This window comes from Enhydra lutris, unplaced genomic scaffold, assembly GCF_002288905.1.
Source record: "Enhydra lutris kenyoni isolate GAN:26980312 unplaced genomic scaffold, ASM228890v2 scaffoldscaffold75, whole genome shotgun sequence".
Lineage (NCBI taxonomy): Eukaryota > Metazoa > Chordata > Mammalia > Carnivora > Mustelidae > Enhydra > Enhydra lutris.
The window spans coordinates 848,934-970,829 of NW_019154159.1; the positions used below are offsets into that span (position 1 = coordinate 848,934).

The following is a 121,896-nucleotide window of genomic DNA, read 5'->3' on the forward strand; positions in this document are numbered from 1 at the left end:
TCCTGGACCACCTCTTCCAGCCAGTCCTCTCTCCGGGTCACAGGGTAAGTGTTCTGCACACACACCTGACCCCATCCCTGCCCCTACCCCCCGGGGCCTCCGCCACCTCTCCCATCTCTCCCGGGGCTCCAGTTCTGACTCTTTGGCCTGTGGCCTTGGTCCCTTCAGGATCTGGAGCAAGCCTGGGCTCTGAGCAGCCGCATGAAGGGAGGGGGCGCCGTGGGGCCCACGCAGCAAGGCAGCTACCCCATGGGTGAGTGCGGGGCCCAGCAATTCGTCCAGGGTCTCCCCAGCCCAACCGGGCTCTCCAGGCAACTGGGGTCAGAGCTCCAGCCAGCACCCTTGTTGCTGGAGGGCTGGAGGGAGGGGGTCTGTGGGCCCAGATAAGGATTGATGCAGGAGGGCCCTGTTCCCTCAGTTTACCCAGGGATGATGCAGATGCCTGGATACCAGCCGGCCATGGTGCCTCCCCCTGTGCTCATGATGCCAGCAATGGGCGCAGTCCCTGCCATGCCAGGTAAGGCCAGGTGGCAGGTCCCTTCTCGGGTAGGAGCTGGAGGAAGGGAGGTCCTGCCAGGGGGGCCCGGAGGGGCCAGCGGGCGGGGGGCCATGTGCAAGCTGGGTACCTGTATGCCACCTGCAGCCATGGTGATGCCGCCGCAGCCGCCACCGGCACCGCAGCCCCTGCTTCCCAGTGTGGACCCGAGGCAGCTGGCCGCCCAGCAGCAGAGCTTCATCAACCAGCAGGCGCTCCTCCTGGTGAGGGTGGGCGGGGCCCTCAGAGCACCTCTCGGGCCAGGTCTGCGGGGCCCAGCCCAACCAGCTCTTACCCGGCCCACCGCCTCTCCCCCTTCAGGCCCAGCAGATGACCACCCAGGCCATGACCTTGTCGCTGGAGCAGCAGACACAGGGGCACCGGTGCCGGGCTCAGCCTCAGGCCCAGGCCCCTGGAGCTGCTTCCCCGACCTCACCCCCACCCGTCGCCCCCAAGCCCAAGAAGCCCCTGGCCCTGTGCCGGGAGCCAGAGCAGGAGCTGGAATCGGTGGGTGCCTGTCTGAGGGCAAGGAGCCAGGCAGGGTCTGGGATGGAGATGGCAGGTTCCAGGGCCGAGCGGCCACGAGTCCCCACAGGAACAGGAAGATGAGGAAAAGATGCCTGGGGTCCGAGCCCCAGAGATGGGGTCGGGGGATGGAGGGGATGCTGGGGGAGGGGCAACTCGGCTGGCGGGGCTGCCGCTTCACTTCCCCTTCCTGCCCTCAGGAGACCTCACAGGAGCCCCTAGAGAAGCCCCAGCGGCCCAAGAGCTTCAAGCAGAAACAGGACTATTTCCAGAAGATGGGTGAGGGTGCTTGGGGTGGTCGGGTTCTGCACAGGCCGGGCCGCGTGGGGCACACTCTCCTCCCCTGGGTCCATGTCGCCCGTCTCGGAGCCCGCTGGGCACAGCAGGGAGAGTAATCGGGCCACCTGGGGCACGTACAGGGCAGCAGCAGATTACGGTGAAGACAGCGAAGCCTCCACCCAAGGTGCAGAACTCCCAGGACGAGGAGCAGGACGAGGAGAAACCAAGAGGTGGGGGGACCGGGGGGGGGCGGTGGGGGAGGGCCGGGCCCTGTGGGACTGGACGGGGTCTCATGTGTTTCTCCTCCTTCTGGTCAGCGCCCTCGCCCCCTCCTCCCCCCGTAGTGACGAGTCCCCCGACACAAGGTAGGGCCAAAGCTGCGCAAGAGGTGGAGGCCAAACCGGTGGCCGGGGGGGCAGGGCCCAGTGGTTGCCCTGCGCCAGTGCCCCACAGGCCGGCCGAGCCGAGCCGGGAGATCCGGAACATTATCCGCATGTACCAGAGCCGCCCGGGCCCCGTGCCCATGCCCGTGCAGCCGACCAGGTGGGCCTCGGGGGCGACTGGGGTGCCCCCTCCCCGGGGAGTCACCCTGGGGACTCAGGGCCTCTTCCTTCTCTCAGGAAGCCCCCGAAAAACTTCCTGAAGAAAAACAACCCCAAGGACGAGGCTCTGGCTAAGTTGGGGATCAGCGACGCCCACGCACCTGCGTTGGTGAGGCCCCAGCCCAACCGGGCATGGCTTCTCACCTCGAGGGCTCTCTGGGGTGAATTCGGCCTTAACCCTAGACCCAACTGCGTGCATGCTTTGTGCCTCCCCAGACGCCGTCCCCCAGCCCGGGGAAGGGCCCCGCGCCAGCCGTGGCCCCTCGACCCAAGTTCCCACCACAGTTCGGGCCCTCCAGCTCCATCAAGGACAGCCAGGGTCTCTCTGACAAGACTCCACCTGCCCCTCAGTCACCCTCACCTCCACCAGCACCCCCGCTGCCTCCACCTGAGGAACCAGACAGCCCTTCAGCTGGGCCCCGCAGTAAGGACCCTTCTATCCCTCTCTGGTGGGCTTCCCTGGGGTGGGGCAGGGTTTCCAGAAGCCTCTCCGTGCGCAACGCTGTAAGGTCAGGTGCTCAGGGCTCCGGACTTTGGAGCCATGGGCAAGGAGCCCCAGCTTCCGCGTTCCTGTCCCGGGCAGGGCCCAGGTAACTCTGGGGCCCATGTGGCTTTGAGGGCCTGCCCTGGGGTATTGTCCTCAGTGCATCCTGGCAGCTCCAGACTTAGTGGCCCTGCTGACGTGGTCAAGGACAGCAGGGAAAGTCTGAGGGCTGGAAATGGAGGCTGGAGATGGGATGTGAGCAGGAGGGAGGTAGCAAAGGTCCAGCGGGCAGAGCCCTCATGGGGCCCTAGGGAGGGGGACAGTCTTCTGTCCCCATGTCCCTGTCATTCTGGCTCTGGCAGCAACTCGATGAAGCCCTTTGGCTCCTCCCTCTGCCAGGCCGGATGGAGCCCATGGAGGACCAGGGAGTTTCCACTCAGCTGCTCATGCCCTCTGGCAGTGTGTGCTTCTCTTACCTCAACCCCTCCTGGAGGTTGTTCCTGCGCAAGGAGGTGGGCACAAAGCTGGGGCCGCAGTCAGGCCTCTCCCTGGGCTGGGGAGGGGCGGCAGGCTGCGGGTGGGACCCCAGCATCCCCCCACACACACACACACAGGGGGGCTGCCTTCCCACGACCCACCTCATCAGGCCTGAGTTTCCGTCCCGGTCTGGGAGGCAGGGCTGGGAGGTAGGCGGGGGGAGGGCAGGGCACTGTCCCCATCTCTTCTCCTAGTCCCTGCTCTCCCACAGGTGTTCTACCCCCGGGAGAACTTCAGCCACCCCTACTGCCTCAGGCTCCTCTGTGAGCAGGTGAGAGCCTGGCCCACCTGCCTCAGGGACAGACACGCAGCACCGGCCCCTGGGCCAGGTTACCAGTGGTGCGAGGGGCACACAGCTGGCACTCAGAGGGCAGGCGCTGGGTCTCAAGCGCTGCCTTCATTTACTTCGTCCTCAGCACATCCCTGAGAGTAAGGACCATTACTGGCTGGCAGTGAAGGGTTCAAAACAAAGCATACGCTGTCCCCAGCACAGGCCCTGGCACATAGCAGATGCTCCTGGATGCTCCCGGGATCCTGCCTCTTGCCCTACATTCTGTATCCGTCTCCCCTGCTCCCCCTCCAGGGAACTGATCTCACCTGACCCAGGAGCAGCAGCCCGCTAGTGTGGGTCGCGGGAGGCTAGAGGGAGGTGGGGGTGGCCCCGGGCTCAGGGGCCCCACATTGCCCCCTGCTCCACCCGTGCCCTCGGGGCTCTCCTGCTTCTCCATGTGTGGCTGCCTCCATGGTGAGCTCTAGAGCAGGGATCTGGTGGTGACCACTTGGCTCTGCCCCCAGATCCTGAAGGACACCTTTGCTGAGTCCTGCATCCGAATATCCCAGGAGGATCGGAGCAAAATGAAAGAGCTGCTGGGTAGGGTCCGGCGACCCAGGGGTCGGGGGCTGAAGTGCTGGGACTAGGTCTGTATGTCTGGAGGGAGCAAACCCTGGGTGTCCCCGTGGCGGAGCCCGAAGATAGTCGGGGATCGTTCCTGCCCACAGGAGACCTGGAGGTTGGCCTGGAGTCGCTCAGCACCACCGAGGACAGTGTCAAGAAGCGCATCGTGGTGGCCGCTAGGGACAAATGGGCCAATTACTTCTCCCGAATTTTCCCTGTCTCGGTCAGTGAGGCTGGACGTCGGGCTGGGGACGTCAGCTCCCCAGTCTGGATCCCAGCTCGCTCAGCATGGGCCTTTATGGCAGGGATGAGAGCTGGGGCAGGGGTGGCCCCAATGGGAGGACAAAGAGCAGCACCGGCGCTGAGGAGCCCCAGGGCGTCTTAGATGGTGGTGGGGACCAGGAGCCTGTCTGTGACGCAGCCACCTTCCTTCCGGGCAGGGCGAGAGTGGCAGTGACGTGCAGCTGCTGGGCGTGTCCCACCGGGGGCTGAGACTGCTCAAGATGACCAAAGGCCCCGGCCTCCACCCCAGCCAGCTGAAGACTCTGTGCTCATACAGGTGAACCTGGGCCGGGGGCCGGCGGGGGCGCCGGGCGGGGGGCTGGCGGGGGCGAGCCGGCTCTCAGCTCATGCCTCTCCGCCGGTGCATAGCTTCGCTGAGCTGCTGGGCGTGGAGTGCCTGGGCTGCTCCACCCTGGAGCTGACCCTGAACAGCGAGCAGCTGGTCTTGCACACGGCCCGAGCGAGGGCCATCAAGGCCATGATCGAGCTTTTCCTGAGTGAGCTCAAGAAGGCAAGTGCAGGCGGGCAGCGGGGCTGGGGGCCTGGTGGGGGCTACATCTGGTCTGGCTGGTCTCGGGGCTGACAGCCAAGCTCCGTCAAGGCGCCAGGGGTGGGACTGGGCGTTCAGGCCGGGTCCCTGGAACTGTGGAGGGCCAGGTGGGGAGGGAGGCCAACAGGGGGAGCGGGCCAGTCGGCTCCCCGGCCCGCTCACCCTCCTCCTGCCTGCAGGACTCCGGCTACGTCATCGCCCTGCGAAGCTACATCACGGATGACCACAGCCTCCTCAGCTTCCACCGTGGGGACCTCATCAAGCTGCTGCCGGTGGCCACGCTGGAGCCCGGTATCCCCGGGGGCGGGCAGGGCAGCTGGCACGGGGAGGGCAGCACATGGCAGAGCCGTGGAAGGGCCGAGGGGCCCGGTGGGTGAGACGCTGTCCTCGGGTGCCTTCCAGGCTGGCAGTTTGGCTCCACCGGGGGCCGTTCCGGACTCTTTCCTGCCAACATAGTTCAGCCGGCTGCCGCCCCAGACTCTTCCTTCTCACCAGAGAGGAGTGGCCGGCGCAAGAGTCAGCTGCAGCCCCGAGAGCCGGGGCTGGCTCAGTGGGAGAGGGCAGCGGAGGTGAGGAAGACCGGGGAGGCGGACACGAAGCCTAACTAGGAGTCGAGGATGGAAAGGGCTCGGTTGCCCCTGAGCGGCCAGGACCACCTGCTCCCTGGCGGGCAGCGCTCGGCCCGATGCCGCCCTCTCCAGATGTCTGTCTCCCCAGCAAGAGTGTGAGCCCCCTGCGGGCAGGGGCTGGGCGGTGCCCCCTTCCCGTCCGCTCCCAGCGCTTACTTGAGTGCTGTCCTAGAATAAAGCTCAATAAATGCCTCTGGACGTCCCTGGCTTCTGGTGGTGTGCTCTGCCTGCTGCTCTCGGCTCGGGCGGGGCGGGGGCCTGGGCGGGGGGCTCTGGACAGGCCAGTGGGCCCTCGGGTGGCATGAGGTCTCCTGTGCTCTCAGCACCATGCCTGCCCCCGGAGCCAAGCACGCAGCAGTGACTCTGTAGCCTACACGTCTCTGTCCGTGGACTCCCACACCTACACCATGCAGGAATTTGCCCTGTACTACTTCCGGAAGCCCCAGACCTTGTGAGTGCCCCGGGCCCGCCCTTCTGCCTGGCCGTCCTCAGTCTCCCTAAAGCGGCCCTCCTGCTCTGAGCCACCAGGCCAGCGCTCTTAGCACCCTCCCTACACAACCCGTGATGGGAGCGGGAGGGCTGAGCAAGCAGGGCTGTCCTTCCTTCTGCCCCCTCAGGCCAGACCATACCCATGGAGATGCTGAGGAGGCGGCCATGGCCAGCCTGGTGCAGTACACCAAGGTGACGGGGACAGGTGGGGAAGAGCCGGGCCAGTGGACCTGCCTTCTGGCCTCTATGGATCCGACTCACAACCCAGTCTCTTTGGCTACAGGCTCCCATACAAGAATCGCTTATCAGCCTCAGCGATGAGGATGCCAACAGGCAGGCTGTGGAAATCTTCCAGAGTAAGTGACCATAGCATCCTGTGTCCCCATATCTGCGATGCCTCGGACCTGGGCGCCAGGTCGCCTTCTGTCCTTGTCAACTCAGGGAAGCTCACTGGTGGTTGCAGAACCCCTCATAGGCCTCACTATTTCTACTCACTCCCAAGGGGTGGTGGGTTGCATGGAGTCTGTGCAGGAAGGCAGCGCTCTGTCCAGCTGGCTACGTGCTGTGTGTAGCCACAGGTGCCCACAGAACCTCTCTGAGCCCTGTTTCCTCATCGGTAAAACGGAGACTGCTCTGCTCTGCCTGGCTCGCATGCATTTTGGGGAGCAAGGCATGAGATGGCAGGGAAAGCCCTGTCTAGCGACAGCATGGGCCAAAATCAGGCCCCCAACCCGGCTCACCAAGCTTCTCATCCTGCAGCTCTGATGCGGTTCATGGGGGACCTGTCTAAGCCCCGGGGCAAGAACGAGGTAGAGCTCCTTTACGACCTGCTGAGGGTAAGCATGTGCTGAAAGCTTTGGGGAGACTATGTGTGCCTTGAGGGTCTGTTCCTGTCTTCCTGCCTGGGCCTGAGTGGCTTCCCCCTCCCCTTAGCCACTAGTCATTCAGATCATCCAACAGTATTTCTTGAGCACCTAGTACATGCTGGGGGCACGGCAGTGAACCAAGCAGGCTCAGTCCCCACAAGGCTTACAAGCTAGTGAGAGGAGACTTCTGGTAAACCACAACACAATGTGTTCAAGAGTAAAAGGTGCTGCGGAGACCGATACAGCAGGGAAGGGGCTGCTAGAATGCTGAAGCTTGGTGACAAGGCGACCCTGGAGCAGAGATCTGAGGGAAGCTGGGGGGAGAGGCATGTGTGCATTGGGGGCATCACCTGCAGGCAGAGGGGGGCAGGGGCGACAGTCCTGGTGACGGTGGGCCTTAGCACCAGCAAGGCCAGCATGGCCGGTGTGCCCAGTGAGTCAGGACAGAGTGGAGGATGAGGCTGGAGGGAGTTGGCAGGTCCAGGTCACGGCAGGCCATCATAGGTTCCTATTGGGACTCTGATTTCTCAAGAGACGTGGGCAGTCACTCAAGGGGGTTTCCAGAGAGACTGGCTTTTTTCAGGGGACGCAGTCTGCCACCCCTCCCAGGGGGAGATAAGTGCCAGAGGGTGTTATTGCAATGATCACAGGTGAGGGATGGTGTGGGCCAGGCCCAGAGGTAGCAGCTGAGGGGAAAAGACTCAGAGCAACAGGGTTTGCTATGAATTGTACGTGGGGTGTGACAGAGAGGTGCCAAGGATGTCACGGAGGCCTTGGCCAGAGTAAAGACCGTCTTCGATACGGGGGCCTAAGGGAGGAGCAGGTCTGGCTTGGTGCAGGAAAGTCTTTTGGACATAGGAAGTGTGCAGTCCAGACTTCCAAGTGGGGGGCGTGGGTTCAAGGGAGAAGTCTGGGCTGGAGGTCAGCACTGGTAGTCCTCAGCAGTGGGGACAGCTGAGATCAGCAGGGCGTGTAGACTGAGGCCCAAGGGCACTGAGGCCCTGGAGGTCAAGGAAATAAGGGGAGCCAGCAGAGAAGACAGGGTTGAGCACAGCCTGTAAGCGGACGAAGACAGTGACTTAGACAGTGACCCGTTGGACACAGCTGTGTCCAAGACCGAGAGGTGGCCCCAGCCATGGCTGTTAGTGGGATTTCTTTTCTTTTTAATTTTTTTTAAAGATTTTGTTTATTTATTTGACAGAGGTCACAAGCAGGCAGAGAGGCAGGCAGAGAGAGAGGGGGAAGCAGGCTCCCTGCTGAGCAGAGAACCCTATGCGGGGCTCGATCCCAGGGCCCTGGGATCATGACCTGAGCCGAAGGCAGAGGCTTTAACCCACTGAGCCACCCAGGCGCCCCGTTAGTGGGAATTCTGACTTCAGCTCCTGTGTCACCCTGCCCCCCTCTTTGGTCCCCACAGCTGTGCCGGGAGAACAAGAACCTCAGGGATGAGATTTATTGCCAAGTCATCAAGCAGGTGACCAGACATCCTCAGCCGTGAGTATGCGGGGCTGGGGGAGTGGCGGACGGCAGCCGGCGCAGGGGCCCGACCCTGCTGGCCTGAAGCCCACACTCTCCACTCCGCAGGGAACATTGTGTCCGCGGCTGGAGCTTCCTCAGCCTCCTGACCGGCTTCTTCCCCCCGTCAGCCACGCTGATGCCCTACGTGACCAAGTTTCTGCAGGACTCGGGCCCGAGCCAAGGTGCCTATGGGAGGGACTTCCCAGGCTGGGGTCTCGGCAGCTTGGGGAGGGGTTTGGAGATGCCGGTGACCCCGGCCCACTTCCCCTCTGCAGAGCTGGCCCGGAAAAGCCAAGAGCACCTCCAGCGCACAGTCAAATACGGGGGCCGCTCGCGGCTGCCCTCCCCGGGCGAGACTCAGGCTCTCCTGGTATGGCAGGGGTGGGTACAGGAGGTTGGGCATTATGGGACTCCCTGGTGGGGACAGGGAGTTGGGGGCTCTGGCCACTGGTGGGCTGACTCTACAACCTGCCTTGGCAGAGAGGGCAGGAGGTCCGCTCGCTTCTAATCCACCTGCCGGGGGGTATGGATTACAAAACCAGCATCCGGACTTTCACGGTGAGCGTGGGGCCAGAGGAGAGGGGCTGGGGAGAGACAGGAAAGCTGTGGCATCAGTTCTGGGCACCCCCCGCACCCCAGCCTCACAACCCCACCATGCACGGCCCTGTCCACATGCCCCAGGTGGCAGCGGAAGTGCTGGAGGACCTGTGTCAGCAAATGGGCATCACAGACCCCCAGGAGGTGCAGGAATTTGCCCTCTTCCTCATCAAAAGGGAAGGTGAGCCCCTCGCCTGGGGAAGAAGGGGGGACAGGTTGGACTCCAGGAGGCAGCTTACCTACCGGTTGTATGCCTACGAGCGGGGCAGGTTTCTGGGCTGGGGCTGCCAGGACTGCGGGCAGGACTGGCCCTGGACGTCAGGGCGGGCTGTGGACCTGGGCTCCCCATTCAGGCAAGCTGGTGCGGCCCCTGTGGCCCCATGAGTACCTCAACAGCGTGGTGGATCAGGACGTGAGCCTGCACAGCCGGCGGCTCAGCTGGAAGATCCCGCTGCACTTCGATAATCCCACCTACACCACCACCCACTACATGCAGGTCAGCTGCCACCCCCCTGCGGCCCCCACCAGCTGGTGGCTGGACCCCGGGCTGCAGCTTAGAGGAAGCCCTGCCCGGGTAGGGGCCCGCCAGGCCTCCCTCCCCTCACTGCCGTCCCCCCTCAGGTGCTGCGGGACTACCTGCAGGGGAAGCTGCTGGTGACCCCCCAGGCCAGTGCTCAGCTTGCCAGGCTGGCCGCCCTGCAGCACTGCAGCGCGGCCCAAGGGGACCACCTGGCGGAGTGAGTGCTCACACGGCCCCCCACCTCCTACCGCCCCCGGTCCCTGCTGTTGCGGGGCCCACCTCAGCACATACTCCACGGGCCTCTCCTTCAGTTCCCCAGCCCCTACCCAGTCTTCCAGTGCCAAGGCCACTCGACTTGCACCCTTCACGACCTTAACGTCATGGGCCTGGAGTTGTGGAGGCTACGTACACCTGACCCCCCCCACCCCCCGCCACACCGAGCTCCTCGTAGGCAGGGCCCATGCCTCATTCCTAAGTCTGGATTCCCAATCTCACCCACAGTAGTCCCTGCTCATTCATTTAGCGCCTGCTGTATACCCAGCCTTGAGCGACCACTGTGTGTCCTAGGCAAGACCTGCTGGACTACTTGCCAAAGCCGCTGCGGTCGCAAGTGAACGCGTCCACCGTGAAGAACCTGATGTACCAGGAGCTGAGGCAGCTGCGAGGCTGCAGCTCCCAAGAAGCCCAGATCAGCTTCATTGGTGGGTCCAGGGCTCCGGAGTCGCAGGGGCCGAGGCAAGGGGCCCAGAAGGGAAGGTGTGGAGGGCCTGAGGAGGCCTCCCTACCTGCCCGGCCCGCCCGACCTAGGGCCCACTCGGGCAGGTGGCAGGGCATGAACGGCCAGAACGCCTACCCCGGCCCCTCCGTTCCCAGAGGCTGTGAGCTGCCTGCCCCTGTTCGGCTACACTGTCTATGTGGTGCTGCGGGTGAGTCAACTGGCCCTGCCTGGACCCAGCCTCCTGGGCCTGAACCGCCAGCATCTCATCCTCCTGGACCCCTTCAACCAGGTGGGCCGGGATCCTGCCCCCGTGCTGGTCCGAGCGCCCCTGCGCCATTGTCCCATCCCCCATGGTGACCCCTCCCCGGAGAGAGGCCAAGCTCTGCTGTCTCTGCTGCCCCAGAAACCGTGCTGCTCCATCGCCCTGAAGGACGTGCACCAGCTCCACCTGCTGAGCCCCCTGGAGAAGGAGGGGGCCCCTGGCCTGGAGCTCAACTATGGCTCTGCCCACAGCCCCCGGACCATCTGGTTTGAGCTGCCGAAAGTGAGTGGCCGGGGCCTCTGATGACACCCTGGCAAGGCGGGGGGTGCCTGACCCAGGCCCGGCATGCCCGGAGCCAGGCCCCATGCTCATGGCTCGGGGTGCTGCAGGCCCAGGGCAGAGGTGGGGGCACACTGAGGGGCCCTGTCCTCACAGGCCTGTTCCCCGGGCAGGCCCAGGAGCTGAAGGACACCATCGCCTTCCTGAGGGACAGCAGCCTTGCTCCCAACTAGTGGCAAGCCTCACCCAAGAGGAATGGAGGAGGGGAGGAGATGAGGAAGGGGCCCCTCCCACATCCCAGCCCGACGGGAAGGTCTCCCTTGGTGCTGTCAGGCCAGTTTGGTTGGGACTTTCCCACTTGACTCTTCTGGAACCTGCCACAGCACAGCGCTGCTGGCCACAGTGGAGGCCACGGGGCAGGAGCTGCTCCAGTCCTATCAACTGAGAAGGACAACACCTGGGCTCCCCTCGGGGCAGGGGCTGGAGTGCGGGCTGCAGGAACGGGCTCGGGCATCTGATGCTGCCCAGGCTGGGCGAGGGGGATATCCAGCCGGCCCCAGGCCCGGGCCCAACATCAGCACGAACCACATAAGCCTGGGGGAAGCAAACGGTGAGAAAATAAAACTCCCAAGAGAAAAAGGCCGTGTTTTGTGGGCGTGCGTGTCTCAAATCCAACAGGACTTTATTTCTCTGCTAAGTCTCTGTCCAGCCCAGCCTTCCTGACCAGGAGCTGAGCAGAGAGCAGGGCCCAGCTGCTCCCCTGCTCCCGAGCTCTGCACCTGGGGCCAGGCCGGAAGCTGGCATCATGAGGGAAAGGGCTAGTGGGCCCAGAACCCGAGGCCAGCAGGGCTCTTCCTGAAGTGGCCCTGGGCCTTGGACTGGTGGCCTCACCCTGGCCTACAATTCAACCACAAGAGGCAGAGGGACCACTCTTTCCTCCTGTTCCTCTGGCAGCAGCCACCACCCCCACCCCGCCCCCTTCTAATCTGTGGATCTGGTTCAGAAAACCCAGCTGAGAGAGGCAGGGAGGCTAGGAGGAGGAAGCCCTCGGACCCTGCAAGCAGAAAGTGGTTAGTTCCAGCCTTTGGCCTTGATTTGGGAGGTGACGGGGGCCATCTCCAAACATGGCTGGAAGACACGGACCCTGAGCAAAGCTGGTGCCCCTGACGGCTGCAGGCTTCCCCCCTCCCTGTTCCTGAGTGAGGCCCAGGCTGGCCCACAGCTGAGGCGGGGGAGCACTCCGGCCCTAGCGGGTAGGAGCTGGTCATCTCTGCGGGTCACACAGACCGTGCCAGTCAGCTTCACTCTCGCACCGGGCCCGACCGTGAAAAAACTGCTTGATGAAATCCTGGGCCTCTTCCTTCACTACAGATTCGGGAAGGGGGAACCTCAGTGAGGGCCAGTCCCCTCCCTGCCACCAAGCCCCGCAAACACCTCCTGGCCTGGTGACGCGGGCACTCACCGCTCCTTCCAGGAGAGGCCTTCTGAGTCAGCGAGTGTGAGAGGTGGCGGGCAAAGGCTTTAAATAATTCCTGGAGGCAGAAGGTGACAGGAGCAAAGAGCACGGACCCCCGCCCTGCCCCCCACACCAGAGGCCCTCAGCCATGACCCCGGGGCAAGGCAGACGCCAGGGAGAGAGGCAGCCAATCTCAGGGCTAGCCTGCTTTGTCCTCTGGCTCTGTTCCCTGCCCCCACGGTACCCAAGTGTCCCAGGCCCAGGGGAGGGTAGAACCCACCCACCTACCCTACCTTGGATGCAAACTTGCCCTCCTTGTAGAAAGGAGTCAGGCATTTGACCACAACATTTGCGGCCTCCTTGAGGGAGATGCCAGGGGCTGGGAGAAGGCAGGAGTCTTGCACTGTGGGGTTCAAGATGCCCGGATTGCTGGCCGAGATGCTGTCCTTGGCCTCGGCTAAGATGGAGGCATTAGCTGAGGGGCGAGGCCTCTTCTGAGCCTGGTTCTCTGGGTTCTCCTGTGCAGGACCAGAGTGGAGAGTCACTTTTGGGCTCCCCGTCACGGGCCCCTTCCCTCATTCTGGAAGACTGGGCCCCCTCTAGCCTGTCCCGTCTAGCCCTGGGATGTAAGAAGAGATGATTTTCCTCAGTACCTGCTGGGGTCTGGACCGCTTGCCCCTGTGTATCTCCTCTGAGGGGGTGGGCTGGCCTTCAGGGGGGTCCTGGTCTCTTTTGAGTGTGCAGGCTCTGGCCAGAGGGGAGAGCAAGCATGAGCACTCCCACCACCCATCGCACCCCCAACCAGCCGGCCCGACAGAGTGCACCCTAGGAACGGCCAGAGCTTCAAAGGCCCAGTTAGCAAAGAGGCAGAGAATTTCAGAACCATCAGGGCCCTTACCTTGGCCTCTCCCTGGTGCACTCCTTGGTCTGGGAGGGCACAGCCGAACACCCCAGGGCTCCATCCTCCTCTCCTGAGCACTTTTCTGGGGCTGCTGGGGGACCCCGCACTCCCTCACAGGAAGGGCCGGCACCTTCTGCCCCTGGGGCTGAGGTGAGGGGAGATGGGCTCTTGGCCCTCTGGCAGAAGCGGGCGATGTTCTGCGAATCCCTAAGGGCCGCCGCGGCTAGGAGCTGCTGCTGCTTGCTGGCCCGGGCCTTGGCACCGGCCTTCGTGGACGAGCTCTTCACCGTCTCAGGGGAGGACCTCCCACAAGGAGCGCTGCTTCCAGGGGCCTCTCCTCTGGGCCCGGGGAGGGGCTCACTACAGCCCTCCCGCTGGAGGCCACAGGGCTGGCTGGGGGGCCCCTGCTCACTTTCCCGCACAGGCTGGGGGACTTGCTCCTTAGCACACGTCTTCTCCATCAGCTCAGTGGCCGTCTGGAATGAGCAGGAGCCTCTGGGGAAACCAGCTCCCACCCGCCTGGGTTTGGGCTGTGAAGAAGAGAAAGGTTCTGAGTGCACTCCCTGGCTGGTCCAGGACGGCTGAGCTGGCGGGCTCTCGGGAGGAGCGGAGGGACAGCTGGCAGGACACTGCGGGCTGAGGGTCAGGCCAAGGACAGAGGAGCCGTGGGGGCCGCAGAGGAAGGCTGGAGGGCCTGCTGCGGGGCACCCCAGGCCAGGGCTGCGGTGCCAGGAGAGGGCAAGTGGCCGTGCCCTGGCTGAGGACAAAGGACACGATGCCTTTTCCAGACCCAGGTTTGGGGTGGATGGCAGGACGCTGCTCACCGAGTACACCTGGGAAGCCGGCAGGATGTCATACTCGGTGGGCTCCGGGGCCCGGGCCGGCGGACTGCGGCTCCTGGCAGCGTCTCCCATGTCGTAGAGCTGCCCATCCTTGGAGGCTCTGTGGATCTCAGCCACCTGAGTCAGGGACAGGCAGGGACGCCGTGACACCCACTAGCTCCTGAGAGCCCCAACCCAGGCTTTCCAAAGTGGGCTTCTGGGGCTTGTGGCTGCAGGTAACTGGACACTGGCCAAGTTCTAGTCCCGACGGGGCTGGCTGGAAGCACCTCCAGCTGGCCAAGAAGGGAGGTCAGGCTGCCCTTGGGTAAGTGGTCTCCTGGCAGGGGGCAGGCAGACAGCCTGGGAGGTTGGAGGGGCCGTCTCTCCCACCCCAGCCCAGAAGCATGCCCTGCCCAGCACCCACCTTCTTTAGCACGCTGGCCTTGTACAGGTTGGCTGCCTTGGCATTTCGGAACATGGCATGTTCCAGCTCCACAGCCCTGGCCTGGAGATCAGGTCTGAGGGTAGGAATGAGCATGAGGCATTAGGCGGGCCTGAGCCCTCTCTCCGTGGAGCTCCTGGGATTCTCCCTGGGGTCCCTGGAGATGACTTCAGGGCCTAGCGGGCATGACCTTGGGCACAGGGATTCCCACCTGGACCCCAGGCACCCTGGGGCTTACTGTCCAGCTGGCACTGGCAGCCCCTGTCCTGGTGAAGCCTGCCCCCCACTGGGACTGCGAGATCTGCAACCACTAGGAGAAGGATGGGTCACAATCTGGGGGAGGGGGGCCCAAATAAGCCAGGAGGGATGGGGGTTCTCGTGGTCTACAAGGAATAGGGGTTTGGGGAAGCCTCTTTGGCCCCTCTGTCCCGGGTCACTCACCCATGGGTGGGACCTGTGGCCTGGTGGTTACTGCTCAGAGCCTCCTCCAGAAGCCCCAGGCAGTGCTCCCGGGCCTACACAAGGGAGGGAAGTTGGTCACTCAAGCCCAGGGTTGGGGAAGCAGGCACAGGGGCCGGTATGAGGCGCTGTCCACAGCTTACCTTCACAGTGAGGCGCGGGATTTTCCTGCTGGAAGCCTCTTTCAGGGGACAGTCCTCATCTGGGGGGAGAGGGCGGGTCCTTCCACTCTACCTCAGCTTTCTGGAGTCCCCAGCCCCCAATGAGACATTATACCCTAAGAATAGCCCCAAAGCCCCCAGGGACATTTCTGTACTGACCTGGAGGTACAAATTCTTCTGTCTTGGAGTCTTTGCCCTGGAAGATGACAGGAAGGGACTATGAGGCATCTTGCTCAGCTCTAGGACAGGCTCCCGTCCAGCACCAGGGTAGGGGCTGAGCGACTGGTAACGGGGATCCCAGGCCCCCATCCCCTTCACCTTGCGTAGGCTCATCTGCTTCTGGTAGAAGAGATTCCACTCCCGCTTGTGGGCCTCGTCTCTGCCCTCATCCCCACTGCCTCCAGAACCTTCATCGTACCTAGGGGACAGGCTAGGTGTCAGCAGCCCTGGGCCTGGGCTCTGTTCTCCTGGCACACTTCTCCGGTGGGGCACTATTGTCTTTGACAGCCCGGCAGATAGGAGGAACACCAGGCTCCCAGCTCCGACACAGTCCACCGGAACAGGGAATGGACGATGGCACTGCGGTGCCTCTGGTCTGGCCTTGGCACGAGGGGGAGGATGCTGGCCTATCTGCTGCAGGTTGGGGGCCCCTGACTTCACAGCCCCTCACCTGCTGAAGCCCCCATAGCCCCGGCGGCCTCCTTCATACAGCTCAGGGTCAAAGCCATTCCCCTGAGAAGGCCCGATGCAAGTCTTGTTCCAGCTGCTTCTGTGCTCCAAGGCCTCCAGCTGCTTCCGCAGGGCCACAGGGTCCCGGCAGTGGTCACAGCCCTTGGTGCAGGCAGGGGGCGCATCCCCAAAGTACTTGGCAATGGCAGCATGGCGGCACCTGGCGGAGGCAGCACAGCAGAGGTCAGGGGTGAGGGACCCAGGCAGGCCAGCGTTCATCCCCCCACTCCCTACACTCTGGCTGAGGAGTCCTACATGTGGGCTCCACACTCAGTATCTCACACACCTCATGTTGTCCAAGCCTGGGAAGGCATCATTTGGTCACCCATTTTACAGATGGCAAGGATGAGGTGAAGGAGCTTTCTCAAGGTCATAGAACATACCCAGTGGAGCCAGGGTGTGGTCCCCATTCTGTCCTGCTTTGCTACAGGTTGCTCCTCTAGGCCCTGGCCTCCTGGCCTCTACCGCGCCCTCTGGCGGCGGGGTGCCCCAGAAGCAGCTTCAGCCCTGGGTACAGACGCTGACTCTGCTGCTGAGGCCTCCTCTTTAGGGGAAGCACTGGATGGCTCAAAGCCCACACCTTCTGGCCTGTCGAATGGTGCAGGAAGAGCACCGGCTCCCCTGGCTGAGCAGGGCTGGGGGAGATGGCAGCCGGCGCCCGGGGACGGAGGCGGCCCCACCCCCGCCTCGGCACTCTGCCTTGCTTCTATCTCTTGTGGACCTTCTTCGTCCCCAAGGAGGCCGCCCGCACACGCAGCCCGGAGCCGGGGGCTGCCCGAGAGCAGAAACGAGCAGCTCCGCGAGGCGGCGCCGTGCGCTGCTCATTGGTGAGGGCTGTGAGGAGGCCAGCCTGGGAAGGGGTCTCATCACATCTTCCGGGGCCTCAACCCTGCCGCAGCCCCCTTGCTGCGGCACCAGACTGCAGCGGTCTCTCTTATGACTCCCAGGACGGGGGCACAGTTGGTCCCTGGGGCAGCTGCAGAGGCCCCCGGAGGGGCCCCAGATCTCTCAGGACCCTTGCCAAGGGCCAGTCCTGCCGCGGGAATGTGGCACAGGGTAGGGGAGCCTGAGAGACGGGGCGGCAGAGGCAGGGCTGTCCAGGCGCCACATCCTGGGGACAAGAATAGGGGGCGTCACTCTCTAACCAGAACGCCGCTCAACGCGAGCACCGCCTAGAACTTCAAGAAACACTCTGAGGAGCTGAGGCCCTGAAAGGCAGGAACCGGAGCAAGAGCGGATGGTTCCACAGGCCCTAGGAAGCGGGGTCTGGCTGCCTCGCTCGAGAATGCAGCTTCCAGGGGCAGGGGACGGCACAGTGGCCCGGGCGGCCACCAGAGGGCACTGTTCCGGCCGCTCCTAAATCACCGAGGGACTCCCTCCATGGCTAGTCTGTGCATCTGCACAGTGGCCGCCTGTCCAGCCTCTGGCATCCGAGTGGTGTGGCTACACGGTTGGCTTCCTTCCCCCCACCCTCCCTCAAGCCCGGACTCACTGGGGTTTTGTGCTCACACTCAAAGGGCTCCATTGAGAGCGCACAGATGCGGGCTGGGGTCGGCTCCCATCCTGCTCCAGGCACAGCCCCGGCTGCTGGGGTGGCACAACCAACCAAATGTCCAAGGGCCCTGCCAGCCACTGAGCTCTGGAGCCCGTCCCTGCTGGCCGGGGCCAGGCGTGCAGAGACGGCCCCAGCAAACACCAGCAAACACGCTTCGGAAAGACAGATCATCAGCAGGGTCCTCCCTCCTCCCGGGGCTGGGGAACACCAGGCACCAGGCACCCCCCCGCCCCCCAGGCAAGCAGGCTACTCTCAAGTCACCCCCAAGTTCTTTCCCAAGATGCCTCCCCAGAGGGCTGGATTTGTGGGTGGGCCGGCAGCTCCCCCACTATTCACTTTCTTTCTTGGAAGGGGCCAAAGGGTGGGACCCGCTGGGGAGTCGCCAGAGGGGGGGCTGGGGGGATGGGCCCAAAGTATTCCTGAGGGGAGGGAGGGGACCAAAGAGCTGGGAGCGCTGTGCCCCCCCCCCCACTCTGCCGCTCAGGTGAAGCCTCCCACAGGGCATCTCCACCAGGGAACAAGAGAGCCGAGAGCCTACCTCCTCGTTTATCACCTCCCAGCCCAGGCCCAGCCCACGATGGCTTAGCACACACCCGCCAGGAGGGAGAGAGAGGAAGAGGAGGAACAGAAGAGGCGGCTCTCGCAGAGCCAGACCTCCCAGGGGCAGGGCAGCACGCGGGAGTCCCAGCCATCCCCCCAAGGTCCCAGCAGGGATTCCCTCGCCTGGGCAGGGGCGGAGGTGGCACTGCCTCCCTCACTTCGGTGGCCGCCCCGTGTAATTTGACACTTGGATCTCCAGGACGACCAACAACAGAAAAGCTGAGGCCGAGACAGCAGCGGGCTGTCACCAGCCAGAGTTCCACACGCTCTGAGGAAGGCACCCAGCAGCGGGTCAGGAAAGAGGCATTCGAGAAGGAAGGAAGAGGTGGTGGCTGGGCTGAGGACAGGCCCAGGAGGCTGCTGGGCTCCCCGGGATCTGAGCTCCTAGGTGAGTGGTGCCAGCCACGGATGAGAGGGGTGGGGGGTGCGGGGCAGCAGGGTCTCCTGAGAGCCACCGTCTACCTCGAACAGAGAGGCTCACGGGGGTGCAACATGGTCACGGTCTCCAGACAGCCTGTTTAAACGTGGGCTCTCCCTGCTACTGCTGGGAGCCCGGCACCGCAGGGACACGGGCCGAGGCTGCAGCTCTCTGCTCCAAGTGCTTTCCTCCCTGCTTGCTAAGCAGGCAGCGGGGCCCCGAGTGCCTGCTTACTCGGCAAGTTAGTTTAAGCCTGTTCTATTCAGGGGGCTTAAACTGGGGATTTGACTGTCCTGGCTCGGGAGAGGACAGCTGCCTGCCCACTGAGCCTCCCTTTTCCCCAGAATCAATGCAGAGCCCTGGGTGTGCCTGCTTTCTCCCGGGGGAGGTGGCTCGGGGCAGAGTCTGCCCCGCCAGTTCGTGCCCCCCAGGATGTGGTGGGACCTGCAGCAGCTCTGCCCATCTGTGTCCTGCATCAGCGTGGCAGCCGCCACCTCTTGTGAGGGGCTTGGCCTGCTCACTGCCAGGTGTTCTCAGCTCAGAGTTAAACCCAGGTACTCCTCCCTGGGCCCAACTGGAATCCCGTGAGCTCCCAAACCTTCATGAATGCTGCTCCGGAAGCACGAGGGCCTGACTCTAAACCCAGGGTGGGTGGGAAGAGGGCAATGGTGGTGAGGCCGGTGGAGGACCCGCCTGGCATTTGGCCCTCTGCCGTGTCACTGGAATGCTGAGCCCAAAATGGCTCTTTGAGCAGCACCAGGAGCAGCCCCCTTGGGCAGGGCCCCATGAACCGAGGCTGCCTGTTCTTCCGGCCTCCCTGTCCCCACACTAGGGTTAAAGTCTCTCTTCCCCGCCCCCCAGATGTTTCCCCCAAAGCAAACAGGCTAGTATCTACTTAGAAAGAAAAACAACAATCCAGGGAAAAGTGAAAATCAAGGATCAGTCCAAGTGTTCTTGGCTCTTCAGGGGCTGTGGGACTTGGCCTGGGTTGGTGGCTGGGGAGACTGAAAGCCCCGCACCGATGAGCCAGGCATGGCAGAGAGGGGCCAAGTGCTGGTTCTGTGCTGGAGGCAGCGGGCAGGGCTGGGAAAGGGGAGGGCGCGGTGGTGAGCCTGGGGCTACCCCTGCCGGCTCAGATCTGTAAGGCAGGTGGGTGGGGAGCAGAGTCCCTGCAGCCACAGGACATGGGGGTCGGGGTCCCCTGCACACAGGCGCTGAGCTGGAATAGGGGGGTGATACCTAGCTCCTTGGTCTGGGGGTACCACCACCAGCAGCAGGAAAGCCTCCTCTAGTCCTGGAAAACCCACGAGGTTAGGGAAGCAGGACTGCTCTGGGTTCAAATGTCTACTCCCCACAGCAACCTGGAACCAAGGCAGAAAAGGGCATCGTCTGAAGGCTTGACGCAGTGCCCGGTGGACACCTCCGCCTTAGTGGTCAGGCCTCTGGACCCTGCAAATCTGCCACAACCATGGGTTTGCCTCCTCAGGGCTGTTTCCCAAACAAGACAGGGCCCGGCGGGGCAAGAGTGGCTACAAGCCACATGACAAAATGATGGGGCCGGGGGCTGTCAGTGCGCCACTTATCAGTCACGCCCAGGCCGGTCTGCTGCCTGCTCTCCTCCACAAAGGGCCTCTGGGGTCAGAGTATCGGTTTTGCCAGGAGGAAGCAGGGAAGCTTCAGTACCCAGTGGCAGCTGTCAAGCCCGCAGGACGCCTGCCTGCTCTGTCACAAGGTCCTCTGTGCCGGAAGATGCCACACAAAGGAACGTTTCCTGGTCCCTCCGGCTCTGCCAGCCTTCACCTCTGCCCGGCTCACTTCTCCCTCCATGTGCTGCCGCTGCAGCCACGGCGCACCCTCCACGGGCTCCAAGAAGGGCCACGCAGGCAGCCAAGGCTGCTCTCCCTTCCTGGGGCCGCCGGAACCGCTTGCTCGGGCTGCCTCCGACCAAGGCACTTCGGAGCACAGGGCTGGGACGTACTCGGATTTCCCCGGTTCGTTGGCAGGAAGCAGTTTGGGAAGGAGAGTGGGTGACCTTCCTATCTTCTCGAGACAGACCAGAAAGACACACGCGACCATCGGTACCCGCTTGGGCTTTCCTGTCTTCCTCCCTCCAAGCCTGTGAAAGTAAAAGGGACAAGCAGCAGCCAGCCTCAGAGCACCCACGCTCCCCACGTCGCAGCAGGGAACACTACAGACCGGGACGCCCTACAGAGCAACGGCCGGGGAACAGACGGCATGGCCACCTGACGACGGCTGGTTATACTGGGCACCAGGCATGAGGCAGGCCCCAGCCTCGCTTTAAACAGCCCACTGGGAAGAGCGCCTGTGCCCGGCTGGAATGTGCCTCCTCCCTCTTAGGAGAACAAGGTCCCTCCAGCTCCCACGGTCCCCACTAAGGTTTATTCTGCTCGAGGCCAGGGTGGAAATGGCAGAACGTCAACTGAAAAAAAAAAAGGGGGGGGTTCCCTGTCAGCCCTTGGGGCAGAACCTCAGGTGTCCAGTGGCCCCGTTCCCGATCACAGCCCAGACAGAATCAGGGAGCAGCCCGGGGCGAGACCCTAGGGGCTGGTACAGCTTGTTAACTCAGCTCATCAGAGGCCCTGGGCACAAAGGCACAATGCCATCCACGGCCACAGATACGGCCTCCCCCGGGTGTGGACCGGCCTTCCTCCCGGAGCGGGGCGCAGGTCCCCTGGGTCGGACGCTGCAGCATCCTGATGTCACAATGCTTGGAAGATGGCTGACTTCAGAGCTGAAGCTTCTGACCAACGAAGCCCACCTTTCTGCACAGCAGAGTAGCCTTGGCCCAACCTGGGTCCTCCCTGCTCTGGAGATCACAGCCCTCAGACTGGCGGGTCTCCACGTTCCATCTTGCTCACAAGCGGAGGCTTCCCCCTCCACAACCCCACCCCAGGTCTTTGGACCTGGAAACTCGAGTGAAAGCGCCGCCCTGGCCCAGCTGGCCTTCGCCCGCTTCCTTTTTCAAGGAGTCTCTGATGGCTACATTAGGCAATGCAGGCACAGGGCCAATCAGGCTGAAGGAACCAAACCAAGGGGGGAGGAGACATGGTGCCCAAGTCCTGAGCCCTGTGCGAAGTCCCCCCGCCGCCCCGGGGCTTTGCTGGGCACCTCCGTTCCCTCCTCCAGGAATGAGACCAGCAGGCGGGCTGCTGCACTCCTGGGAACACAGGAACTGGGGATATCCAGAGAGGCCCCAGAATGAGGAGACCACCCTCCTGGTGCAAACCCACTTCCCTGGTCAGAGCAGGAGGGGCTGGGGCTTGTTCACTGTGACCAGAGGAGAGGGGCCCTATGCTTGGGGAGGAGTTTGGTGAACCAGAGGCAGACAGACAAGATCTGGCCTTTTGATGACGAGTCCCCTGTGGTTCTCAAAGAACAGGTGTGGCCCCAGCCTGGGGGTGAGGTGCCTGGATGAATGCAGTGCTCCAGACTCAGGAGTGCGGAATGGCGCTGGTCACGCAGGGCACACCTACTTCCAAAAGGCTCTGGGGCCCTGGTCTTTGCACCGGGCCTAGTGCATGGGCAGTGCCCTCAGCAGGCCGCATTGGGAGCTGACTTAACCTGCCAGCCAGAGGGCAGGCCGCCTAGGAAAGGCTTCCACGAGAGCCAGCATGGGGTAATAGAGGGCCCAGGCTCCCCTTCCCGCTGCGTAACCACAGAGGAACCACTTACTATCCCAGCTGTTCCCCGTAGAGCAAGGGAAGCAGGGCTAGATGACCTGTGGCATTCTGGGATCCCGTGCCCTTTAGGACACTTGGAAACTGGGATCTTGATCTCCTTTGCAGAAACATGCTGACCCTGGGGTGGGGCATGAGAGAAGACAGGAGGATCTAACTCCAGGAGCCTCCCACTTCCAATAGGAAACCCGTGACCCCTCGGCTGCCCGCTACCCTCAACGTCACTTACACCACAGCTCCTGGCTCCAGCCCACCACCTGCCTTCACCTCCCACAGCAGACATCCTGGGAATGCAGGACACAGATGAAGGTCCCCAGATAGATACCCTATCTGACAGGATACAAGGGGGTACGACTGCCCCCAAAGGCTTCCTCGATGCTCCTATGGTGGCCAAACCCCCTACCCGAGGGGAATCACATGTGTGGGGCCCCCATGTGTGCCAGGACCTGCGCTGGCCGCTGCTGTGCTCCCAGGAATCAATCTAACAGCCTCGAAAGATGGGCATCTCCTCTCACATAAAATGAGGAAAAGAAACAGACTCAGAGAGACAGAGACGCATCCATGTTACGGAAGCAGGAAGGAGTCAGATGGCATCAAAACAACGTTCCCTATGGGGCAGCTGACCAAATGAGGACAGTTACCCTGTGGAAGAGGGGACATGGGAGACACCCGCCAGCTGCCGTCCAGGTCCCGAAGGCCCACGAGGCAGAAGAGGGGTACAAGTGTCCTATGTGACCACAGGCGGGACCAGCAAGGTCAGGAGGAGGTCCCAACTTCCAATGATCAGCACTGTTCCAAGAGGGAAGAGGGCAGGCTGTCGTAGCAGGTGGGACCCCCCCCGCCCCATCTCACCGAGAGGGGCTCAGGTGAAGGCTGCAGGCCAGAAGGAGTGCACGGGGCCAGGAACAAGGTAGAGAGTTCAAGCAGAAGACCTTCAAGGCAGTTCTAAGACGGCTCTACTGTGACGGAAGTCCCAGCAGTGACCAGCTTCCAAGACTGCAGCCATCTCGGGAGAACCACCTGACCATAGCCCAGGACAAGGCAACAGTAATTAGATCCTCAGGTCTGGCATGAGCCCCTGACACCTGTTACCCTCTCTTGGATCAGAGCCGCCTTAGGTGAACAAGTTCAGGCTGGGTTGGCACAGGCTGTCCCTGGTCCATCTCTGAAGAGCTACTGGGTCCCTCATGTCCACTGAAGGGGAAAGACACTGAGGTAGAGTGCGCTCCCACTCAGGCTCAGCCTGGACCTTGCCCTGCACCCTGCCGGGCACCCTTAGGAAAGGCTCTCAGTTAGGGGGCCAGAGGGCTGAGTTGCCACATACCTGGGGCAGGGGTAAGGGCAGAGGGGACTCTCCTGGTTTAAGCCAGCAGGGGAGGGGCTGGTAAACCAGCACTGGGATGCCTGATCCCATCCTGAGAGGACCTCCTTGGGTAAACCTGCGAGGACACAGTGCCATCTCTTCCTCCTCAAAGAACACCTATGAGTAAAGAAACTGGGCTGGTGGGAGGGGCAGGGGGCCCCAAAGGGACTCGGACCATCTCCCCGTTAGCTCTGACCTCGAGCTGACCCTAGCTAGAAGCCCCCATGTGCCTGCTCCACATATGACAGGACCAAGAGCTCCAGGCTGGAGTCCCAAAGCCCAGTCTCCCCGCTGAGAACCCAGGCAAGGCGCCTGAAGTCCTGAAGGACGCAGGGGTCACCGGGGAGCCACGCCAGCCCGAGCCTCCCCCACCCAGCAAAACCAGGAGTGTGGTGCCTGAGACAAAGGAATGTAACCATGAAGTCACCCCACCTCGAAGTCGGGAACCCTGGCCAACCGCGGCAAGCTGACAGACTGCTCCTGTGCCCGGCTGAGCCCGGAAGCCCCCGCGGCGGGGCCTCAGGCTGCCATCACCAGCGTCTCCCACCACAGGTGGTATCAGCGGGGTGGGGGCTGAGGGCCACGGCTGGGTGCTGGGCGGAGGGCCCCAAAGGCTCCCTCCCTGCTCATGAGCCACAGGGGTGCAGGGGTGAGACCTGACTAACTCGTTCTGCGGGCTGCAGGTGGGTGGGGACTCACTGCTCAGCACGCCGGCCAGGCACCCGCAGGAGGCCGGCGCACCATGGCAGTTGCCAGCTTCGTGCAGGAGATGCGCTCCATGGGTGAGAGGCTACTGCTCAAGCTACAGAGGCTACCCCAGGCCGAGCCCGTGGAGATCGTGGCCTTCTCGGTCATCCTCCTTTTCACAGGTAAGCTGGGGCTCTCGCTTTCTCCCCAGTATCCCCGGCTGTTCCTGGCATCCGGGTGAGACCTTGGTGCTGGCCAGAGAGCTGGCTAGGTGTCCCCCAGACAGAGGAGGAGAAGCGGATGTCCTTGGGGGAGAGCCAAGGGACTGCCCTAATCCTCGGCAAGCTGCTTCGGCGATGGGGTGGTGCTGGAACCTGGGCCCAGAGGCAGCCCTGCATCGCGACGCGGGATGGAGGGAGCGAAGCTGTGGGCAGCAGAGGCGGCACGATAGGGAGGTCGGGCCCAGTGGCTGGCAAGGGGACCCCCGACACCTCTCACCAGACTATCTTTGGGCAAAGAGCCGGCCACCTCCGGAGGGGTTTCTTTGGAAGTCGGGTGTGTGTTCTCTCTCTCTGAGAGCCCTCTGCTTCTGTCTCCTCCTCCCAGCTACCGTGCTGCTGCTGCTGCTGCCAGCCTGCTGCTGCTGCTGCTGCCCTGAGCGCAGAGGCAGGAAGGTCCAAGTGCGGCCCATGACCCCACCGTAAGAGACGAAGATGAGGACGAGACGCTGGAGAGGAGGCTGCCGAAGCCACGATCCCAGGTGCCACCTGGCCCTGTGGCCCGCAGGGCACCAGACCGCAATCCCGTGGCCCCAGCTCCGGCCCTGCCCAGGAACCCGCCACCTGCAGCCTCATCAAGGAAACAAGCGCTGGTACAGCCCCCAAACTCTGACCTGCCGGTGAATCCTGGGGCGCCGAGGACGAGTCAACTGTTTCAAACACTGAGTAAACGTGAACTGGAACTTTCCCAATCTGCACCTTTTAACAAAACACAGAAGCAGGGTCCCCATACTCGGACAGAGAACAGCCCGCACCTGTGGGGAGCTGGCCCTCGGGGCCTCCACGCCAAAGAGAGGCTTTGTGCATAGCTACTGGATCCCGAGCTTCCCACCAGAGGGGCGGCGTCAGTATTCTGCTCCGGTATTTGCCCGTTTCTCTCCCAGTAAAAGCTTTCTGGTTATGTGTTTCTGCGGCATCAGACTCCCTGGCCTGGGCACTGTGCTTCTGAAGGGCAATGCGCCAGGATCCCAGGGGTGTGGCCGGGGACTGTCCTTTCCGGGCCTCCGCACTCCCTGTGCCCGTGAAAGCTGGAAAAACACACAGGCAGGCAGGAATGCCACGCGAGAGGGAGCCAGGGGAAGGGCGAGGGTGAAAGTCCCGTCGGCACCAGCGCTGCTGAGCTCCGGCTCCAGATGCCCCCGCTGCCGTGACGGCATAGCGCCTGCCCGGGTGCTGGGCTCAGGAATGCCGCCCACGGCTTATGCCGCCCCACGGCTTCCGCCGCCAGTTACTGTAGCCTGCACACCCCACGCCAGTGGGCTCAGGCCACCGGGTCTTCCCACACTTCTGGAGTCAGAGAAAAGAGGTCAGGCCCCTACTGTGGTCCATAACCTGCATCCCGACCCCTCAGTCCTCCCCCCATCGTGTGCCGGGCTGTCCAGGTGCCAATCCTCATGCCGCCACTCCCCGGCTGCGTGAATGCCCGTTAGTGATTCGACCTCCCCACGCCACATTTCCTACCTTCAGAGACTCTGCTAACCCCGGCAGCTGCCCTCTGGGCTGAGCTCGTGAGGAGAAAGGAGATGACCTACAGCAAGCACTCGGAACAGTGCTGGGCATGTGGAGGGATGAGCCATCGTCACCATCTGCCCGCCCCTCTAAGCAAGAGCAACGTGGACCCGTTTTAAAGACTGGCCCCGCCACAATTTACCACCACCATCTCCCTCCCTTCAGTTTACTTTCTCTTCCACAGAACAGCCCAGGTAGAGCTACCAACCCAGGAATGAGGGTTGGGGGGAACCAAAAAGCTCTCCATGGTACCTCTCCCTCCATCCCCACTGGTCCCCCAGAGCCACTGGGGTGGAGCCCTGTCTACCTAGAAAACAGTGGATCAGGGACGCCAGGCCCTGCTCCCTGCTCCCCGCTCCCCTCCATCTCCGGCTGGCAGGCAGGTGTGAGAAACTCTGGCTGGTTTCACTTCCTGGTGTCCACTGACTTGTCTGACGGGTTTGGTTTAGGTTGAAGACCCAGAGAGGAAGTCCTTCCACACAAAAGAAAAAAAATTCAAGAACCAGGCGGTACCCATCCCACAAGAACAGGATTCAGAATAACAGTGGTAACGAGGAGGATGGTGAAGGCCTCGGGTGATGATCAGGTTGGCTAAACTTCCCTGAGGGCTTATGTGTGCTCGGCCACTGCCTAAAGCATTTTTTAAAAAAATGCATTTTATTTGAGAGAGAGAGGGAGAGCACAGAGAGTGAGAGTGAGAAGCAGTCTCCCCGCTGAGCAGAGAGCTTGATGTGAGGACCCCGAGATCATGACCTGTGCCGAAGGCAGATGCTTAACTGACGGAGCCACCCAGGCGCCCCAAGCCTAAAGCATTCTGATGCAGGTGATTCTGTGTGATCACAGCAGCCTCAGTGCCATGGGTACCATTATTATCCCTACTTAAGAGATGACAAAGTTGAGCCTTAGCGACATTAGGTCACTCTCCTAAATTCAACCAGCTAAAAATGGCAGAGTCAGCTGCTGGGCCCAGCCCACCCAACTGCAGAAGGAACTCGGGCTCACCACTGCTCACCACACCCAGGCCCTGAGGCCTCCCAGCTGCAGTATGGATGAGGCTCCCATCCCATTATCCTCCATCAACCAATCTTAGCTCCCACACCCCAAACTGTCTTAAAATCACCTCCCTCTGAGTGGGTGGAGCCCAAGAGGTAGAGCTAGGGTGGGGCCCAATTAGGTCTCCCTCCCAGAAGGAAAACAGGGCAGGTGGGAGGGCCCCAACAGCTGGAGGAGCCCCAGGAAGGACAACAGTGGGGCAGTCCAGTCCCCTTGTGACTCTCCCTTAAGCAAGTTCCCATCGGTACTGAAGAACGGCCCTTCCTGAGGCAGCAGAGGCTGCGCCTCCTTGCTAGCAGAGTCTGGCTCCGTGGTCTGGCTGCCAAGAGGTGGGGACCACGGGCCGTTTCTCTGGCATTCTCCTCCTCCTAACTGCGGAGCCCAAGTAAGATGCCATCCCGGCACTGCTGGGAAGGCTGACTCCTCCCCACTTGGCAGCAAACTGGCCCACGCTGAGCCTCCAAAGGCTCACCACTAAAGGCTCCCCACGGCGCTCCTGGGCGGGCTTTGGTCCCACTCAGCTCAAGTCAGGTTGGCTCCAGCACGAGGGCGGCCCCACACACTCCCAACACAGGGCTTCTCTGAAAGAGGCAGTTAGAGGAAGCAGCAAGACCCCCCATTGTGGGAAAGGACAAACAGAGGTGCAGCAACAGTGGCCACGGAAGCAGGCTGTCTGCGCCCCGAAGGACATCTGGCCATCACAGTCTCCATTCCTGCCACCAGGCCCCCTGGAACGAGCCACCCCCAAGTCTGCCTGTGCGCACCACTGCACGGACTTCCCAGACTCGTCAGGTCTCCCGACTCTGGCCTCATCTCCACAGGAGCCTCTCACTTCCTCCAAAGGTCCACACTTAAGATCCGTGCATTTTCCCAGCTATTACGACTTACCAAAAACCACCATAGAGCCACGGGCGCAAGAAATCTCATTAGCAAAACCTGGCAGAGAGCACATAAAACACTCTTTCTCCTAAATCTGTCTTCTTCTCAAGCATTAAGTTCAAGAGCAATCTACAGTAAAAATCTTCACGACATGGTTGCTCGTGGGTAACACAACTTCCAGACCAAAAAACTAAGAACAAAATAATTTTGTTCTCAAAAGTAGTTTCCTCACTGTCCTCAGGACCGGCTGCCTGCCATGAAACACTGTGCCCTAGTCCTTCCGTGGTCTTCATGCCTCAACCTAACCTCACGCCTTACCGGGGATCCCCTCAGCCCCCAGGCCAGGCTACACCACACACACCAACAGCATTCTCCACCTCTTCCCTTCATGTTCCCTTCATGAGAATCATTTCTGTAGAATTTTCTGGTCAGGGTCAGTAATTAATTTAAAAAGTCGGTTCAAGACCCTTTTGTGTACACGACCCAAAAGACTCCCCCCACATCTCATTTTAAATGGAAACACACACGTGCACAATTCCTTGGCCAGTCTTTCTGCGGTAGGGCCAAGGCCTTTCCTCCAAGTGTGGGGTTTGCTGGCCAGAGAGTTCCTACATTGGCTCTTTGCTAACTGTGGTAACTATAAAGCAGAACAAGAACTTAAAGACATCCACAAAGAAATCAACATGTGAAATCCTGGATTTTTGCAAAATGTTTCCAGTTGTCTTGCCACATCTGTTTTCAAAGACATACTGAGTGATTCCAAAGTCATTCCAAAGTAGTCACAGGTGCTTATAACAACTCCCCCCACCCGGCCCCTACCCCCTTGAGGGGCAGCACAGAGCGGCGCTTAGCCTGCAGCCGACCCCACAGCTGGGTTTAAACACGCCCCCAGGCTGCTTCTCAGCGGATGGCTTCACTCGGGTGCCTGCTCTCCAGCTGCAGAACTGGGGTTTCGGGGATTCCTGTTGCTCCACACTTTTATGTAACATTAAGTGCGATTATGTCATTACGATAACAAGGACAAGTGCCACAGACAGGTTTGGGAGCAAACAGCTGACCCCCGATAAGTATCCAGCTCCACCGACGGAGGAAGGAGACCACTGTGCTGGAGACCAGCCTGCTGGCTGGGAGCATTCAGCAGCCAAGGGCACGCGTCAGTAGGTTTTACGGAGGGAAACTCGAAACATCAGGTGAGCCCAGGACAGTTAAGGACTTCACTGAACTCGCTCATCATGCACCTCCTCCAACCCAGGCTGCACGTTAGCATTGCCCTGCCCGCTTTATAGAGCACGAGGCTCCTCTGACTGCTCAGGGACTGAGCTAAGTGATTCCAGGCAGGGCCCAGATGATTCTAATGAGCAGGGCTGAGGACCAGCACGACAGAGTGGAATTCCGGGTGGGCAGGGCCTGCCTCCCTTGGTTCACAATGGACATGAAGTACCTAGTGTGGTTCCTGGCCACACTGGGCACTTGAATCCTAACTTGTAAGGAATAAATGGTGGTCTCTAGGTTTCCATTTCTGCTTCCTCGCTGCCCTATCACACCAGTGGGTATGAACCGACCACGTGAAGCAGCTGAGAGGCCAGCAAAGGCACTGGGAGAAGGTAGCCTCCGCAGGACTCTGGGGCCTCAGTGGTGATAAACACCTCCACAAAGAAACTCGCTCAAGGAGGCGCCAGCCAGCCAGGGCTAGTTAACCATTCACCAGGCCCCCAACACCGCAGGAAGAGAGCAACCCAGGTGCGGCTCCAGCCCGGTGCTTCCTGCGCTCTGGCTGGGACCTCCCAGTCCACAGGCTGGCAGCCAGAGGAGAGGCAGGACCCAGCCACAGGCAAGGCGGACAGGTGGCCTGAGGCAAGGGTCCCGGATCCGTGTCCTTCCCCGCCTCACCCCAAGCCTGAGTTCTCTCGGCGAGGACGCCTGAGCAGCCCCCACAACGACATCACAAAAAGGACAGAACGCAGCTGCAGGGGTAAGTATGAAAGGCAGAAGGGGAAGGCAGTTGCTGGGCAACAGGTCCTAGCCCACCTTTGTCCGCTCCTGTGACAGCGGTGAGGTCCGGTCAGGGCCACTTGGCCATGCCAACACCTTTTCCTCCCAACGGCTGCAGCTTTGAGTCAGGGTGTGGCTCGGGCCCCCAAAGTGTGGGGCCTGCAGGATTACCCTGACCAGCCCGCCCGTAGGACTCGGGAGTGTTACCAGCAGAATCAGGTAGTGACTCCTTCCTTCTTGCTGCTACTCCCCTCAACTGGCCACCGGCCCGCACCCTGCCCGCCTGAGCTGCTTCAAGACTACCTCGTTGTTTCCAGCTGCCTCCCCGGGGAGCTACCTACCCAGGCCTCAGCTGGAGTCAGTCCACTCCTCGACTCCAATGCTTCACCTCAATGCAGTGGAGGCAGGGAAAACAGCAAGGATTTGTAGCGGTGTGTTTTAGATTCGAGCTGAGTCGATCTCAGGGATGGGACAGCTCCTGTTTACACCAGGGTGTCAAGCCCAAGGTCCCTGCAGAGGTGGGCCAGCTGCTCTGAGACTGCTCCAGAGGATCAAGTTGGGGGTGGACAGCAGCGCCTGCGACAGGGCCTTGGAGAGGCCCCGGCATTCAGGGCCTCCATCCCCTCTCTTCCAGGTTCACGTGGGCAAACTGACAAACCGGAAGCTCATGTGGAATGATGATTTCTGGCAGAATCCGTGGGACCAGGGGGGCCTGGCAGTGATCACCTTATTCATCACCGTAATCCTGTTTCTCATCGTGTTTGCCATCGTGTTTGGTTTGCTCCCTCCACTGGGGAAGGTCAGCCGCTGTGAAGAGTCATGACCTGACTTTCTGAGGGCCAAGAAGGGCCCCACCTGTCAACTCTCAAAACACCATGGACCTTTTCTTCAAAGCCCTTTTAAGAGTCTGCAAATTATACATACGTGTTAGTGTAATTAACTAATTAACAAATGTGATTATCTGATAAGTGCCTGTCTTCCCCGCTGAACCCACTCTCTGCTCACCACTGTAACCCCATTCCCAACGTGCCGGGCACACAGTCCATTTCAAACAATATTTGCTGGATGAATAAATGAATGAACGAATAAATGACCAAACAAATCAATAGTCAGGAGGGCTGTCGGCTCCCCCAGACCACAGTCCCCAAACAACAGCGCCCAGTACAGCTGTGGCCCAAACACTAGGCTGTTCTATCTCAGACAAGGTACAGAAGCCTCAAAGATGGAAGTTGTTTCAACCTAATGATAGTTCTTTTTAACGCTCAAAGATGGAGAGCACCGCCCCAGGGGTGAACAAATGCTTGTCACGGCCACGGCTCAGAGAACACAGCTGCACATGGAGGAGAGAGGAGCACCGCTGGATGCCCGGCCTTGACCTCATCCATACTGACCTGAGTGTCTCTGCCACTGGTCCCAGAGACGCCCAGGTATCCCTCACAGGGTCCCACAGCTCCCACACACCCCAGACCGCCCTACAACGCCATCTTTGTAGACGCGCCTGCCTCTGCCAAAGCCACCACACGGGCCTGGCCCTGGCTGCCAGGTGCCCTCCCTTAGCAAACAGCTGCTTCCACTATACCACAAACCAGGACTATTCTTAGAAAAAGAGCAAATATTTGGTGGGGAATAGGCGATAAACCATTTACGCCATAAAGAAACATTTCTTTTTTTACCCAAAGAGCAATTTCACATTCAGCCACAACAGCGGATTTTTCCACCCCAGGCAGTCCTGGAATCTAGAACCCTCAAATGTAGCACACGAGGTAGGAGAGATGAGGCTGCATGTGGCGCAGCAGGAGGCCCATTGATGCCGAGACCCCCAGAAGCACAGAGAGGCCCCAGCTCCTCAGCAGGACGCAGGAGAAATGAAGGCAGGGGCCCCTAGCAGGATCTGTCCTGTTGCTGGGTGGCCACAGCCCAGAGGGATATGGCAGAGCTAACCCTTTAGACGGTCCCCCGGGGCCTCAGACTCATCCCAGAAAAGAACCTGGCAGGGTTATTTCCAGCAGAAGGGACCCTGACAATTAGCAAGGACATGCGGCCCTCTCATTATCAGCCTTTTGCTCCAGGAGCCTGAGAGGGCCTAATTTAACAACGCCCAGTACTAGTGCCTGAAAAGGGCTCGGGTCAAGACGGCTCTGGGCAAGGGTGCCAAGCACCTCTGCTGGGCATGGCCGGGCCACACAGACCAGACCAGAGACTCAGTCTCAGAGGAGCCACCAAATCATCAGTGAGTAGGAGGGGGTGGGAATCAAAACACATGGCCCAAATAAGTACCTCAGTTTCTAGAGGAGCGCTCCAAACATCCGCTAGGTACCGGTCTGTCTACTTACTCTGCTCCAGACTTCAAAAATCCAATTGTGCAAAAACCAAGATGGTACGTGTATATGCAAGGCTCGTGTCACTAAAACTCGGGAGACCCAGGCTTGGCGGTGTCTGTCTACTGTGAGCTTGGTGACCGTGACCTCTCTGGGCATCAGCCTATTCATCTCTAAGTCTGAAGCAATCACTTCTGCCTCATCGACCTCACCCTGTTGTTCAGTGGGGTCTGGCCAAGGTGAGTTTTTTTAGACCAAAGGGCCACATGCATGCAAAATGCTCCCAGCTTGTCCAGAATCATCCAGGCTGTCCCTTGTGTCCTGAACCTGTCCTGCCACAACCCGCCTGCTACTGAGCAGCCATCAGGCTCTTTCAAGCCTCTGCCACCAGCACATACAGATGAAACAGAGAAGGAGATTCCAAGTGGGCGGGCTGGTGTTACACGAGAAAAGCTGACTTCTCTCCAAGCTTATTATTCACCCGCAAGAGATAAGGTAGATCACGCGGCTCTTTTTGAGTCCAGGATAAAAGTGATTCCTACTCAGCTGAAGCCAGTGGTCCGGCTCAGTGTCAAATGACGACCACAACGTGACTCTTGACAGGTCACCTATGGGACCAGCTACTCCAGAAGTGGGTGGAGTGGGGTAGATGGACAACCACCAAAATACTGAATGTCTTCACACTGCTAGTTTCTGGGGCCTTCCTGGCGAGGATACTGACGTCCAGGCTGCCTGATGGGAAACGCTCCACGCAGGAGCCTTTGGCAGGGAGCGCGCCCTGGTCGCCCAACAGCTATCCTACATCAGCTGGTTAACTGGCAGGTGCTGGCGGAGGAAAGACCTCACTAACACAGTGCTGCACGTGTGAAATAAGTCACTCACCCCAGTTCTTCACAGAAGGTCACCAGGGCATCAAAGGCCAGGATAGCAGCTTTATCAGACGCTTTGTTCCCTCTCTTTTCCTGGAGACAAGAAAAGCCCACTTAGCAAAAGTCTGGTATAGTTCAATTACCTTGCAGCCTAAACGATGATGAGGGACAAAAATACCAAATGACAGCAAGCAAGCCATTTATAAAATGGTGTCCCCAAACCATGCATCAGAATCACCTGGATAACTTTATTTTTTTACTTTTAAATTTTGTTTATTTTTTTGGTGGACAGGAAAGCAAGGTTTGTTGGGTGATAGCAAAATGATAGTACAAAGCTCCCAGGAAGGGCGGGGACCTGAAGGGGTTGCCTTATTTTATATTTTTAAAGATTTTTTTTTTTCCCAAGCAACATCCACACCCAACAAGGGGCTTGAACTCACAACCCCAAGCTCAAGGGATACCTGCTGTACTGACTGAGCCAGTCAGACATCCCCCACATGGATAACTTTCAAAAAGTGAGCTGGGGCCCATACCCAGACTACTGAATTGAACTTTCTAGAACAAGAGCTTTGGGGAGTTTATTTTCAAAAAGCTGCTCAGGTGATTCTCATGCCAAAACCCCAACATGGGGCTCAAACTTACAACCTTGAGATCAAGAGTCCTCCACCAACTAAGCCAGCCAGGTCCCCTAATATCATATGGCTAATTTAATAGTAAATATACGTGCCAGCGTCTTTAGATTTGCAGGAACACATGTACCTCTGTGTTTACAGGATACATACTACAATATGAGGAGTGATTTCTTCTGAGTGCTGGGATTATGCATTATTTGCCTTTTTGTACATGTCTTTGTCAAAGTTTCAAAAAATTGTGAAATATTTAAAAATACAGAAAAAGAAGAAACAACAAATGTTGGCGAGGATGTGGAGAAAGGGGAAGCCTCTTACAATGCTGGTGGGAATGCAAGCTGGTGCAGCCACTCTGGAAAACAGTGTGGAGGTTTCTCAAGACGTTAAAAAACAGCTACCCTACGACCCAGCAATTGCACTACTAGGTACTTACCCCAAAGATACAGATGCAGTGAAAAGAAGGGGCACATGTACCCCAATGTTCACAGCAACAATGTCCACAACAGCCAAACTATAGAAGGAGCTGAGATGCCCTTCAACAGATGAATAGATAAAGAAGATGTGGTCCACATACACAATGGAATATTACTCAGCCATCAACAAAGATGAATGCCCACCATTTACATTGGTGTGGATGAACTGGAGGGGATTATGCTAAGTGAATCAGTCAAGCAGAGAAAGACAATTACCATATGGTTTCACTCACATGTAAAACATAAGCAACAGAACAGAGGACCATAAGGGAAGGGAGGGAAATCTGAAGGAGGGAATCAGAGAGAGAGACGAACCATGAGAGCCTATGGACCCTGGGAAACAAACTGAGGGCTTCAGAGGTGGGGGGTGGGGAGTAACAGGGTGATGGGTATTAAGGAGGGCACGTGCTGGGATGAGCACTGGGTGTTATACATAACTGATGAATCACTGAGCACTACACCAAAAACTAATGCTGTACTATATGGTGGCTGAGCAAAATAAAAAATACAGAAAACAATACAGAAAAGGAATAAAAATATAACGGACACTGATACCTGAGATCTCATCTACTAACCTCCTGCTTCTGGAAGGTGAATGAATCAATCATCCCCAACTTCTAAATACACATAAATACACCTTCTCTCTCTCCCCTCATTCTGCCAATCTGTTTATATCACAATTTCTTCTGAAATTGTAATTCAGCTTATGGTGAGGAAACAGCAGCAACATCATTCACGGCTAAACCATGTGGCTACTTTTTTACATTTCTTATGATCACATATCCTTTCTTGTACAACTTTGTTCTCCCAAAATTAATAGCTTTTTTTTTTTTTTTCACTTAAATTTTAGTGTATTTCAGGGGCGCCTGGGTGGCTTAGTGGGTTGAGCCTCTGCCTTCAGCTCAGGTCATGATCTCAGGGTCCTGGGATCGAGCCCCACATCGGGCTCTCTATTCTGTGGGGAGCCTGCTTCCTCCTCTCTCTGTCTCTGCTTCTCTGCCTACTTGTGATCTCTCTGTCAAATAAAAAAATAAAATCTTAAAAAAAAAATGTTAGTGTATTACTACTTCACCACCAAATGCTGTGATATAATGAAAAATTGATGTCAACAGGGGCCAAACATGGCAGGTTCCACTTATATTTTTAGAAACCTCCCCCTGGAGCCTTCTGTCCCCCTGGTTCAACTTGAACTGCCCCTCCCTGGGCCTGGCACACAACTGAGATGAACCTTCTATGGCGCCCAGGACATTCCTTTGCCTGACTCAGGTCAGATCTCTATCTTCCCCTTACTGATTACTACCTCCCTCATGGGGGACATACTTTAGTAGCTTCTCCACAGGAGGGAGTTTCTTGATATCTTGCGTCTGAAAATGTCTTTTTTTAAACCATAAAGTTTAATTATGTTCAGAAAAAAACTGAGTAAATAACTTTCTCTGAAAAACTGTACTGACTCTCTGTAGACTGAAATTATTTGGAGGGAGGGGGCTGGTAAGTTAAACTGCCCTATTTTTTTTTTTTTAAGATTTTATTTATTTATTTGACAGACAGAGATCACAAGTAGGCAGAGGCAGGCAGAGAGAGAAGGGGGGAAGCAGGCTCCCCACTGAGCAGAGAGCCCGATGCGGGGCTCGATCCCAGGACCCTGAGACCGTGACCTGAGCCGAAGGCAGAGGCTCAACCCCACTGAGCCACCCGGGTGCCCCAAACTGCCCTATTTTCTATTCTGAAAATCGTAAAACATGCCCCCTCCTGTGATTACAGAGACACACGTGCCCCAAATGGCTGAGAATCAATACGAGAAAGACAAAAGCTGCAAAGCTAAGAGCACGCAACAGGGTCTAAGAGAGTCTCAGAAATACCCCAGTGGTTGGAACGTCTGGCTGGAATCTGAACTTCTTTTGAGTCATCTCTGTCTTTTGCTCCATGTCTACGGAGGCACACGAACTGAAATTTCCCTTTCTGTCCAGACGCTTCTCTGCACAGCTCACCCACTTCCCGTAAGCCGGCCTCCCAACGCTGTCTGTGGCTCTCGGGAAATCTCCCCGGATGGTGCCCGTTGCTTCTCCATCAAAGCAAGCAAAAGCATTTCTGAGGACACCTTCCGATCTGTGTCACTTAGCTTTTCGCCAAACACAGTGAGAAACACGGTGAAATCTATGGGCCCGGAGGCTCATTCATCACAGAGCATCCAGATACACACCAGCTGGACTCCTCCCCGGGGAGGCAAGCATATCACGCAATCTTCCTTGTCAGTGAAACCCTCTCTGTTCTGACCCATCGTGCTGAAAGCCTCTTTGAATTCCTGACTCTGTGACCGGCCAAACAAGGGGAAAACACTGGATGTTGAGCACTGGGGATGCTTCTTGGTAGTCCTGATCTTTGCTCTTCACTGGACATGGCGATTAAACCCCTGCACAGCTGGGAGAACATGAGCACTTCGGTCTACCGCCCCGCCGCCGCCAGCAACACCCTTCCGCTCCCAGAGCCTGTAAAGACCAACACTTCCGACATCCAACCTCTGCTTAGCAAACCGGAAGCTGTAAATGTCTTTAAACCGCCTCAAACTTAACTGGCTGGCTGGGTTGGAAATTCTACGTTGGAAACGGTTTATCTAGAATTGGAAGGCACTGCTTTATTGTTTCTCCTTTCTGATATTATGACGGAGAAAACCGGTGCTATTCTGGCTCCCAGCACTCCACATACCACCCCTCTGGAGGCTCTGGATCTTCTCTGTCTCACGTGTCTTCCTGATAAGCCTAGCTCGAGCTCTTATAAACCACTGTGTAAGTTTTAAATATATATACTATACCTCATCACCTTACCAAAATCTGTTGTCTAATTTAGATTTCAGATAAAAGGGATCAGTTTAAAAAAAAAAGGTGCAGGGGAATCAGTTAATAGGTGCCCTTCATTCCTGGCAAATACCAGGTCCACACAAGGCCCCTTCCTTCCCCATCCCAACTTTTACTCACGTCCCCCACCCGTTCGAAAACACCATTAAGCATTTACTATATTCCGGGCACTGCTCTGGCCGTCACAGATCCATAAGAAACAAGAGGTCCCTGCTCTCATGGAACTTACATTTCAACAGAGCAGACAGGGAATAAGCAAACCTCTAATGTCACACATTAATAAACATGATTTCTTTTTCAAAAAGCAAGAGAAGAGCCCTCGGGCGCTCAGTTATGCCTACCAGCCCCATGGTGAGCACGTGCTGTAATTTTATCACTGCTCATGGCCAAGTGTTTAGTTGTTCCAGTGTCAGTCCCCGTGACCAATTTTACCACACAGGCCCTCCAGCACATGAGCTTTTATTCCAGGTGATTCGGTCCCAGAAATACAGTATCTGGGGCAAAGGGTACCTGTATATTAAAGCATAATGGAGGGAGCCTGGATGGCTCAGTAGGTTGAGCATCTGACTCTTGATCTCAGGGTCCTGGGATCAAGCCCTGCACTCAGCACACAGTCTCCTTATCCCTCTCTCTCTGCCCCTCCCCAAGCTCTCGCTCTCTCTTAAATATCTTTTTATTAAGATTTTTTAAATGTATTTATTTGACAGAGAGAGAGAGATGGTGAGAGAGGGAACACAAGCAGGGGGAGTGGGAGAGGGAGAAGCAGGGTTCCCACTAAGCAGGGAGCCCAATTCGGGGCTCGATCTCAAGACCCTGGGATCAGGACCTGAGCCGGAAGCAGACGCTTAATGACTGAACCACCCAGGCACCCCTCAGATATCTTAAAAAAAATAAAAATATAAAGCACAATAGATATTGCTAGAATGCTTCCCCGCAAAAAGACTGCAACTATTCCAGGCAAAGTGCAGGCCCTCTCCTGCGTGTGCTCACTAGCCACGAGTGTTAGAGCCCTTTGGTGCGTGTGTCATGTGAGTCATTCTGCTGTAATTTGCACTCACCTGATTACCACTGAATTTGAAAAGTCTTTGACGTGCCGTCTGAACGAGCTTTTCTGGGAACTTGCTTTCACGTACTTTGCTTTTTCCTGTCAGTTGTCGAAATCTCTCCATGTACCCTCAACTTCAACCTCTGGTTTGCCTTCTGCATAACCAGTTTTCCAGATTTGCTGTTTATATGCTGGCTTTGTTTATGGTATCTTTTGCTGCCTACATTCTTTTCATGGGTTCAGGATTTTAGAAGTTCAAGAACTTGGGGCTGCCACCCGAAGAGGAAACCATCTTTAAAAGGATTTTACAGGGGCGCCTGGGTGGCTCAGTGGGTTAAAGCTTCTGCTTTTGGTTCAGGTCATGATCCCAGGGTCCTGGCATCGAGCCCCACATCGGGCTCTCTGCTCAGCAGGGAGCCTGCTTCCCCCTCTCTCTCTCTGTCTGCCTCTCTGCCTACTTGTGATCTCTGTCAAATAAATAAATAAAATCTTTAAAAAAATAAAAAAATAAAAGGATTTTACACTACCTTGGAAGGAGCCCTCCACCCTATCCATATGACAGACGACAAACACCTGATTGGGTGACAGGCCCAGGGAGGATTAATCAGATTAAAACAGCCCAACAACAAGCCTATAAAAACCCCTAGATTTAGAAACTCCAGCGGCGACCCCCTCGGGTCCCCTCCCTCCCTGGGAGCTTTGTACTATCACTTTGCTATCACTCAATAAACCTTGCTTCGCTGCTCTCCTCCCCCCAAAAAAGTTCAAGAACTTTAATTCAAATACTCATTTTTTTAAAAAGATAGCTTTCGGGACGCCTGGGTGGCTCAGTTGGTTACGCAGCTGCCTTCGGCTCAGGTCATGATCCCAGGGTCCTGGGATGGAGTCCCACATCGGGCTCCTTGCTCGGCAGGGAGCCTGCTTCTCCCTCTGCCTCTGCCTGACACTCTGTCTGCCTGTGCTCCCACGCGCGCTCTCTCTAACAAATAAATAAAATCTTTAAAAAAAAAAAAAAAGATAGCTTTCTGAATTTCTGATTTGCATTACAAAACTATTTCAAGCCCTGGGTTATACACTGGAATCAAATGTCTTGCAAGACATTGTTTTTCACATGTAGGTCCTCGATCTGTCTTCTATATATAAAGCGCCAAATGGGGTACTTTCATCTTATTCCAGAAGGATGCCCGCGCCACCTCTCAGACACTCCCTTCATTTTCCATTAAATGGAAGGTTTGGCTTCATCCATATTAAACTCTCATATGATCTGGGCCTTATTTCTAATTCCCTTGTCTGGGCCACTGCTTATTGCTGTAGTACAAGGATTTGGGTACGGCAACACCCCAGCACATTCTGACACCGGGTTGAGCTCGTCCTCTTCACCATTCTTCCCGCTCAGACTTTTCCTGGCTGTTCTTGGGCACTTATTCTTTCACGTAAGTCCTAAGACTCCACTTCCTGGGAGAGGTCTTTTGGGATTTCAACCGGAACTTCATTTATATTAACTCTGAGGTGAACTGACAGTTTTATGTCTTCCCACTCAGTTTTTGTACCTACTCAGAGCTTGTTTTCTTTCCACAAGATATTAATTTTCTTGATCTAAATCAGTAGTTCTCATGCCTGGCTGCATGTTAAAACCAACTGGGGAGAATTTTTGGTTTTTTTACATCTCTTTAAAGGCAGTAACGTCTATGTCTAGATATTCTATAAGTTTTACTCTTAAGTATTTTTTTCATTTCCATTCCTAGGTATTCATGGTCATGTGGAGAAAAGTTAGGCTTTTTAAAATATTTCCCTTATAGGTGCCTGGGTGGCTCGGTCAGTTGGGTGTCTGCCTTCGGCTCGGGTCGTGGTCTCAGGGTCCTGGGATCGAGCCCCACATCGGGCTCTCTGCTCAGCAGGGAGCCTGCTTCCTCCCCCTCTCTCTGCCTGTCTTTCTGCCTACTTGTGATCTCTGTCTGTCAAATATATAAATAAAATATTTTAAAAAATAAAAATTAAAACTAAATAAAAAATAAAATATTTCCCTTATATTCAGCCACCTTACCAGGTTTTCTTATGAATGCCAACAGATTTCCAGTAGAGTCTGGGGTTTTCTGGGCAGACATTTGTTGACATTTCTACCTTGTTTTCTATTCTTTCTGTCCTTGTGGGTTTATATATTTTTTTGTCCTTTTAATGTCATTTTGGTAAAGATCAGATGTAAGTGCTTGTGTACAATATTTCTCTATTTTAGCATTATTTCTTATATGGAAAAGTCTGCATGTATCCATTTACAACTTCACAAATTACGCTTTGGGGGACTTTATCCATGTTGGTTAATGTAGATTTACTGTGTCATTTTTAACTGCTTCAGACCATTCCACCATGTGACTAACCCACTGTTTACTTATCCAATACCCTACACGCAAAGAGTTCATTATGACCGAGCTGCAGCAAACATCTCCGTGCATCTCCATACACATGACAACTTGTTTATCTAGAAGGGGAAATACCGAATCACAGAGCCCCAGCACCTTTCCATTCCTTGTCTCTCTTCAAAGCAGTCATATCAGGTCATGTTCCTGACACCACCGTGAGTTCCCCTTTCACCACATCCTCACCAACAGTGACTGTAAACATGTTGTATACTGTTGCCAGTATGACCTGTATGAAGTGACAGCTCATGACCTCCTCTACATTTCTCTGATTCCCAAGGGAGGCTGAGCAACTCGTCATAGCTTTATTAGATATGCTGGTTCCCTCTTCTGTGAAATTCATACTTCTTGCTCTGCAGCTGTCTGCCTTTTATAGACTGACCTGCCGGAGTTAGTTCTCTACGTATGCAGTCAATCATGTATATTGCAAATACCTTCCCCAGCAATGGCTCATTTCTCCATCTTGTTTACGGTGTCTTCTGTCATATGAAAATTTTTAGTTTGAATTTAGTCAAATAGATCATGCCTTCCTTCGTAGTTTCCACTTTTAAAATCTTGACATGCTCTTCTCTTTGTCAAGGAAACAAAATATTTTTCTTCAATATTACTTTTTTGAGGTTTTTACTCCACCTATAATTCACATGTGTATGGTACAGGAGGCAGGTATCTGACTTTATCTTTTTCCAGCACCAATTATTCAACACTGCACCCTTTTCCTGTTGATTTATAATGTCACCTATCAAATATCTAGTTCATTTACATACTTGGGTCTATTTCTAGGCTCTCTGCAAAGCAAGTACAACCAGTTAAAAAAAAAAAAAAGGCTGAAAACAAAACAAAGAACTTTCAACAATATGGGAAAATGCTTATGTAACAAAGCTAATTAAAACAAGGTAGGATTGGGACTCCTGGATGGCTCAGTTGGTTGAGTGTCTGACTCTCGATTTTGGCTCAGGTCATGATCTCAGGGTTGTGGAGCCTGCTTAAGATTCTCTCTCCATCTCTCTCTCCACCCAAACAAAACAAAACCGAAAAAACCACAAGGCAGGATTGATCTTGGCTATGTAAAATAAAAGGCCTACAAGAGATCGCACTAAGACACACCAAATGTAAGGGAAAGAGTCTAACCTCGTGGCTGCAAGCTCCATATTCACCAGCATACCATTTCCCCCACCGCTATACCTCCTAGCCCTAGGAGCACCCCTGTAGCTAACAGGAGCTCCATCTGGGTTCAGAAATAAGATGTGTGAAACTGGAGAGTGGAGGGGGTTGGACAGAAAGGGGTCCTGCTGCCCAGATTTACCTGGAGTTTTGCTACTTCCTTCCTGATCAGGAAACTGACTTGGTCCCGGTCGTTCCTGGAGTAATAGAGACGGCACCAGGAAGGCTTCCCGTCCCTGCCTGCCCGGCCAGACTCTTGGTAGTACCCAGCCATAGACTTGGCAATATTCCAGTGAGCGACAAACCTGAAGGATCCAAAGGGACAAGCAGCGTGAGTTGTGGCAGAAGAGCTGAGGGGAGGAGTGATCAGAATCAGGGAAACAGGGTTCTCAGTGGTCATCAAGAGCAGGGAGGTTAGCAGGTTTCAGAATAAATGTGGCCAAGACCCCCGCACCCAATCAGTAGGCCTTCCTGCCATCGAGCGGCCCAAGTTAAAGGCCACAGCAGAATTAAAGGGGGCAATTCAGTCCATATGAGAAACCAAAAACTCTCACAGTCATGGCCCAGAGGAAAAAGCACTGGGCTTAAAGAAAGAAGGTAAGGCCAGTAAGGAGTTGTATAACCTCGAGTAAATCCCTTCACCCTCATGGAAGAGAGGGAGAGATAACATTATTAAATACCTACTATGGGCCAGTTTATGTATTTGTCTCATTTAATTTTACAATTACTATCAGGTGAGATAACTCCATTTTACAGACAATGAAATGATTCAGGAAAATGTGTACAAGGTGACATAGCAAGGGGACAGCAGAGCTAGGATTTGGGCCTGGGGCTGGCAGAGTAAAGTTGGCCCTAACAAGCCACAGCCAATGCAGGGTCCAAACTCTGCTTCCAAAGTCTGTGTTCTCTTAAATGTAAGCACATAGACTCATTCCTCCCCTGACCAACCCAGCTTCCCTGTGAGTCTTAACGAGACCATGTATGCAAAAGTGCTCTGTAAATCATACAAGGCATTATTGTTGGTGTTAATCAAAGCAAAGGGCTTCCGGCGGTAGCTGAAAATGTCTCTGGAATGTTAGGTGGGGCTAGAGGTAAAAGACTTCCCAGCAGTTGCCAGGGTGGGTCTAGCAGGCTGGGATGTACCCGTCTCTTCTAGATTGTCAGTAAGCAGTAACAAGGAATGCTGGGTAACAAGCCACTGCCTTTGATTTTCCACAGGGAGCATTTTCAGATAGTCCGCTTCAGTGAGGGAACTGGGCTGCGTTAATGGATGGGCCCGATGGCTGCATGCTGCCCTCTACTGGGGGATGGCAGAACCTGCTGCACAGTCACTGGAGAGTGGGCTGCACAGCACCCGTCACCAAGTGGGCTATGCACTGAGGATTCTCTCCTGCGGCCTCCTTCCCCTCTGGCCCTAGAAGGACCATGTGCACTTGGTCCTTGAGGCAGAACACTAGGCAGCCCACTTGAGTCAGGGCCCAACTGGATAGGGAAGGCAAGAACCATCACTCACCTGACATTGGCTTTGTCCACTCCCATCCCAAAACTAATGGTTGCAACAATGACAGGGACCTTCTCCTCCATCCACTCATTCTGCACCAGTGTTCTTTCGGAAGCCTTCAGCCCTGTGATGGAGGGGAAGGTGACAAAGGGAGCCTGTATTTCCCCTGGAATCTACCTCGGGTTTGTTACTGTATTGGGCGCTATACGCACACCTGGAATCCATCACTTACCAGCTGTATGGCCTTGGGCCATGCACTTCACCTCAAAGACCCTGGACTGCGTGGAGCACAGAGCACTCAATAAGCATCAAAGCCCAGATTCAAACCCAAGTCCACTGGCCTCCAAAACCTGTGCTCTTTCCATACCACCAGTACCTGGACTTCTAAAAACTCCTCACCTGCTGCTGGAAAGGTGCAGGGTGAGAAAAAGAATTCAGGAGTCATAGTTCTCCTTTTAGATCTCATTTGTGTCTACACTCCTTTTTATGAATGTAAGGGAATCGCTTTAGCTCTGCCTGAGTATCCGGAAAAAGAGGACAGACCATCTGAGCATCCAGGATCCTTAAAGAACAAGAGGCCCACGGAGAGGCTTCTGAGATGGAGGCAGACCCCTCGGCCCAGGCGCCCCTCACCTGCATGGTAAGCCTTGGCACTCAGTCCCCTGTAACTGAGCTCCGTGGCCAGCTGTTCGCAAGCCTCTCTGGTCCTGCAGTAGACAATGCCGCAGCCGGACAGCAACTGAATGAGGAGACATGGGAAGAGAGTGAGCATTAAGAACAGAACAATCTGTCCATTTTACTGTGGCCTCCTTTAAAAGAAGCTCTCGCTCTTTCTCCTGTCAGCCCCATAGGTTCCTCACCCCTTTACCAGCTTTCTGTCCAAGAGCCTTAAGGCAGAAGTCCCGCAGGTTCCCGTAGGGATCAGAAAGCAGCTCTTTGAACTGCACGTCATAGAACAGGTTGGCCCGAAAGCAGGGAGTCTTGAAGGTGGCAACTGGCGGCTTCAGGTGCAGGGCAGCAAATACATCCTCTCGGACTTGCGGGGTGGCTGTGGCAGTCAGAGCTACACACGGGGCATGCGCCAGGCGGGAACGGAGGGTACCCAGACGCAAGTAGTCAGGACGGAAGTCGTGCCCCCACTGAGAAACACAATGAGCTTCGTCCACCACCAGGTAGGAGAGCAGGTGACGGGACACCAGTGAGTTCAGCGTGGGCTGGAAAGAGGCCGAAGCCGCCATCTCTGGCGTAATGTACAGAAGTTTGGTCTCTGGCTTTTCTCGCTCTAGATCAGAGAGCAGCTCCTTTTTCTCCTGTGCTGAGAGTTTAGAGTTCAGGGAACTCACTCGTACCTTCAGAGCCAGCAAGTGATCTACTTGGTCCTGAGGGAACAAAGGAAACAGTTCACTGAGGGAAGGACCCGGTGGTCAATGTCACCTTGGCTCGCTGGGCATTTCCCAGCCATAAACGTCCTCCTCCCAACCTCCAAGGTCTTCTCACAGGAGGTGCAGTGGTTGAGAGCACAGAGTCTAGAGACAGACAGTCCTGGCTTATTTCTGACTCACTGAATCACCACAGGCTCTTTGGCTGGCTCTGAGACTCTGTTCATCCTGTAAAACTGGCAACTACCTAACAACATAGCTGTTGGCACTAAATGAAATTTTACACTGCAAAAATGAAATGAATGCACATAAACCATTGAGTTCAAAGCCTGAGACCTTGTGAAACTCACAAAGCACTGTTCCTATCACTCTGTTTCTCTTCATGCTGGATGGCTTTTAACCGCATGGCCACACTTCCTCATTTCTGATTCTGTCAGCCCATCTGCAGGCCTTAAATATACCCAGAGGTGCAGAGCAGATGCTGACAATGTCCCAGCCCGTTTAGATCAATTTTGCTTTCTATCATCTGCATCTTCTAACCTGTCAAAAGTGCACATGTGTGTCCATGAGTGAGTGTCTCACTCATATGTGTATACAGACATAGTTCCATACTCTTCTGGGTGGAAAGTAACAAAGGAAGGTGAGAGACCTCAGGCCATCGAGACACAGAAGACTCATTCATAACCCTCCAGAGTGATATACACTACTGGAGCTCCCATATTTGGGCAATTCAGAAACCCAACACAGAAAGGGAGATAGGCAAATCAAAGAAAATAAAAGGGTAAAGACCAGGGCGCCTGGGTGGCTCAGTGGGTTAGAGCTTCTGCCTTCAGCTCAGGTCATGATCCCAGGGTCCTGGGATTGAGCCCCACATTGGGCTCTCTGCTCATCAGGAAGCCTGCTTCCTCCTCTCTCTCTCTCTCCCCCCCCCACTCTGCCGCTCAGGTGAAGCCTCCCACAGGGCATCTCCACCAGGGAACAAGAGAGCCGAGAGCCTACCTCCTCGTTTATCACCTCCCAGCCCAGGCCCAGCCCACGATGGCTTAGCACACACCCGCCAGGAGGGAGAGAGAGGAAGAGGAGGAACAGAAGAGGCGGCTCTCGCAGAGCCAGACCTCCCAGGGGCAGGGCAGCACGCGGGAGTCCCAGCCATCCCCCCAAGGTCCCAGCAGGGATTCCCTCGCCTGGGCAGGGGCGGAGGTGGCACTGCCTCCCTCACTTCGGTGGCCGCCCCGTGTAATTTGACACTTGGATCTCCAGGACGACCAACAACAGAAAAGCTGAGGCCGAGACAGCAGCGGGCTGTCACCAGCCAGAGTTCCACACGCTCTGAGGAAGGCACCCAGCAGCGGGTCAGGAAAGAGGCATTCGAGAAGGAAGGAAGAGGTGGTGGCTGGGCTGAGGACAGGCCCAGGAGGCTGCTGGGCTCCCCGGGATCTGAGCTCCTAGGTGAGTGGTGCCAGCCACGGATGAGAGGGGTGGGGGGTGCGGGGCAGCAGGGTCTCCTGAGAGCCACCGTCTACCTCGAACAGAGAGGCTCACGGGGGTGCAACATGGTCACGGTCTCCAGACAGCCTGTTTAAACGTGGGCTCTCCCTGCTACTGCTGGGAGCCCGGCACCGCAGGGACACGGGCCGAGGCTGCAGCTCTCTGCTCCAAGTGCTTTCCTCCCTGCTTGCTAAGCAGGCAGCGGGGCCCCGAGTGCCTGCTTACTCGGCAAGTTAGTTTAAGCCTGTTCTATTCAGGGGGCTTAAACTGGGGATTTGACTGTCCTGGCTCGGGAGAGGACAGCTGCCTGCCCACTGAGCCTCCCTTTTCCCCAGAATCAATGCAGAGCCCTGGGTGTGCCTGCTTTCTCCCGGGGGAGGTGGCTCGGGGCAGAGTCTGCCCCGCCAGTTCGTGCCCCCCAGGATGTGGTGGGACCTGCAGCAGCTCTGCCCATCTGTGTCCTGCATCAGCGTGGCAGCCGCCACCTCTTGTGAGGGGCTTGGCCTGCTCACTGCCAGGTGTTCTCAGCTCAGAGTTAAACCCAGGTACTCCTCCCTGGGCCCAACTGGAATCCCGTGAGCTCCCAAACCTTCATGAATGCTGCTCCGGAAGCACGAGGGCCTGACTCTAAACCCAGGGTGGGTGGGAAGAGGGCAATGGTGGTGAGGCCGGTGGAGGACCCGCCTGGCATTTGGCCCTCTGCCGTGTCACTGGAATGCTGAGCCCAAAATGGCTCTTTGAGCAGCACCAGGAGCAGCCCCCTTGGGCAGGGCCCCATGAACCGAGGCTGCCTGTTCTTCCGGCCTCCCTGTCCCCACACTAGGGTTAAAGTCTCTCTTCCCCGCCCCCCAGATGTTTCCCCCAAAGCAAACAGGCTAGTATCTACTTAGAAAGAAAAACAACAATCCAGGGAAAAGTGAAAATCAAGGATCAGTCCAAGTGTTCTTGGCTCTTCAGGGGCTGTGGGACTTGGCCTGGGTTGGTGGCTGGGGAGACTGAAAGCCCCGCACCGATGAGCCAGGCATGGCAGAGAGGGGCCAAGTGCTGGTTCTGTGCTGGAGGCAGCGGGCAGGGCTGGGAAAGGGGAGGGCGCGGTGGTGAGCCTGGGGCTACCCCTGCCGGCTCAGATCTGTAAGGCAGGTGGGTGGGGAGCAGAGTCCCTGCAGCCACAGGACATGGGGGTCGGGGTCCCCTGCACACAGGCGCTGAGCTGGAATAGGGGGGTGATACCTAGCTCCTTGGTCTGGGGGTACCACCACCAGCAGCAGGAAAGCCTCCTCTAGTCCTGGAAAACCCACGAGGTTAGGGAAGCAGGACTGCTCTGGGTTCAAATGTCTACTCCCCACAGCAACCTGGAACCAAGGCAGAAAAGGGCATCGTCTGAAGGCTTGACGCAGTGCCCGGTGGACACCTCCGCCTTAGTGGTCAGGCCTCTGGACCCTGCAAATCTGCCACAACCATGGGTTTGCCTCCTCAGGGCTGTTTCCCAAACAAGACAGGGCCCGGCGGGGCAAGAGTGGCTACAAGCCACATGACAAAATGATGGGGCCGGGGGCTGTCAGTGCGCCACTTATCAGTCACGCCCAGGCCGGTCTGCTGCCTGCTCTCCTCCACAAAGGGCCTCTGGGGTCAGAGTATCGGTTTTGCCAGGAGGAAGCAGGGAAGCTTCAGTACCCAGTGGCAGCTGTCAAGCCCGCAGGACGCCTGCCTGCTCTGTCACAAGGTCCTCTGTGCCGGAAGATGCCACACAAAGGAACGTTTCCTGGTCCCTCCGGCTCTGCCAGCCTTCACCTCTGCCCGGCTCACTTCTCCCTCCATGTGCTGCCGCTGCAGCCACGGCGCACCCTCCACGGGCTCCAAGAAGGGCCACGCAGGCAGCCAAGGCTGCTCTCCCTTCCTGGGGCCGCCGGAACCGCTTGCTCGGGCTGCCTCCGACCAAGGCACTTCGGAGCACAGGGCTGGGACGTACTCGGATTTCCCCGGTTCGTTGGCAGGAAGCAGTTTGGGAAGGAGAGTGGGTGACCTTCCTATCTTCTCGAGACAGACCAGAAAGACACACGCGACCATCGGTACCCGCTTGGGCTTTCCTGTCTTCCTCCCTCCAAGCCTGTGAAAGTAAAAGGGACAAGCAGCAGCCAGCCTCAGAGCACCCACGCTCCCCACGTCGCAGCAGGGAACACTACAGACCGGGACGCCCTACAGAGCAACGGCCGGGGAACAGACGGCATGGCCACCTGACGACGGCTGGTTATACTGGGCACCAGGCATGAGGCAGGCCCCAGCCTCGCTTTAAACAGCCCACTGGGAAGAGCGCCTGTGCCCGGCTGGAATGTGCCTCCTCCCTCTTAGGAGAACAAGGTCCCTCCAGCTCCCACGGTCCCCACTAAGGTTTATTCTGCTCGAGGCCAGGGTGGAAATGGCAGAACGTCAACTGAAAAAAAAAAAGGGGGGGGTTCCCTGTCAGCCCTTGGGGCAGAACCTCAGGTGTCCAGTGGCCCCGTTCCCGATCACAGCCCAGACAGAATCAGGGAGCAGCCCGGGGCGAGACCCTAGGGGCTGGTACAGCTTGTTAACTCAGCTCATCAGAGGCCCTGGGCACAAAGGCACAATGCCATCCACGGCCACAGATACGGCCTCCCCCGGGTGTGGACCGGCCTTCCTCCCGGAGCGGGGCGCAGGTCCCCTGGGTCGGACGCTGCAGCATCCTGATGTCACAATGCTTGGAAGATGGCTGACTTCAGAGCTGAAGCTTCTGACCAACGAAGCCCACCTTTCTGCACAGCAGAGTAGCCTTGGCCCAACCTGGGTCCTCCCTGCTCTGGAGATCACAGCCCTCAGACTGGCGGGTCTCCACGTTCCATCTTGCTCACAAGCGGAGGCTTCCCCCTCCACAACCCCACCCCAGGTCTTTGGACCTGGAAACTCGAGTGAAAGCGCCGCCCTGGCCCAGCTGGCCTTCGCCCACTTCCTTTTTCAAGGAGTCTCTGATGGCTACATTAGGCAATGCAGGCACAGGGCCAATCAGGCTGAAGGAACCAAACCAAGGGGGGAGGAGACATGGTGCCCAAGTCCTGAGCCCTGTGCGAAGTCCCCCCGCCGCCCCGGGGCTTTGCTGGGCACCTCCGTTCCCTCCTCCAGGAATGAGACCAGCAGGCGGGCTGCTGCACTCCTGGGAACACAGGAACTGGGGATATCCAGAGAGGCCCCAGAATGAGGAGACCACCCTCCTGGTGCAAACCCACTTCCCTGGTCAGAGCAGGAGGGGCTGGGGCTTGTTCACTGTGACCAGAGGAGAGGGGCCCTATGCTTGGGGAGGAGTTTGGTGAACCAGAGGCAGACAGACAAGATCTGGCCTTTTGATGACGAGTCCCCTGTGGTTCTCAAAGAACAGGTGTGGCCCCAGCCTGGGGGTGAGGTGCCTGGATGAATGCAGTGCTCCAGACTCAGGAGTGCGGAATGGCGCTGGTCACGCAGGGCACACCTACTTCCAAAAGGCTCTGGGGCCCTGGTCTTTGCACCGGGCCTAGTGCATGGGCAGTGCCCTCAGCAGGCCGCATTGGGAGCTGACTTAACCTGCCAGCCAGAGGGCAGGCCGCCTAGGAAAGGCTTCCACGAGAGCCAGCATGGGGTAATAGAGGGCCCAGGCTCCCCTTCCCGCTGCGTAACCACAGAGGAACCACTTACTATCCCAGCTGTTCCCCGTAGAGCAAGGGAAGCAGGGCTAGATGACCTGTGGCATTCTGGGATCCCGTGCCCTTTAGGACACTTGGAAACTGGGATCTTGATCTCCTTTGCAGAAACATGCTGACCCTGGGGTGGGGCATGAGAGAAGACAGGAGGATCTAACTCCAGGAGCCTCCCACTTCCAATAGGAAACCCGTGACCCCTCGGCTGCCCGCTACCCTCAACGTCACTTACACCACAGCTCCTGGCTCCAGCCCACCACCTGCCTTCACCTCCCACAGCAGACATCCTGGGAATGCAGGACACAGATGAAGGTCCCCAGATAGATACCCTATCTGACAGGATACAAGGGGGTACGACTGCCCCCAAAGGCTTCCTCGATGCTCCTATGGTGGCCAAACCCCCTACCCGAGGGGAATCACATGTGTGGGGCCCCCATGTGTGCCAGGACCTGCGCTGGCCGCTGCTGTGCTCCCAGGAATCAATCTAACAGCCTCGAAAGATGGGCATCTCCTCTCACATAAAATGAGGAAAAGAAACAGACTCAGAGAGACAGAGACGCATCCATGTTACGGAAGCAGGAAGGAGTCAGATGGCATCAAAACAACGTTCCCTATGGGGCAGCTGACCAAATGAGGACAGTTACCCTGTGGAAGAGGGGACATGGGAGACACCCGCCAGCTGCCGTCCAGGTCCCGAAGGCCCACGAGGCAGAAGAGGGGTACAAGTGTCCTATGTGACCACAGGCGGGACCAGCAAGGTCAGGAGGAGGTCCCAACTTCCAATGATCAGCACTGTTCCAAGAGGGAAGAGGGCAGGCTGTCGTAGCAGGTGGGACCCCCCCCGCCCCATCTCACCGAGAGGGGCTCAGGTGAAGGCTGCAGGCCAGAAGGAGTGCACGGGGCCAGGAACAAGGTAGAGAGTTCAAGCAGAAGACCTTCAAGGCAGTTCTAAGACGGCTCTACTGTGACGGAAGTCCCAGCAGTGACCAGCTTCCAAGACTGCAGCCATCTCGGGAGAACCACCTGACCATAGCCCAGGACAAGGCAACAGTAATTAGATCCTCAGGTCTGGCATGAGCCCCTGACACCTGTTACCCTCTCTTGGATCAGAGCCGCCTTAGGTGAACAAGTTCAGGCTGGGTTGGCACAGGCTGTCCCTGGTCCATCTCTGAAGAGCTACTGGGTCCCTCATGTCCACTGAAGGGGAAAGACACTGAGGTAGAGTGCGCTCCCACTCAGGCTCAGCCTGGACCTTGCCCTGCACCCTGCCGGGCACCCTTAGGAAAGGCTCTCAGTTAGGGGGCCAGAGGGCTGAGTTGCCACATACCTGGGGCAGGGGTAAGGGCAGAGGGGACTCTCCTGGTTTAAGCCAGCAGGGGAGGGGCTGGTAAACCAGCACTGGGATGCCTGATCCCATCCTGAGAGGACCTCCTTGGGTAAACCTGCGAGGACACAGTGCCATCTCTTCCTCCTCAAAGAACACCTATGAGTAAAGAAACTGGGCTGGTGGGAGGGGCAGGGGGCCCCAAAGGGACTCGGACCATCTCCCCGTTAGCTCTGACCTCGAGCTGACCCTAGCTAGAAGCCCCCATGTGCCTGCTCCACATATGACAGGACCAAGAGCTCCAGGCTGGAGTCCCAAAGCCCAGTCTCCCCGCTGAGAACCCAGGCAAGGCGCCTGAAGTCCTGAAGGACGCAGGGGTCACCGGGGAGCCACGCCAGCCCGAGCCTCCCCCACCCAGCAAAACCAGGAGTGTGGTGCCTGAGACAAAGGAATGTAACCATGAAGTCACCCCACCTCGAAGTCGGGAACCCTGGCCAACCGCGGCAAGCTGACAGACTGCTCCTGTGCCCGGCTGAGCCCGGAAGCCCCCGCGGCGGGGCCTCAGGCTGCCATCACCAGCGTCTCCCACCACAGGTGGTATCAGCGGGGTGGGGGCTGAGGGCCACGGCTGGGTGCTGGGCGGAGGGCCCCAAAGGCTCCCTCCCTGCTCATGAGCCACAGGGGTGCAGGGGTGAGACCTGACTAACTCGTTCTGCGGGCTGCAGGTGGGTGGGGACTCACTGCTCAGCACGCCGGCCAGGCACCCGCAGGAGGCCGGCGCACCATGGCAGTTGCCAGCTTCGTGCAGGAGATGCGCTCCATGGGTGAGAGGCTACTGCTCAAGCTACAGAGGCTACCCCAGGCCGAGCCCGTGGAGATCGTGGCCTTCTCGGTCATCCTCCTTTTCACAGGTAAGCTGGGGCTCTCGCTTTCTCCCCAGTATCCCCGGCTGTTCCTGGCATCCGGGTGAGACCTTGGTGCTGGCCAGAGAGCTGGCTAGGTGTCCCCCAGACAGAGGAGGAGAAGCGGATGTCCTTGGGGGAGAGCCAAGGGACTGCCCTAATCCTCGGCAAGCTGCTTCGGCGATGGGGTGGTGCTGGAACCTGGGCCCAGAGGCAGCCCTGCATCGCGACGCGGGATGGAGGGAGCGAAGCTGTGGGCAGCAGAGGCGGCACGATAGGGAGGTCGGGCCCAGTGGCTGGCAAGGGGACCCCCGACACCTCTCACCAGACTATCTTTGGGCAAAGAGCCGGCCACCTCCGGAGGGGTTTCTTTGGAAGTCGGGTGTGTGTTCTCTCTCTCTGAGAGCCCTCTGCTTCTGTCTCCTCCTCCCAGCTACCGTGCTGCTGCTGCTGCTGCCAGCCTGCTGCTGCTGCTGCTGCCCTGAGCGCAGAGGCAGGAAGGTCCAAGTGCGGCCCATGACCCCACCGTAAGAGACGAAGATGAGGACGAGACGCTGGAGAGGAGGCTGCCGAAGCCACAATCCCAGGTGCCACCTGGCCCTGTGGCCCGCAGGGCACCAGACCGCAATCCCGTGGCCCCAGCTCCGGCCCTGCCCAGGAACCCGCCACCTGCAGCCTCATCAAGGAAACAAGCGCTGGTACAGCCCCCAAACTCTGACCTGCCGGTGAATCCTGGGGCGCCGAGGACGAGTCAACTGTTTCAAACACTGAGTAAACGTGAACTGGAACTTTCCCAATCTGCACCTTTTAACAAAACACAGAAGCAGGGTCCCCATACTCGGACAGAGAACAGCCCGCACCTGTGGGGAGCTGGCCCTCGGGGCCTCCACGCCAAAGAGAGGCTTTGTGCATAGCTACTGGATCCCGAGCTTCCCACCAGAGGGGCGGCGTCAGTATTCTGCTCCGGTATTTGCCCGTTTCTCTCCCAGTAAAAGCTTTCTGGTTATGTGTTTCTGCGGCATCAGACTCCCTGGCCTGGGCACTGTGCTTCTGAAGGGCAATGCGCCAGGATCCCAGGGGTGTGGCCGGGGACTGTCCTTTCCGGGCCTCCGCACTCCCTGTGCCCGTGAAAGCTGGAAAAACACACAGGCAGGCAGGAATGCCACGCGAGAGGGAGCCAGGGGAAGGGCGAGGGTGAAAGTCCCGTCGGCACCAGCGCTGCTGAGCTCCGGCTCCAGATGCCCCCGCTGCCGTGACGGCATAGCGCCTGCCCGGGTGCTGGGCTCAGGAATGCCGCCCACGGCTTATGCCGCCCCACGGCTTCCGCCGCCAGTTACTGTAGCCTGCACACCCCACGCCAGTGGGCTCAGGCCACCGGGTCTTCCCACACTTCTGGAGTCAGAGAAAAGAGGTCAGGCCCCTACTGTGGTCCATAACCTGCATCCCGACCCCTCAGTCCTCCCCCCATCGTGTGCCGGGCTGTCCAGGTGCCAATCCTCATGCCGCCACTCCCCGGCTGCGTGAATGCCCGTTAGTGATTCGACCTCCCCACGCCACATTTCCTACCTTCAGAGACTCTGCTAACCCCGGCAGCTGCCCTCTGGGCTGAGCTCGTGAGGAGAAAGGAGATGACCTACAGCAAGCACTCGGAACAGTGCTGGGCATGTGGAGGGATGAGCCATCGTCACCATCTGCCCGCCCCTCTAAGCAAGAGCAACGTGGACCCGTTTTAAAGACTGGCCCCGCCACAATTTACCACCACCATCTCCCTCCCTTCAGTTTACTTTCTCTTCCACAGAACAGCCCAGGTAGAGCTACCAACCCAGGAATGAGGGTTGGGGGGAACCAAAAAGCTCTCCATGGTACCTCTCCCTCCATCCCCACTGGTCCCCCAGAGCCACTGGGGTGGAGCCCTGTCTACCTAGAAAACAGTGGATCAGGGACGCCAGGCCCTGCTCCCTGCTCCCCGCTCCCCTCCATCTCCGGCTGGCAGGCAGGTGTGAGAAACTCTGGCTGGTTTCACTTCCTGGTGTCCACTGACTTGTCTGACGGGTTTGGTTTAGGTTGAAGACCCAGAGAGGAAGTCCTTCCACACAAAAGAAAAAAAATTCAAGAACCAGGCGGTACCCATCCCACAAGAACAGGATTCAGAATAACAGTGGTAACGAGGAGGATGGTGAAGGCCTCGGGTGATGATCAGGTTGGCTAAACTTCCCTGAGGGCTTATGTGTGCTCGGCCACTGCCTAAAGCATTTTTTAAAAAAATGCATTTTATTTGAGAGAGAGAGGGAGAGCACAGAGAGTGAGAGTGAGAAGCAGTCTCCCCGCTGAGCAGAGAGCTTGATGTGAGGACCCCGAGATCATGACCTGTGCCGAAGGCAGATGCTTAACTGACGGAGCCACCCAGGCGCCCCAAGCCTAAAGCATTCTGATGCAGGTGATTCTGTGTGATCACAGCAGCCTCAGTGCCATGGGTACCATTATTATCCCTACTTAAGAGATGACAAAGTTGAGCCTTAGCGACATTAGGTCACTCTCCTAAATTCAACCAGCTAAAAATGGCAGAGTCAGCTGCTGGGCCCAGCCCACCCAACTGCAGAAGGAACTCGGGCTCACCACTGCTCACCACACCCAGGCCCTGAGGCCTCCCAGCTGCAGTATGGATGAGGCTCCCATCCCATTATCCTCCATCAACCAATCTTAGCTCCCACACCCCAAACTGTCTTAAAATCACCTCCCTCTGAGTGGGTGGAGCCCAAGAGGTAGAGCTAGGGTGGGGCCCAATTAGGTCTCCCTCCCAGAAGGAAAACAGGGCAGGTGGGAGGGCCCCAACAGCTGGAGGAGCCCCAGGAAGGACAACAGTGGGGCAGTCCAGTCCCCTTGTGACTCTCCCTTAAGCAAGTTCCCATCGGTACTGAAGAACGGCCCTTCCTGAGGCAGCAGAGGCTGCGCCTCCTTGCTAGCAGAGTCTGGCTCCGTGGTCTGGCTGCCAAGAGGTGGGGACCACGGGCCGTTTCTCTGGCATTCTCCTCCTCCTAACTGCGGAGCCCAAGTAAGATGCCATCCCGGCACTGCTGGGAAGGCTGACTCCTCCCCACTTGGCAGCAAACTGGCCCACGCTGAGCCTCCAAAGGCTCACCACTAAAGGCTCCCCACGGCGCTCCTGGGCGGGCTTTGGTCCCACTCAGCTCAAGTCAGGTTGGCTCCAGCACGAGGGCGGCCCCACACACTCCCAACACAGGGCTTCTCTGAAAGAGGCAGTTAGAGGAAGCAGCAAGACCCCCCATTGTGGGAAAGGACAAACAGAGGTGCAGCAACAGTGGCCACGGAAGCAGGCTGTCTGCGCCCCGAAGGACATCTGGCCATCACAGTCTCCATTCCTGCCACCAGGCCCCCTGGAACGAGCCACCCCCAAGTCTGCCTGTGCGCACCACTGCACGGACTTCCCAGACTCGTCAGGTCTCCCGACTCTGGCCTCATCTCCACAGGAGCCTCTCACTTCCTCCAAAGGTCCACACTTAAGATCCGTGCATTTTCCCAGCTATTACGACTTACCAAAAACCACCATAGAGCCACGGGCGCAAGAAATCTCATTAGCAAAACCTGGCAGAGAGCACATAAAACACTCTTTCTCCTAAATCTGTCTTCTTCTCAAGCATTAAGTTCAAGAGCAATCTACAGTAAAAATCTTCACGACATGGTTGCTCGTGGGTAACACAACTTCCAGACCAAAAAACTAAGAACAAAATAATTTTGTTCTCAAAAGTAGTTTCCTCACTGTCCTCAGGACCGGCTGCCTGCCATGAAACACTGTGCCCTAGTCCTTCCGTGGTCTTCATGCCTCAACCTAACCTCACGCCTTACCGGGGATCCCCTCAGCCCCCAGGCCAGGCTACACCACACACACCAACAGCATTCTCCACCTCTTCCCTTCATGTTCCCTTCATGAGAATCATTTCTGTAGAATTTTCTGGTCAGGGTCAGTAATTAATTTAAAAAGTCGGTTCAAGACCCTTTTGTGTACACGACCCAAAAGACTCCCCCCACATCTCATTTTAAATGGAAACACACACGTGCACAATTCCTTGGCCAGTCTTTCTGCGGTAGGGCCAAGGCCTTTCCTCCAAGTGTGGGGTTTGCTGGCCAGAGAGTTCCTACATTGGCTCTTTGCTAACTGTGGTAACTATAAAGCAGAACAAGAACTTAAAGACATCCACAAAGAAATCAACATGTGAAATCCTGGATTTTTGCAAAATGTTTCCAGTTGTCTTGCCACATCTGTTTTCAAAGACATACTGAGTGATTCCAAAGTCATTCCAAAGTAGTCACAGGTGCTTATAACAACTCCCCCCACCCGGCCCCTACCCCCTTGAGGGGCAGCACAGAGCGGCGCTTAGCCTGCAGCCGACCCCACAGCTGGGTTTAAACACGCCCCCAGGCTGCTTCTCAGCGGATGGCTTCACTCGGGTGCCTGCTCTCCAGCTGCAGAACTGGGGTTTCGGGGATTCCTGTTGCTCCACACTTTTATGTAACATTAAGTGCGATTATGTCATTACGATAACAAGGACAAGTGCCACAGACAGGTTTGGGAGCAAACAGCTGACCCCCGATAAGTATCCAGCTCCACCGACGGAGGAAGGAGACCACTGTGCTGGAGACCAGCCTGCTGGCTGGGAGCATTCAGCAGCCAAGGGCACGCGTCAGTAGGTTTTACGGAGGGAAACTCGAAACATCAGGTGAGCCCAGGACAGTTAAGGACTTCACTGAACTCGCTCATCATGCACCTCCTCCAACCCAGGCTGCACGTTAGCATTGCCCTGCCCGCTTTATAGAGCACGAGGCTCCTCTGACTGCTCAGGGACTGAGCTAAGTGATTCCAGGCAGGGCCCAGATGATTCTAATGAGCAGGGCTGAGGACCAGCACGACAGAGTGGAATTCCGGGTGGGCAGGGCCTGCCTCCCTTGGTTCACAATGGACATGAAGTACCTAGTGTGGTTCCTGGCCACACTGGGCACTTGAATCCTAACTTGTAAGGAATAAATGGTGGTCTCTAGGTTTCCATTTCTGCTTCCTCGCTGCCCTATCACACCAGTGGGTATGAACCGACCACGTGAAGCAGCTGAGAGGCCAGCAAAGGCACTGGGAGAAGGTAGCCTCCGCAGGACTCTGGGGCCTCAGTGGTGATAAACACCTCCACAAAGAAACTCGCTCAAGGAGGCGCCAGCCAGCCAGGGCTAGTTAACCATTCACCAGGCCCCCAACACCGCAGGAAGAGAGCAACCCAGGTGCGGCTCCAGCCCGGTGCTTCCTGCGCTCTGGCTGGGACCTCCCAGTCCACAGGCTGGCAGCCAGAGGAGAGGCAGGACCCAGCCACAGGCAAGGCGGACAGGTGGCCTGAGGCAAGGGTCCCGGATCCGTGTCCTTCCCCGCCTCACCCCAAGCCTGAGTTCTCTCGGCGAGGACGCCTGAGCAGCCCCCACAACGACATCACAAAAAGGACAGAACGCAGCTGCAGGGGTAAGTATGAAAGGCAGAAGGGGAAGGCAGTTGCTGGGCAACAGGTCCTAGCCCACCTTTGTCCGCTCCTGTGACAGCGGTGAGGTCCGGTCAGGGCCACTTGGCCATGCCAACACCTTTTCCTCCCAACGGCTGCAGCTTTGAGTCAGGGTGTGGCTCGGGCCCCCAAAGTGTGGGGCCTGCAGGATTACCCTGACCAGCCCGCCCGTAGGACTCGGGAGTGTTACCAGCAGAATCAGGTAGTGACTCCTTCCTTCTTGCTGCTACTCCCCTCAACTGGCCACCGGCCCGCACCCTGCCCGCCTGAGCTGCTTCAAGACTACCTCGTTGTTTCCAGCTGCCTCCCCGGGGAGCTACCTACCCAGGCCTCAGCTGGAGTCAGTCCACTCCTCGACTCCAATGCTTCACCTCAATGCAGTGGAGGCAGGGAAAACAGCAAGGATTTGTAGCGGTGTGTTTTAGATTCGAGCTGAGTCGATCTCAGGGATGGGACAGCTCCTGTTTACACCAGGGTGTCAAGCCCAAGGTCCCTGCAGAGGTGGGCCAGCTGCTCTGAGACTGCTCCAGAGGATCAAGTTGGGGGTGGACAGCAGCGCCTGCGACAGGGCCTTGGAGAGGCCCCGGCATTCAGGGCCTCCATCCCCTCTCTTCCAGGTTCACGTGGGCAAACTGACAAACCGGAAGCTCATGTGGAATGATGATTTCTGGCAGAATCCGTGGGACCAGGGGGGCCTGGCAGTGATCACCTTATTCATCACCGTAATCCTGTTTCTCATCGTGTTTGCCATCGTGTTTGGTTTGCTCCCTCCACTGGGGAAGGTCAGCCGCTGTGAAGAGTCATGACCTGACTTTCTGAGGGCCAAGAAGGGCCCCACCTGTCAACTCTCAAAACACCATGGACCTTTTCTTCAAAGCCCTTTTAAGAGTCTGCAAATTATACATACGTGTTAGTGTAATTAACTAATTAACAAATGTGATTATCTGATAAGTGCCTGTCTTCCCCGCTGAACCCACTCTCTGCTCACCACTGTAACCCCATTCCCAACGTGCCGGGCACACAGTCCATTTCAAACAATATTTGCTGGATGAATAAATGAATGAACGAATAAATGACCAAACAAATCAATAGTCAGGAGGGCTGTCGGCTCCCCCAGACCACAGTCCCCAAACAACAGCGCCCAGTACAGCTGTGGCCCAAACACTAGGCTGTTCTATCTCAGACAAGGTACAGAAGCCTCAAAGATGGAAGTTGTTTCAACCTAATGATAGTTCTTTTTAACGCTCAAAGATGGAGAGCACCGCCCCAGGGGTGAACAAATGCTTGTCACGGCCACGGCTCAGAGAACACAGCTGCACATGGAGGAGAGAGGAGCACCGCTGGATGCCCGGCCTTGACCTCATCCATACTGACCTGAGTGTCTCTGCCACTGGTCCCAGAGACGCCCAGGTATCCCTCACAGGGTCCCACAGCTCCCACACACCCCAGACCGCCCTACAACGCCATCTTTGTAGACGCGCCTGCCTCTGCCAAAGCCACCACACGGGCCTGGCCCTGGCTGCCAGGTGCCCTCCCTTAGCAAACAGCTGCTTCCACTATACCACAAACCAGGACTATTCTTAGAAAAAGAGCAAATATTTGGTGGGGAATAGGCGATAAACCATTTACGCCATAAAGAAACATTTCTTTTTTTACCCAAAGAGCAATTTCACATTCAGCCACAACAGCGGATTTTTCCACCCCAGGCAGTCCTGGAATCTAGAACCCTCAAATGTAGCACACGAGGTAGGAGAGATGAGGCTGCATGTGGCGCAGCAGGAGGCCCATTGATGCCGAGACCCCCAGAAGCACAGAGAGGCCCCAGCTCCTCAGCAGGACGCAGGAGAAATGAAGGCAGGGGCCCCTAGCAGGATCTGTCCTGTTGCTGGGTGGCCACAGCCCAGAGGGATATGGCAGAGCTAACCCTTTAGACGGTCCCCCGGGGCCTCAGACTCATCCCAGAAAAGAACCTGGCAGGGTTATTTCCAGCAGAAGGGACCCTGACAATTAGCAAGGACATGCGGCCCTCTCATTATCAGCCTTTTGCTCCAGGAGCCTGAGAGGGCCTAATTTAACAACGCCCAGTACTAGTGCCTGAAAAGGGCTCGGGTCAAGACGGCTCTGGGCAAGGGTGCCAAGCACCTCTGCTGGGCATGGCCGGGCCACACAGACCAGACCAGAGACTCAGTCTCAGAGGAGCCACCAAATCATCAGTGAGTAGGAGGGGGTGGGAATCAAAACACATGGCCCAAATAAGTACCTCAGTTTCTAGAGGAGCGCTCCAAACATCCGCTAGGTACCGGTCTGTCTACTTACTCTGCTCCAGACTTCAAAAATCCAATTGTGCAAAAACCAAGATGGTACGTGTATATGCAAGGCTCGTGTCACTAAAACTCGGGAGACCCAGGCTTGGCGGTGTCTGTCTACTGTGAGCTTGGTGACCGTGACCTCTCTGGGCATCAGCCTATTCATCTCTAAGTCTGAAGCAATCACTTCTGCCTCATCGACCTCACCCTGTTGTTCAGTGGGGTCTGGCCAAGGTGAGTTTTTTTAGACCAAAGGGCCACATGCATGCAAAATGCTCCCAGCTTGTCCAGAATCATCCAGGCTGTCCCTTGTGTCCTGAACCTGTCCTGCCACAACCCGCCTGCTACTGAGCAGCCATCAGGCTCTTTCAAGCCTCTGCCACCAGCACATACAGATGAAACAGAGAAGGAGATTCCAAGTGGGCGGGCTGGTGTTACACGAGAAAAGCTGACTTCTCTCCAAGCTTATTATTCACCCGCAAGAGATAAGGTAGATCACGCGGCTCTTTTTGAGTCCAGGATAAAAGTGATTCCTACTCAGCTGAAGCCAGTGGTCCGGCTCAGTGTCAAATGACGACCACAACGTGACTCTTGACAGGTCACCTATGGGACCAGCTACTCCAGAAGTGGGTGGAGTGGGGTAGATGGACAACCACCAAAATACTGAATGTCTTCACACTGCTAGTTTCTGGGGCCTTCCTGGCGAGGATACTGACGTCCAGGCTGCCTGATGGGAAACGCTCCACGCAGGAGCCTTTGGCAGGGAGCGCGCCCTGGTCGCCCAACAGCTATCCTACATCAGCTGGTTAACTGGCAGGTGCTGGCGGAGGAAAGACCTCACTAACACAGTGCTGCACGTGTGAAATAAGTCACTCACCCCAGTTCTTCACAGAAGGTCACCAGGGCATCAAAGGCCAGGATAGCAGCTTTATCAGACGCTTTGTTCCCTCTCTTTTCCTGGAGACAAGAAAAGCCCACTTAGCAAAAGTCTGGTATAGTTCAATTACCTTGCAGCCTAAACGATGATGAGGGACAAAAATACCAAATGACAGCAAGCAAGCCATTTATAAAATGGTGTCCCCAAACCATGCATCAGAATCACCTGGATAACTTTATTTTTTTACTTTTAAATTTTGTTTATTTTTTTGGTGGACAGGAAAGCAAGGTTTGTTGGGTGATAGCAAAATGATAGTACAAAGCTCCCAGGAAGGGCGGGGACCTGAAGGGGTTGCCTTATTTTATATTTTTAAAGATTTTTTTTTTTCCCAAGCAACATCCACACCCAACAAGGGGCTTGAACTCACAACCCCAAGCTCAAGGGATACCTGCTGTACTGACTGAGCCAGTCAGACATCCCCCACATGGATAACTTTCAAAAAGTGAGCTGGGGCCCATACCCAGACTACTGAATTGAACTTTCTAGAACAAGAGCTTTGGGGAGTTTATTTTCAAAAAGCTGCTCAGGTGATTCTCATGCCAAAACCCCAACATGGGGCTCAAACTTACAACCTTGAGATCAAGAGTCCTCCACCAACTAAGCCAGCCAGGTCCCCTAATATCATATGGCTAATTTAATAGTAAATATACGTGCCAGCGTCTTTAGATTTGCAGGAACACATGTACCTCTGTGTTTACAGGATACATACTACAATATGAGGAGTGATTTCTTCTGAGTGCTGGGATTATGCATTATTTGCCTTTTTGTACATGTCTTTGTCAAAGTTTCAAAAAATTGTGAAATATTTAAAAATACAGAAAAAGAAGAAACAACAAATGTTGGCGAGGATGTGGAGAAAGGGGAAGCCTCTTACAATGCTGGTGGGAATGCAAGCTGGTGCAGCCACTCTGGAAAACAGTGTGGAGGTTTCTCAAGACGTTAAAAAACAGCTACCCTACGACCCAGCAATTGCACTACTAGGTACTTACCCCAAAGATACAGATGCAGTGAAAAGAAGGGGCACATGTACCCCAATGTTCACAGCAACAATGTCCACAACAGCCAAACTATAGAAGGAGCTGAGATGCCCTTCAACAGATGAATAGATAAAGAAGATGTGGTCCACATACACAATGGAATATTACTCAGCCATCAACAAAGATGAATGCCCACCATTTACATTGGTGTGGATGAACTGGAGGGGATTATGCTAAGTGAATCAGTCAAGCAGAGAAAGACAATTACCATATGGTTTCACTCACATGTAAAACATAAGCAACAGAACAGAGGACCATAAGGGAAGGGAGGGAAATCTGAAGGAGGGAATCAGAGAGAGAGACGAACCATGAGAGCCTATGGACCCTGGGAAACAAACTGAGGGCTTCAGAGGTGGGGGGTGGGGAGTAACAGGGTGATGGGTATTAAGGAGGGCACGTGCTGGGATGAGCACTGGGTGTTATACATAACTGATGAATCACTGAGCACTACACCAAAAACTAATGCTGTACTATATGGTGGCTGAGCAAAATAAAAAATACAGAAAACAATACAGAAAAGGAATAAAAATATAACGGACACTGATACCTGAGATCTCATCTACTAACCTCCTGCTTCTGGAAGGTGAATGAATCAATCATCCCCAACTTCTAAATACACATAAATACACCTTCTCTCTCTCCCCTCATTCTGCCAATCTGTTTATATCACAATTTCTTCTGAAATTGTAATTCAGCTTATGGTGAGGAAACAGCAGCAACATCATTCACGGCTAAACCATGTGGCTACTTTTTTACATTTCTTATGATCACATATCCTTTCTTGTACAACTTTGTTCTCCCAAAATTAATAGCTTTTTTTTTTTTTTCACTTAAATTTTAGTGTATTTCAGGGGCGCCTGGGTGGCTTAGTGGGTTGAGCCTCTGCCTTCAGCTCAGGTCATGATCTCAGGGTCCTGGGATCGAGCCCCACATCGGGCTCTCTATTCTGTGGGGAGCCTGCTTCCTCCTCTCTCTGTCTCTGCTTCTCTGCCTACTTGTGATCTCTCTGTCAAATAAAAAAATAAAATCTTAAAAAAAAAATGTTAGTGTATTACTACTTCACCACCAAATGCTGTGATATAATGAAAAATTGATGTCAACAGGGGCCAAACATGGCAGGTTCCACTTATATTTTTAGAAACCTCCCCCTGGAGCCTTCTGTCCCCCTGGTTCAACTTGAACTGCCCCTCCCTGGGCCTGGCACACAACTGAGATGAACCTTCTATGGCGCCCAGGACATTCCTTTGCCTGACTCAGGTCAGATCTCTATCTTCCCCTTACTGATTACTACCTCCCTCATGGGGGACATACTTTAGTAGCTTCTCCACAGGAGGGAGTTTCTTGATATCTTGCGTCTGAAAATGTCTTTTTTTAAACCATAAAGTTTAATTATGTTCAGAAAAAAACTGAGTAAATAACTTTCTCTGAAAAACTGTACTGACTCTCTGTAGACTGAAATTATTTGGAGGGAGGGGGCTGGTAAGTTAAACTGCCCTATTTTTTTTTTTTTAAGATTTTATTTATTTATTTGACAGACAGAGATCACAAGTAGGCAGAGGCAGGCAGAGAGAGAAGGGGGGAAGCAGGCTCCCCACTGAGCAGAGAGCCCGATGCGGGGCTCGATCCCAGGACCCTGAGACCGTGACCTGAGCCGAAGGCAGAGGCTCAACCCCACTGAGCCACCCGGGTGCCCCAAACTGCCCTATTTTCTATTCTGAAAATCGTAAAACATGCCCCCTCCTGTGATTACAGAGACACACGTGCCCCAAATGGCTGAGAATCAATACGAGAAAGACAAAAGCTGCAAAGCTAAGAGCACGCAACAGGGTCTAAGAGAGTCTCAGAAATACCCCAGTGGTTGGAACGTCTGGCTGGAATCTGAACTTCTTTTGAGTCATCTCTGTCTTTTGCTCCATGTCTACGGAGGCACACGAACTGAAATTTCCCTTTCTGTCCAGACGCTTCTCTGCACAGCTCACCCACTTCCCGTAAGCCGGCCTCCCAACGCTGTCTGTGGCTCTCAGGAAATCTCCCCGGATGGTGCCCGTTGCTTCTCCATCAAAGCAAGCAAAAGCATTTCTGAGGACACCTTCCGATCTGTGTCACTTAGCTTTTCGCCAAACACAGTGAGAAACACGGTGAAATCTATGGGCCCGGAGGCTCATTCATCACAGAGCATCCAGATACACACCAGCTGGACTCCTCCCCGGGGAGGCAAGCATATCACGCAATCTTCCTTGTCAGTGAAACCCTCTCTGTTCTGACCCATCGTGCTGAAAGCCTCTTTGAATTCCTGACTCTGTGACCGGCCAAACAAGGGGAAAACACTGGATGTTGAGCACTGGGGATGCTTCTTGGTAGTCCTGATCTTTGCTCTTCACTGGACATGGCGATTAAACCCCTGCACAGCTGGGAGAACATGAGCACTTCGGTCTACCGCCCCGCCGCCGCCAGCAACACCCTTCCGCTCCCAGAGCCTGTAAAGACCAACACTTCCGACATCCAACCTCTGCTTAGCAAACCGGAAGCTGTAAATGTCTTTAAACCGCCTCAAACTTAACTGGCTGGCTGGGTTGGAAATTCTACGTTGGAAACGGTTTATCTAGAATTGGAAGGCACTGCTTTATTGTTTCTCCTTTCTGATATTATGACGGAGAAAACCGGTGCTATTCTGGCTCCCAGCACTCCACATACCACCCCTCTGGAGGCTCTGGATCTTCTCTGTCTCACGTGTCTTCCTGATAAGCCTAGCTCGAGCTCTTATAAACCACTGTGTAAGTTTTAAATATATATACTATACCTCATCACCTTACCAAAATCTGTTGTCTAATTTAGATTTCAGATAAAAGGGATCAGTTTAAAAAAAAAAGGTGCAGGGGAATCAGTTAATAGGTGCCCTTCATTCCTGGCAAATACCAGGTCCACACAAGGCCCCTTCCTTCCCCATCCCAACTTTTACTCACGTCCCCCACCCGTTCGAAAACACCATTAAGCATTTACTATATTCCGGGCACTGCTCTGGCCGTCACAGATCCATAAGAAACAAGAGGTCCCTGCTCTCATGGAACTTACATTTCAACAGAGCAGACAGGGAATAAGCAAACCTCTAATGTCACACATTAATAAACATGATTTCTTTTTCAAAAAGCAAGAGAAGAGCCCTCGGGCGCTCAGTTATGCCTACCAGCCCCATGGTGAGCACGTGCTGTAATTTTATCACTGCTCATGGCCAAGTGTTTAGTTGTTCCAGTGTCAGTCCCCGTGACCAATTTTACCACACAGGCCCTCCAGCACATGAGCTTTTATTCCAGGTGATTCGGTCCCAGAAATACAGTATCTGGGGCAAAGGGTACCTGTATATTAAAGCATAATGGAGGGAGCCTGGATGGCTCAGTAGGTTGAGCATCTGACTCTTGATCTCAGGGTCCTGGGATCAAGCCCTGCACTCAGCACACAGTCTCCTTATCCCTCTCTCTCTGCCCCTCCCCAAGCTCTCGCTCTCTCTTAAATATCTTTTTATTAAGATTTTTTAAATGTATTTATTTGACAGAGAGAGAGAGATGGTGAGAGAGGGAACACAAGCAGGGGGAGTGGGAGAGGGAGAAGCAGGGTTCCCACTAAGCAGGGAGCCCAATTCGGGGCTCGATCTCAAGACCCTGGGATCAGGACCTGAGCCGGAAGCAGACGCTTAATGACTGAACCACCCAGGCACCCCTCAGATATCTTAAAAAAAATAAAAATATAAAGCACAATAGATATTGCTAGAATGCTTCCCCGCAAAAAGACTGCAACTATTCCAGGCAAAGTGCAGGCCCTCTCCTGCGTGTGCTCACTAGCCACGAGTGTTAGAGCCCTTTGGTGCGTGTGTCATGTGAGTCATTCTGCTGTAATTTGCACTCACCTGATTACCACTGAATTTGAAAAGTCTTTGACGTGCCGTCTGAACGAGCTTTTCTGGGAACTTGCTTTCACGTACTTTGCTTTTTCCTGTCAGTTGTCGAAATCTCTCCATGTACCCTCAACTTCAACCTCTGGTTTGCCTTCTGCATAACCAGTTTTCCAGATTTGCTGTTTATATGCTGGCTTTGTTTATGGTATCTTTTGCTGCCTACATTCTTTTCATGGGTTCAGGATTTTAGAAGTTCAAGAACTTGGGGCTGCCACCCGAAGAGGAAACCATCTTTAAAAGGATTTTACAGGGGCGCCTGGGTGGCTCAGTGGGTTAAAGCTTCTGCTTTTGGTTCAGGTCATGATCCCAGGGTCCTGGCATCGAGCCCCACATCGGGCTCTCTGCTCAGCAGGGAGCCTGCTTCCCCCTCTCTCTCTCTGTCTGCCTCTCTGCCTACTTGTGATCTCTGTCAAATAAATAAATAAAATCTTTAAAAAAATAAAAAAATAAAAGGATTTTACACTACCTTGGAAGGAGCCCTCCACCCTATCCATATGACAGACGACAAACACCTGATTGGGTGACAGGCCCAGGGAGGATTAATCAGATTAAAACAGCCCAACAACAAGCCTATAAAAACCCCTAGATTTAGAAACTCCAGCGGCGACCCCCTCGGGTCCCCTCCCTCCCTGGGAGCTTTGTACTATCACTTTGCTATCACTCAATAAACCTTGCTTCGCTGCTCTCCTCCCCCCAAAAAAGTTCAAGAACTTTAATTCAAATACTCATTTTTTTAAAAAGATAGCTTTCGGGACGCCTGGGTGGCTCAGTTGGTTACGCAGCTGCCTTCGGCTCAGGTCATGATCCCAGGGTCCTGGGATGGAGTCCCACATCGGGCTCCTTGCTCGGCAGGGAGCCTGCTTCTCCCTCTGCCTCTGCCTGACACTCTGTCTGCCTGTGCTCCCACGCGCGCTCTCTCTAACAAATAAATAAAATCTTTAAAAAAAAAAAAAAAGATAGCTTTCTGAATTTCTGATTTGCATTACAAAACTATTTCAAGCCCTGGGTTATACACTGGAATCAAATGTCTTGCAAGACATTGTTTTTCACATGTAGGTCCTCGATCTGTCTTCTATATATAAAGCGCCAAATGGGGTACTTTCATCTTATTCCAGAAGGATGCCCGCGCCACCTCTCAGACACTCCCTTCATTTTCCATTAAATGGAAGGTTTGGCTTCATCCATATTAAACTCTCATATGATCTGGGCCTTATTTCTAATTCCCTTGTCTGGGCCACTGCTTATTGCTGTAGTACAAGGATTTGGGTACGGCAACACCCCAGCACATTCTGACACCGGGTTGAGCTCGTCCTCTTCACCATTCTTCCCGCTCAGACTTTTCCTGGCTGTTCTTGGGCACTTATTCTTTCACGTAAGTCCTAAGACTCCACTTCCTGGGAGAGGTCTTTTGGGATTTCAACCGGAACTTCATTTATATTAACTCTGAGGTGAACTGACAGTTTTATGTCTTCCCACTCAGTTTTTGTACCTACTCAGAGCTTGTTTTCTTTCCACAAGATATTAATTTTCTTGATCTAAATCAGTAGTTCTCATGCCTGGCTGCATGTTAAAACCAACTGGGGAGAATTTTTGGTTTTTTTACATCTCTTTAAAGGCAGTAACGTCTATGTCTAGATATTCTATAAGTTTTACTCTTAAGTATTTTTTTCATTTCCATTCCTAGGTATTCATGGTCATGTGGAGAAAAGTTAGGCTTTTTAAAATATTTCCCTTATAGGTGCCTGGGTGGCTCGGTCAGTTGGGTGTCTGCCTTCGGCTCGGGTCGTGGTCTCAGGGTCCTGGGATCGAGCCCCACATCGGGCTCTCTGCTCAGCAGGGAGCCTGCTTCCTCCCCCTCTCTCTGCCTGTCTTTCTGCCTACTTGTGATCTCTGTCTGTCAAATATATAAATAAAATATTTTAAAAAATAAAAATTAAAACTAAATAAAAAATAAAATATTTCCCTTATATTCAGCCACCTTACCAGGTTTTCTTATGAATGCCAACAGATTTCCAGTAGAGTCTGGGGTTTTCTGGGCAGACATTTGTTGACATTTCTACCTTGTTTTCTATTCTTTCTGTCCTTGTGGGTTTATATATTTTTTTGTCCTTTTAATGTCATTTTGGTAAAGATCAGATGTAAGTGCTTGTGTACAATATTTCTCTCTCTATTTTAGCATTATTTCTTATATGGAAAAGTCTGCATGTATCCATTTACAACTTCACAAATTACGCTTTGGGGGACTTTATCCATGTTGGTTAATGTAGATTTACTGTGTCATTTTTAACTGCTTCAGACCATTCCACCATGTGACTAACCCACTGTTTACTTATCCAATACCCTACACGCAAAGAGTTCATTATGACCGAGCTGCAGCAAACATCTCCGTGCATCTCCATACACATGACAACTTGTTTATCTAGAAGGGGAAATACCGAATCACAGAGCCCCAGCACCTTTCCATTCCTTGTCTCTCTTCAAAGCAGTCATATCAGGTCATGTTCCTGACACCACCGTGAGTTCCCCTTTCACCACATCCTCACCAACAGTGACTGTAAACATGTTGTATACTGTTGCCAGTATGACCTGTATGAAGTGACAGCTCATGACCTCCTCTACATTTCTCTGATTCCCAAGGGAGGCTGAGCAACTCGTCATAGCTTTATTAGATATGCTGGTTCCCTCTTCTGTGAAATTCATACTTCTTGCTCTGCAGCTGTCTGCCTTTTATAGACTGACCTGCCGGAGTTAGTTCTCTACGTATGCAGTCAATCATGTATATTGCAAATACCTTCCCCAGCAATGGCTCATTTCTCCATCTTGTTTACGGTGTCTTCTGTCATATGAAAATTTTTAGTTTGAATTTAGTCAAATAGATCATGCCTTCCTTCGTAGTTTCCACTTTTAAAATCTTGACATGCTCTTCTCTTTGTCAAGGAAACAAAATATTTTTCTTCAATATTACTTTTTTGAGGTTTTTACTCCACCTATAATTCACATGTGTATGGTACAGGAGGCAGGTATCTGACTTTATCTTTTTCCAGCACCAATTATTCAACACTGCACCCTTTTCCTGTTGATTTATAATGTCACCTATCAAATATCTAGTTCATTTACATACTTGGGTCTATTTCTAGGCTCTCTGCAAAGCAAGTACAACCAGTTAAAAAAAAAAAAAAGGCTGAAAACAAAACAAAGAACTTTCAACAATATGGGAAAATGCTTATGTAACAAAGCTAATTAAAACAAGGTAGGATTGGGACTCCTGGATGGCTCAGTTGGTTGAGTGTCTGACTCTCGATTTTGGCTCAGGTCATGATCTCAGGGTTGTGGAGCCTGCTTAAGATTCTCTCTCCATCTCTCTCTCCACCCAAACAAAACAAAACCGAAAAAACCACAAGGCAGGATTGATCTTGGCTATGTAAAATAAAAGGCCTACAAGAGATCGCACTAAGACACACCAAATGTAAGGGAAAGAGTCTAACCTCGTGGCTGCAAGCTCCATATTCACCAGCATACCATTTCCCCCACCGCTATACCTCCTAGCCCTAGGAGCACCCCTGTAGCTAACAGGAGCTCCATCTGGGTTCAGAAATAAGATGTGTGAAACTGGAGAGTGGAGGGGGTTGGACAGAAAGGGGTCCTGCTGCCCAGATTTACCTGGAGTTTTGCTACTTCCTTCCTGATCAGGAAACTGACTTGGTCCCGGTCGTTCCTGGAGTAATAGAGACGGCACCAGGAAGGCTTCCCGTCCCTGCCTGCCCGGCCAGACTCTTGGTAGTACCCAGCCATAGACTTGGCAATATTCCAGTGAGCGACAAACCTGAAGGATCCAAAGGGACAAGCAGCGTGAGTTGTGGCAGAAGAGCTGAGGGGAGGAGTGATCAGAATCAGGGAAACAGGGTTCTCAGTGGTCATCAAGAGCAGGGAGGTTAGCAGGTTTCAGAATAAATGTGGCCAAGACCCCCGCACCCAATCAGTAGGCCTTCCTGCCATCGAGCGGCCCAAGTTAAAGGCCACAGCAGAATTAAAGGGGGCAATTCAGTCCATATGAGAAACCAAAAACTCTCACAGTCATGGCCCAGAGGAAAAAGCACTGGGCTTAAAGAAAGAAGGTAAGGCCAGTAAGGAGTTGTATAACCTCGAGTAAATCCCTTCACCCTCATGGAAGAGAGGGAGAGATAACATTATTAAATACCTACTATGGGCCAGTTTATGTATTTGTCTCATTTAATTTTACAATTACTATCAGGTGAGATAACTCCATTTTACAGACAATGAAATGATTCAGGAAAATGTGTACAAGGTGACATAGCAAGGGGACAGCAGAGCTAGGATTTGGGCCTGGGGCTGGCAGAGTAAAGTTGGCCCTAACAAGCCACAGCCAATGCAGGGTCCAAACTCTGCTTCCAAAGTCTGTGTTCTCTTAAATGTAAGCACATAGACTCATTCCTCCCCTGACCAACCCAGCTTCCCTGTGAGTCTTAACGAGACCATGTATGCAAAAGTGCTCTGTAAATCATACAAGGCATTATTGTTGGTGTTAATCAAAGCAAAGGGCTTCCGGCGGTAGCTGAAAATGTCTCTGGAATGTTAGGTGGGGCTAGAGGTAAAAGACTTCCCAGCAGTTGCCAGGGTGGGTCTAGCAGGCTGGGATGTACCCGTCTCTTCTAGATTGTCAGTAAGCAGTAACAAGGAATGCTGGGTAACAAGCCACTGCCTTTGATTTTCCACAGGGAGCATTTTCAGATAGTCCGCTTCAGTGAGGGAACTGGGCTGCGTTAATGGATGGGCCCGATGGCTGCATGCTGCCCTCTACTGGGGGATGGCAGAACCTGCTGCACAGTCACTGGAGAGTGGGCTGCACAGCACCCGTCACCAAGTGGGCTATGCACTGAGGATTCTCTCCTGCGGCCTCCTTCCCCTCTGGCCCTAGAAGGACCATGTGCACTTGGTCCTTGAGGCAGAACACTAGGCAGCCCACTTGAGTCAGGGCCCAACTGGATAGGGAAGGCAAGAACCATCACTCACCTGACATTGGCTTTGTCCACTCCCATCCCAAAACTAATGGTTGCAACAATGACAGGGACCTTCTCCTCCATCCACTCATTCTGCACCAGTGTTCTTTCGGAAGCCTTCAGCCCTGTGATGGAGGGGAAGGTGACAAAGGGAGCCTGTATTTCCCCTGGAATCTACCTCGGGTTTGTTACTGTATTGGGCGCTATACGCACACCTGGAATCCATCACTTACCAGCTGTATGGCCTTGGGCCATGCACTTCACCTCAAAGACCCTGGACTGCGTGGAGCACAGAGCACTCAATAAGCATCAAAGCCCAGATTCAAACCCAAGTCCACTGGCCTCCAAAACCTGTGCTCTTTCCATACCACCAGTACCTGGACTTCTAAAAACTCCTCACCTGCTGCTGGAAAGGTGCAGGGTGAGAAAAAGAATTCAGGAGTCATAGTTCTCCTTTTAGATCTCATTTGTGTCTACACTCCTTTTTATGAATGTAAGGGAATCGCTTTAGCTCTGCCTGAGTATCCGGAAAAAGAGGACAGACCATCTGAGCATCCAGGATCCTTAAAGAACAAGAGGCCCACGGAGAGGCTTCTGAGATGGAGGCAGACCCCTCGGCCCAGGCGCCCCTCACCTGCATGGTAAGCCTTGGCACTCAGTCCCCTGTAACTGAGCTCCGTGGCCAGCTGTTCGCAAGCCTCTCTGGTCCTGCAGTAGACAATGCCGCAGCCGGACAGCAACTGAATGAGGAGACATGGGAAGAGAGTGAGCATTAAGAACAGAACAATCTGTCCATTTTACTGTGGCCTCCTTTAAAAGAAGCTCTCGCTCTTTCTCCTGTCAGCCCCATAGGTTCCTCACCCCTTTACCAGCTTTCTGTCCAAGAGCCTTAAGGCAGAAGTCCCGCAGGTTCCCGTAGGGATCAGAAAGCAGCTCTTTGAACTGCACGTCATAGAACAGGTTGGCCCGAAAGCAGGGAGTCTTGAAGGTGGCAACTGGCGGCTTCAGGTGCAGGGCAGCAAATACATCCTCTCGGACTTGCGGGGTGGCTGTGGCAGTCAGAGCTACACACGGGGCATGCGCCAGGCGGGAACGGAGGGTACCCAGACGCAAGTAGTCAGGACGGAAGTCGTGCCCCCACTGAGAAACACAATGAGCTTCGTCCACCACCAGGTAGGAGAGCAGGTGACGGGACACCAGTGAGTTCAGCGTGGGCTGGAAAGAGGCCGAAGCCGCCATCTCTGGCGTAATGTACAGAAGTTTGGTCTCTGGCTTTTCTCGCTCTAGATCAGAGAGCAGCTCCTTTTTCTCCTGTGCTGAGAGTTTAGAGTTCAGGGAACTCACTCGTACCTTCAGAGCCAGCAAGTGATCTACTTGGTCCTGAGGGAACAAAGGAAACAGTTCACTGAGGGAAGGACCCGGTGGTCAATGTCACCTTGGCTCGCTGGGCATTTCCCAGCCATAAACGTCCTCCTCCCAACCTCCAAGGTCTTCTCACAGGAGGTGCAGTGGTTGAGAGCACAGAGTCTAGAGACAGACAGTCCTGGCTTATTTCTGACTCACTGAATCACCACAGGCTCTTTGGCTGGCTCTGAGACTCTGTTCATCCTGTAAAACTGGCAACTACCTAACAACATAGCTGTTGGCACTAAATGAAATTTTACACTGCAAAAATGAAATGAATGCACATAAACCATTGAGTTCAAAGCCTGAGACCTTGTGAAACTCACAAAGCACTGTTCCTATCACTCTGTTTCTCTTCATGCTGGATGGCTTTTAACCGCATGGCCACACTTCCTCATTTCTGATTCTGTCAGCCCATCTGCAGGCCTTAAATATACCCAGAGGTGCAGAGCAGATGCTGACAATGTCCCAGCCCGTTTAGATCAATTTTGCTTTCTATCATCTGCATCTTCTAACCTGTCAAAAGTGCACATGTGTGTCCATGAGTGAGTGTCTCACTCATATGTGTATACAGACATAGTTCCATACTCTTCTGGGTGGAAAGTAACAAAGGAAGGTGAGAGACCTCAGGCCATCGAGACACAGAAGACTCATTCATAACCCTCCAGAGTGATATACACTACTGGAGCTCCCATATTTGGGCAATTCAGAAACCCAACACAGAAAGGGAGATAGGCAAATCAAAGAAAATAAAAGGGTAAAGACCAGGGCGCCTGGGTGGCTCAGTGGGTTAGAGCTTCTGCCTTCAGCTCAGGTCATGATCCCAGGGTCCTGGGATTGAGCCCCACATTGGGCTCTCTGCTCATCAGGAAGCCTGCTTCCTCCTCTCTCTCTCTCTCCTCTCTCTCTGCCTACTTGTGATCTCTGTCAAATAAATACATAAAATCTTAAAAAAAAAAAAAAAAAGGTAAAGACCAAACAAGAAGTGCCATTTCCAGCTGAAAACAACAACAACAACAACAACAAAACAAACCTTTCCCTAAACTTTTTGGGCTACCATCTTCACTCCCCTAAGCCTCACCTGAATCAAAGCAATGAGTGGAGAGATTACAATGGTGATGCCTTTGGCCAACAGAGCAGGGAGCTGATAGCAAAGGGATTTTCCTGCCCCTGTGGGCATGCACACAAAGACATCCTTGTCACCTGCAAAAAGACAACAACACTTAATAGTTCCTGCCTGGGGGGACCTGGGTGGCCCAAGCAGTTCAGTGTCTCTAGATTTCAGGTCAGGTCATGATCTCAAGGTCATGAGATCAAGCCCAGCCCCACTTCAAGCTCTACTCTCAGTGGGGAGTCTGCTTGAGATTCTCTCCTTCTCCCTACGTCCCTCCCCACATTTGTGCACGAGCACACTCTCTCTCTTGCAAATAAATAAATAAATCTTTAAAAGAAAATAAATAAATAAATACTTCCTGCCTTTTATCTTTTACTTCATCAAGGCTGTTGAAAAATGAGAGTATAGGAAATGCACCTAGCAGAGTGTCTGGCACATAGAAAGTTCTCAATATAATGCTAATTTCCTTCCCATCCTTTCTGTGTAAAGGGTAGAGATCCAGAGAGATTTGGAAATGGGCACAAACCATTTCCAGTAATGGCAATAACAACCATGAGGGTGAGAAGTCTGAGTCTGTTGGGATATGCATGATGGAATTAAATAGCCATGAAAAGTTGAATATTTCTAGATGAGTGGGCCCAGCTGTGGAGACAGGGAAGCAACATCACTTAGAGATCTTCTGTTTATAAGTGTTATAATGTAATTGATATTACATTGTTGCTTTCCTCTTGATAACCCCCATTTGCCAATGTATCTCAGGTTTACCGTATTATTACTCCCTCCTTCCCTATTTAGGACCCAGATCAGTCTTCAAAAAAAAGGGTTTAGAGGGGCATTTGGGTGGCTCAGTCATAAAGCATCTGCCTTCGGCTCAGGGTCCTGGGATCAAGCCCCGCATGAGGCCTGCTTCTCCCTCTCCCACTCCCCCTGCTTATGTTCCCTCTCCCATTGTCTCTCTAACTCTGTCAAATAAACAAATAAATATATCTTATTTATTTATTTATGTTTTAATAAAGGGGGGTTGGAAGGTCAGTGGCTGGATTAGGTTATTCCTGCCACGCCCACTACTGCCCACACACAAACCAACATGAATTGAAATCTAAGAGTTGTTTTCAAAGATAATTGCCGATGCTGGCTATGAAATATAAGAACCAGAAGAGCTGGGTGATTCTGCCAATAAAACTGAAAGTTTAAGTGACAAGTCTACAAGATTTCCAACAATTAGGGACCAAGAGTGGGAAAGTAGGAAGGGTTGAAAAGGAGGGCTTTTTGAAGGTGGCAACTGGCACCCTCAGGCAATGCTACAGTACAGCCAGCACAAATGTAAACGCAGGTAGTTTGGCAATGTTACCTCTCACTACGGCCATGGTCGCACTCTCCTGTAGAGGTGTCTTAAAAGAGTCAAACCCAAAGACCTTCTTCAACGTGCTCCGGACTCGACGTTCAGGGTCAAAAGAAGGGCGGGTGCTCATCTTAGCGACAGACCGTGGCCAGAAGTTAAGGTAAAGGTGATGATCATATGATGGCAACGAAAACCCTCTGTTCCGCTTTTAAAATACTGCTCATCTTTCTCTAAGTAAAATTTGCTTTATTACTCTCAAGCAATATATTATTTCCAGCTAAAACAGCTCCAGATGAACAGCCTCAAGCAACACATTGCCGGGCAATTAACATCTCCATTTTCACGCTCGGGAAAACAGAAACACTGAAATATCCCATCCATGATACAGCACAGGCTAGAAATCAGATTACGAGAAGAAACTCAAACTGTATCTTTGGAATAATTTGGAGAAGATGGAATTGTTTTTCTAAGATCCACCTCCCGCTCCTTTTATAAGCGCTGGTCTCACGGCCATTCTTCCCCCAGGGCCCCGACCCCTTCTTCGGACCTCCCGGAGGAGAATTCATCCCTCTTCCTCTAAGCCCCACAGATCCGCTCCTTTCTCCCTTCCCCAGCCGAAGCCTCCCTCGCTTCACCCCAAGATATCAGAGCTGGGCGCGGGCCACCCAGGAGCGAAGGACTCTTGCCGGGCCGCTGCTGCCCGCCGGTCGGGAACTACTCGAAGACCCCCATAAGCCACCCCAAATTCTGAGGAGCCAAATGGCTGGGAATTCTGTCAGGGAAAACCCACTCAACTTTATATCTGTCGCGCGGTGATGACGTTTCGGCAGCTCCGGTCCGAAGGGCGGGGCCAGGCGCAAAAAGGGCCCTTTTGATTGGTTCCTGGAGGGGAACCGGCGCGGGTTCTCCTGGGATAGGAAAAAGTCGCCTTTCCGTACGGAAGTCGGCGATTTTGACTCTAGAAGTGAAGCACTCTGGGATTGTGGGAGTAAGATGGCGGGGAAGAAGAATGTTCTGTCGTCTCTGGCAGTTTACGCGGAAGATTCAGAGCCCGAGTCCGACGGCGAGGCTGGGGTCGAAACGGCGGGCGGCGCGCCTGGTGAGGCCCGAGGAGGGAACTGGAAGGGGAGAATCTGGTGTCTGCTCGGAATGCTGCTCACCTAGCAGAGCGGGAGGGAAATAGATGGTCATTGTGCCCCCAGTGTCGGGTCCGCGAGCGTCGAAGCGCGATCGAGCCTCTGGCTGGGACAGAGTAGACGCTCTGGAATAAAAACGGGCCATCTCCTTCCGTTGATTGGATTATTCTGCCGAAACTTTTGAAAGGCTCCGTGCCGGGCAGCGTAGGACAGAGGGGGTGGATGGAGAGGATCCAAAGCTACCTATTCCCTCCGGGTTCACTGTGTAATGGGGAGAGCGATGAGTAGAACGTACGTGGAAGTTGAAAAAGGTTGTGTCTTGTTAAATTTATAACTTCGCTTTAGGAATGTGCCCTAGACGCATCTTGGAGCCTTTAAAGATATGTATGTCTGATCTCGCTGATGAGGGAGTAATTCGTAGATTTGGGGTAGGATCTGGGTGTTTTGTGAGCTTTCTAATGCTTCTCAGTGATTCCCTTACTTTGTGAGCTGTTAAAGCCCATCAGTGATTTTGTTGCCCTACTCAATGTTAGGAAATGAGAACAGATTGCTTTGGGATAATAAGGCAGCAAGTTACCTATCATATCTGGGCCTTCCTTTCCTCCTTTGGAGGTTAGCTTCTCTCAGTTTTTTGTGGTGTCTTCCAGTTGGGAAGTCCTCTGGTGGTTTCCCAGTAATTTGTATCATTTTATATTTTTTGTTGTTAGGTTGTTTTGGTTTAAAGGTAGAAGATGATTTTGTTTCTCAAGTAAGTACGATTGGTAGCCCCTTTGAAGGTCCCCTCCTGTTCGTAGGGAGGACACACAAAAATGAGGACAACGGAGTCCTTGTTTCGTATGAGAAGATAAGTTCTGGTGCTTCTGGTACGAGGTAGAGACACCCATATCAAAGGAGGTTTTCAAACAACCTGCAACAATAGCAGCTCAGAAAAGAGAAGGCTTCAACTGGCATACTAGGTGGAGAGGAAGCATGAAAGCAAGAATTTGGCATTTGGTTTTCTTCCATGTTCTTTTAATGATTTTATCCACTAAATTGTGTTCTTTCCAAAGGCAGATTCTGGACCTATAGTCACTTACACGAGATTTAGGCACCCCTCTGATCTTCGGGGCTGGTTCTGGCTGCTCAAAATATTGTCTTCCATTTTTGTATGCCTTCATTCGTTTTTCTTTTTTCCTCTGTTTCAGAGGAGAAAGGTGGATTAGTATCAGAAGCCTATGGAGAGGATGACTTCTCTCGCCTCGGAGGTGATGAAGATGGCTATGAAGAAGAAGAGGATGAGAACAGCAAACAGTCGGTAAGTAAATCTGTTCCCAAATCCAGAGTTGCTCAAAGCACCGTTTCCTTTGGCAGAAACCTTCGAACTGTACTGACAGTGTTCCATTCCATGGCTAACGTCATTCCCCTCTGTTCCCCTGCTTTTTATTTGGTTTCAGTTGAGGAAACTGGGTTGGATATCAGTAGTTCTGTTTTGAAAACAAAACTTGTTTTCATCTGGACCATTTTGTATTAACTTTTGATTTGAAATTGGGGGGAAGAGATAATGGACTATTTCATTTAAGCGAAATATCAATGAGTGTTTCATATGGGTTTTCCTGGTTTAGACAGTTTATTCCATTTACAGCAATGCATTCATCCTAACTGGTGTATCATTTATATCTGCAGTCAACTCTGTACTATTTTTAATCTTGGTTGGAACTTATTCAAATCTTTCAGCTTTTTAGTGAGATTAGGAAGGGAAATTATTTAGTTTTTTATTTGTGGTTTGATCCTTCTTAACTTCTTTTTTGATATTTTACTTGCACTTTTGATAAAAGTGCCTGCCGTTCTTGAGTACAAATCTTCCCAGTCATTTAGTATGTGCTGGCAACAAGGAAAAGAGAAGTTGTGCCTTAATTAAACAGAAAGCCTTTGGATACATTATCGCCTGAGTCTTAGGAGCCAGAGTTTATAACAGCTTGGAGAGAAAGCAAGGATTCAAGCTGATGCTTAGCACAAAAACATACAAAGTGAAATCTGGTTATAGAATCTGGTTATTCAGCAACACCTTTAACCAAAATACTTAATGTACTTTACTATTTGTTTGAAAGTTTTCTTGTGTATTGATATTTAAATATTAGTGTCGAAAGATGTTTTAAGTAAAACAAAAAAGCATTTTGTATTTGATGCTCTTTTGGTAGATATTTTCATATCCGTAGCTCCACCATTAATGCTGATAATTAAGAATTGACTAAAATTGTTTAGAAAAGCTTTGCAGATTGTTTTCTTAAGTGCACCCATACTGGCTTAACACCATAACTGTTCTCTTAGTAAGTGTGCATGATAACGTTTCCGAAGTGTTGTTCCGCATTGCTTTGCTTAGAATTTTCATCATATTTAAGCTTTACATCATTCTAGTAAAATCCTCTCATCAAATCCCGATATAGACATTCTAAAATGTGATTGTATTTGGCCGAGCTACATCTCTGATTATTTGGCACGATTGATCTCATCTTAAGGAAATCATGGAGATTACATTTAACCCTTTGGGCTCACTGGCACCTGGCAGGACAATTAAGTCTCGAAGCTACCCGTTTAATTTGTTTGAGTCTCACAGGTGATGTTTATATCAACATCTGGGGCACTACTTGGTGTTTGGGTTAAAGTGTAGCTCGATTGAAAAAAGCAATTTCAAGTGAAACTTAATTTTTTTTCCCCTGGGTGTTAAGTTAAAGGCTCTTGTGCATTGGGGTGTTCTGGGAACAGACATGGATATAGCTACATAGTAGGGTAGCCGATCTTTGACCTTCAGTAGTCTTCCGTGGAATGGTGGGCTAGCCCGTGTGAGGCTGTAGTGCACACTTTAGAGAATGCCTTGTTCACATGATGATTTGTGTCAGGCTGGCTGTTTGGATCAGGAGCAAGACTGGATAGAACAGGTCAGTGGCAGTTCTGTGAGTGCTTGGATGGAGGCAGAGTCTGCTCGCCTGGGACCCAGGAAAGGCCAGGTGTTGAACTATAGCCTTTCCCTGGGTCACTTGCCCTGGTCATTTGACGCCTGCTCTCCTACTGTTCATATAACTGTGACTATTCCTGGGCTGAAGTGCTGGGGTGTAGTTGTGGGGGTCATGGCACTCTGACCGTGAACCATGTCATGGTAGGTCTGGGCCTGATGTCCTTGTGTATATGAAAGGCAAAGAAGGAAAAAAAGGTTCTCATGTTCCTGGTTTTAATAAGCATATTTCATTAGAAACACTGTGTCTGTTTTACCCTGTGGGACCTGGTCTTATTCTTTTCTGACACATTGCAACCTTTTTCATTTTTATATATGTGATTTTTAATCTCAGGCATTTTCATCACTCTAGACTATGGCACTGCTGGAGTCACGACTTTGAGCTGCTGATGTTCTTTTCTCCACCCCACCCCCAGAACATCTCCTTTTCCCCTTCTCTTCCTCTAGTTCTGGGTCATAGGGCAGGGGAGGGGTTCTTGGTGGGATGGCTCCAGCCCCTAGTTATGCATGTGAGAACCCACAGGCCCGCTCCTTTAAGCTTAATCCTCTAAATTCTTTGTCTTGTAGGAAGATGACGATTCAGAGACTGAAAAACCTGAGGCTGATGACCCAAAGGTATTTGGTGTTGGCTGTGGTGGGGTGGCTGGATACAAACAAGGCATTGTAACATTGCGGCTCAGTTCCTGTGTCTGGGCCAGCTCAGTCCCGCTGACACACTTTGCTAACACACTGTGCAACCACGTGTACATTTTCTGTGTTGAAACCAGCTTTCTAAAGAAAGGAGGTCACCATGGAACGAGTAAGTCCTGAGGCAGCTTGGATTTCCAGCCTTGCAGATAGTGCCATAGCTCCTGTCTAGAAAGCTGAGAGGCCTGGCTGAGCATAGCAGCCTGCCTCTGCTCTTAGCCAGGTGGGCTTGGTGGGGTTGCTGTACCTGCAGGTGGGTTAGATGTGGGAATGTCTCTGGAATCAAGAAGCCATAAGGGCTGCCTGTTGTACTCTTCAGTTGTCTAGAAGTGAGGAAGGGCCATGGGAGGGTCAGACAGAGTGAGGCCTCTCCCTGCCTTTTGGAAAAGTTGTACCTAATCCTTGTTTCCCCAGGCCCATGACCATCTACTTTTAGGTAAACAGAACGGGCTTTCTGAAACAACATCGCCATTTCTTCTGATACTTCCCCCCAGTAGCAGCTGGGAGTCATTAGCAGCATTTCCTGTCATGCTCCTTGACCTATTTTGATGATGGGTAAGACCCCCCCCCCCCCCCGCCCTTCCCACCCCTGCTTTGTGTCAGGTAGCCTTGCTGGACTGTACGCTGTGCCTATTGAGGACACATTCTTTAGGGAACAAACATTTCTCTTTCAAAGAGAAAGTCTGATTCTGTCACTCTAGGTCTGGGGAATATGGGCCTAGTTTTGTGATTAAAAGCTACTTTGAAACCAACCAAAGCCTTCAAGGCAACATAGTAGAATTTAGAAAATTGTACCAAATTATAATCAAAACAATAGTGTATCCGAAAACAGGGCACGAGCTCTTCCAAATTTGAACCGATTCTGTGTTTGGATAGAACTTTGTGCAGCCATTCAGCTAAGCCCATGAGAGGCTGTGGATGATACGGAAAACACATTTTCCCAAGAAAGCTTGGGCACCAGCACTCAGAGGAAAGAAAAAACTTGAGCCCTAGGTACTGCAAATGCCGCACCTTTCTGTGCCAAGTTAAGGAACTCAGGGTTAACTCATCCAGGCATTCTAAACATAAAACCGGAGGGCACACCTGTGGCCTGGATCAAGGGCGGCCTCCCCGCTGCTTGGCTTGCGGAAAGAAAATGGCAGTAGTGGTAGTATCTTCTGTCTTAGTATTTGGGGTGTGAGGGCCTTCAAGCCCAGGCATGAGATAAGCCTGAGGAGCTGGCCAAGTGCTGGAACTTCATTGTGGAGGAAGAAGAGGGTTTGTGGGACCTGGAGCCTTTGTGTATGTAGTGGCTGGCCTTTGCTTAAGGCTGGAAGGCCTCCTGGGGAAGCTGGCTAGAGAAAAAGGTACAGGTACTCTGCTGCCACCCCTTCTGGAATACAGCAAGCTAAACAGCAAATCCCCTGGGAATGAGGTTGGTGGTGAGGGGGCCAGAACTGGGAAATAGGTTAAAGTGTCTTGGGTCAGCCTTTCTCGGTATCATGTGAAGGTTGGGAAGACGTGTCTTTTTTTTTTTTTTTTTTTTTAAGATTTTGTTTATTTATTTGACAGATCACAAGTAGGCAGAGAGGCAGGCAGAGAGAGAGGGGGAAGCAAGCTCCCTGCTGAGCAGAGAGCCCGATACAGGGCTCGATCCCAGGACCCTGAGATCATGACCTGAGCCAAAAGGCAGAGACTTTAACCCACTGAGCCACCCAGGTGCCCCAAGATGTGTCACTTATACTCAGCGTTTGACTGATACGCCTTACTATATTTCATTCAGTCATTTGAACTTCGAGTCTGGTTGTGGCATAAAAAGTGTTCTAGAACAATGTCTGTTCTTGAGAGGCCCTCGGAGAGCAGAACACAGAAGCCACTCTTACAGTGACTTGTAGTTCTTTTGGAGGATGAGTGTGGAAGGGGTCAGACAGAGCTGTACATGTCCTTAAGTCCAAAAATCACGAGTGTTCATGGCACCGCAAGGACTGGAAACAGTCTTCTGTGCTCCCCATGCCTTAGTGCTGGTGCTGCCTTCCTCTCCTGCCTGAGCTGGTCTCAGACTGTCTTCAGGCAGCAGCCTCCACATCAAATTCCTCCCAATCCTTCATCCCTCTATTCCAGAACTCTTCTGTGGCATGCTTAATTTATTTTTAACTATATAGATAAAAATATAGATATAGATAGATATATATTCCTTAAAATTTATTTATTAGAAAGTCTGCATACATGTACTGGTGGGGGTGGGAGGGAGAGGGAGAGTCTTAAGCAGACTTGACTGTAGGGCTTGATCTCATGACCTTGAGATCATGTCCTGAGCCAAAACCAAGAGTGGGACACTTAACCAACTGTACCTCCCAGGCACCCCAACTTTTTTCCCCCCAAATTGGCACCCCAACTTTTTTTTTAAATTTTTTTATTTATTTGACAGAGAGAGGGAGATCACAAGTAGGCAGATAGGCAGGCAGAGAGAGAAGGGGAAGCAGGCTCCCCGCTGAGCAGAGAGCCCGATGTGGGACTCGATCCCAGGACCCTGAGATCATGACCCGAGCCGAAGGCAGAGGCCTAACCCACTGAGCCACTCAGGCGCCCCGGCACCCCAACTTTTAACAATATTTTTGAATTCCAAGCCTTCAGTTTTGAATATTTCTACCTTAAGTATATGAAGTTTCTAAAATAGGATATGTTACCAGGATGAATTAGAGGCATCATTTATTTTGTTAGCAAATGGCTTGATGTCATTTCCACCAGAACTGTCTTTTCCACCAGATGGCACTCCTTCCTGCTTTGGCTTTTTATTATTATTATTATTATTATTATTATTATTATTATTATTATTCAAGATTTTATTTATTTATTTGACAGATAGCACAAGTAGGCAGAGTGAAGGCAGAGGGAGAGGGAGAAGCAGGCTCTCTGCTCCCAGGACCCTGGGATCATGACCTGAGCCAAAGGCAGTTACTTAACCAACTGAGCACCCAGGCGCCCCTTATTATTATTTTCGTAAAGATTTTATTTATTTGTCTGAAGGAGAGAGTGAGAGCACGAGCAGGGGGAGGGGCAGAGGGAGAGGAGCATGGAGCAGGGCTCAATTCCACGACCCCGAGATCACAACTAGAGCTGAAATCAGATGCTTAGTAGCTGAGGCAGCCAGGCGTCCGCTGCTTTAGCTTTTTAAAATCTGCTTTTCGTTTCTTACTACAGCAGTTCTCAGAACATTTTGGTGTCTTTGCACAATTAAACACTGAGGATCCCGAAGAGCTTTACTTCATTTTGGTTTTATCTATTGGTATTTACTATTTTAGAAGTTAAAACTGAAAAAAATTTGGGGGCGCCTCGGTGGCTCAGGGGGTTAAATCTTCTGCCTTCGGCTCAGGTGATGGTCCCAGGGTCCTGGGATCGAGCCCCACATCAGGCTCTCTGTTCAGCAGGGAGCCTGCGTCTCTCTCTCTCTCTCTCTCTCTCTCTCTCTCTCTCTCCCTGCCTCTCTGCCTGCTTGTGATCTCTCTCTGTCAAATAAATAAATAAAATCTTCGGGGGAAAAAAAACCTGAAAAAAAGTTTTAAATAGTTGTCATTTTAAAATAACAAACCCATTACATATTAACGTAAATAACATTTTAATGAAAAATAACTATTTCTGAAACTGAAAAAAGTTGATGCAAAGATGCACTTTTTCCCATTGCACAGGTCTCCTTAACGTCAAACGGCCATCTTGGTGCACAGCTAGGTTCTCCTCACCCTTCCGGCACTTGCTCTGTTGCAGTGTGTTCTTTTGGTTGAAGTAGTTAAAGAAAATCTGGTTTCACATACCAGTCATTGGGAAGAGGAAAAATATTTTAATAGCCCTTTAGGTGATTGTGGATCTCTTCTTTAATATTTGATCAAAATTCAACAAGCAGTGGTTTCCTAAAAGTTAATCGCACCATGGAATGTGATACGTTCTCAGTGACCTTTTTTTTAAACTTTTCTTTTAGATTGTATTTATTTATTTTAGAGAGAGAGCTTGAGAGAGAGCACAAGCAGGATGTGGGGCAGAGGGAGAACCAGGCTCCCCCCTGAGCAGGGAGCCTGATGTGGGGCTCAGTCCCAGGAACCCTGGGATCACGACCTGATCCAAAGGCAGACGCCCAACCAACCGAGCCACTGAAGCACCCCTGAACTTTTTTTTTTTTAAGATTTTATTTATTTATTTATTTGACAGAGGGAGAGCACACAAGCAGGGAGAGTGGCAGGGAGAGGGAGAGGCGGGCCTTCCGCGGAGCAGGGAACCCAATCCAGGGCTCGATCCCAGGACTCCGGGATCATGACCTGAGCCAAAGGCAAATGCCCAACCGACTGAGTCACCCAGGAGCCCCCTCAGTGAACTTTTTGTACTCGCTTTATTTAAGTCCCCGGTCTGCCTAACACTCTGAAGGGCTGTTTTACCCATCCATGATATTCCATCCTCAGGCTCTGGGATTTGGGAAATGATGGTTCACCGAGTTATGCAGATGTGCAGTGCTGTATTTTGTTTTCTGATATCCAAAAAATTGTATTTGTTAATGACATTACTAATCTCATTAGACAAGCCATTAACTATTTCACTGCGGAGAATACACATTTTCCAGGATGCTAATTTTTACTCAAGATCTTGAATTTTATTATTATCAGTGAGTTCTGTTGGAGTTTTCCTTGATGTGACAGGCTCCGTTTTCTAATTTATTTATTTTTTATTTTTTTTAAAGATTTTATTTATTTATTTGACAGACAGAGATCACAAGGAGGCAGAGAGGCAGGCAGAGAGAGAGGAGGAAGCAGGCTCCCTGCCAAGCAGAGAGCCCGACGTGGGGCTCAATCCCAGGACCCTGGGATCATGACCTGAGCCGAAGGCAGAGGCTTTAACCCACTGAGCCACCCAGGCACCACTAGGCTTCATTTTTTTAGAAAATGTCTGGCAGTTACCCAAATCTGACTAATGGTAGTTTGTCCCTCATTCTTTCAAGTAAAAATGGTGTTCCATGGAGAAACCAACTAGATAAGCTAGTAACTCCCTCACCTAAGTGCTTCTCCTTGAAGTAACCATAGGACCTCAGTGTGCAGAGGTGTTGACGCGCCCTCTCATGGCATCAGAGAAAGTGCAAAAAAAAAATTGTACTCAAGGGTCAAGACTCAGTCAGATTAATCATTTTGACTACTTCAGCAAGGATATTCTCAGTGAAATGGGTTTTTTTTTTAATTGAGAGTATGCCTACTGCTAAAACTAAGTGTAGCTGCCTCGATTTGTTCTAAAGGATCCAGCTTTACCCACCATCGCTCCTGCCAACGTCAGCATAGTGAAAAAGGCAAGTGATGTCTTAGTATTGGGGAAATAGTTTTGACTGTGCAGACCCCCAGGGGTCCACAGATCAACTTGGAGAACCACTGTTCTTCAGAAACAAGGATCTTGGGTCGGTAATACTGAATCGTTGTTACACGGCTGTTTACAGTGGTGTGTAGCATCCAGTCAGCTGTCAGCCGTACAGGGCCTTGAGCTGCAGGGAAGGGGGAGGGTATCCAGAGTAAGACCAGACAACCCCGGGGCGGCAGGGGCACTTAAGTCTCTGGAGTAGATGGAGTTTGAATTCCAGCTGTCTTTGGGCAAGTCCCTTAACCTCAGGCTTTGTCACCTGGAAAACAAGCATCATCATAAAATCCGCCTCATTTGTCTTATGCGGATTAACCGAGTGAATAGGAGCAGATAATTAGCTTGATAGTGTCGGGGATGTGTGTGCTCAGTGGCATTGGTCGCAACCACCAGGACCTCCTGTGCTTGCTTCCCAGGCTGGTCACCCTGTCGTTGGGCTTGTTTGGGAATTACAAATTCCACATTTTGAGACTGGAGTGCATTCAGAGGAGAGCAGTCATAAAGGTGAGGGGGCTAGAGGGATCTAGCTAGAAACCATGTTACCTGAGAGGTTAAGGAGCTGAGAGAGGTGATGGGGGAAGAGCCTGCATTGTCTGCTGTTTGAAGGGCCCCTAGGGGAGGAGCAGGGAGGGGAAAGCCAGGTGCAGACCGTAAAGCAACGCACAGAGTTACGGGAGACACGTTTGCTTCCCAAGGTAGTGAGCTCCCTGTTTCTGGACCTTTTTCAGACAAGTTTTAAGAAAGCCTTTGTCAAAAAAAAAAAAAAAGAGAGAGAGAAAGAAAGAAAGCCTTTGTCAAGAATGCCCTAAAGAGGGGCGCCTCGGTGGCTCAGTGGGTTAAGCCTCTGCCTTCGGCTCAGGTCATGATCTCAGGGTCTTGGGATCGAGCCCCACATTGGGCGCTCTGCTCATCAGAGAGCCCACTTCCCCCTCTTTCTCTGCCTGCCTCTCTGCCTACTTGTGATCTCTCTCTCTGTCAAATAAATAAATAAAATCTTTAAAAAAAAAAAGAATGTCCTAAAGAAATGTGTGAATTGGGGTTGGACTGACCGCTGCCCCTCCCCCAAGTGGTCTTCTGGGGAAGGGCGTGGACATTATGGATAATCGAAGTTGAGTGTTCTCTCACTCCACTTACTATCTGCTGACTTGAGAAAGTACAAGTGTAGAATACAAAGACTGGGAATTGCCCTAATTTTTATCACTGATGTTGGGGGTTGCCTCTGAGCGCAAAGTCCCATATTTGGAAAGTTGAGTAAGAAATGGTAACTCCAGACCCACCTCTGGAGGGAGACTTTAGTTCTAATCCATCAGCCTGGGAGGCAGGATCAAGCTCTGGGTTGCTGAGTTTGCCCTAACGCTAGAGCAAAGGAGGTGGCCGAACATTCCACGGGAAGAAGAATGCTTCTGCACTTCTGTTCCATTGTGTCTTTCTCTCCAACTTCCAGTTTTCTGATCTTACCTCCTCAGTAAGCAGCCTGACTCTGATCTGATCACTCAACAGAAGGTGGCACTGCTCTCCTAGAAAAAGTTGGACCAGAAGTGGCAGGCCTCCCCTTCAGCTCTTTACTGTAGGCACGAGGGTGCCAGATGGCTTAAGTGTTTCCTCCATCTGTTTGCCCTTGGCATATGGGCTTCCTTTTCCCACTCTCTTTTGTCCGTGGTCTACCTCGGCTACCCTGGAACGTTTTCCCTTGCTTATTTTTTTCCCCACTCCCACAGTTCCCGTGGATGAAGGTATTTCCACTGGCTTACTGTCTCTGACACACCCTTCCTTTGAAAACAAACACGGGCATTGATGACCTGGCACGGGAAAGCCGGAGCGGCCCTCTGCCAGCTAGCTGGGAGGGCCGGCTTTGCTATGCTGTGCGGGGTGGGATTGCCGGCTCCCTGCCGTGTTGCAGTCCCGGCTTTGACCTGGGAAAAGAATCCTCTTGGCCCTAAGAGCAAACATCTGTCAAAACAAAATAGTGTCTCTGGGTCAAGAAGGTGGCATCGGGTGGGAGAAAATACGGTTCCGGCATTTTTTTTAAAGGTGTGTATAACTCTGATTAAAATAAAACATTTTTTTAAAGATTTGATTTTATTTGTTTGAGAGAGAGAACATGAGTGGAGGGGGAAGGCGGAGGGAGAGGGAGAAGCAGAGTCCCTGATGATCAGGAATCCCTACACAGGGCTCAATCCCAGGACCCTGGGTTCAGGACCTGAGCTGAAGGCAGACAGACGCATAACCAATGGAGCCACCCAAATGCCCCAAAATAAAACATTTCTAAGATTCTTTGACCCTAAGGGGTGCCTAGGTGGCTCAGTTTTGTTTGAGTGTCTGCCTTCAGCTCAGGTCCTGATCCTGGGGTCCTGGGATCGAGCCCCGCATCGGGCTCTGCTCGGTGGGGAGCATGCTTCTCCCTCTTGCTGCTGCTCCCCCTGCTTATGAAACCACTCTCTCTTTCTCTATCAAATAAATAAAATCTTTTAAAAAAAATTTTTTTGACCCCGAAAATAGTGCAGAAATGTGAGTTCATACCCTTGGAGCCAACTTGGAGTTAGTGGACTTGGAGTCAGAAGACCCAGGTTGAGCGCGCTTCGGCTCCCTGCAGCTCTGGGACCACAGGCACCTGGCTTCAGCGGCCCTCAGCTCGTCTGTGATGCCCACTTCACCAGGTGGTGTGATGCGTGCGGGTGCTTTTTAACACAACTGGGTCTGCCCAGAGGCCCCCATCCTGCAGGTCACAAGTTGCCACATTCTTCTCAGTTCATGGCACCCTTGCTGTCTCAGGAATTTTATCACAGAACTCACAGGCCAAAAGAAATACCCAGCAGTTAACTCGAAACAGTATTCCTAGCCTCACAGTTTGGTAGCCGCTTGAAAGGATAATCCATGAATTTGTGTGGTGTCCGATGGATACTGATTCATGCTGTGATCCCCTTGAAATTTTGATTTATCTTTTTTGAGAGGGAGAGTGTGAGCGGAGGTTGGGGGCAGAGGGAGGGAGAGAATCCCAATCCCAGTCCACACCTAGTGTGAAGTCGCCTGACACCGGGCTCGATCTCAGGACCCTGAGATCATGACCTGAGCCAAAATCAAGAGCCAACTGAGCCACCCAGGCTCCCCTCCCTTGAAATTTTTAAATGCCATGTGTATCCTTTGTGAGTTTTCTGCAGCGTCCTGGGTGCTTTGATGGCAGTCTGTGAACCTTGTTGGTAGATTGTCTCTGCAGTTCCAGAGCACCGGGACTTGTAAGGTTCTCATCCTCCCTGGAGGCTGGGCTCAGCCACTCACGAGTCTCACCTTAGGTGACTGTACCTCACACACTTGAATTCCCTTAAGGAGGTCAAGTGTCTTGGTCACCAAGTGTTATTAATTGGCTTGAAGTCTAGAGGAAGGATTCCCACTGGATAGAGCTGATTCAGTAATCCCCTGCTCCTTCTCCTCTCCAGCCTCTCCCCCACCCCAGCATTTTTCCTTTAAGATTTTATTTATTTGTTTGACAGAGAGAGAGCACAAGCAGGCAGAGAGGGAGGGGGAAGCAGGCTTCTCGCTGAGCAGAGAGCCCAGTTCGGGGCTCAATCCCAGGACCCTGAGATCATAACCTGAGCTGAAGGCAGAGGCTTAACCCACTGAGCCACCTAGGCACCCCCTAGCTTTTTTTTTTTTTTTAAGATTTTATTTATTTATTTGTCAAAAAGAGAACGAACACAAGGAGAAGGAGCGGCAGGCAAAGGAAGAAGCAGGCTCCCTGCCCAAGCAAGGAGGCCGATACAGGACTGAAGCCAGAGGCTTAACCAGCTGAGCCACCCAGGCATCTCCCGTCAAGGCATTATTACTGATCTTTCCAAGTTTCAGAATCAAACATCTGGAGACTGGAAACTGCCCATGGATCTTATTTCCAAGGAATTTGTTACTGGCTACTGATTTTAGGAAGAACTTCCAGGAGCCTCCCAGCCATTGCAGGTGGGCTGCATTTCCAGTTGAAATCCTTGATTCTCTTTATTGGCCGTCCAAGGAAAGGTGCTCTGGAACATGCACCAGCTTCTGCAGGATTGCCGCAGAGCCAATGTTTTCCTCTTCGGGCTTTGAGTGTGCTCTTCCTCCAGGACTCTGAAGTCAGACAGGAAGATGCTAAGGCTTTTCATAAACAAGCTGCATAGGGTTCTGTTTACCGTGAAGGCTACTTAAGAGAGACAGGTTGTGGGGCGCCTGGGTGGCTCAGTGGGTTAAGCCACTGCCTTCGGCTCGGGTCATGATCTCGGGGTCATGGGATCGAGCCCCACATGGGGCTCTCTGCTCAGCGGGGAGCCTGCTTCCCTCTCTCTCTCTGCCTGCCTCTCTGTCTACTTGTGATCTCTCTCTGTCCAATAAATAAATAAAAATCTTTAAAAAAAAAAAAAGAGAGAGAGACAGGTTGTGGGGCACCTGGGTGGTGTGGTTGGTTAAGCACGTGACTCCTGGCTTCAGCTCCAAGTCTACTTGAGATTCTCTCTCCCTCTGCCCCCCCTTCCCATGCTTATTTTCTCTCTCCCCTCTCTCTCTCAAATAAATCTTTTTTTAAAAAGTTGGGGGGAGCACCTGGGTGGCTCAGTGGGCTAAGCCTCTGCCTTTGGCTCAGGTCATGGTCTTGGGGTCCTGAGATCGAGCCCCGCATTGGGCTCTGCTCAGCGGGGAGCCTGCTCCCCCTCACTGCCTGCCTCTCTGCCTACTTGTGATCTCTCTCTCTCTCTGTCAAATGAATAAATAAAATCTTAAAAAAAAAGGGGGGGTGCAGGTTGTACGGTGTGGTATAGGAACCTGAGTCCTTTTCCAGCCTTCACAGGCGGGTCATCGTGTGCCTTTGCTTGGTGAGCTTCAGAAGAACCCATGCTTGTGGAATATTCTACTGAAAATTACTCTTCAGGATGGTACAGCAAAGGTTAGCTGTTCAAGCATAAACTTGGACTTTTTCTTAGCGGTCTTTGATACCTGAAAGGGTTATATGATACTGTTTTTCTGGTGGTTTTCCTATCAGGATTTTGTTTTATTTTAATTTTATTGTCAAATTACTATAATAGCAGGAATTGAATATTTTGTAAAAGAAAAAAAAATCACCTAATTCCACAATCTTCACAGTGCATCCATTTCATTCTTCTGTCCTTTCTGTTTGCTCGCATAAGAGCATACATATTTTGCACTCAGTTTTGTTTCCATCTGAATAAAAAACATTTTCAGTGTTGTTCCAGTCTGAGTAATTATAACAGCGGTGGGAAATGAGAAGCTAAACACTTAGAATTGTGTGGAACGTGAGTTATAGCTCAATGAAACTTTGCTCTAAGAAGAAACTTTTTTTGTCATTTTCTAAAAACCTTCAAAGAGGAATGATACAGGAAAGGTTGAGATCTGGCATTTATTCTAAGGGAAAGACCAGTCACTAGCGTACTTTTTCACATCAGTTCCTGAAGCTCTTCTCATGTGAGCTAGCTAGAATACAAACCAGAGTGAGTACCCTCCAGTAGCAAAAAAAATTAATTTGTTTATAATTGTTACTGAACAAAACACCACGATTAGGCTCTGGTGGGCAGAACACATGCCGTGCTCTTTACGTGGGTTAGAAGAAATAACTCATTCTTTGAAACTTGAGTTCTCACAGTCCCCATGATTGTTCACCCAGGAAGGGAGGAGGGCTGAACAGTGGTTAGGATTTGGTAGCATTCCTTCCAAAAGCACCCAGGAAGTCTCTAGGCTATGGACAGGGTAGCAGCCCTCACTGGTTATATGATTAAATCTTCAGTACCAGTCATTCCATTCAGGTCAGCTCAGACATTACTCACTGGAGCACTGTGGACCCTTGAGCTATTTCCCTACTCCTTACAGTTAAAAGGTAATACTTTTGGCTGTCTTCCCCCCTTAACGCCTCCTTTGCTCTGTGACTTACTATGGAGTCATTCCTGGAAGGATATTTTTTCTCCTTGGTCTTTGATGTTGGCTTCCCCAGTTGTTGAACCAAAGGCTTCGGAGAAACCGTTATTATCTGCCGCCTTGTAGTCTAGAGGGAGGGGATCAGAAATTGGAAAGCAGTACTACTAGGCTTTGGGTCGGACAGACTTGGGCTTGAGTCTCAGCATTGCCACCGCCTAGACAAGAAGCCACTTCATTGGACTTTGCCTTGGTTTAGTTATCTGTAAGATGGGAATGATAATGTCTGCCTCGTGGTAAGGGAGATTCGGATGATATGTGTTAGCTTGGAGTGGGTTCAAGTGGTTTGGGGCCTGGGAGGGAGCATATGTACTTGGTCCCTCCATCTTGGTTTTGTTATCCTACCTTCCCCCATGTTGTGCCTCCCGTACCTCGTGACCCTTTGAGGGCTGATTAGAAAAAAGATTGCAGCATGACTCATCTGAGACCAGAGACGGAAATGGCCCTTGACCATTGCTGGATTGGGAGTCATCCACTCTGAACTTCTTTTTTTTTTTTTTTTTTTTAAGATTTTATTTAGTTATCTGACAGAGATCACAAGCAGGCAGAGAGGCAGGCAGAGAGAGAGAGGAAGGGAAGCAGGCTCTCTGCTGAGCAGAGAGCCCGATGTGGGGCTCGATCCCAGGACCCTGAGACCATGACCTGAGGCGAAGGCAGAGGCTTAACCCACTGAGCCACCCAGGCGCCCCCACTCTGAACTTCTTGCTGGAAGTTATAATGTGGCCTTTGAATTGTTGAGAATGCCCAAGCCTCCTTACTTAACATTTCGTGCTTCCCTGCTCTCTCACCAGGATGGCCAAATGGCCACTCATCTTTAACAAAGCTGGGGTTGCCCTTGCAGAAGTGGGAGTCATGGAATTTCCATGCTGGGGTCTGTGCTTCTAAATGGTGACCTGATCCGAGCAGCAGACAGGACAGAGAATTGGGGGGGGGGGGGCGCTGCAGTGCAGGCTGTAGCACTTTTATAGAGGGAAATAGCTCTTTTGTTGTCCAGATTGAAAGAATTCCAAGCTAGGTCCTTTGTCTAGCCACCTGCCAGAGAAGGTCTGATTACATCTTAAGCTGAGCACTTCTGATAGAAATGTCATCACTGGAAGTGGTGATCTCCTGCAGAGGAGAAGGACCATTATTCTCCCTCTGACCTCCCCTCTTGGCTCCACTGAACTGCCAACAGACTGTACTTGCCCCAAGTCAACTGAGGCTCAGACTCCCAGAAGCCCCACCCCGTTCCTTTGTGGTTCTGCAGCCAGAAGGAGCCCCCGCAGGCCCAGTCGGCCAGCCTCCAGCCCTGCAAGCCCCAACATACTTCTTCCCTTTGGGCCCAGATGCCACAGATTACTAACCGAGGTGTGGCTGGGTGCCTCCTTCCCTAGTCAGGGTTTATCTTTTTGAAATTCTATGATTCAGAAAACAAGCTGCCTGTCCTTTGGGAGGGATCTGGCACTTCCCACCCTCGTTCTGTAATTCTAATCCTTGTCCCTTGAAATGCTGCGTGCAATTTCTGGGTTCAAGAAGATTTTGCTCATTTGCATTCCTAACTTTGGAGTTTGGTGTTTTCTAAATGGTGCTTTAAAAGCACAGGCTTTTGCTTTTGGCCCCGTAGATCGTTAATTCCTCTTTCTGCCTTTTTGCAGATGGTGACCAATTTGCCTTTCCAATCTCCTGGCTTTCTGGTATCTGTTACTTTTGTCCTATGTGTTAATCTTAACACGTGTTCGGCGGCTGACCTCTCAGATGGGATGATGCTAGTGTAATTTAGTGAGCATGTCGAGTTATATGTCAGAAAGACTTAACTTTTCTGTCCTCAGCCTCACAAAGCTATTTTCTTTGTCCTTGTCTGGCTCCCAGCCCTTCCACCTTGTCCCCAAATAACAATTTGAAACGTAGAGACACTGTTTTTATGGAAGACCTTTAAGAAAAAAGTACAACCTGACGCACCACTGAAGGGCTAATTCAGATTCTTGCTGTGAAGTGACCTCTTGACCCAAACACAGACACCCCTAGGTATAAGAGGGAGGAATGGAAGGTCCCTTTCTGAACATCTTCTGCAACTTTCTAGAAACTCAGAGTCTTCAGATGTCTTGAATCAAATGTAATCAAATCAGATACCAAAGTCTCCCCTTGGGAAATGGCTCTTGGCCAGAGCTTTGCATTTACACTGAAGTCTGGATGATTCCACGTGACAGAGCGTCAGCACCACACTGAGCGATGTTGGCTTTTTGGGCTAAAATTTTCAGATAGGGAAAAGAAACTGTTTTCCTCTTTTCTTCAGTCTACAAGGCCAGGTTTGTTTGTTTGTTTGCTTGTTTTAAAGATTTTATTTATTTATTTTTTTTTAAAGATTTTATTTATTTATTTGACAGGCAGAGATCACAAGTAGGCAGACAGGCAGGCAGAGAGAGAGGAGGAAGCAGGCTCCCTGCTGAGCAGAGAGCCCGATGCGGGGCTTGATCCCAGGACCCTGAGATCATGACCTGAGCCGAAGGCAGAGGCTTAACCCACTGAGCCACCCAGGTGCCCCAAAGATTTTATTTATTTATTTGACAGACAGATCACAAGTAGGTAGAGAGGGGGATGGGGAAGCAGGCTCCCTGCTGAGCAGAGAGCCCGATGCGGGGCTCGATCCCAGGACCTGAGTTGAAGGCAGAGGCTTAACCCACTGAGCCACCCAGGTGCCCCTTGTTTGTTTGTTTTTAAGATTTTTTTTAATTAATTAATTTATTTATTTGACAGAGACACAGAGAGGGAATACAAGCAGAGGGAGTGGGAGAGGGACAAGCAGGCTTCCCGCCAAGCAGGGAGCCTGATGATCCCAGGACCCTGGGATCCAAAGGCAGACACTTAAGTACTGAGCCACCCAGGCGCCCTACAAGGCCAGCTCTAGAGCTGGCTTAATTTGTCTTAGCGGATGCATGTTTAACCCTTTCCTGTAGAAACCTCTGCTTGGGGAACTGAGCCTTCCCGTCAGTGAAGGTGAGTCCATTGGGTCCGGAGTGACCCCACCAACTTCCGCCCATTTTTCTGACAAGTTGAGTGTTTCCATCCCCAGGCAGGCAGTGTTGCCATGGCAGTCACCCAATCCTGGCCAACAGGATACAGCAGAAGGAAATGTGCCGGTGATGGGCTTTCTCCAAGGCTCCCCTGCGTGTGTGGGAAAACGGCGCAGACACTGGGCATCTGTGTCAGGGAGGGCCGAGCCTGTGCAACATGGGGTTCGGTGACTTCTGCCGAGCCTTGGGATTACTGATAGTCTCCATATGCCCCATTCATGGCCGTCAAACCACAGTCTTTTTTTTTTTTTTTGGAGCTTGGAAGTGGTTTTTATTCCTCGAGATTGAGTTGCGTTCATATTCTGTCCCCAGTGTTTGGCCTGCTGCCCAGTATGTAATAAACCTTCAATAAATTATTTGTGCAATAAGGAAAGGGGTTAACTATATGATAATTCTGTTTTTTTTGTTTTAGGATTAGGAGTGTCAAGCTAGATTTAAGGGGGTTTTTTGTTTTTAATTCAGTATTGTTCCTGTGGCCTTCCTCCTTCTGCCTGTCTCTCGTCAGCCTTTCTTTGCCAAGTCTAGCCCCTTTCTTAGTTCCCCTCTGCTGCCTCCCCATCTGACACTTCCCACATGGAAGCTAACTGTGGCTCTAAACCGGTCTGGAGTCTGGTGCCGGGGAGCACTGCAGCTGAAGGCGGTCTGGAACTGGGTGGAGGAAGGGACCGCTGGCCTGTTACAAAGGAGTGTGTGTGTGTGTGTGTGTGTGTGTCTGTCTGTCTGTTTGTCTCATCAGGGTCGAGCAGTATTCAAGCACCTGTTGTGGGCAGGGCAGGAACCTGCAGGTGCTGGGAACACCATGGTAACTAAGACAGTGAGGGCCCAAAACAGAGCAAACGGCCTTATTGGCTTGATGGGGTGGGACAGAAGATGACTTCCTTGAGCTGAGGACTGAGGTCTCAATGAGGCTTACTTTTCAGCAAGAGTGAGGAGGAGGAGTTGCGGGTAGCCAGTTCTCCCGGGGCCCTGGTGCTGCTCGGTGCTGGGAGGAGGGGGCCGACATGGCCGGCGTGGTGTCACCCAGGGCCTTGGACCACAGTGAGGAGTCCTCTCAGTGAGCTGTCACCAGATCTTAATAACTGCTTGGCCAGTCCCAGGTCTGGGAGAATCGAAGATTTGGAGAGCATTGTTTTACTAATCCACCTCGCCAGCTGCCACCTACTTTCAAGAAGCAGGATTAGGCCAGTCATGTATGGGAAACTGTATAGGCTGTTGCATTCTTCCCCCGGCAGCGGGGAGAGGCCTCTGCCCTCTGTTCAGAGTACTTTCTCTGGGCCCGATGCTCCCAAAGCTGGGGCAAAGCCACCACGTTTAGATGGGCCAGAATCCAGCGGCTGGGGGCTGCACGGCTGTGGCTGCGGTCGGACACTGGACCTTTGAGCGGGCTTTGTGGGGCTGGCTCCAGGAGCGACCGATGAAGTGTTGTTGGCTCTAAATAAAACTCCATTCTCTCTCGGCCGGGATCTGGTACTGTTCTGCTGAGCAAGTCCTCCCTGCTCAAACGGCAGCTTAGCCCACGTCATGGAGATGTATTGTTTCTGTTTCCTTCCTCTGCTCCAGTCATAGTTTCTGAGTGGCTGGACTTCTGTATTCTCTACAGGGGGAACCACATTCCAGGTTCTGCAGTCCCTGAGAACAAGGCCCCTGTTGTATCTGCCGCATCCTTATGGGTCTTGGACCCAAATGATTAAGGAACCAAAATTGGGCAGGTCCTGATCATTGTTCTCCAGGGCCACCCCCTGGCCTGCTGCCGCCACTTCATGCCCTGGCGCCCTAGTCACTGAGGCTTTAGGCTCAGGGGGGAGCCTGGCGAGGTTAGAGGAGCACCGACAGTCGGGAGGAGGGGCCTCGCCTCAGAGTTTATGTCTTAGACCAGCTCAGCACTTGTCCTGCCCTTCCCGTGTTCTCAGTCGGCTTCTTCAGAAGCTGTGCATTTGTTTTGTTTTTCTTGGAGTCTTACGCAGACTTGAACTAGACAGCTGAAGAGGCTTACCTGGTCTTTTCTCCTCGGAGCTGCTAGGTGAGATGCTTTGTTTTCACCTTCCTAGTGAACCGGAGGGAAAGCCCTTGGCCCACCGCATCTGAGGGCCATGCGCGCCTGCGTCCAGGCCTGTCCCAGTCTCTGGGCTGTGGGTTCCTTGCCTCCCAGCTGACTCAGACACGTGTCTGGTACGAGGTCTCCTGGCTGAGTTCGTGACTTTGACCAGCCGAGACTATTCCCCTGCAGGTCAGGGGGACAGATTCATACAAGTCAAGACAGGGACCCTCCTGTGCATTCCAGAACAGCACCGTGGGAGAAGAACAGAACAGTGGTTTCTTGTTGCTTTGTACTTGTATCCTCCTAACGGCTGCCTTCCGGCCTCCTTAAGGGCACAGAGAGAACCCGTGGTGGGTTTATAACCGTTGTCTTGGACAACTGGCAGTTTAATAATGTGAACCTTCCGTCACTCTCCTTAGCTCTGTCATATTAAATACTTCATCAAATGTTTTTTCATGGCTGCCTTCCAAAATAACTATCATGGATGCTTGGTTCATTTTGTACTGAGTTCCTGGTATCTGAGGCATGACTGGTAGGAGGGTGTCTGTCTAGGTCTTCTTCTCGGGTGTGGACCGCCCCCGCCCCCAGGACTTTGTCTCCCCCTGAGGCTACCTTTATTGGATGAAATGTACCTTGCTGGACAGTTGAGGGGAAATAACCCAGCAAGCGTCTTTGGGGAATTTGACAGCCATCCTCCATCATCTCAGCAGACCCCCCAACTCTGCTTCCTTGCTGCTGTTCTTCAGCATCGTTTGAGGTCCTGGGTTCATCCCCCTTTGAAGAACACTGGTGTTTGGCTCCACAGGCCCTTTGGTGTGGGGCATAACTCAGCATCCTTGTGCTCCGGCAGGATGTGGGGTTAAATGTTTTTGGATCCAAAAGAACCTGGGTTGTTGGCCTTCATCTTGGGGGGCATCTTGGCCTGGAGCTCAGCAGGCTCACAGCCCAGCTTATTCATGTCAGAGGACGGAAGAATTATATTCTAAAACCTAACAAGGTGTGGCCACCAGGAGGCACAGGTTCCCATTGTTTCATTGTCGGGGCCTAGGAGTCCCGGTCATGGGTAGTCGTGACAGGGAGGGATCCGTACAACCACAGATTCCAAGGTCTTTCCCGGAGAACTTTGTGCAAAAGTATATGGCTTCCCGTCCGGGGTGGCTCATTTATATTTTCGGTTTATAGGATTCTCTTAAGGCAAAAGAGTCTTCTTGCACTTAGAGTTGGGTCCATGGTTCATAGGCGTTGACACTCTGCTTGAGGGATCATGGAGCTGAATTCTGCTGCAGGGGAGGGGCTGTTCCTGGGGATGGCGGGTTTGGGGTTGAGCAGGAGTCCATAGCTCCATGGGGCTCCGGGGGCACCCTGGACACGCCCCACCCGGGGGTGTGCGCGTGTGTACCCACGCAGTGCTGTAAGAGTGAAAAAGCAAAGAGTAGACCAGTTGGCAAATTGAAACCAACTATCAACTTTATCACTTTTTGTGTTTGTGTAGAAAGATTAGTTTGAAAGAATGAGTAACCAAGCCAAAGATGGAAAGAAGGGAGAACACCTTCCTGTTGGTGATTTTTGCCCCAGCATTGCCTTTCTCCCTGAGATGTGACTGAACACCCCTAGCTAAGCCAGGCAAGGGCCTTGTGAAATGCAGGAATCCCCGCCCCTCCCACCCTGACCCCTCCTGTCTTGGGGGTGGGGGCCGCACACAGGCTGCTGGAGGCCCCAGGGTGGCTCACAGCCTTTCACCCAGCCCAAGGAACCTGCAGGTGAACAAGTATTTTCCCTATAGAAGAGACACTGTGTTTGGTGACCAACTTCCTGTGCCTCTGGAATAGTGGACCCTGTGGAATTCCCACGTTGCTGTCTTGCCTCCCTCCTCAGGCCAGCTGAGGGGCTGGTGCCCTGTGGTGCTTTGGGAAGGTTCCCCAGGCAGCCTTTGAATGGTTAAGGGTCAGTCCTTGGAATACTGGTCGGGGGAGGGGAGGTAGGATGTACCCAACTAATGTTTTCCCACAGTTAGCACCCAGAAAGCTGTCCCCTAGAGGGAAAATTTAAGGACGTTTTCCAACCCCACGTTTTGTTGCTGCCACGCTATTTAACATTGGTTCCTTGGGAGTCACTGCTACAAAGGGGTTGTTGTGGGGCCCCTGGAGACGGGCGTGCCCCGTAAAGCAGCTGGTTGATGACCAGCCTGGATTGGCCGTGGCAGTCCTCCAGGCTCGCCTCCCAAGCCCTCCGCTCCCTCGCACAGGCCTGCCTCCTCTTTGCCCACCTGATGGGCAGGGGGCGGGTGGCTGGGGGAGACCGGTTGCTAAGCAGCCTGGCCTAGGACGTCACGCCCGTCCAGGTCGAATGAATGGCTGCAGTGTTCAGAAGAGTGAGGGGTTTGGGCCTGTCCCAGAATCAGGAGGGACTTTTTGGGGAAGGACATTAAGAACCACTACTCTGCTCTTGGCCAGGAGCCATGGCACGGGAGGGCTTTCGATGGCCTCCTGGCACCTTCTTTTCTGAAATGTTACTTGGTATAATCGTAAGTGGAGCACACAAGAGCTCTGCAGCTGTGGCCAGGTGCCCATTTTCCAGAGTTGTTCCTGTCTTGTCTGCCCCCGCCCCTGCCAACCAAAGGGAAAAGAAAGGAGATAACAGCTTCCTGTGAGCCCAGCTTCTGCCACTTTGATCCTTAGCCTGTGGTGGCCCTTGAGAGCCCTGAGTGGGCTGTGTGTGAGGGGCCGGGTTTTCCCCGAGATGGGTGACACAGGTATGTTGTTGCCAGCGGCCATCTGGGACAGTGGAAGCAAGGGGAGGCCTTCCTCCCTCCCTGTGTCCAGGCTTGCGACGGGGGCTGGGACCGTAGCCTTCTCCAGGTGGCTTCGGTTTAGATGAAGCCTGTACTCTGAGCAGGGAAATATAGAGCGAGTCCAGAAGAATGCCTGATAAGAAAGCTTTGCCCAGAAATTTCTGCTCTCGGCCAGCCTGAAGGACACACAGAAGTGGTGTTGCGGGGCGGAAGTTTGCGTTAAGGATCAGGGAGAGCTTTTTCTTTGGAGCGAGAGAAAGCCAATGTAAAGAGTCGAGAGGTGAGCCCAGGAGAGCCAGGAGAGAAGCCGCCCCTGTGCCAGGACCTTACTGGGGCCCGGGTCAGTCACTTATTTAAAGGCCCAGCACATGCCTGCCCCAGGGTTCCACGAGCTTTCCCCTGACGATACACTCTCCCGTTTCTGCTTAAACTGAAAGCGAGAACAATCTCTTGGCAACAGAGACTTTTGTCTCTTGGAATTCTCATGTTGGGAAGTTGCCTTCTCTTGCTTCCTTGGTGCCAAGTAGGGGCGACGTGATCAGGGATGGCTGACCAGCCCCCAGGGGAGACGGTGGGCAGGGTCCAGGCATCCAGGCGACGGAGGCTGGTGTCTGCTCTCCTCAGCATTGGTGGATGTTGGTTCCTGCTGGAGGCCATGGAGGAGAGACTGAAGCAGGCATCTGAGCGTCCTGGCCGCTCTGATGACGGAGGGGGCTGAGGTGGCTCCGGGGTCCCAGAAGGCCCCCAAAGCACCAGCTCGCTCTTAGGTTCCTTGTATCACTTGCACCTTTTCTCCTCCCTTAAAATCCTGTGTGGTTTCAGTGGAGAGAGGAGCTGTGGGTCAGGAGTCCTGGACTTACCTCCTTGTATTTGTTTCTCTTTTGCAGGATAACCCAGAAGTAGAAAAGCGAGATCCTCAGGAATTAGTTGGTGAGTACCCCGGGGGGGGGGGGGTCTTGGGGGCAGATGTCTGAGCCTTGCCCAGAGTGACCTGGCTTCCCACCATGCCCGGGCCTGCCCCCGCGTGGGGCTTCTCTCTGCTTCAGCCAAGGCCGCCGTTCTGCTGACAGCCTTCTCTTCATGTGCGCTCTCGGGGCCTTTGACATTGCTAAGATGTCTGAGTAGGACACCCAGGGAACAATTCTTCTTTGAAAACCATATTCATGGTGCGTTTCATTGGGCTTCGGTCAGTTGCCAGTGTTGTCAGGATGGATTTGGGGCCTCCTCCAGCTGGGAGCTCATTCCCCTTGTGCCCTAGGCCTGTCCTCTGTCCTTGAACGCCTCCGCCCCACTTTGCTGGCATACTCATGTAGTCAAGGAGCAAATGTGGCCTCTGCTGGCACTTTGTTCTGTCCCCAGGAGGGAACATGCCTCACAGCCCCAGAGTCTAGGATACTTTGTGACTTAGGAGGGCGGGGCAGTCATGTTTCTGAAAAATGGCACACCTGTCATCCCAGTCCTGTGCTAGCCCCAGCCTCCTGATCCTTTTTAGAAAGTCCCTCAACTCTGACAGTTTGGTTGTGGGCTTTGTAAACAGCTCTTCCAAAGCCTGTCCCAACCTCATGGAAAGGGTGACCCTCCCTCTCTGTGGTGACTGTGACCATCTTTCCCTGCCTGCTGTGTTAACCTTCACAAAGCGGAGGTCCTGCTGCCTCGGGGTTGCCACAACTGCGGCCTGCAAAAGCCACTCCCACTCTTCCAGATGGAGGCTTTGTGGCTTGCAGCCCCTTGGACCTGTCCCATTTTTGGACGGGATCCTCTAAAGGGTTACAGGATGTGGGGACCCATTCTGGTTTCCTAACTAAAAGAACTGAAAGTTGTTCCATTACTTTTGTTTGCTGAGGAAGGCTTGGGTAGGAATGTACCACGATGACTAGCCCAGGCCCTCAGCAGGATTCTGCCTTTATCCCTGAGTGAGTCTTTAAAATCCTATAAAAACCAGAATTTTTCTAGACCTTAGTGTTCACTCCTTAGAAAATGGCGCTCAGTGGATGCGCCCCTTGGCTTTGCAGACAGAGGAAGCAGAGTGTGGCTTCCTTCGAGTGGGTAATCCACAGGGGTAGGTATGGACCAGAGCCTCGGTCTCCCATTCCCTCCCCGCCTCGCCAGGCCCTGCATGTACTCCCAAGAAACTAGGGGTGGGGGTGGTTGTAGGTCTGCAAACAGCCTGCCTGGGAGCCCGCTGCTGTGCTCAAGGCCACGGTGTCTGGCAGGCTGTGGGATGGGGGCACATCAGCCATCTCCACCACGACTTCTTCTTCCCCAGCTTCCACCTGCTCTCTCCTTGCCACTTTGTGCCATTAGATGAGCTTTGCCACATCCATATAGTCCTGGTGACCCCCGTCACAGTCACAGTGTAAGACACATCTGTCACTCCGGGGGCGCCGGCTGGCTCAGTTTGTGGAGACTGTGACTGTTGATCTCGGCGTCACGAGTTCAAGCCCCACATTAGGCCTAGAGCTAACTTAAAGAGAAATAAATGTTTAAAACAAAATTTTTTTTTTCCCATCACTCCAGAATGTTCCCCATACCCCTCTCCTTGTAGACCGTTTCCTCCCTTGGCCTCAGGCAAGCAGTGATCTATTTTTCTCACTACAGTTTTGCCTTTTTTTAGAATTTCATAAAGAGCAGGATTTCTCAGCCTTGGCACTCTTGCCATTTTGGGCTGGAGCATTCCTTGTCGTGGGGGCCTGGCGTGTGTTTGACACCGTGTTTTAGCATATCCTCAGTCTTCAGGATGCCCCTAGCACTCCCTTCCCCCTGCCAGATGTGACAGGGAAAAATGTTTCTAGACATGTCCCAGATGTCCCCGTGAGGGCTGGGGGAACGTAATTGCCCCCCCCCCCAGTTGAGAACCACAGATAGAAATGAAATGACCATCTTGTTGTTTGTCTGGCTTCTTTCACTCACCATGTGTTTGAGATTCTTCCGTGTTACTGGGCATATCCGTAGTTCCATTTTACTTCTAAGTACGTTCTTTCACAGTAGGGTTACCCCCATAGTTTTTTCTCTGTTCACCCCAGTAGGTCTTGAAGCCTCATCGTCCTGATTCCTCCTACCGATCTTCAGTGACGAGGTGATAGTTGAGCTCAGTCTGCACTCAGCTCCTTCGTTAATACCTCTGGAGATGGGACTCTCAGGTTGCTCTCCCGGTATGGGAAGGATTTTCATATGTGTAGACATATGTGTAGCCCCAGGTTTAATGGAGCAAATGAAAGCGGAGAAGCTGACTCACAGGTCTCTCCAACACCGTGGCCACTTTGCAGAGCCGAGCACATATGCCCTCCAGGTGCCCCACTGGCGCCCCGTGCTCATGCCTGGAACAATGGCCTGGGGTGGTAATCGGTTGGGTTCTCCGTGTCCCTAGTGAAGTAGAGAGCACTGCACTGCTTCCTGCTCCCAGCCCCACAGTACCCCCCCCCCGGCACTCCTTGCTCCCCACCATTACGTAAGCTCGACCAACGAGCCGCTCCTGCTCAGATTCACACCGGGTAGCTATGGATACCAGGGCTGTTTCCTGGCTTGGCTGTGCACAGGGGTGAATCACCAAGGTAGACTTCTGAGTACAGCTGCCCTTCTAGAATGCCCCAGCACACCCAAGAGCAGCCATGGTGCCTGGAGCTGCCCTAAGGGCCTGGACACATTTCTCAACGGATTTCCTGGGAAAATGGTTTGAGGCTTTGTGGCTGCTCAAATGACCATATATGCAGGTTTGAGGTCCTTCTACTTGAGATCGTGCTGGGACTTAGGAAAGAGAATCCCTGAAAGATTGCTCCTGGAAGCTGTGCAGAATTTTTTACCTAATTTTCTAGCTGTCCCTTCACTTGCCAGTTACTTCATAGGAATGCTTTTGTGCCTAACCCGGGAGCTCAGGAGGGGCTCCCCCCCACCCCCAGTCATACTGTATAGCACTTGAGCCCTAGTGTGGTTGGGTTGCCGTGGCAACGGTGTCACACCCTGTTCTTCCAAAAGGCTTTCCTGGCAAATGCCAAAGGGCGTTCTTTGTCCGTGCTGCACACACACATACACACACACACTCTCTCTCTCTCTCCCTCCCTCTCCCACCCCCCCACCCCCAGGGAAGAGCTTCACCCTTCTCATTTGTGCCCAAAGCATGCCAGGGCCCTCCTTGTTTTTGCCCTCTAGAAATACCGAGGACAGCTCGCCCCGGCCAATTCCGCTCTCAGCTGGCCTCTGCATCCTGCTTGAGCCTCTGGCCGAGAACCCCAGCCCCTCCCAGGGCTGAAAAGAAGGGGGAAGTCGGGAGGAGACTTGAACTCCAGCCAGATCTTGCTTCAGGACTCAGGAGGCAGAAGGGAAAGGCCGGGCAAAGAGGAGCACGTAGTCCCTTGGTGGAAACTGCTCCTGGGCTGCACTCATGTCCCAGGTCCACAGCAGGGTAGGTCACCCCATCCCGGTCTTGCCCTCACCCAAAATGGCTGGCCTAGCGCTCTGTTGTCAGGGCGAATCCAGTGAGAACCCCGCTGCCGACCGGAGGCGTTGGCACGTGTAGCGTGTTGAGACTCTGCCCCAGCCTCGGGCTTAGCAGTGTGTGCAGGCCTGTTCTGCAGCAACTGAGACTGGCAGAGCCCACAGAGCCATGCCCTCAGCCCTGCTCAGCACTGAACTGCTTATACCAATAGTGGCGCTCTGAGCGGAGATCAAAGTACCTTATCTGCTAAGAAAAATATTAACCCGGCGCTGGGAGAAAAGAAGGCAAAGGCTGTGCTAGCTAGGCTCTCACCAGCCCGTCCGGACAGCCACTCAGGGCTAAGAGGTAGTCTGGCCCAGGGCCTGGCACACAGTGGGTACCCAGCAGCTGCTTGCTGGGTGTTATTGGTGCTGGTTTGTTCATTCTTTCCCTTCATCCTGCCCCACCCCACTCCGCCTGCCGTTTGCTCATTGTATGGCCCTTTTCATGAGAGAACGTTTTAAAGAGCACAGACAGAATCTTACAACAAATGGTGCATTGTCCGATCCCGAGCACATTCTGCAGGCCCAGGGTGGCCAGAGGCTATGGGGAAGGGACAGAGCGGGCAACTTGGGTGGGCAGTGGCAGATCTCCGAGGGAATTATCCCTTGGGAGTTGTGGTTCTTCACGTCAGAATCAGGCCTTTTGTTCCCAAGAATGAGGTGGGCCAACGGAGGGTTGATTGGTTTATTTTCAAAAGACTAAACTAATAACAGGTAATTTCTTGTAAAACGTCATTTATGCACCAGGCAGTTTTGAATGTTTTGAGTCCTAGAGGAACTCTGAACTTCTCCTCTATCTTGGGCAAGAGCTTCCAGAATCCTGGGAGGTGTTAAAGGAACATAGCCAGTGGGCGGTTTGGAGCTGGCTCACACTGTGAACCAGTGGTGCTCCCCTCTTCCTGGGCCTGGGTCCAGCAACAAGAGCATCAGTAACCCAGAAACTGGCAGGTGCTGAAGCTCAAAGCTCCCTCCCCTTCTCCCAGCGGGTTGTTAGACGTTTACCAGCAAACCCTGGACAGACCTTTTCCTGAAAAGTTCACTTCTAGGACGTGGTTTTATGCATTCTTCATGCCTGTCCCCTCTGCCTGAACTTCTCTTCCCCCGTGTTGGCACACGCTGGCTCCTTCTGGTCATTCGATCTCAACTCAGATGACAGAGAAGCCACTCTGAACACCACTGTACTGTTTCACAGCCTTTCTCTCTCCCTGAAAAAGTCGTATGTGCCTTTTTTTTCCTAACCATGTTTAGCCCCCATCCTACACCCGCCCCCCGCCCCCCACCACATACATCCACAGAGAATTCTTTCTATTCTCTCACAGCCTCCTTTTCTGAAAGAGTCCGGAACATGTCACCCGATGAAATCAAGATCCCGCCCGAGCCCCCTGGCAGGTGTTCGAACCACTTGCAAGTAAGTGCGGGGCTCAGCTGCCACAGCCCTTGTCAGGGGGGGAGGGCTGCTCAGGTGTCCGGTTTGGTCTGACTTAAAGAGCCTTCCGTAGAAGAAACAGCCAGGTCAGCGGGGGCCCGCACATCCTGGTCACCTCTCCTCGCCTGCGACAGGAGTTTGCTCTGCGCCCACCGCCAGCCCCCCACCATCACCTGGTGCTGTTCGAGCGGGGACCCCCTAGCTCGCCCTCCATGGGGTCCTAAGCCTGGACAGAGAAAATACCGTGACTTTCTGTGCGGCCCAGCTGAGCCAGGGGGCACTTGACTGAGAAATGGAGGAACCACGAGAATGGAAGACAGTTTGTAGAAATGCAAAAACACAGGCATTGATGTGCCTAAGGTTCTTGTCCTCCTCTCCTCACAGAGTCGCAGACAGTCCCGGCCTGGGGTTTTGAAACCGGGAGGAACTGGGGCAGTTAGTGCAGTCACTCCCTTGGGAGCAGGGCCTCGGGGGCAGCTGGGCCTTGTACCTCCTTTTCAGCGCCTGCAGTTGTTTCTGCTTGGCCCTTGGCGGGTTCCCGTGTGTGTGGAACCTCGTGATGGACACAAGAGCAGACACCCGGGGCTGCCCAACATGGGCACCCAGTCCCCCTGCTCTACCTTTGATCCCGTAGGTTCTGCTGGTTCCTCTGGCCACAGCACAGGCCCAGGGTGCCATCCTAACGGATGCATGACTAAGGGGCCCAGGAGCTGCGGAATGCAGCTGGCTGGGCAGGGCCCTCGTTGGGGCTGGGGGCACGACGCAGATCCTCTTCCTTTCCCAGAAGTCTCCTCCCTTGGCTGAGCTGTCCATGAGCACAGCACCCCGTCTCCCCACCAGGCAGCAAGCCGCAGCCTGTAAGGACAGTCCAGCAGTCTCTGCCACACAGACAGCCAGCTGGCTCAGCCCTCAAGTTCAGCGCATTTCTCATTTTTAGATCCTTCTAGTGGTAGAAACCATGACCTTCAATGAACACTTTAGTTGACCCGAAATGGGAGAACCCATCTGATGGCCCAGGAAACCCAGGAGAGTAATCTGTAAGATACAGGTTGGCCTCAGTGGGCCAAGCCTTCCGTGTGAGGCCTCCCTGGTTTGCCCTTGAAGAGAGAACGGGGAGGTGTGTCATTCTTGGTGGTCTCTGCCCTAGCAAATGCATTACAGACCTCTCTCTACACTTCAGTGCTTCCTCTGGCCAGTCTCGGCAGAAGGAGTCAGCCTTCTGACACAGGGAGTGGATCACCTCTCCTGATGTCCCCCAAGGGCGTCACACGGGACCTCCGGCCCTGCCCACCACCTCCTGCAGGTGAAGAGTGCCCCACATGTTTTCCTTCTGCAGAGTCTGTGCATTTAGCCGCCACTAGTGGGGGAGGCTGCACAGAGACCTTGCCCTGGGCCAGCACCAGCCTTGCTGGGTAAGACTGCTCCTTCTCGGAGGTGACTCTGCCCTGAGACCCGGGATTCTGGGGCCTCTTCCCACGCTGGGTGATGCGGCTGCCATCTGCTACCGGCCTCATCTCTCTGGGCCTTGAGACACCTGTGGGACTGGCCTGGCTCCCTGCCAGCTGGTTCTCCTGTTGCCCACTGAAAGCCAGAGGACGGGTCTGGGGGGGTGGGTAACTTTAATGAGACCGGCTCTTGACCCTGACAGTGCCTCTTAATAACGTCGTGGGGACTGGCCATCTGTGAGCCTGCCTACAAAGGATACTGTAGGAAGTTTGTGGGGCCAAATCCAAAAAACACTACTCCTTCCTTCCTCTGAAAGGATGTAGCCTTCCCAGGTCTCCCACTGAGGACTGAAGCCTATGTTAAAATTGAAAACCAGCATTGAGCCCCCCTGCCCATCTTCTTGGGGTGATTCAGGAGCTGACTGACAGTGGAGGAGTCCTCCATTGTCTTCTTCATGGTTTCTCTGCCTTGACCTTTTACTGCTCCCTCTGCCAGCCATCCAGAGGGAGTGAGGAGAAAGCAAAACGAAAACAGACTGGTCTTCGGTTTCTCTTACTTGTGCTCAGCCCTGGTCGCAGGCTGGGTGGAGAAAGACAATGTGACTGGAGTAGGTCTTCGCATGGCTCTGTGGGTCTCTGTGGCCCAAGTGTCCACCCAGCACATGTGACCACAGGCTGGGATTGCCATGGGTAGGTGGTGTCAGAAGTACCCTTCTGTTTCTCTTCTGTAGGACAAGATCCAGAAGCTTTATGAGCGGAAGATAAAAGAGGGAATGGATATGAACTACATTATCCAAAGGAAAAAAGAATTTCGGAACCCCAGGTGAGTTTTCCATGGGCCTGTAGGATCAGGTGAGTCACTGATGTCGGCCTGGAAACTGGAATGCCCCTGTGGAAGTGGCAGGGAGAGGCCTAGCTAAGATCGCCCCTGTGCCCACAGCGGCCACCACCCAGGCTGCAGTAACACAGAAACCAGGATGAAGAGTGGAAGCCAAGAGGCCTGAGCTGGGTTCTCCTCCTCACTCTGCTCCTAAGGCATACAGCCTCTCGAGGCCTCAGTCTCCTCATCTCTACAGTGGGGGAATTGGACTAGATAGTCCGTGTGGGTTCCTCTTCCCTTCCAAACTGTCACTGGTGCTGCACGCAGGTGACAGGATTTAGGTACAGAGATTTGTCCAGGTCTTACTCCATCCAGGGCCCCAAGCACATGGCACACATGGGAGTCTGATATAGTGACATCAGGGACCTGCCCCGCCCCGCCCCGCCCCACAAACTAGGTCAGATGTCTGGATAAGACCGAACACCTGGACACCGTACCTGTCCTGGCCCCTGGCTAATGAGCCATCTCTCTGGGCACGGGGAGGACTAGGAATGACTTCATGCCAGGCCAGGGGACATTTCCCCTTCTATCACGAAGCTTGCTCGGAACAGTTCAGCTGCGTTTAAAGGGGTCGTTTGAGCCCAAGAACCAGACGGTTCTGATCTCTCAGAATCTGCCGCACACACGGCGTGGGACCAGGGCTCGCTCAGTGCCTTCTGCTGTTCTTTCAGCATCTACGAGAAGCTGATCCAGTTCTGTGCAATTGACGAGCTGGGCACCAACTACCCAAAGGTATGCCCTGCGCGCAGAGGCGGCGGGTTGAGGGGGGCTGCCCAGGGCACTGCGCTCGCTCTGCTGGATTTGGCCTGGAGCCACTACGCAGGCCCGCGTAGCAGCAGTGCTGGCTGAAGAGCGCAGGCCCCGCTCCCTCGAGTGAGCCCCCCTGGCTCTAAAATAGTCCAGGAGAGCAATCACAGCGACAGACCTGGCCCTGGGACCCTGACTGGTTAGGGCCCAAGCGTGCACTCGCTGTGCTCCTGTGGCAAAGTCCACAGACGAAGGCCTCACTGCCTCATACTCCCAGGAGAAAATCGGTTACCCCGTGGCTGGACCAGGGATAACAGCTGAGCCCCTGTGCCCTTACGGCAGGGGCCTCCAGACTAGGAAAAATCCATGGAGGGACTTGGGTTTTTAAGCCATTTGTCATCCAACAACCCTTGCTGGCTACAGTGTTAGCTCTTTATTTTGCAGGATATGTTCGACCCCCACGGCTGGTCTGAGGACTCCTACTATGAGGCATTAGGTAGGTGGCCGTCCGTCCATCTGTCCTTCCGTCTGTTCGGTCAGCCTGCCAACATGTATTTCAGGGTCTCCCCTGTGTCAGGCCATGTCCGGGGCAGTGGGTATACAGCCTTGAATGGTACAGACCTGCTGTGACTTAGGAGGCTTACGACCTGGCACAGAAGGCAAAGAAGGAGCAGTCCCAGCAGTGACGGGTGTGGTGGGGGTGCAGGTAGGGCGCCCTAACCAGCTGAAGGGGGCCAGGGCAGAGGGGGTGGGATCGGCCTTGCCGAGGAAGTCCTATTCCAGCTGAGGTTCGAAGGTGCAGAGAGAGTGTCGCAGGCAGGGGGACAGCGTGTCCTGAGGCCAGTGGGAAAACATTTTCTCAAGGGTCCCCACAGGGAGAGCAGAGAGGAATTTCAGAGTCCGAGCCCTCTGCTGACAGGTCTTAACCCAGCAGCCCCTTGCCCAGATCTGGCCTGTAGGTGTGTTTGGTTTGGCCCATACAAGTTTTGTCCTGCTTTAATTTGAATGAGTTGCCAACATTGTACCTCAAGTTTGTAACCCGGCTTTTCTGGGTCAGCGGGTAGGTTGTCCACACGGGGCCTGCATCCCCACATGGCGACGACAGTCTGCTGGCGCTTAGGAGCAGCCGGCCCCTCCACACGAGGGTGCACAGCCCCAGCCCCTGAGCCTGCTGGTGTGAGGCCTCTGCTTGGTGCCAGCCGAGGACCGGCCCTTCCATTTGTCCATCGCAACAGGACAGTGAGCCCCATGGCCTGGAGGCTGGGTGTGCGCACTGAGCAAGAGTATGGGGCGTGGCAAGTGCGGGTGTAGGGGCCCTCGGCCTAAAGTGGCCCCTCACGCGGGAGCTGTTCCAGGGCTGCTTTTCTTAGATCTTCTGTTGTCTTTGTAGCTAAAGCCCAGAAGATTGAAATGGACAAATTGGAAAAGGCCAAAAAGGAACGAACCAAAGTAAGTGATGGATGAATGTCCTGGTGGTGGGAGGGGCAGGTGTGTGGACTGTCATTTCGCAGCCCCCACCGTCAGCTTGAAGGTACCTCTCAGTTGCTTCCATTTGGTTTCTTGGGGTCTGTGGACTGCCGCACTGCACCCTCCCTCTGTTCCCCTCACCACTGTGGCGCTCTGCTGGCTCTCGCTGCTGTCCCATGTCCTCCCCGGCCTGAGTAGAGTGACAGGTCTTCCTTCTGAGAGCAATTTCTCGGCCTCCAGGTCTGATCTCCACAGTCCGCCTCAGTGCCTCCTTGCAGGTCCTGCACCTGGTGGCCGGAGGACCCCTTATTTTAGGCCTCTGACCACCACTTCTTCCCAAGCAGCACGGTCTGGATCCTTTGGGGAACAAATTTGGCTCTGAGACTAAATGTGCTCGGGCCACTAGCTCTGCCTGCCTTTGCTCCGCTCTGACCTTCCAGCGGCAGCGGGGCCTCCAGGATGTGGCCCGACCCCACCCCCAACAAACCCCTAGCAGGGGCTGCATCCCGGGTGTGCCTGCGGCCCTCCAAGCAGCTGCTGGGCGATCAGGTTTTCTCATTCTTAGTGCTGGTGGAACGGTCCCTCTTCTTTCCCTCCCCGTTCCAAACCCCAGGCTTAGCGTGGGCCATGTCTGCAGCACACGGGGACCAAAGCTGTGCTGCTCCTGGGGCCGGGGGGCGGGGGGGGGGCACCTCCATCCGGAATGTGAGGCGGGGCAGCTGGTTGATGTGTCCCGCATGTACAGAATCCCAGTGATGCCCAGAGCGTTCCAGTGTCTGTCTGGAAGGCTCTCCTTGGGGCACCTGGGGGGCTCAGTCGGTGAAGCAGGTCGTAATCCTGCAGTCCTGGGATCAAGCCCCGTGTCGGGCTCCCGGCTCAGCGGGGAGCCTGCTTCTCCCTCTCTAGCTCCCCCTCCTTATGTGCACACGTGCGGGCACGCGCCCACGCTCTCTCGCTCTCTCAGATAAATAAATACTAAAAAAAAAAAGAAGACTCTCTTTTTACTACTTCTCTTGAAGTAGTAAAAGTAAATCTTTTTTCTTCCTCTTTTTCTGCCCCTCCCCACTCCTAAAAAATAATAAAAATAAAAGAGGTGCTTGGGTGGCTCAGTCAGTTAAGCATCCAACTCTTGGTTTGGGCTCAGGTCCTGATCTCAGGGTTGTGAGATCGAGCCCCAGGTCAACTCCATGCTGGGTGTGGCACCTGCTTGAGACTTTCTCTTCCCCCCTCTCCCCCACCCCAGCTTAAAAAAGAAAGGTAGTAAAAGTCTCCTCTGGGCACCTCTCCGACACCCGTCCCTCCCTTAGACGGTGCGACAGGACTGCTGCTCAGGGCCTCCTTTGTACGGTACCCATCTGTGCCCCGGGCACAGCTGCTGGCAGAAGGATGTGGATGAACAGTTGGCTGCCACCCTTACCTCTTTTCCGCTCTCCCTCCAGATCGAGTTTGTGACAGGCACCAAGAAAGGTACCACGACCAACGCCACGGCCACCACCACCACCACGGCCAGCACAGCGGTGGCAGGTAGAAGGGGGCTTGTTCGCTTCCAGCCACACCACGAATGGAGCGAGCGTCTCCCTGCCTTGTCTGGGGGAGGAGAGGCTGTGGGGATCTTGGGCCTAGGCTCCCACTTGCTGTGCTTTTTTCTGACCCCAGAGTTTGTTAAGGCCTGTTGGGAGCCTGGGGTGGGGTCCCCAGTCCACTGGCTGCTCTGGCATTTCTGTGGCAGGGGCCGCTCAACTCTGACCTGCTAGAAAAGGGAGTGTTGCTTTTCGGTTCGTCTGGGTCCTGACACCTCCCTCGCCTTATTGCAGATGCCCAGAAGAGGAAAAGCAAGTGGGACTCAGCCATTCCAGTGACGACGATAGCCCAGCCCACCATCCTCACCACCACGGCGACCCTGCCCGCCGTCGTCACGGTGACCACCAGCGCCAGCGGCTCCAAGACCACTGTGATCTCTGCAGTGGGCACCATTGTGAAAAAGGCCAAGCAGTGACCTGAGGGACCAGCTTGGAGTGGCTCGGACATTCTTCTTCCCGTTGATGGGAGGAGCCGCTCCGGGGCCCAAGGAGACTGTGTAGCACAGCGACCCACGTTAGCGCGGAGGAGCCGCTCTGTTTATTTCAGGACTGGGATCTGCTCCCAGATGCCACCCCAAGAGGAGCCTCTGTGTGGCTTTCCAGCCAGGGAAAGGACATTGCCACAGAGGAGTCGGGTGCTGTGGACTGTGTGGACACACCACTTGGGGCCCGGGGCCCTATTAAAAGTGCCGTGTTCTCCCAGCTCCGGCCTCTTGGCTGCACTGGCCTCTACTGTGGTCTGTTTTCAGGCAGAAGTGGGAGTTCCAAGTGCTCCCTCCATCTCTTGTCAGGGTCACTACCTCAGGGTTGGTAGTGGAGCGGCCGAAGCCTGTGGCCCTAGTCCCTGGGGGTGGCCTAGGAAGTTGGCGTGGTCACTCCCAGCGTACGCCTCTTGGCACAGGCAGATGGGAGCCCTGAGGGTAGGGGAGCCCCCCTGGTCCCGCTGTCCACTGCCCTGATCCTGAAACCCAGCCATTTCTCAGATGAGAGCCAAGGCCTCTCTTCCCTTGGGGGTGACTGAGCCCTCTCCCGACCAGTTTTTAGACACACCCAGGCTTTTGAAGTCAAGCCAGTTGCCAGAAGGCCTGGGTTTGATCCCCAGCCCACACACAGAGCCAGAGAGGCCTCAGCACCCGGCCACGGCGGCCCCGGTCCCTCAGTGCCCGGCGAGCGCGGCCAGCAGGCCCCGCGCGGTGTGGGACATGAATCACCTCCTGCCCCGGCCGGCGGCAGCTCGTTGTTTACGTGAAAGCCAGGCTCCTGGGAGGATCCTGCCACCCCACCTTTCCTGTGCCTGTTATCTCTGCCCCACAGCAGCGTCTGGGCAGCGCCAGCAGCCGCTGGGCTCCCCTTGAGGCCAAAACCGATTTCCCAGCCGCCGCCGGCTCCGGAGTCCAGAGGGAATTTGCTGCCTTTTTTGCTCCCTGGCAGCTCTCCAGGCCAGCGGAAGAGCTCCGTGTCGGAGGGGGAAGCCGGGCCGTGAAGAGCCGTGTAGCTTCTGGGGCACGGAGGGCTGGGAAGGCAGTCCCGAGAGCGCCCCGGTGCCTGCATCACCGGCCGAGGGTGCTGGTCCCACCCCACCGTCCCCGCAATTGGACTGGACCCGAGTGTGTCCCTGCTCCCGTGCCCCGCTCCACATACTCGGGCACTGAGAGCAGTCAGTCCCCCTCCCCGCCATTGATGGGACCTCACAACCCTGGCGAGGACCTGCTGCCCCCTTAGCCCCAAGGGGGTCTGTGAAGGCCGCCTGCCCTGCGGCCTCCACCGGAGGCCCCTCCGTAGCTCCGTGCGGCGCCGTGGGAGTGGCGGGAGACCGAGACTCCGCACTTCTGCTCTGGAGCCTGGTTTAAACAAGTCATGTTTTAGTCGTGTGTCTCGGGCCCTTGTCTCTGTGAGTCTTCTCTGTCAGATCCCCGTAATAAAGCTTCCTAAGGCAGTTGTGAGGAATCTGTGGAATGATTTATGCAAGAGCTGTGTAGACAATAAGGTACGACTTTGTTGCTGGCCCGTCAGGTTCCTTCTTCATTGAGACCAAGGAGAGAAGCAGACTCCACAGCTAAGATCAGCCATGGTCATGGCCCTTGGCTGTCCTCTGCACACCCCCTGCCCTGCCACTGAACAGTAAAGGCCACTAGCTCAATGAGGTGGGCAGCCCCACGTGGCCATGCTGTTCCCCTCAGAAGCCTTGAGTTGGGTCAAGCCCTCTAATCCCTCTGAACTTGATTTTACTCCTCTGTAAGACAGGATTAGTGCCTGCCCACCTTAGTGCCACTGAGGGTGGCGTGGGGTCGAATTACCAGTTCTTTTCTGTAGAGACCGGGTGTTGCAGGCGCTGGGGACCCAAGGGATTGCTGCCTGGTTGGCCCCTGCTCGAAAAGAACTCAGTCTGGACAAACCAAACTCTGTCCCAGCCCCCCAGGCATCCCTGCCCTCTTCTATATTCTGACCGTGGGTGATGACCTCAGGATCCGTCCCAGGCCAGCAGCTCCATACCCGGGATCCTGTGCTATCCCCACATCGCATGGGCCCCCTGGGAAGCCCCTGCCCCGTCACCAGCGTTCCTGCTTAGCTGTGGCTCACATCTCTCTCGTGGCAGACCTTGTCTGTAAGTTTCCTCAGCCTCCCCTACTCCCATCCAAGCTCCATCCAGCCTCCTCCTATACCCCCTCACAATGGGGCTCTCACCAGGTCACATGGCCCCCTGCTTTCCATCCAAGCAAGGCTGCCAACAGCCTCGCCACTCCCGGCCTCCCATTCCTCTTCTCCACGGCCCTTTCACCGTCCTCATCTGTGCACCTGCGGTGCTCCCAGACGTGGCTCGGGCTTTCCCTCCCAGACTCCCCTGCGCGTTCATCGCTCCCCGTACGCAGAGAAGGGGCCCTCTGCTCCCTGTACCTCTGCGTACATGCCTTGGTTCTGAGACCACTCGTGTCTCCTGGTTCTCCTTGAGTGGAGAGTGGTCAACCAGACCTCGGTCCAAGTGCCCAGGTGATTGGAGGGACGGGATGGAAGGAGAGGTGGTTCTTGCCCCCTTGGACACTGGACTGAAAGCTCCTGACCCTTGTACCCGCCCCCCGCCCCGACAGCCTCCTGTTGGAGATCTCTGCACGTTGGTAATTGTTGGGGTTCAGTCATGGGCACAGGAAGGTTCACGATCCCCTCTAATTTTGTGTATGTTTAAAATCTCTTGGGTCGCCTGGGTGGCTCAGACGGAGTCCTGGGATCGAATCCCACAACGGGCTCCCTGCTCAGCAGGGAGTCTGCTTCTCCCTCTCCCTCTGCTCTTCACCCCACTCTCCTACTCTCTCTCTCTCTCAAGTAAATATGTAAAATCTTTAAAAAATAAAATAAAATCTCCGTTAAAAAAAAATTAGGGGCGCATGAGTGGCTCAGTTGGTCGAGCATCTGACTCTTGGTTTCGGCTCAGGTCATGCTCTCAGGGGCGTGAGATGGAGCCCTGTATCAGTCTCCACGTCAGTGTGGAGTCGGCTTCAGATTCTCCCTCTCCCTCTGCTTCTCTCCCACCCCTCGAGTGCTCGCTCTCTCTCTCTCTCTCTCTCTCTCTCGTGCGCGCGCACGTGCGCGCTAAAATAAATAAATAAAATCTTAAAAAAAAAAATCAGGGGCACCTGGCTGGCTCAGTCAATAGAGCATGTGACTCCTTTTTTTTTTTTTTTTAATTTTATTTGTGTGACACAGAGGGAACACAAGCGGGGGTGGGGGGAGAAGCAGGCTTCTGGTTGAGCAGGTAGCCCAATGCAGGGCTCAATCCCAGGGCTCAATCCCAGGACCCTGGGATCATGATCTGAGCCAAAGGCAGATGTGCTGAACAATTGAGCCACCCAGGCGCTCCTGAGCATGTGATTCTTAATCTCAGGTCATAAGTTCAAACCCCACATTGGGCGTGGAGCCTACTTAAAAAAAAAAAAAAAAAGTTTTTTTAATTAAAAAAATAAAAAATAAAGGCCTGTCGAGCCAGAAAAAAGAATGAGGAAGATCTCCATGGACAGATTCAGAGTGATCTCGAGAGAGAAAATGAAAAGGGCAAGGTGCAGAAACAGCATGTAATATGAGGCCTTTTGTGAAGAAAGGGAGCGAACACAAAGATAAAAGAGGCAAAAGAATAAAATCTAAGAAATTAAGAAAATTCCCTAATATTAAATTTGAATCAGAAACATCAATACGAACTCATGATTCAAAAAAATTTCCTAGGGTGCCTAAGTGGCTCAGTGGGTTAAAGCCTCTGCCTTTGGCTCAGGTCATGATCCCAGGATCCTGGGATCGAGCCCCGCATCAGGCTCTCTGCTCAGCTGGGAGCCTGCTTCCCTCTCTCTCTCTGCCTGCCTCTCTGCCTACTTGTGATCAGTCAAAAAAATTTCCTAGCCATGTCCGTTGAGAGGACCCAGTGTGATGGCCCCCAGTAACAGTTAAGATTTTATTTATTTATTTATTTATTTGAGAGAGAGAGAGAGAGAGAGAGAGAGAACAAGCGAGAGCCTGAGCAGAGGGGAGAGGCAGAAGGGAGAGGGAGAAGCAGACTCCCCGCTGAGCAGTGAGCCCCGTGCTCCTTAGAGAAAGGAACCTTCCACCCCGAAAGCTAAGTGGGACTAGAGCGGGTTGTTCCAGAAAGCAAGGAAGACTAGCAGGAGTGTTTCAAAAGTCAATCAACCTGGTGTAAAGGCTCTCCCACCGGCCAAATGTGAGGAAAATCGAACATTCAGAAAGAATGCAGTTATTGTCAAAAAGGAAAAGAACCCTTGTTCTCTGTCCACTTCTACTCACAACACCCACAAAACACCTCTGACAGCAGACGTGTGGGCTTTCCACGCCATGTAATTCTGACACCAACGACCTGTAGTTTGTGAGAGCTTCGCCCCGCCCCCTCTCAAATGCTAATTGCAGGGCGGGGCCTCTGGTACTTGGGACCAACTGGCTATAAATTGGGGGTTCCCATGATCCGCTCCAAGACTCAGTAATTTGCTAGAATGCCTCACAGAACTCAGGAAAACAGTTTACTTCATGGATTACTGGTTTATAAAAGGATACAACCAAGGCAGAGCCAGACAGAAGAGAGGCATAGGGGCTCGGTACAGAGCCAGGGGCTTGGAGTTTCCATGCTTTCTCTGGACACAACACCCTCCCAGCAGGCCAGGTGTTCAGCAACCTCGAAACTCTCCGAACCCCCTTGGGTTGGGATTTTCATGACGGCTTCATTACTCCACATAATGGATTAAATCATTGACTATTGGTGATGGAACTCAATCTCCACCCCATCCCCTCTCTCCAGAGGTCCATGGGGGCAAGGGTAGGGGTGGGGGAGCGTAGAGGCCGAAAGTTCCAACTCTAATCACGTGGTTGGTTCCCCTGACAACCAGCACCCCCATCCTCCGTGGCTTTCCAAAAGTCACCTCATTAACATAAACTCTGTGGTGGTTGAAAGGGGCCTGTTATGAATAACAAAAGACATTCCTTTCACCTTTGCGGCTCCAGAACTGCTCCAGGAGCTGTGGACAATGACCAAGTATAGATCTCTTCTATCCCGTCGCCACTGTACACGACTGAACAAACAAAAAATTATTCACACAAAAAAAAGTTATTCGTGCATAGTATTTAAAAAAAAAGAAAAAAGGTATTGGCCGCCATGAGGGTAGAATATTATTCACTCTTTGCTCTGAAATTGATAGTTAAAAGAATTCGCCCTTTGGGCACTTTTGACAGGGTTATAAAATGGTGGGACCGCTCTGGAACATAGCATAGTGGTCCTCAAAAAATTAAACACGGGGCTACATGTGATCCATCAATCCCACTTTGGGGATAGATCCCAAAGAATTGAAAGTAGGGTGGAGAAGATTGATTCGCAGGGTAGCAGCATTATTCAAATTTCCAAGGGGTAGGAACAACCCAACACCCACTGACAGATAAATGGATAAACAAAACGTGGTATTTAGATACTAAGAAATATTATTCAACCTTAAAAGGCAGGAAATCTTGCCGCATGCAACATAGATGGACAGTATGATAAGTGGAAATAAGCCAATTACAAAAAGACAAATGCTGTACGATTCCACTTATATGAGGTTTCTAAAGAAGTCAAATTCATTGACACGAAAAACAGACACAAATTCATTGACGCAAACATAGAATGGTAGTGAACCAGGGGCTGGAGGAGGAAGAAATGGGGAGCTGGTTAATGGGTACAGAGTTTCAGTTCTCAAGATGAGAAGTTCTGGAGACACTGTGGCCCAATAATGCGAATATACTTAACCCTATTGAACTATACATTACAAATGACTAAGATGGTAATTTTTTTTAAAGATTTTATTTGTTTATTTGACAGAGATCACAAGCAGGCAGAGAGAGAGAGAGAGGAGGAAGCAGGCTCCCTGCTGAGCAGAGAACCTGATGTGGAGCTCGATCCCAGGACCCTGAGATCATGACCTGAAGGCAGAGGCTTTAACCCACTGAGCCACCCAGGCGCCCCTAAAAAATTTTTTTTAATTTTTTTTTTCTAACTTGTTTGAGGAAAGCATCAGCATCCTAGAAACTGACGGGAAAGCAAAGTTTTTTGGTAAACGCACTGACACCTGCGGCTGCTCCTAGAACCTACAGGTCCCTGACCTGAGGGGCAGCCACCAGCAGCGCTCCTGTCCTCCAGCCCCACCCTCCAGCCCCACCATCCCTGGGGCAAACTGACTGGCCGGTTCTCCTCCTCCTTAATGGGGTTGTGTGCAATTTGGAGTTTTTCATAAACCAGCACTCTTGATGGTATAGCCTTTAGTTGATGGGAGAGTTTTGTAGTAAGAAAACGAGGACCTCCCTTAAGTCGTTCCTGAACAGGTTTTTATGCCTAATTCCCAAAGTTTTACATATTTTCCTAGTTTATCACTTACTAAATTGTGAATAAGACTTTACCCCCTTTTACTATCCAACATTTTTTTTCTTTTTTTTTTTTTTTTAGATTTTATCTATTTATTTGACAGAGATCACAAGTAGGCAGAGAGTCAGGCAGAGAGAAAGGGGAGGAAGCAGGCTCCCCACTGAGCAGAGAGCCTGATCCCAGGACCCTGAGATCATGACCTGAGCAGAAAGCAGAGGCTTTAACCCACTGAGCACCCAGGCGCCCCATTACTCAACATTCTTAAAGTTTAATAATTTTTTAAAAGATTTTATTTTCATTTTTTTAAACATTTTATTTATTTGAGAGAGAGAGAGAGAGCATGAGAGGAGGGAGGGTCAGAGGGAGAAGCAGACTCCCTGCTGAGCTCAATCCCAGGACTTCAGGATCATAACCTGAGCCAAAGGCAGACGCTTAACCAACTACGCCACCCAGGCACCCCTAAAGATTTTATTTTTAAATATTCTATAGCCCCAACATGGGGCTTCTGCACTGAGTTAGCCAGATGCCCCCTTAAAGTCCTATTTTAGGGGGGCTGGGTGGCTCAGTCAGTTAAGAGACTCTTGGTTTCCACTCAGGTCTTGATCTTAGGGTTGTGAGTTCAAGTCCCATGCTAGGCATGGAGCCTACTTTAAAAAAAAGTCATATCTTAGCTTTACATTTCAGACTTGTTCAATAAAATGCAAATAATAAAAAATAAAAAGTAAAATAAAAGTTTCTATAACCCAAAAAGAAGCATTTATCCTGTATTTTGGGGGGGGGGCTTGGGTTTTTTGGTTTTAATTTTTTTTAAGTATGCTCCACACCCACACCCACACCCAGCATTGGTCTTGAACTCACAATCCCGAGATCTGGAATTACCTTCTCTACTGACTGAGTCAGCCAGAGTCTACATTTTTGGAGGCACATAGTTTCATTGAAGGGAACTTCTATTTTTCTTTTTTAATCAGAAGGATAGCTTCTATTAACGTAGAAACAGAAAATCACCATTCTTCAACCTCCCAATTCAGGCAAAGATCCACAAGGGATGCTGACTAAAACCATTCAGGGATGGGTGCCTGGGTGGTTCAGTGGGTTAAAGCCTCTGCCTTTGGCTCAGGTCATGATCTCAGGGTCCTGGGATCGAGCCCCACATTGGGCTCCCAGGGAACCTGCTTCCCGCGTTCTGTCAAATAAGTAAATAAAATATTAAAAAAAAAAAAACACAACAAACCATTCAGGGAAAGTTCACTGGGAAGTGGGCAAGGTGACAAAGCCTCATCACCCCCTCTAGCTTACTTTTTTTTTTTTTTTTTTTTTTTTTTTTATTTATTTATTTTTTTTTTTTAAAGATTTTATTTATTTATTTGAGAGAGAGACAGTGAGAGAGAGCATGAGCGAGGAGAAGGTCAGAGAGAGAAGCAGACTCCCCGCGTAGCCGGGAGCCCGATGCGGGACTCGATCCCGGGACTCCAGGATCATGACCTGAGCCGAAGGCAGTCGTCCAACCAGCTGAGCCACCCAGGCGTCCCTTTTTTTTTTTTTTTAAAGATTTTATTTATTTATTTGTCAGAGAGAGAGAGGGAGAGAGAGCGAGCACAGGCAGACAGAATGGCAGGCAGAGGCAGAGGGAGAAGCAGGCTCCCCGCCAAGCAAGGAGCCCGATGCGGGACTCGATCCCAGGACGCTGGGATCATGACCTGAGCCGAAGGCAGCTGCTTAACCAACTGAGCCACCCAGGCGTCCCCCTCTAGCTTACTTCTTAATCACAAAGTAAATAGCGTATTTTTACAATGGAGAGAGATGGCAGTCACCTCCTTAATAGTCACTAACAGTGACGGAGCTCCTGTCCTGTGGCACCCAATAAAACACACCCAGCCCCATCCAGGACCATCCTTGCCAAAAATGTTTCGCCTAAATCTAATCAGGCTTTTGGACACAACTTCCAGTTTGCAGGAAGCTTAAAAAAAAAAAAAAAAAAAAGTCCAATGACCCCATGAGGAAGCAGTCAGACAAAATAGACGGCGGGACTTCTGCAGATCTCTACTGGCCTGCCTCTTCAAAAGGTCAGCTGGGGGAGAGTAAGCAAAAAAGAGGAGTGCCCGGGTGCTCAGGGGGTCAATGAAGCATCTGCCTTCCGCTCCAGTCATAATCTCTGGGTTCCTGGGATTAAATGCCTTGTCAGGCTCCCCGCTCAGAGGGGAGTCTGCTTTTCTCTTCCCCTTCCCCTGCCCCGTGCACTCAATCTCTCTCTCTCAAATAAATAAATAAAATACCTTTTTTTTTTTTTTAAAGATTTTATTTATTTATTTGACAGAGAGAGATCACAAGTAGATGGAGAGGCAGGCAGAGAGAGAGAGAGGGAAGCAGGCTCCCTGCTGAGCAGAGAGCCCGATGCGGGACTCGATCCCAGGACCCTGAGATCACGACCTGAGCTGAAGGCAGCGGCTTAACCCACTGAGCCACCCAGGCGCCCCTAAATAAAATATCTTTAAAAAATAATAAATTAAATAAAGAAAGAAAGAGATAAATCAATCAAATGCAATGGATTGGACTCAAATTCAAAAAGAAACAGTTTTGGGGCACCTGGGTGGCTCAGTGGGTTAAAGCCTCTGCCTTTGGCTCAGGTCATGATCTCGGGGTCCTGGGATCAAGCCCCGCATTGGGCTCTCTGCTCAGTGGGGAGCCTGCTTCCCCCTCTCTCTGCCTACCGCTTTGCCTGCTTATGATCTCTCTCTGTCAAACAAATAGATAAAATCTTTTAAAAAAGAAAAGAAAAGAAACAGTTTTTAAAAGTTTAAAAAAAGGAAACAGTTCCAACAGACATTTTTGGGACAACTAAGAAATTTTAATATGGACTGAATCATGGATAATAGAACATTCTTTTTCATTTTCTTAGGTGTGATAAAGTTATTGAGATTGTGGGGGACTGTTCTTGGGAGATACACACCTAGAGTGTCAAGGGATGAAATGTCATGGTTTCTTAAATTCAAATAAAAAGATACATAAATACGTAACAAATACATAGATAAAGCAAATATGGCAAAATGTTAACTCTTGCATCTGGTGGTAAAAAAATACAAGTGATCTTCTTTCAACTGTTTTTGTATGTTTGCAAATATTCAAAATAAAAACTTGGAGGGAAGATGCTTTTTTCAAATTAGGAGTTCTTTATTTTTTCTTTGAGAGAGAGAGAGAGACAGTCCGCACATATGTATGCAAGGTGGAGGAGGGGTGTAGAGGGAGGGACAGACTGTGCTGAGCATGGAGCCCTCTATCTGGGCATGCCACATATCACCAACCCTGAGATCATGACCCTTAGATCATGACCTGAACCAAAATCAAGTCAGATGCTCAACCGAGTAAGCCACCCAGGCACCCCTGGGGGGAAAAATAATTTAACAGGGATCTATTGAGCAATCCCCTAGCCCTGGGGAGAGACCATGTGTCACAACTGTCCACCTGAGCGGCATCTCCCTCAGTTAGAGAGGTGGTGGACAATGGGTCTCCAGAATGGTCACCAGACTGTTTTGATCACATATCCACTATTGATCACTTACCTTGTTTATCTGTAGACGAATGTACCACTCTAGTGAGTGATGTTCACCGTCAAACTCTGGGTCATCTGGCACATCTCTGGAGAGTCTGGGGTCCACTTGGGAGGACCATCGTAAAGCAGAGGGTGCTTGGCTGGCTTCTCCAGTACAGCATGAGGCTCTTGATCTCAAGGCTGTGAGTTTAAGCCCCATGTTGGGCATAGAGCTTATTTTAAAAAAGAAGGAGGAGGAGGAGAAGGAGAAGAAGGAGGAGATGAAGAAAAAGGGGGAGGGGAGAGGGGACGAAGGGGTGGAGGAGGAAGAGAAGAAGAAGAAGGAAAGGAGAAGGAGAAAGAGGAGGAGAAAAAGAAGAAGAAGAAGGAAAGGAGAAGGAGGAGGAGGAGGAGAAAAAGAAGAAGCAGTCAGTATGTTTCATTTCTCCGGGTAGCCCTAGACTCCCTAATCATGTTTGGAAGGGTCCGGCAATGAGGAAAGGAAGGGGCTCCTGAACCCACTGAGTCCGTGGCATCACTGCCTCAGGGCCAGGGTCTCCTTCTCTGGGAGAGTGCCTCCATCCCCCACCCACAGCGGGGTGTGTATCCCCTACCCAATCCCTCTAATGGACGGTGCGGGCAGGCTGCTCTCTGAGCGCCTATGTCCCAGAGTGGACGGCGCACCTGCTGGAGTAGCTCAGGTCTTCGGGGTACTTGTGCTTACCTGGCATGCCCAGACCTGCGTGCCTCCACCAAACTGGGGCTCCTGCCACAGTCCTCGCAAGTCCAGGAGCCAGTCCCTCTAAGAAGCTGGCCTGTGCAGAGGAGCTCTCAAAGACCACGGGGCAAGCCGGCAAGGGTGACTGTGGCTTGAACAGTTGCAGGGAGCACTCATGTGTCCCTGGCACTTCCACATCACTCTGAGGCAGTGCACAAGCCTGTTTACAGACGAGAGCACTGACAGCTGGGAGGCTTTGCGGCAATCCCATTGGGTTCAGGCGCACTTTCACTGAGCACCTGCTATCTGCCAGGCACTGTGCTAGGCGCTGGAAATAAAAAGATGGGCTAGAGAACATCCTTCTCAGGGTTCACAGTCTAGTGGGGAAGAGAAACCCCTAAACATCATTTCAAACCAGTGTGGCAAATGAGTAGAAAAAGCCATGGTGGGGGGTGGCTACAGGGGCACATAATCCCACCAAGGGTGAAGGA

General features: G+C 53.3%; 5 protein-coding genes and 1 pseudogene across 11 annotated transcripts; 3 read left to right on the forward strand and 3 right to left on the reverse strand.

Moving 5' to 3' along the window:
* Positions 1-11,215: 11,215 nt before the first annotated feature.
* On the reverse strand, positions 11,216-75,081 carry LOC111160317 (ATP-dependent DNA helicase Q5-like). 4 transcript variants are annotated; one of them, XM_022523321.1, is made up of 21 exons: positions 74,917-75,081; positions 74,281-74,415; positions 72,897-73,018; positions 71,273-71,791; positions 71,046-71,151; positions 70,425-70,536; positions 69,054-69,216; positions 60,348-60,427; positions 15,478-15,696; positions 15,126-15,225; positions 14,967-15,003; positions 14,790-14,848; positions 14,629-14,702; positions 14,426-14,497; positions 14,170-14,263; positions 13,749-13,883; positions 12,922-13,454; positions 12,677-12,770; positions 12,317-12,541; positions 12,030-12,099; positions 11,216-11,932 (listed from the first exon to the last, which is right to left on the reverse strand). In XM_022523321.1, exons 2-21 carry the CDS (start codon positions 74,399-74,401, stop codon positions 11,832-11,834), a joined length of 3,036 nt encoding a protein of 1,011 aa, XP_022379029.1. In that variant the 5' UTR covers positions 74,402-74,415; positions 74,917-75,081; the 3' UTR covers positions 11,216-11,831. The 4 variants fall into 4 exon arrangements, with proteins under 4 accessions (XP_022379029.1, XP_022379030.1, XP_022379031.1 ...); XM_022523322.1 differs by lacking the exons at positions 14,426-14,497; positions 74,917-75,081 and having other exon boundaries at positions 12,922-13,487; positions 74,281-74,907; XM_022523323.1 differs by lacking the exons at positions 14,426-14,497; positions 74,917-75,081 and having other exon boundaries at positions 11,217-11,932; positions 74,281-74,907.
* LOC111160319 (small integral membrane protein 5) lies at positions 17,921-24,590 on the forward strand. The gene is made up of 3 exons (XM_022523326.1): positions 17,921-18,079; positions 23,854-24,039; positions 24,464-24,590. The coding sequence occupies exons 2-3, from the start codon at positions 23,913-23,915 to the stop codon at positions 24,559-24,561; spliced, it is 225 nt and encodes a 74-aa protein (XP_022379034.1). The 5' UTR covers positions 17,921-18,079; positions 23,854-23,912; the 3' UTR covers positions 24,562-24,590.
* Positions 32,765-44,254, reverse strand: LOC111160264 (ATP-dependent DNA helicase Q5-like; the record flags this gene model as incomplete). Its single annotated transcript, XM_022523203.1, has 5 exons — positions 32,765-32,848; positions 41,472-41,634; positions 42,843-42,954; positions 43,464-43,569; positions 43,691-44,254. Coding segments are annotated over 5 exons (1,029 nt in total), but the record flags the coding sequence as incomplete, so codon positions are not given.
* LOC111160265 lies at positions 35,676-36,368 on the reverse strand (annotated as a pseudogene).
* On the forward strand, positions 45,500-52,169 carry LOC111160318 (small integral membrane protein 5-like). The gene is made up of 3 exons (XM_022523325.1): positions 45,500-45,658; positions 51,433-51,618; positions 52,043-52,169. The coding sequence occupies exons 2-3, from the start codon at positions 51,492-51,494 to the stop codon at positions 52,138-52,140; spliced, it is 225 nt and encodes a 74-aa protein (XP_022379033.1). The 5' UTR covers positions 45,500-45,658; positions 51,433-51,491; the 3' UTR covers positions 52,141-52,169.
* A 113-nt stretch (positions 75,082-75,194) lies between the features above and the next one.
* LOC111160343 (SAP30 binding protein) lies at positions 75,195-112,220 on the forward strand. Of its 4 annotated transcripts, none has more exons than XM_022523387.1 (12): positions 75,237-75,370; positions 76,592-76,701; positions 78,964-79,011; positions 99,154-99,196; positions 104,059-104,147; positions 106,342-106,433; positions 107,162-107,222; positions 107,682-107,733; positions 108,295-108,501; positions 108,628-108,686; positions 110,144-110,228; positions 110,519-112,220. In XM_022523387.1, the coding sequence occupies exons 1-12, from the start codon at positions 75,265-75,267 to the stop codon at positions 110,698-110,700; spliced, it is 1,134 nt and encodes a 377-aa protein (XP_022379095.1). In that variant the 5' UTR covers positions 75,237-75,264; the 3' UTR covers positions 110,701-112,220. The 4 variants fall into 4 exon arrangements, with proteins under 4 accessions (XP_022379097.1, XP_022379095.1, XP_022379096.1 ...); XM_022523388.1 differs by having other exon boundaries at positions 108,295-108,297; XM_022523389.1 differs by lacking the exon at positions 108,295-108,501 and having other exon boundaries at positions 75,195-75,370.
* Positions 112,221-121,896: the final 9,676 nt, after the last annotated feature.

Bases quoted from the DNA above. Each gene is read 5' to 3' on its own strand.
- LOC111160319 (XM_022523326.1), top strand. From the start codon at position 23,913: ATGGCAGTTGCCAGCTTCGTGCAGGAGATGCGCTCCATGGGTGAGAGG. The intron at 24,040-24,463 runs GTAAGCTGGGGC...TCCTCCTCCCAG, and splicing joins GGTCATCCTCCTTTTCACAG to CTACCGTGCTGCTGCTGCTG.
- LOC111160318 (XM_022523325.1), top strand. From the start codon at position 51,492: ATGGCAGTTGCCAGCTTCGTGCAGGAGATGCGCTCCATGGGTGAGAGG. The intron at 51,619-52,042 runs GTAAGCTGGGGC...TCCTCCTCCCAG, and splicing joins GGTCATCCTCCTTTTCACAG to CTACCGTGCTGCTGCTGCTG.
- LOC111160317 (XM_022523321.1), bottom strand. From the start codon at position 74,401: ATGAGCACCCGCCCTTCTTTTGACCCTGAACGTCGAGTCCGGAGCACG. The intron at 69,217-70,424 runs GTGAGTGATGGT...TGGATCCTTCAG, and splicing joins GTGGACAAAGCCAATGTCAG to GTTTGTCGCTCACTGGAATA. The intron at 15,697-60,347 runs GTGAGTGACTTA...TGCCTCCGCCAG, and splicing joins ACCTTCTGTGAAGAACTGGG to GTGCCGCCATGCTGCCATTG.
- LOC111160343 (XM_022523387.1), top strand. From the start codon at position 75,265: ATGGCGGGGAAGAAGAATGTTCTGTCGTCTCTGGCAGTTTACGCGGAA. The intron at 76,702-78,963 runs GTAAGTAAATCT...TTTGTCTTGTAG, and splicing joins ATGAGAACAGCAAACAGTCG to GAAGATGACGATTCAGAGAC. The intron at 110,229-110,518 runs GTAGAAGGGGGC...GCCTTATTGCAG, and splicing joins GGCCAGCACAGCGGTGGCAG to ATGCCCAGAAGAGGAAAAGC.